Below are 144179 nucleotides of genomic sequence, written 5' to 3'. Positions count from 1 at the left end.
AAAGGTTTCCCAGATTCAGTAATATATCAGATGCCTCGCTGTCTGCATGGCATAATGGTGTGGAGGATAAGGATTCAGGGTGCGTTCAGTGCTATTAAGTGCTATTAATTGTTAACTTTGTCTTGTATAGTACAGAGGAATGTAAGCAATTCTGAAACTCATGACCATCACGAGAATGCTAGAATAGACCAGCTATATAATGTGTGCTTGTGCTTTGCTGAAAGCCCTGAGGTAATGTGCCTGTGTTGTATTGTGAAGGAATGGAAGCACTTAAAGAGGAACTGTGAAAATAACATAATGAATAAAATTGCTTATTGTTGACAATATTCATTGATAGATTTTATTTAGTCAGTGTTTGCTCATTTTAAAATCTGATTTGTTTGGTTAGGAGGCCCTGCTTGGTATAATCAATCTGTTTGGTGGATAAAGTCAAGAGAACATTCCACCAAATCTTATAAGACTGAGGAGGTCAATTCTCTATAATCGGTTAACACAGACTATTCTTCCTTCTTCTTCAACTCCTCCATGAATCATGACTGTCGTTTCTCCTCTGCAATACTGGAGATATAGGCTCCCCAGACTACCGCCTTATATGCATCCCATGCCATCGGGGGGAAAGGGTCTTGAGAAAGGCTCCAGTATTCCCTCATTATATGCCTAATTCTATCTATAACTAGAAACTGAACCCTAGTTATTGTAAGCCAGTGAGTGCAGTCTTATGGTCGGAGCTGTATATCCTGAAGTCAACAGTGACCTTAATTGGACAGTGGTCTGAGATACCCCTGGATAATAGCGTAATATCATGTATAAGGCTGCTTTCGGAGTGGGACGTTACAGGCGCACGTTAGAGCAGCCTGTAACGCAGCCCAACTCACAGTAATGAAAAATCAATGGGCTGTTCACAGTGCCCATGTTGCGTTACAGTGTAACGCTGGACGTTATTGGAAAGTGCAGCATGCTGTGCGTTCTAAGTGGCTTTAGCCGTGTTAGACTGTTTGCACATGCTCAGTAAAAAAACATTTTTATATTTTTGTGCAGGAGAGGAGGAGGGGAGAGTCCGCTATTGTCGGCAGCCACAATTGTCGGCTAATTAATATTCACTGCACTGCAGTGTTTTCTTCCTGGAGCGGCCGCTTATTGGCTGGCGGGACCACGTGATGCGGAGTGTTCCGTGGTCTCCGCAGTTTATACTGCGCACCTAGAGCTGCATAACGCGGCTCACTCTGGCGTCCTCCTTCAACATCACCAGGCGTTGCGTTAGGGGCACGTTATGCGACCTTAACGTCCCCTAAAACGCAACGTCTTGGTGTGAAAGAGGCCTAAGTGATTGTCCCAGAGGGAATGTGTAGACAAGGTCTATACGGGATAAGGTGCGATTCCAGTGGCATGTGAACCCTTGGTCATTGGGGTGTTTCCACCATCATACATATTATTATAGAATAAGCCTGAGACCAGTCATGCTATGCTGGGGACTCAGTTTATCGGGTACAATCTATCCTCAGATGGTGAGGGAACTATATTAAAATCGCCAAGAAATATTCTACAGGGGATAGCATACTGAAGTGTAATCTGTGCAACCTGGTGTAGCAAGTTATATCAAGACCTGTAATAACTACAGTTTCATGTATTGTATGAAGAACAACATATCTAACAGACTGGTCTAGAACCAGATTGAGCAGCTGGAAAAGAAGATCTTTTTTAATCAGTATGGTGACTCCCCCTTGAATATCAGGAATAGGTGGAGTTGTAAGGGCCCATTCACACTAGAGCGTTTTGTAGGCGATTTCAGCAAAGTGCTCAAGCACTAGCACTTATTAACCACTTCGCGTCCCTGGGCTATTCCTCCTTAAAGAGAAACTCCAACCAATAATTGAACTTTATCCCAATCAGTAGCTGATACCCCCTTTTACATGAGAAATATATTGCTTTTCACAAACAGACCATCAGGGGGCGCTGTATTTTGTGCTGAAACCCCTCCCACAAGAAGCCCTGGGGCCGCGGTACTCTGGGCAAACTGCCACAATGTAACAAGGTTCACAGACAGGAATTAGCTGTTTACAGCTGTCTCTAACAGCCAAAACAGCTAGGAGCAGCTACATAACCTGCCCACAGTAACAATGTCACCATGTAATAAATGTCAGAATGTAAATCGGGGAGAGAAAAGATTTTACAATGAGCAAACACTGACTAAATCATTTATACATAATTATTGTAAAAATGAAGCACTTTTTTTATTGCATTATTTTCACTGGAGTTCCTCTTTAAAAACCAGAGCAATTTTCTGCATTTCACAGTCCTGCCATTCATTAGCCAATAACGTTATCAATACTTATCACACATAAATGATCTATACCTTGTTTTTTTTCACCACCAATTAGGCTTTAATTGGTTGTTACTTTTTGCTAAGAATTATTTTATTTTGTATGCATTTTAAAGAGGATCTGTAACATGAAAAGATCCCCTGGGGGGTACTCACCTCGGGTGGGGGAAGCCTCCGGATCCTAATGAGGCTTCCCACGCCGTCCTCCATCCGTCAGGGGTCTCGCTGCAGCCCTCCGTGGAGTCCGTGCAGCAATGACGTCAATATTTACCTTCCTGGCTCCTGCGCAGGCGCTCTGACGGCTGTCGGCTCCGAACTACACGGAAATACCCGATCGCCGTCGGGTCTGCTCCACTGCGCAGGCGCAAGTTTCCGGCGCCTGCGCAGTAGAGCGGGCCCGACTGAGATCGGGTATTTCCGTGTAGTTCGGAACGGAAAGCCGCCACAGCGCCCCCGCTGGAGCCAGCAAAGGTAAATATTGAACTGACAGTCGGCACAGTCGCCGGCTGTTCGGAGGGCTGCGGCGAGACCCCCGTGGGACAGAGGACGGCGTGGGAAGCCTCATTAGGATCCGGAGGCTTCCCCCACCCGAGGTGAGTACCCCCCAGGGGATCTTTTTAATGTTACAGAGTCTCTTTAAAGGGAATAAGGGGAGAAAAATTTGAAAAAGCAATTATATCTCAGTTTTCAACCATTATAGTTTAAAAATAATAAGCACTACTGTAGATTAAACCCACACATTAAATTTGCCTGTTTGTCCTGGTTATTAAAACATTTAAATTATGATCCTAGTACAATGTATGGCAACGATATATTATTTGAAAATAAAGGTGCTTTTTTTCAATGTTGTGTCTTTGGCTTTACCTGCAATTTATGTGGCTCTTTTGTATCCCCCTACCCCTAGTTAGTCAGATGTGCTCCTGTATATTCCCCCCTCCCCCATAGTTGGCCAGATGTGCCTCTGTACCCCTTCCCCCAGTCCAAGTTAGCCAGGTGTGCCACTGTAACCCCCCAGATGAGGCTGTTTATCCCCTCCCCCCATAGTTATCCAGGTGTGGTTTTAAATCCCCCCCACCTCCCATAGATAGCCAGGTATGTGCCCCTTTATCCCTCCCCCCCAGATAGCCAGCTATGTGCCTTGTAATCCCCCCCCCCCCATGGATAACCAGGTATGTGCCCCTTTATCCCTCCCCCCCCCCCAGATAGCCAGCTATGTGCCTTGTAATCCCCCCCTCATGGATAGCCAGGTGTGGGCCCCTTTATCCCTCCTCCTCCCACCATGGATAGAAAGCTGTGCGCCATGTAATCCCCCCCCCCCCCATGGACATATGCCACCCATGAGGTGTGTCTCTAATAGGATTACAATATGAGGGTAATATGTTTTAAGGTACAGTTATGGCCAAAATTGTTGGCATCCCAGAAATTTTTCCAAAAACACATGTTTTGCTATACACGTTTATTTCCTTTGGGCTGGTGCACACCAAGAACGCTTCTGAGCGTTTTAACCACTTCGCATCCAGACCTTGTTTTCCCCTTATGGACCAGAGCAGTTTTCATGCTTTGGCCATGTTCCTGTTTAATCAGCAATAACTTTATCCCTTCTCACAACACTTAAATGATCTATATATCTTTTTTTTCCAAGACAAACTTGGCTTTCAATGGGGGGTATTTAGCCCCAATAATTGTTTTATTTTCTAGGCATTTTCATGGGAAAAAGAGGGTAAAAAATGCATTATTTCTCATTCTATTTTTTACCAATTCCAGTTTGAAAATAAAAAGTGCCACTGTGATAAAAACCATGCCACCCGTTTTATGTCCCCCCAGTATAGTCAGTTGTGTCCTGAGTATCAGCCCCCCCCCCTTCCCAGTATAGCCAGATTTGTCCCCAGTACCCCCCCCCCCCCCCCCCCCCGGTATTGTCAGATGTTTCCCTTGTATGTGCCACTCTCTAGTATAGATAGACAGTAGCTTCCCCAGGATTGGCACCCCTCATTATAGTCAGCTGTGTCCCCAGGATAGATGTTCCCCAATATAGCCAGATCTGCCCCCAGGATTAGTGCCCCCCATTATAGCCAGATGTGCCCCAGTATTAGGTTATCCCCGGGGTAACCAGATGTGCCCCCATTATCAGATCCCCCACCCTCCTCAGTTACCCACATGTCCACCCGTTATGTTTTTAACCTCCCCCCCCCCCTTTAAATACCCCTTCCCCAGTATGGATGGTAAAATTACCACCCCCCAGCCCCACATCAGGCAGCCCCCTTCATGCACAGATCGGATAAAAAAAGTGATCAGCAAGCAGCCTCTCTCACCTTACCTCGTTCCAGCGATCAGCCTGCAGCCCGAGCCTCCGTTCTGCATTCAGCCACATAATGCCGACTACCCGGGTTCCAGCTTGATGACGTCATCAAGCAGGGACCTGGATATTCAGAATTACGAGGCTGAGTGCAGAGCGGGGAACGGAGGCTCGGGCTGCAGGCTGATCGCTGGAACGAGGTAAGGCGAGAGAGGCTGCTTGCTGATCACCTTTTTAACCGTTCTGGTCACCAAGGGGAGAGATGAAGGGTCACCGCTGTCAGCGGTGATCGTTCATCTGTGGGGGGGGGGGGGGGGGGAGGCGATCGTGCACAACTGGGCTCATGGCCAGATTTCAGGCAAGGCCACAAAGGCCATGGCCTAGGGCAACAGGAAAGCAAGGGGCGAGCTGTGGTCTGCAGGGTGGCAGTAGCAGTTAGTCAAAAACGAAAGGTCTGAGAAATAGTACCTGTCTACTGTATATTGTTATACAGGATCTTCTCAAAAAATTAGCATATTGTGATAAAGTTCATTATTTTCTGTAATGTACTGATAAACATTAGACTTTCATATATTTCAGATTCATTACACACAACTAAAGTAGTCACAAGCCTTTTATTGTTTTAATATTGATGATTTTGGCATACAGCTCATGAAAACCCAAAATTCCTATCTCAAAAAATTAGCATATTTCATCCGACCAATAAAAGAAAAGTGTTTTTAAAACAAAAAAAGTCAACCTTCAAATAATTATGTTCAGTTATGCACTCAATACTTGCTCGGGAATCCTTTTGCAGAAATGACTGCTTCAATGCGGCGTGGCATGGAGGCAATCAGCCTGTGGCACTGCTCAGGTGTTATGGAGGCTCAGGATGCTTCGATAGCGGCCTTAAGCTCATCCAGAGTGTTGGGTCTTGCGTCTCTCAACTTTCTCTTCACAATACCCCACAGATTCTCTATGGGGTTCAGGTCATGAGAGTTGGCAGGCCAATTGAGCACAGTAATACCATGGTCAGTAAACCATTTACCAGTGGTTTTGGCACTGTGAACAGGTGCCAGGTCGTGCTAAAAAAATGAAATCTTCTTCTCCATAAAGCTTTTCAGCAGATGGAAGCATGAAGTGCTCCAAAATCTCCTGATAGCTAGCTGCATTGACCCTACCCTTGATAAAACACAGTGGACCAACACCAGCAGCTGACATGGCACCCCAGACCATCACTGACTGTGGGTACTTGACACTGGACTTTAGGCATTTTGGCATTTCCCTCTCCCTAGTCTTCCTCCAGACTCTGGCACCTTGATTTCCGAATGACATGTAAAAGTTGCTTTCATCTGAAAAAAGTACTTTGGACCACTGAGCAACAGTCCAGTGCTGCTTCCCTGTAGCCCAGGTCAGGCGCCTCTGCTGCTGTTTCTGATTCAAAAGTGGGTTCATGCTTCCATCTGCTGAAAAGCTTTATGGAGATGAAGATTTCATTTTTCAGCACAACCTGGCACCTGCTCACAGTGCCAAAACCACTGGTAAATGGTTTACTGACCATTGAATTACTGTGCTCAATTGGCCTGCCAACTCTCCTGACCTGAACCCCATAGAGAATCTGTGGGATATTGTGAAGATAAAGTTGAGAGACGCAAGACCCAACACTCTGGATGAGCTTAAGGCCGCTATCGAAGCATCCTGGGCCTCCATAACACCTGAGCAGTGCCACAGGCTGATTGCCTCCATGCCATGCCACATTGAAGCAGTCATTTCTGCATAAGGATTCCCGACCAAGTATTGAGTGCATGACTGAACATAATTATTTGAAGGTTGACTTTTTTTGTTTTAAAAACACTTTTCTTTTATTGGTCGGATGAAATATGCTAATTTTTTGAGATAGGAATTTTGGGTGTTCATGAGTTGTATGCCAAAATCATCCATATTAAAACACTAAAAGGCTTGGAACTACTTCAGTTGTGTGTAATGAATCTAAAATATATGAAAGTCTAATGTTTATCAGTACATTACAGAAAAAAATCAACTTTATCACAACATGCTAATTTTTTGAGAAGATCCTGTAAATATGTACATTCTGCCCAAAACTAAGATAGATGGGCGTAACACAGCCTTAATCAATCTATCATATATAAAAACATCCTTACCAAACAAGGATCAAGAATGCTATATTTGTTCACGGCTTATCCCAAGGGGGCCCCCCAACTTTAGTCTATTGCATAGCACAGCACACTTTAGTGTATACAGTGGTGTGAAAAACTATTGCCCCTTCCTGATTTCTTATTCTTTTGCATGTTTGTCACACTCAAATGTTTCTGCTCATCAAAAACCGTTAACTATTAGTCAAAGATAACATAATTGAACACAAAATGCAGTTTTAAATGATGTTTTTTATTATTTAGTGAGAAAAAAACCTCAAAACCTACATGGCCCTGTGTGAAAAGAAATTGCCCCCTGAACCTAATAACTGGTTGGGCCACCCTTAGCAGCAATAACTGCAATCAAGCATTTGCGATAACTTGCAATGTGTCTTTTACAGCGCTCTGGAGGAATTTTGGCCCACTCATCTTTGCAGAATTGTTGTAATTCAGCTTTATTTGAGGGTTTTCTAGCATGAACAGCCTTTTAAGGTCATGGCACAACATCTCAATAGGATTCAGGTCAGGACTTTGACTAGGCCACTCCAAAGTCTTCATTTTGTTTTTCTTCAGCCATTCAGAGGTGAATTTGCTGGTGTGTTTTGGGTCATTGTCCTGCTGCAGCACCCAAGATCGCTTCAGCTTGAGTTGACGAACAGATGCCCGGACATTCTCCTTCAGGATTTTTTGGCAGACAGTAGAATTCATGGTTCCATCTATCACAGCAAGCCTTCCAGGTCCTGAAGCAGCAAAACAACCCCAGACCATCACACTACCACCACCATATTTTACTGTTGGTATGATGTTCTTTTGCTGAAATGCTGTGTTACTTCTACGCCAGATGTAACCGGACACGCACCTTCCAAAAAGTTCAACTTTTGTCTCGTCGGTCCACAAGGTATTTTCCCAAAAGTCTTGGCAATCATTGAGATGTTTTTTTAGCAAAATTGAGACAAGCCTTAATGTTCTTTTTGCTTAAAAGTGGTTTGCACCTTGGATATCTTCCATGCAGGCCGTTTTTGCCCAGTCTCTTTCTTATGGTGGAGTCGTGAACACTGACCTTAATTGAGGCAAGTGAGGCCTGCAGTTCTTTAGATGTTGTCCTGGGGTCTTTTGTGGCCTCTCGGATGAGTTTTCTCTGCGCTCTTGGGGTAATTTTGGTCGGCCGGCCACTCCTGGGAAGGTTCATCACTGTTCCATGTGTTTGCCATTTGTGGATAATGGCTCTCACTGTGGTTTGCTGGAGTCCCAAGGCTTTAGAAATGGCTTTATAACCTTTACCAGACTGATAGATTTCAATTACAGTACTTTTGTTCTCATTTGTTCCTGAATTTCTTTGGATCTTGGCATGATGTCTAGCTTTTGAGGTGCTTTTGGTCTACTTCTCTGTGTCAGATAGGTCCTATTTAAGTGATTTCTTGATTGAAACAGGTGTGGCAGTAATCAGGCCTGGGGGTGACTACAGAAATTGAACTCAGGTGTAATAAACCACCTTTAAGTTATTTTTTAACAAGGGGGGGCAATCACTTTTTCACACAGGGCCATGTAGATTTGGAGTTTTTTTTTCTCACTAAATAATAAAAACCATCATTTAAAACTGCATTTTGTGTTCAATTAGGTTATCTTTGACTAATAGTTAACGATTTTTGATGAGCAGAAACATTTAAGTGTGACAAGCATGCAAAAGAATAAGAAATCAGGAAGGGGGCAAATAGTTTTTCACACCACTGTATATGGGTGGATGAATGATGTGTGTTTGCAGTTTATATCTCTGGCCAGCGAAAAGATTGCCTTAATATCATATTGTTGTTCTGCCAAACTTATTGATTGCATAGAACGGCTTATGGAGCTATCTGCATTGAACTTGATTTTAATATTTGTATTCTTGGTGCGCAATTGGGTATTATAATAATGTATGTCTCACTTGAAGTTGGTCTATTGTTGAAATATTAAACATTTGTATTCTTTGTTAACACTATTCTGTATTCTTTGTTAACACTATAGCCTATTGCTTGATGTTTTTATATATGGCAGTAGCAGTTAGCCTACCAAACAATTGTCCTGCTACACAGAGTATACACAGAGTATGCACATAGCAACGGGCAGCTACTAGCAGCCAGATCTGGCACTCAGGGATGAAGGGGCAACGAACGGGCACTTACAGTGATCTCTGAGATGCCTGTTACTCACTGAATGTGCCACTCGCCAAGGATCTTACAATTTAATCCCTGCCATCATGTCACTAATTGTCCTCAGATGAGTCTACAATATAATCCCTGTTGTGTTGGGGGGGGGGGGGGGGGTAGGGCGGTTAGGATGTTGTCAGTCCAGGGGCAGCTGGTGATAGTGGGCCTTGGGCGGTAAAAAGTACAAATCTGGCCCTGGCTGGCCTGGAAATTAAAATCGTATATCTACGGCCTGTACGTTCTTGTGGCTTTGATGAAGTCACAGAGGATGTACTGTAGATATACTGTAGTTGTGGAATAAGTGGTTAAAAACGCTAGCGCTTTTAATATCGCTTGGCTAATGTATTTGAATGTGATGGATCACACCAGAGCAATGTGATTTTCTCCCAAACGCAAACACGGGTCCTGCATAAATTCTGCGCTTTTCTGAGGCGATTCAGCCTCAATATAAAGTACAGGAAAGTAGAAAATCGCACGATTTTCCAAATGTAGTTTATTTCCAAATCACATGTCAACACTCTGGTTAACAATTGTTTCAGGGCCACTCAGGGTCCCCTTCTTCAGAACAGTGCAGACAAACAGTGTCGAAAGTAATACACCAAACATAAATACACACCAAGTGATAATCAGTACCACCCCTGGTCATGGGGAACACCCCCTTCAATTAAATGTAAACATTACATAGTTATGTCAGGGCTCAAATCATGAATATACATGATAAACAGTGACAGTAAATCAAAACTGCCATATGGTAAATAATATCTCATTCATGTACTGTATACATAACCAAAATAGGTTAATAGATTCCTGCCACTCACCAGTAGCTTTGAATCCATTGGTGCAGAAGTTCGCTCTGATCCGCCGCGTCCCGCCGCTGCAGCCGTTAAGCTCCGCTCAAGGAAATGGTTACTATGGTAATCCATTACCCAGAAGCACGCTCACGCCAGCGAGCCAATCACTGCGCTCAGGCTGAGTGCCTGTGCAGTGCGCGCGCATCCCCGACGTCAGGATGCGCCATGCGCATCCGTGTGGTCACTAGTGTGTATCACTGTGACCATGGAAACGAAGTTACGCCAAAAGCAGAAAGCTCGGTGAGCTCTGCATGAGAGACTGGCAGGGATCTGCTTCTCCCATTACAGAAGGCAAAAACTGCTAATCAGTGGTGGATGGGGCAGTACCTAAAAGAAAATGAATACATTAAAGACACCACACAGGATGTAAAAGCACAGCTGCAGATAATTAGAGAATAAAAAATCTCCTATTACCAAAAGGTCCCTAAAAGGGGCTCACCCTAAGATAGCTATGCGATTTCTCGCAACGCTCATCTCGAAAAATCTTCTGGACAATGGGTTCAAATACATACTGGTGTGGGGAATGACATTTTAAACAGATACCCTGATGACAAGAATAGAAGGGGAGATGGAAGGGGGGAAGGGGGGAGGGCAGTAAGTGGGTGAGGGAGGAATAGAAGGGGGGAAGGGAGGGGGGGGGGGAATAAAAGGGTGAGGAAGGTACCCATTTTGTGCATCCGAACACGGGTAAGAGATTTTTGATCAAAGATTATTACAATTGTAACACTGAATACTGAGTCTATCTGTTGAAATGTCCATGTGGACTTGGATATGTAGGGAAAACAACTGGAGCCTTCAAAGTTAGGTTCCAGAAACACAGGAGTGATGTACGATTAGCAATTGAAGCTGCACGAGAAGGCAAACCACTGGATCTGTCTAAACCAGTGGCGGTACATTTTGTTCAGATGGGTCACCGAGTAAGTGAACTGAGGGGTCTGGTTATTGACCATGTCAAAAAATCAAGGAGAGGTGGAAATCGGGACAGACTGTTGCTCCAAAAGGAAACGTATTGGATACATAATTTGGACACGGTCACTCCTAGAGGACTTAATATAATTATTTTTCCTGTTATCTTGATGATAGATAAATATTTATCCATATGTTTTTGCACTACCTAATAGTACGTTTTTTTCAATTCCTGAGACAATATTGGTCACCGTTATGTTTAATTATAGTATGAGGTTGCAACTGCACATTTTTTTAAATCCCTGGCACCTCTTCCCTTCTTTTTTCCATTACCTTCCCTACCCCTTCCTTACTCCTTCCCCTTATCTTCCTCACCCTTTTATTCCCCCCCCCTTCCCTTCCCCCCCTTCTATTCCTCCCTCACCCACTTACTCCCTTCCCTACGCCCTGATCTACATTAGATGACATAACTATGTAATGTTTACATTTAATTGAAGGGGGTGTTCCCCATGACCAGGGGTGGTACTGATTATCACTTGGTGTGTATTTATGTTTGGTGTATTACTTTCGACACTGTTTGTCTGCACTGTTCTGAAGAAGGGGACCCTGAGTGGCCCCGAAACAATTGTTAACCAGAGTGTTTACATGTGATTTGGAAATAAACTACGCTTATTGAGAAGCTGGTGTGCTGACTGATCATCTTTACTACTTTGATGCTGGGATGAAGGAAAAAGTAATACAAAGGGTCTTCCTGACATGTTAACATTAGTGATACCCCACAGCCAGCATCTGTTTAGGGCAGAGAAATGTATGCATGCAAGAGCTTCAGCTCAGAGGCTCTGAATTGGAACACAGAAGGCACAATTATAAGGCCATATTGCAAGCAGATTGTGCAAATCACCGGCGGGAAAACTAAAAGCATAAGCATTGTAACATGAGCGATGCCCCAAGGACAGTGTCCGTCAAGGTCTAGGAGGTACCTGTGCATGGAGATTTCAGTTCAGAGTTCATACCCTCCTTGCGTCCACTTATTCAGCAAGCTAAATTGAAAAAAGAGCCACAACCAAAGAATCATAATGCAAGGCTTCTAGCAAAGAGAATTGGAAAGGCCTTACCATGGGGATCGATTTTTCAGGGTTGGAACACACTAGGCGATGTGTGAAAGGGATCGTTTTGTTGCATAAGCATTTGAATGTTTTATTTGCATTTTGAGTGGGTTTTAATTGTGTTTGTGTTTCGCACATGCATTTTCTAGCGTTTTTCTTGCGTTCTACTGCATTTGTGTTTCGCGCATAAAAAAACGCATGTGCGCTTTTGATATGCATTTTATGGCAGTCACCAGGAAGTCAACAGGAAGCAGAAATACATAATCAAACTTGCTTAAAAAAAAACACATGAAAAAACATACATCTGTGTCACCATAGAGATTCATTATGTGCGTTTAAGATGCGTTTTGGAAAAATATGCAGCAAGTCATGCGTTTTCAAAAACGCACATTGCAGAACGCCAACATATGCTTTTTCTCATGCGTTCCACTGACTTGCATTATGTGGGTTAACGCTAGCGTTTCCGCCTAGTGTGTTTCTACCCTCAGGGTATCGAGCCACTCCAAGGCCGCCTCAGTAGAGGTAAAGAATTTCACCATTTCATTGTGCTGGGTCCTTAGTGTGATGAATGATACGGAAATCAAGACGATTAGCGATTCTGTATCGTTCTGCACAGCAGAGCAGAATGACATTTTTTTTTCTTTTTAAATGTACAACAGATGTCTTTCCCTCTCTGCTGAGTGAAAACAAACCCATCATCCACATTTAATTAACTGTTCAAAAAGACTCCTTGCTGGCCAGTGACTTGTTCATTAAACACAGAGGTGTGAAACCCCAGCCTGGTATAATACCTCAAAGGGTGTTGGAGCTGGTCACACTCTGATGCTAATTAACACACCATAAGGTCCTTTCAGCTAAAGGAAGCCTAGCCCCACAGGAGTCCACTGAATCTCAGACACAGAGGCACAGATAGGGGACAGGTTGAAATGTATGTAGTTTTTTATTTTGGTCTGTTAAATGAAAGCCGTGTATAGCACAGCTATAAAATTAATATAGTCTGATTCGTTAAAATCTGCCCAATGTACTGATATAAAATTCATAACAATAACTTGTCCGGTTATTAGGGTACGACCCTAGTTGGGGACCGGTCAGCCTAACGCCCTCGTGCAAGATGTCATATTAATTGGTATTTTCTGACAATTATGGATCTGCGATCCACCCAAATATGACATGAATAGTTTATGAGTTACAGTATTTTACAATTTAAGCTCAAATCCTCCTAGGAGGAGGTGGACTGTCATTGGTGGGTAATTCAAAGGGGGCAGGCGTTGCCACAACCCCAACCCAGCTTCATCAAAAGCACATTGCCAGCTGGCGGACTGGAGTCCTCCATTTTAACATCATCTGGATTACAACTCGACCTGCTGCTGCTAACCAGAGGACCATGTGGTTAGCAGCCATCTTGAAACTGTAACCTCGGTTTGGATTACAAAGTATACCTAAAAGCCTCTGATTCTGAAACCAAGGACTTTGCATTTATTCTCCCAGAAGGAAATATTCCCACACAGACTGCATTTCGGCAGTAAATCTTTTCACAATTACAAATTCTTGTAGGAGACAAAAGAGGCACAGAGAGACCGGGAGCCCGATCTGGTGTATTATCACAGGGACACCAGAATATATGTATAGTAGGAGGAAATATACTCACAAAATTAGGTTGCTATATATACGCAACCACTTTTGATCACATGTGAGGAAGTACCGTCCTCACTCGGCCTTGCTTCTAGTAATATGGTTGGTTGCAGCTCCAAAAAAGAAAATGTGCCACTGGAAAGGCCTTCCAAGTGTACACCCCCCTATATGTAGGGGTAGGATGGATTGGGAGAAGGGTAGGAGGCGCCCGTGGACGTATAGCTGTAATTCTTATAGCAATTCAGATAGTTCTTACTTAAGTTCCTACCTTAGAGTAGTGCAACTCACACATATAGTAGTAGTTGAAATTTTTCAAGCTTTATTGGGGCACAAGTGACAACGCGTTTCGCGGCCAAGCCGCTTCCTCAGGTCTATAGGTGTGCCTAGAGGGGTCCACGTCTAAGTCCTGAGCGCCATATGATGGCGCTCAGGACTTAGACGTGGACCCCTCTAAAATATTTACAGTCCTGTGCTGTCTCACAGGTGGTGGCAAGCTTTTGAATTGCACGTGTGTGGTGAATCCTTTGGAGTCAGGACGCTCCTCTCGGCTAGTCGGTTCATAGACTGCAAATCCACATATGGGCATCTATGCGCAAAGCGACAGCGAGACCGAGTTTCAGACTCTGAGTGATTGACCCGATCAAAGACCGGCCCGTGCGGTCTATGACACTCAGCCTAGCAGGTAACATCATGGCACATTTCAGTCCTTTATTGCGTAGACAGGCCCTCACAGTGTGTAGACAGGCCCTCACAGTATTGAAAAGCTTTCTCTTTCACTGCGTTTCCGTGGCTAAGTCAGGGAACAGCATCAATGTCATATTCTCGTAGCAGACCTCCTTTACATTCCATGCTTCCCTCAAGATAGCCCCCTGATCTTGATAACTGAGGATTTTACAGATGAAAGGGCGTGGATTGGTGCCCGGTGGCCTACCAGGGACTGCCAGGCGGTGGGCTTGCTCAGTAACAAAGCAAGTGGATATTACTGCCTCAGGAAACAACTGCCGCAATAAAGTAGCTGTGAGGGCCCATTCACACATGCTGTTAGCAAAATGCTAGCGCTTTTGCTAGCGTTGTTCTCCGGCGATTTTTGGTGGTTAACGCCAAAAAAATAGCCATTCACACTTGATGATTTTTTGGCAATCGCGTTTAGCGATTCTATAGCACTGAAATGCGATCGCCAGGAAATCGCCTGAAATGGTGCAGGCGACACGTTTGCGTTTCGCGGTTTTGGTCGATTTGCTGCGATTAGCACAAATTGCCCAAGTAAGAACGGGCCCATAGACTTTAATTACACTAGCGCTTTGAAAATCGCTAGCGTTTGAGTGTTTTGCCGAAATCGCCGGCAAAACGCTCAAATGTGAATGGGCCCTCAAAGTTGCAGGGTGTCTCCCACAGCTCCCTCCGGCAAACCAAGAAGCTTTATGTTGCTCTGCTGTTTGCTGCTGTAATCAGTTTGTATCTTTCATGGATAGCCTGTAGAAGGTAGATATAGCATCCTCCCCCTCACCCACGCAGCATTCCGCCTCCCCGGTAGTCTCCCCAATAGTGCTCAGGTCTTGCCTGAGGCCTCTTTTCCAAGGATCATAACCTGGGACTGCATATTATCAATTTTTGTAGTTAGTGAATCTCTGGTAGTGGCCACAAGTTCCTTGCACAAGGACTGTAAGGCTTCATCGTTTGTGTTCCCTGGGCCGTATTCTTCCCGGGCAAGAAGGCAGCCGGACCTACTTCCACTAAGGCCTGTTTTCCACAGACAGTTGAATTGTGTGCTCAGCAAGCAGTTACCAGGTGTCAGTGAGCAGTTACTAGGCAGCAGTGAGCAGTTAACAGGCAGCAGCAAGCATTTGTGAGAGCTTAAAGAGAACCTGTACTGAGTAAAAATATTTAAAATAAACACATGAGGTAACTTCAAATGAACATTACATAGTTACCTTGCCATCAGTTCCTCTCAGAAGCTCACCATTTTCTTCTGACAATAATCCCTTCCAGTTCTGACAATATTTTGTCAGATCTGAAATATATCAGTTGCTGTCAGTAAAATATCAGTTGCTGTCAGTTATAGCTGAGAGGAAAACTGATGTACCAGTTAATGTCCATGTTTCCCTATGGCTCAAGTGGGCGATGTTACAGTTTAACTGTGTGCTGACCAGAAAGCTGTTATGGGTAATGGCCATTTTTAAAATGGAGGACGGAAAATTCCCTTGATCACAGTGAACAAACAGGACGCGGGACAGGAGAAAGACACTGAGGAGTAGACTACATGGAAGGTAAGTATGACTTGTGTATGCTTATTTTGACTTTTAATTTTCAGTTCAGGTTTTCTTTAAGAGGCATTTCACTGCCTATAAACAGTTCATAGAAAAGAGGCCTTAGGGCCCATTCACACTAGAGCGTTTTGCCGCGATTTCAGCAGAACGCTGAAACGCTAGCGCTTTTTAAAAGCGCTAGTGTAATGAAACCCTATGGGCCCGTTCTTACTTGGGCGATTTGCGATAATCGCCGCAAATCGCCCAAAAGCGCCCAAAAACGTGAAACGCAAACGCGTCACCTGCACCATTTTCAGGCGATTTCCCGGCGATTGCGTTTCAGTGCTATAGAAGTGCTAAATGCGATCGTGGCAAAATCGCTGCAGTGTTCAGTGATTTTTCCACGTGCAATCGAGGAAAAATCACTCCTGCAATTGCCGGCAGTTTAAAAAAAGCAAGTGTGAATGGGCCCTTAGTCAGGCCCACCGCGGGAGCAAGCTCAACTGCTTTGTTTTTTCTGTTTCATAGCGATCACAGCAGTGACACTGTGTATGCCACTCTCCCGAGTGCCAATATTGGCCATAAAGAGCAGGATTCCTGCAGATTTGAAAGGCCAGGCACATAGCTCTCCTAAAACATCTCCTGCTAGCCAGCTTGCAAGGACATGCCCTCGTACTTTTATTGTTAACGCATGCATTTAGTTGTAACACACTGCATGGAGTGCATCACAATACCGCAACCTGGTTTACCACAACACACCTGCCGCACTATGAACGGCTTATAGGTGGTACATTGCAGTGCGGTAAGCCGCTTTATAAAGTGGTCGTCATACCGCATTGCAACACTGCGGACCTGACCTAAATCTTTGTAAACTCAGGCCATTTTTCAGAATTTAAAGGTTGTGCAGTTTTAATGGATAACTGCATCATGGCTTTTTTTTATGTCAGCCTAGGCAGGCTATATATTGTTTTTTAGAGAACAGATTGGGTTTTCTTTTGATGATATGTATTAACTGATATACTGCTTTAATTTTTTCATAATTGAAAAAAAATCCAAAATTCTGAAAACTGCATTTTCTTTACTCTTCCCAGCTATATGGCTCCTTTCACACAGCATCTGTTGCATTCCGTTACAATGGACAATATAATTGCATTGCAACGTGACCATGGTAGAATACCATCACAACCCAACTGTGCAGAAAAGCATGCTGTGCGTTTGTCTGATGGGACTTGCTCCACTGAACCCGGTGTGTACATACATACCATGGGAATTTAATTGCATTGCGTTTGGATTCGATATTTTCCATTGGGACAAAACACAACAGATAGGCCCGGTGCACACCAAAAACCGCTAGCAGATCCGCAAAATGCTAGCAGATTTTGAAACGCTTTTTCTTATTTTTCTGTAGCGTTTCAGCTAGCATTTTGCGGTTTTGGGAAGCGTTTTTGGTGTAGTAGATTTCATGTATTGTTACAGTAAAGCTGTTACTGAACAGCTAATGTAACAAAAAACGCCTGGCAAACCAGAAACGCCTCCGCAATCCAAAATCTGCAGCAGCCCGGGAGTATGCGTTTCTGCAAAACGTCTCCCGCTCTGGTGTGCACCAGCCCATTGAAATACATTACCCTAGCGGATCCACACCCGCAAGCGGATCGCAAACCGCAGCAGAACCGCTCTGGTGTGCACTAGGCCATACAGTGTGAAATCACCCTATTTCGCTTAGTGGACTTATAGTGTAATGTGTGTTATGCATGATTGAAGCCCTAGGCTGCATTAAACTTCAACAAATATTTATAAATTTTTCCTATTGTTCAGAATACTAATGTACCAAGTATGTATGGTTTTATTATTAATGGCCTTCAACTAATTTTACCTATTCTGGACAGTCAGAGTGGTATGTACAGTTCCAAAGCTGTATAGTATCTGCATGCCATAATAAATACAATACAATATATATGATTATGTTGTATGATTAAAAATATATATATTTATATATAAAAATTGGGGGGTGGGGGAGGTAAAAAAAATGGGTTAAAATGGACAAAGAGCATTAAAATAAAATGTACAGTATGCAACTATTCACAATCACACATGCGGTAAGAGATTTTTTACCGCTATATTACCGCCAGTGATAATTTCCGCATTTTTTCCACATTCACTAAAAATGTTCCGCATGTTTCCCGCATGCGGGAACAATGCATACAAAAATTTGGGAAACATGCATTAAAATGCATACAAATTACATAGTAAACATGCGGAAACCATGCAGAAAAAAAGTGGCATAAAAAAAATTGTCCCCCCCCAAAAAATTAAAGTCCAGCAAACACAGCACTCAAGGCTCCAGACTCCATTAAGGCTAGTTACACACCAGAACGTTGCGTTTAGGGGATGTTATAGGGCACATAACGTGCCCCTAATGCAACGCCTGGTGCTCTCTGGTGTGGACGTCGGAGTGAGCCGCGTTGTGCAGCTCACTCTGGTGCAGCTCACTCTGGCATCCCTGATGCCGTGATGCGTACTCTTGGACGCATGCGGCATCACGTGGTCCCACCCGGCCAATCGCCGCACAGAGCGGCCGCTCCAGGAAGTAAACACTGCACGTCACTGAGTGCAGTGAATATTAATTAGCCATGTGCCCGGCCACTCTCCCCTCCTCCCCAAGATGACTGAGCATGTGCAAACAGTCTAACGCGGCTTAGCCGCGTAGAACGCACAGCATGCAGCACTTTGCTGCGTTACAATGTAACGCAATGTGGGCAGTGTGAACAGCCCACTTGTGTTACATTGCTGTGCGTTGGGGGAGCGTTACAGGCTGCACTAACGTGCGCCTGTAACGTCCCTGTGTGCAAGAAGCCTTAAGTCCATGGGAAGCAAAGTATATCACCAAGTACTAGTTGGTGATAAAAAATCGGTAGTTAAATCAGAAATAAGGCGCCGCTTTATTTTATGAATTTTGATTTTTTTTTTTGTGGGAATCACCGATGTTTGCGGACTTTTACCGCATTTTTTACGCATGCAGGTAAACAGTGCGTCCAATTTTACGCATGCGGAAAATTTTGTGAATGTCAAGTTGGTCTTTTTTCAGTCGTGAATTTACCGCAAGTGCATTTCCGCATGCGGAAAATTATTGTGAATAGAGTCCATTGTGCGCCTAATGCACAATGCATTGCATGTATTGTGCTTCTCTTTCTAAAAGTCAGTGTCAGCAAGCAAATGCATTTTGGGAAAACTTGAGGAAGAGGGATGGATCATACCAGCTTTCATGCTCATTAAAACAAATCAAAGGGTTTCTTCGAAGCTGAACCCGTGATAGTCACAAGATTCAGCACAAAAGATTAAGAGAGAGAAAACAGTATCTGTATCCAGTAACGGAGTGAAGCACCATCGACTAGAAGGTAAGTCTGCCCAGTTCCCTCTACTGCTATAATACATCTAATTCAATTACTGTAAAAAATGTATTTAAATAAATGCAGTGTTAAAATTCCATTCTCCACTCACTGCACACAGACATATTTTGATGAGTCAGGGCTCTGGACAGGACCCCTTTCTTAATATTTCCTAACAAAGCTGGATGCCTAATTAGATTTACTACAGATGGTATGTTAATTTTCTGCTGTGCAACCTCTCAACAAGCAAGAACTGTAAACTGCCAAAGCTAATTTTCTCCGTAACAAATTATCTGTGCGGATCAGTAAATTCATTTTAAACCATTCAAGTACAGTAAGTTTGTTTAAAAAATCTAGACAGATGACTACACAAAATCTTGATTCACTTTTCAATTACAGAGAATAATGAATGGACCATATTTTTTTATCAATTTGTCCAGTGTTTACTATTGAATCAGTGCGCAGTAACCACTGGAAGAATTATCCATATTTCCACTCTTTGCACCGCCATTTTTCATACGCAAACTCACTCTAAGGCTTGGAACCCACTAGAAAGCGCGATGCGCTATCGCAATCGCTAGCGATTTGTGATAGCGTTTTGCAATTGATTTTGGGAGTGATTTCCCTGCTACTATACAATTCATTACAATGGAAACACTCCCAAAATACTGCATGTCCTACGATTGTGATTTTCTTAATCGCAGTCGCTGTAGTGGAATCTGTCCCATTCATTTACAATGGCAGAGCATTTAGGGAAATTGCTAGCGACTGAAAGCGCTCCTTAAACGCTCAAAAAACGCTCTAGTGGGATCCACCCCTCAGGGCTCTTTTACACTACATGAAATTCCGATTCGATGCAGTTTTTACATGTGATTCTGATTTTTGGTGTGGTTAAAAAAAAAGTCCTGCATGCTGCGTTTTTCTTCTTGTGTTGCTAGCATACAGGGAAAATCGGAATTGTGATTTGCAGTGTAAAAGAAGCCTCAAAGAGAAAAAAAATCTCCTAAATCAAGTCTGCTAACATAAGGGAGGGGTCATACTTGCATCAGTGGGAATCGCAAATGATTCCATGCAAGCGTTTTGCCACACAATTGTGAGTTTTGGAGTGCATTTTAATGCATGCATTTCTTTTTCTTACAGTAGATTGTGATTTCAATGATAAAACGCATGCATTGTGCAAAAAAGTAGTGCAGGTTGTGTCTTTTTTGAACGCTATGCAACTATTATTAAATTAGTTTACGCATGCGTTTTTGATATGTGAAAAACGCTGCAGTTCTTCTCAGGTGTGCCTTTAAGAACACACATTTGAAGTCTCATTGCTCAGGCTGCCAACCTCACCACTCCCGAAACGAGAAAAAAAAAAGCTAACCATGCCTTGTATAAAACTATTTCCTGCCCCTAGTGTTGTTAATACTTTAAATTACAGTTATGTTTTGGAAGCTTTTTTTATGATTGCTGTGTAAATATGGAGCAGTGTAAAATTGGTCATTTGCATTTCTAGAAATAAAGCAAGTTGGACCACTCTTTTCAGGCGGCGTCTTTTTGTCAAGTTAATTGTGTAACCTGAGACTATGATTAATTCTACTTTTCATATGAAATTAAGTTTAGCCATAGTTAGGCTTTGTTCACATCTAAAATCGAAATCACTGACGGCATTGATTTACAATTTTGTGGGTGATTTTTTTTCCCCCTCCCGACGCTCTGGTGGGCGCTGCTGTTTTTAAAGCGCTTTTCTAAGCGCTTTTGCAGAGCGATTTACAGAGCTATTTTCACTTCCTAACGCAAGTCAGAAAGTGAACTCTTTGATCCGGAAATTAATAAATACAATGAGCTCTATTCACAATGAGTTACCGCATGAAGCAATTTAAGCCTCTTTTTCTCGGACTGTTGAGCTGTGCTCAGCAAGCAGTTACCAGGCAGCAGTAAGCAGTTACCAGGCACCAACAATAAGTTACCAGGCAGCAGTGGGCAGTTCTGAGAATTTGAGAGGCATTTCACTGCCTATCAACAGTCCGTAGAAAAACGGAAAATTGTATATTTACCTGACAGTAATTTTCCTTTCCTTTTTAGGTCCATGGCAGCCTTACTATGGGGGTTAGCCCCGCCCCCTAACCCCTACAGGACCTATCAGTATAAATTTTCAGGCCTGCCCCCTCCAAGGTGCTTTTTTTGCTAGTCCACAATCGACTGAAATACTAGGGTGGGCCCTCCGTAGGCTGCCATGGACCTAGAAAGGAAAGGAAAATTACCGTCAGGTAAGTATACAATTTTCCGTTTTCCTTTCCATTTCCATGGCAGCCTTACGACGGGGGATCTGAATAGAATAAAAAATGGGAGGGAACAAGTTCTGCCACAAATGAAAGTTTTAATCATCAATCAAGAAAACAACAGAAAATAAATCTCATTTTACAGTTCTGTCATCCTTTCAATCAAGTAAGTACAGAATCTTTAACGGCAGACAAGACTCCTCTACCGAACTCTACTGTAGACAGTCCCCCCGGATGCACTTTATAGTGGGCTATAAAAGTATTTTCTGATGACCAGTTCGCGGCCTTACAGATGACCCCAGGGGGTACTTTTACCAATGCAGCCCATGATGAGGCAGTTGATCGAGTGGAGTGGGCCGTGACCTCCTCAGGTGGAGACACACCCATGGCTCTATATGCGGATTTGATAGCCCTCACTAACCATGAGGCTATCGTTCTGGTAGTTGCTGGCTGTCCTCTCTTATATCCAGCTGGTATCACGAATAGCCTTCTCGTAGTACGAAAATCTTTTGTCCGTTCGATGTAGTCTCTTAGAACTAGTGGAATATTTAATGCGTCTGGGAACTCGGCCGTGATGTCAGAGAAGGATGGTAGGTTCCATTCCTAGCTGAAGTGGAATCGAGAGGCTATCTTTGGAATAAATTGCTCGATGGGTCTTAAGGTTACTCGATCCGGGAAGAATTGCGTGTTTGGTGGATCGCAGCTAAGCACCTGCAACTCCGACACTCTCATCGCTGAAGTGATCGCTGTCAGAAACACTACCTTTAGGGTGAGGTCACAAAGAGAACAGTCCTTTGAAGGTTCAAAAGGTGATCTAGCTAGACCATTAAGTACAAGGGGTAAATCCCATTGGGGATACCAACTCTTTCTGGGTGGCTTCATCTTAGTCACAGCCTGCATAAACTGTACTATTAGCGGGTCAAAGGCCCATTTGTGGTGTGTGAGCGCCGAGATTGCTGATATCTGTGTCCTAATTGTACTCTGGCCGAGCCCCATGTCCAGGCCCTTTTGAAGGAAGTCTAGAACGTTATTGACCTGTAACACGGAAATATTTAAAATTCTTTCACCTAGAAATGCTAAAAAACGTTTCCACGTTCTATGATATGTATTGTTGGTAGTGGACTTCCTGGACTTTAACAGAGTCTCGATTACCTCAGTTGAGCAGCCTAACTCCTGTAATCTTTCCCTCTCAGTCTCCAAGCCATTAAATTGAGAATTTGCGGATGCGGATGAAATATTCGATTTTGTGTCAGTAGATCTTTTACACATGGAAGAGTGATCGGAGGTGTGGTAGACAATTTCTGTAGCAACGGGAACCACGGCCTGCGAGGCCACTAAGGCGCCACCATTATCACAATCGCTTGTTCCTGCTGTACTTTCCTCAATACCCTGTGTATTAATGGAATAGGGGGAAAGATGTACGCCATCTGAAAAGTCCATGGGAGTGAGAGAGCATCCCATCCCGCCGCCTGCGGGTATTTGCACCTCGAAAAGAAGTTGGGGCACTTGGTGTTCCATGGGGTGGCCATCAAATCGATCTGAGGTACCCCCCAAGTCTTGCAAATCATCTGAAACACTTCCTCCTTGAGGCTCCATTCCTTGTTGTCCATCCATTGTCGGCTGAGGCAATCCGCCACCTGATTCTTTGCCCCCGGTATGTGTACTGCCTGAAGGTGTAGCAAGTGTTGCTGAGCCCAGTACATTATCGGTTCCAGTTCTCTGAGAAGTGTTTGGCTGTGTGTACCTCCCTGGTTCTGTATGTACGCTACAGCCGTGGTGTTGTCCATTCACAATATTGCACTCCTGCCTGTGATTTTCCTGGCAAAATACTTGAGTGCGTTGAACGCGGCCCTCATTTCTAGTATGTTGGCCGGGATTTTCGTTACATCCTGGTGCCATCTGTCTTGAGCATATTCGTGCTGCATATGTGCCCCCCAGCCCCAAAGGCTGATGTCTGTAGTTATTAGTACTGGTGGATCTAGGCTCAGTTGGTGATGTTTGCTTAGATTTTCCTTCTGTAACCACCAGGCAAGGCTCAATTTCACCTTCGGCAGAATCAATATCTCCTGTTGGTAGTCTAATCCGGTCCACTGTTCGAGAAACGACTTCTGTAGGTGTCTTATGTTCCACCTTGCCCATTTCACCATGGGAATTACTGCTGCAAACGTTTCCAACACTGCTAGGCACTGTCTTGTAGTTAGGGAGGTTACTCCAGTTACATCTCTCACCATCGCTATAATAGCTGATATTTTTTGTTCCGGAAGTGCAACTGCATTCCTCAGAGTATCCAACTCTGCTTCTAGGAATATTATCCTTTGTGATGGTTGTAGCTGGCTCTTGTTCCAGTTGACTAACCAGCTGAATTGGCTGAGCGTGTGTAGGAGAATCGCTCTGTGTCGACATAGCTTGGTATTTGATGGTGCTACTAGCAATATGTCGTCCAGATAGTGGTGTATGTGGAGGCCTTGTTGTCGAAGGAGAGCTATTAGTGTGACTAAGACCTTTGTAAAAGTCCGGGGTGCAGTGCAAATGCCAAACGGTAAGACCTGAAATTGGTAATGAGCATCCTGTACAGCAAATCTCAGATATTTCTGGAAGTTTTGACGAATTGGTATATGAAGGTATGCGTCGGCAAGATCCACCGACAGCAACCAGTCGTTCAGCTGTATCATTGGTATTATCGTCTGTAGAGATTCCATTCTGAACTTGTCCTGAAGAATGTGGTCGTTTAGTAGTCGAAGATCTAGAACAGGTCTCAGTTGCCCTGACTTCTTTGTTACAAAGAAGAGGGGGGAGTAAAGTCCCTCGAACCTTTCCGTTGAGGGTACTTGTATAATTGCTTTTTTCTGAAGCAGTTCCTGTACATATTCGAACAGTATCATTGCTTTCTGAGGTGATCTTGGAACCACTGTAGCGACAAACCGCGTCTTTGGGGGATGCAGTTTGAACTTCCATGCGTGCCCCCATGCCAAAGTGCTTGTGACCCAATTGTCCCTTATTTTCTCCGCCCATAAGTTTGCAAATCTCTGAAGACGTCCCCCCACTGGCTCCAGATGGGCGGGCATCCACTCAGAATGACTTGGCAGTTGACGTGTTAGGGTTGGGATTTCGTTGTTTGTTGAACCTCGCCAGAGAGGATTGCGTTCCCTGCCAGTTATTCCGAAAGGACTGGTTTCTTCTTGAAGATTGGAAGTCCCCTGATCTGTTCTGAAACGGCCTCCTTTCATTTGGTTTAAATCTCCTCTGCTTCCTATCCTGGGGAAGAAGCCCTGACTTGCCCCCAGTCACTCTGGATATGGCCGTGTCCATCTTAGGGCCGAATAGGTTCTTGCCATCGTAGGGTATCTTACACCAAGATGTTTTCGAGTTGGCGTTAGCTGACCACGGTCTCAGCCACATTGCTCTCTTCGCTGTAATTGCATGAATAATACCTCTGGTATTACCTCTAATCACATCAAACGCCGCCTCACTGATGATCAGCAGCTATTCTAAATTCCTCTAGAGCATTTGACAGAGTCTTGCGATCCACATTGGATTGGATTGCTCCGTCCAGGTTGTCCGTCCATGCTCTATACGCTTGGGACACTGAGGTAAGGGCAATCGCAGGTTTGCATGCGCCCCCAACAGAAGAGTAGAGCTTCCTCAGATCAAAGTCTACCTTCCTCTCCAAAGGTTCTCGAAAAGACACCGCATCCTCTAAAGGCAAGGTTACATGTTTCGCCAGGCGAATTACAGATGCGTCTACTGCTGGCGGGGTGTCTAATTGGGTAACGATCTCTCCTTCCATGGGATAAAGTTTAGATAACTTATTAGCCATTGACATTTTCCTGTCCACCTTTGCCCACTCCTCCTGAATCAATTCAGTGACTTCCTCCATCACAGGAAAGGACAAAGGCCTTTTCTTAAGATGTGGGTAGTACCGTCTCGTTTTTGTAGGTGGTTCCTCCGGTTCCTCCCATTGTATCGCCTCCCTAACTGATCTTACAAAGGGATCTACCAGGGAAAAATCGAAGCCAACCGCCAGCCCCTCGGTCTCATCTGGTATATTATAGCTTGTAGAACCTTCAGCTCCCCTAGTGTCCTGAACCTGAAGTGTACTGTGAGAAGCGGATCGTTCTGCCAAAGATTGCTGAACAATGTCCCGCACTAATGAGGGTAGATCCTGCACAGGTTCCTCTTCCATGGGAATAGAATAGAAACAGTCTGCGCATACGAGTTTTCCTGGCATACAAGTTTGTCCGCATGCCCAGCAAGGCTTGGACTTCTCTGGCCCTGTGTCAGATTTAGATCTCTTATTGGGCTGTGACTTTCCCGATCAGCTAGATCGTGAAGATGAGTCTCTTCTGTGTGCGGAAGAATCTTCTCCCAACTGTGCATGGCTGTGTAAAAAAACAGAAATAAATATTTCTGTTATTACTTATGTTCATGTTACCTCAAAAAAGAGAGAGAGAAAAACGTATAGGTATAATTTGTAAAAGAACAAAAAAACATGCCCACCTATTATCATTTGCCTGATCTGTTTCGCGGGCAGCAGCATCATTCTCCATCTTCCTTCAGCAAAAGCTAAAAGAAGAGAGATATGCAGTGAGGAGCGTGATAGACTGGCTGTAACATGAGGATAATGGTATAAAGCAAAATAAGGATCTGTACCTTTAACAGTTGTAACAGTGATTGAATTTTGGCTGAATAACGTGGTAGGTCCTGCAAAAGAAACCTTACTTTAGGCCATAGAGAATCAAACTAAAATTTTTCCAGGAACATCTGTTGAAGCATCCACCTACCTGCCTCATGCAGGGATAATATGTGATACAGCCTCTAGTTGCTTGTGCGCTCCGGAGCAGTCCGACTCCCAGCGCCTCTCCAATAGATTGCGCCGTCTCTCCGCGGTTGGCCGGCTTTAAGCCAAGCGCCGTCCTGACCCGGAAGTCCTCCACAACCGGAAGGCGGAAACCGGAAGCTGTGTGCGCTTCACCCTGAGCTGCACGCCGCATCTTCACTGCCGCCCGCTCGTTTTCGCGCCGGTTTACGGCGCTCTCCGCTCCCTCTGTCCATCTCCACCCCCAGAAAGATCAGGCGAAAAAGAGGGGGACCCTGCCGCCTAGATCTTTTTAAAATCAGCGGAGGCTTCACGCAACAAGGCTGGCTGCGTGGATGCTGCATTATACTACAGCCAGGTAGGCAAAAAGAAAAACGCTGTATATATAAAAAATAAAACAATAAAAAGAAGTGATAGTCCTGTAGGTAGGACGGGAAAAAAAGCACCTTGGAGGGGGCAGGCCTGAAAATTTATACTGATAGGTCCTGTAGGGGTTAGGGGGCGGGGCTAACCCCCGTAGTAAGGCTGCCATGGAAATAGAAAGGAAAGAGGCCTTATGTAGTGATAAATACCAACCAAAATGGGCTCTATTCATAAAAAATTTGTGGCGAAAAAACTCCTGGAGGGAAAATACCGCAGCGGTATTTTAGACTTCTGGGTGGTCATTCATAAAAATGTTGGCAGCTGCGATGCAAGTGCGGAGATCTCCCGCTGAAGGCTGGCGGTAAGCTGTCGGAAGGCATGCGGAAACACTTACGCCGGCAGAGTCCCTCCGTGCACTGCTCTCTCTGGGAGGTCGGTCCCATTCACTTGTATGTAATCCGCAGGGTTTGAGTAAGCGGTATTTTTCGTCCACATACCGCTTCCTCTAATCTTTATGAATGGCCATTTTGTTACTTTTTTCTAGATAACTCTAGAAAAACACTGCAGAAGGCGGAAATTTCTCGCTCTGCTGGGGGATTGTAGATTTTCATGCGGGAACAGCTTTTATGAATGCTTACTTTGCTAAATGGTCGGGAAAGTCTGCTGTTTTGAGCGGAAAACTTGCGGTAACGGTTTATGAATAGAGCCCAAAATCTCCATTTTGAAATTCACAATTTTTTCTCTCCCTAAATTTCCTCTTGCGGTAAGGGCTTTTTTCCATGAACTGTTGAACTGTGTGTTCAGCAAGCAGTTGTCAGGCTGCAGTGAGTTGTTACCAGGCAGCAGTGAGCAGTTACCAGGCAGCAGCAAGCAGTTGTGAGAGTTTTTGGCCTAGGGCACACCAATCGGTTTTGGTAGCGCTTTCAAAAATGCGTTTTTAAGAATAAATACATGGGCTCTATATTCACAATCACACATGTGGTAAGAGATTTTTTTACTGCTACAGTGGAGGAAATAATTATTTGACCCCTCACTGATTTTGTAAGTTTGTCCAATGACAAAGAAATGAAAAGTCTCAGAACAGTATCATTTCAATGGTAGGTTTATTTTAACAGTGGCAGATAACACATCAAAAGGAAAATCGAAAAAAGAACCTTAAATAAAAGATAGCAACCGATTTGCATTTCATTGAGTGAAATAAGTTTTTGAACCCTCTAACAATAAAAGACTTAATATTTAGTGGAAAAACCCTTTTTTGCAAGCACAGAGGTCAAACGTTTCTTGTAATTGATGACCAAGTTTGCACACATTTTAGGAGGAATGTTGGTCCACTCCTCTTTGCAGATCATCTCTAAATCCCTAAGGTTTCGAGGCTGTCTCTGTGCAACTCTGAACTTGAGCTCCCTCCATAGGTTTTCTATTGGATTAAGGTCCGGAGACTGACGAGGCCACTCCATGACCTTAATGTGCCTCTTCTTGAGCCACTCCTTTGTTGCCTTTGCTGTATGTTTTGGGTCATTGTCGTGCTGGAACACCCATCCACGACCCATTTTCAGTTTCCTGGCAGAGGGAAGGAGGTTGTCGTTCAGGATTTCACGATACATGGCTCCGTCCATTTTCCCGTTAATGCGATTAAGTTGTCCTGTGCCCTTAGCAGAAAAACACCCCCAAAGCAAAATGTTTCCACCCCCATGCTTGACGGTGTTTTGGGGGTCATAGGCAGCATTTTTCTTCCTCCAAACACAGCGAGTTGAGTTAATGCCAAAGAGCTCTATTTTGGTCTCATCAGACCACAGCACCTTCTCCCAGTCACTCACAGAATCATTCAGGTGTTCATTGGCAAACTTCAGACGGGCCTGCACATGTGCCTTCTTGAGCAGGGGGACCTTGCGAGCCCTGCAGGATTTTAATCCATTGCAGTGTAATGTGTTTCCAATGGTTTTCTTGGTGATTGTGGTCCCTGCTAATTTGAGGTCATTCACTAACTCCTCCCGTGTAGTTCTATTATGCTTTTTCACCTTTCTCAGAACCATTGACACCCCACGAGGTGAGATCTTGCGTGGAGCCCCAGAGCGAGGTCGATTGATGGTCATTTTGTGCTCCTTCCATTTTCGAACAATCGCACCAACAGTTGTCACCTTCTCTCCCAGCTTCTTGTTAATGGTTTTGTAGCCCATTCCAGCCTTGTGCAGGTCTACAATTTTGTCTCTGACATCCTTGGACAGCTCTTTGGTCTTTCCCATGTTGGAGAGTTTGGAGTCTGCTTGATTGATTGATTCTGTGGACAGGTGTCTTTTATACAGGTGACTAGTTAAGACAGGTGTCCTTAATGAGGGTGACTAATTGAGTAGAAGTGTCTAACCACTCTGTGGGAGCCAGAACTCTTAACGGTTGGTAGGGGTTCAAAAACTTATTTCACTCAATGAAATGCAAATCAGTTGCTATCTTTTATTTAGGCTGGTTTCCCAGTGGGACGTTACAGGCACACATTAGAGCAGCCTGTAACGCAGCCCACCGCACAGTAATGAAAAATCAATGGGGCTGTTCACAGTGCGGACGTTGCGTTACATTGTAACGCTGCGTCACAAGGCAACGTACTGCATGCAGTACTTTAGACGCGGCTGAGCCGCGTTAGACTGCTTGCACATGCTCACTAATGTTGGGGAGGAGCGGAGAGCGGCCAGGCACATGGCTAATTAATATGCACTGCACGTTATGACGTGCAGTGTTTACTTCCTGGAGCAGCCGCTCTGTGCGGCGATTGGCCGGCGGGACCACGTGATGCTGCATGCGCACAAGAGTGCGCATCACGGCATCACTGACGCCAGAGTGAGCTGCACAACGCGGCTCACTCTGACGTCCAGATCCAGCACCACCAGGCGTTGAGTTAGGGGGACGTTATGCGACCTTAACGCCCCCTCTAACGCAACGTCCTGGTGTGAAATTAGCCTTAAGGTTATTTTTTCGATTTTCCCTTTGATGTGCTATCTGCCACTGTTAAAAAAAAACCTACCATTGAAATGATACTGTTCTGAGACTTTACATTTCTTTGTCATTGGACAAACTTACAAAATCAGTGAGGGGTCAAATAATTAATTCCTCCACTGTATATTGCCACCAGTGATAATTTCCGCATTTTTTCAACATTCACTAAAAATGTTCCGCATGTTTCCCGCATGCGGGAACAATGCATAAAAAATGTTGGGAAACATGCGTAATTACATTGTAAACATGCGGAAACCATGCGGAAAAAAAATGGCATAAAAAAAATTGTCCCCCCCCAAAAAAATTAAAGTCCAGCAAACACGGCACTCAAGGCTCCAGACTCCATTTAAGTCAATGGGGAGCGAAGTATATCACCAAGTACTAGTAGGTGATAAAAAATCGGTAGTTAAGTCAGAAATAAGGCGCCCTGTTTTTTGCGGGAACTACCGACTTTTGCCAACTTTTACCGCATTTTTTTTAAATTAATTAATGCGTACAATTTTATGCATGCGGTAAATGTTCATGCATGCAATCTTGTGAATGTCAAGATGGTCTCATTTCAGTCGGGAATTTATCGCAAATGCATTTCCGCATGCGGAAAATGATTGTGAATAGAGCCCATTGTATTAATTATTTTCCGGGTCAAAGAGTTCACTTGCTGACTTGAGTCAGGGAGTGAATTAAAAAACGCTCTGGAAAAGCGCTTAGAAAAGGGCTTTTCACAAAAACACAATGCCCACCCAAGCGCCAGGAATTAAAGAAAAAATTGCTTCAAAAAAAGCCAAACGCGAACGCTAACGCGAGCGGAACGCAATGTGAACGAGGCCTTATAGTTGGCAGCTTTTTTCATGCAACCCAAGTTTGAACCCTGTGTGAGTGGGATGGTGAACAATAAGGTACAAATAATTTGTTGATTCAAAATTATGCAGCCGGAAAATGGACCTATTGAATGAAGCAAAGATGGGGTGTGATTGGTCTGTTTTCAAGCTGCATATATTTGTATAATTTGGCTTAACTCAGAATCATTTGCATTTTATTCACCATCCCTACTGTCACACACTAATTACAAGCTGGGAGGGTATTTTGTAGGGATGGTCAGTGAGATGTAAATATGATGCACATTGGCCTCTATTCTCAAAGACTTCCCGCATGCGGTAAAGTACATGCGGGAAGTTTGCGACCAAAATACCGTCAAGTTGAAATTCTCAAAATGTTCCGCATGTTTTTTCCGCATACGTGAAAAGTGCGGGGTTCATGCGGAAATATTTCCGCAAAAGTCGGTATTTTCCGCAATAAAAAATAAATTCTCAAAAATGTTCAGGCGCATCATTTCGTCGTTATTTACCGATGTTTTATCATCTACAAATAGTAGGTGATATATTCCGCATCCCATTGACTTTAATGAAGTGTGGAGGCTTAAGGGCTGTGCTTGGTGGATTTTTTTTTTTTTTAAACACTTTTTCATGCGACCTTTTTACTGCATGATTCCTGCATGAATAATGGCTGTTTCCGCATCTTTTTTCCCGCATGCGGAAAATATTAGTGAATGTGGAAAAAATGCGGAGTTTACCGCTGGCGGAAATATAGCGGTAAAATTTTGCGGTGTTTTTGCCTATTAGCCCAATGGGCTCTATTCTCAAAGACTTCCCGCATGCGGTAAAGCACATGCGGGAAGTTTGCGACCAAAATACCGTCAAGTACAAATTCTCAAAGGGTATCATTCATAAAGAGGCTGTCGGTAATGCGGGAAAACACCGTTCTTCTCCGCAACCGGTAATTAAGACTTCTGGGTGGTCATTCATAAAGAAGTTGCCTGTTGCGGTAGAAGTGCGGAGGTTTTCTGGAGGAAGCTGGCGGTAGCGTTGCGGAAGACATGCGGAAACATAAAAGCTGCCCGATTCCCTCCGTGCGCTCCTTTGCCTGATGCTGCTTGGGAGGTCCATCCCATTCATTTATATGTAATCCGCCCGCCTATCGCTACTGTCGAGCAAGCGGTATTTTCCTTCCGGATACCGCTTGCTCTAATGTTTATGAATGGATGTGTTTGTTACTTTTTCTAGATTAATCTAGAAAAACTCCGCACAAGGCGGAAATGTATCGCTCTGCACAGGAATGTCATTTTTTCATGCGGAAAGAGCCTTTATGAATGCTGACTTTGCCGAGTGGTCGGTATAGTCAGCTGTTTTTAGCATTTCCGCATGCGGAAATGCTTTATGAATGATACCCAAAATGTTCCCCATGTTTTTTCCGCATGCGGAAAAAGTGCGGTAAAAGTACGGGATTCATGCGGAAAAATTTCCGCAAAAGTCGGTATTTTCTGCAATAAAAAAATCAATTCTCAAAAATGTTCAGGCGCATCATTTCGTCGTTATTTACCGATTTTATTATCACCTACAAATAGCAGGTGATATATTCCGCATCCCATTGACTATAATGAAGTGTGGAGGCATAAGGGCTGTGCTTGGTGGACTTTAAGTTTTTTTTTTAAACACTTTTTCATGTGACCTTATTACCGCATGATTCCCGCATGAATAATGGCTGTTTCCGCATCTTTTTTCCCGCATGCGGAAAACATGCGGAAAATATTAGTGAATGTGGAAAAAATGCGGAGTTTACCGCTGGCGGAAATATAGCGGTAAAATTTTGCGGTGTTTTTGCCTGTTAGTGAATAGAGCCAATTCTGTATGCAAATATATGCAGTTTGAGGCCTCCTTTCCACGAACTGTTGAGCTGTGTGCTCAGCAAGCAGTTACCAGGCAGAAGTAAGCAGTTATCATGCAGCAACAAGCAGTTACTAGGCAGCAGTGAGCAGTTGAAAGAGTTTGAGAGGCACTTCACTGCCTATCAGTGGTCCGTGGAAAGGAGGCCTGAAAATGGACCAATGGACTCCACCCAAGGCAGAATCTGATTGGTCCATTTTGAGGCTGCATAAATGTGCCAACAAAATTTGCATAAACTTAGATCACCTCAGAATTATTTGCATCTCATTGACTATCTATTTAGTAAGCTCAGAGGCAGATTTAAGACTTGCTGTGTTACTGAAATAATGGTTTTTAATGTGTCTCTCTTCTCACAGCTCAGTAAAAGCTGGTTGTGTGAGCCTTGGAGAATGCCTCATTCTGATTCCTCACGTGGTGGTCTGGGTGCCTATAGTTCTGGCAGGGGAGGTCCACATAGGCTCAGTGGGGAAGAGTAAGTGCTATTCCCCATTCATGTTTCATATAGCATCTGGTGGTTTATATTGTATTAATAGTTATTAGTTGTGTTAAGTCATTTTACTGTATGGAAAAATTATTGGCTAGTAAGGTAAATTACCAATTTGTGTGGTAAATACCCCTATTGATCACAAAGCTTTATGCATTTGGTAAAACAAGGGAAAGGTTTGGTATTTAAAGGATACCAGCGCTGAAAAACAAATGGAGGTGGAGCAGGCATATACTGTCACCTATGCCGATGCCTACCGCTCTCCCTGGTCTCCTCTCTGCCCTCTGCATTGTACCTGAAAGTACCCTGGGATTTTCTTCCAGAGTTGTGGTGACTGCACAAGTGCTGGCTGGCCTGCATGTGGCTGGGAGCTCACTGCGCATGACGTCCTGTGTATGGCGTAGTGATGTCATGCACAATGCGCTCTTGGCCATGGGCAGCCTGGCCAGCACCTGTGCAATCACTCTGACAACTTTGAAGAACTCAGGGTGCTTTCAGGTACAATACAAGCGGCAGAGGGAACTGGGGGAGTGGTAGGCATAGGCGCAGGTGACAGTATAGGCCTGCTCAATCTCTCCTTCCCTCCCCCCCCCTGTTTTTTGGGGGGCTCTGGTATCCTTCCAGCCAGCAGCTGTTGGTAACTGGTAATGCGTGCCTTCACTATGTAGTATTGTAAAACTATATAGAATTGTATTGAAATGCAATCTGCACAGAGTGAAAGTGCCTTTAGACCTGTTCTGGTAAAAATGTTGGTAATTTACCTCATACAGTAATTTTATCTCTTTATTAATGATAATGCAATCTTCGTGAATACTAATGTACCCCCCCCCCCCCCAAAAAAAAAAGTGTGTGTGTGTGTACTGACATTTAACTATATGTATGTATGTATGCATATAACATTGCCACATGAGGTTGGGGGGGGGGGGGGAGGGGTATATGTGAAGCAGAAGGGTGAAGTGTTTTAGTTAACATGGAGTAGATGTTTTCAAAAAAGAGAAACAAAATTCTACAACTAGAAAGCCTCCATTTTTCAAAACCTCAAATGCACATGTTCTGAGTTAAACCATGCCATTTCCATTATCCTACAAAAGCCTCAATTTATATTGCAGTAGAGCCAAATTAGTAACATGAGTAACTGAGTAACATGACCTCAGGGAGGTATAATGTCTAATTTAATCGAATTTTTTTCTTCTTTTAGGGGTGCACTCAATTCCGTTGCCAGTGGTTTAGAAATTAAGCTTATTTTGATGGGACTGAGAATTTACACTGTTCTACAAGCTGTACATTGACTACTTGATTTCATTGTTGTCCAATGAAAAGATTTATATTTACAAAAAATAGGTTCTCACTTTTTTGAGCTATAGCATGTGTTTTGATGAGACTTCTTCCAATGTCATTTACACTTAATTTTTATGGAAAAGCAATGCCAACATTTCAGAACTTCCACTGAAGGTAATGGAATCCAGTAGGAACTGAATTAGATCATTGTGGTAACCTTGTTTTTCCTCCTACTCTTCCTTTGAAACAGAATGCCCTTGAATCTGTATCTTTCCTAACTTATTGGGCTCTATTCATAAAAGGTTACCGCAAGTTTTCCGCTCAAAACAGTGGATTTTCCCGTCCATTTAGCAAAGTGGGCATTCATAAAAGCTGTTCCCGCATGAAAATCTACAATCCCCCAGCAGAGCGAGAAATTTCTGCCTACTGCAGTGTTTTTCTAGATTTATCTAGAAAAAAGTAACAAAATGGCAATTCATAAAGTTTAGAGGAAGCGGTATGTGGACGGGAAATACCGCTTCCTCTGATTTTGCGGATTACATACAAGTGAATGGGACAGACCTCTCAGAGAGAGCAGTGCACGGAGGGACTCTGCCCGCTGAAGTGTTTCCGCATGCCTTCCGACAGCTTAGGCCCGGTTCACATTAGCGGTGGCCATCCGGAATCGCCGTGCCGGAGCCGGACCGCTTTCAGAACGGACGGAACGGACGCACGGCATGGCAATGAAAGCCTATGCGTCCGTTCACATGCGTCCGTTCTGCCGGACCGGAGCCGGACCGGATCCGGGCCGGATCCGGACTCCGGCGTCCGTTCCAACATGCGCTATTTTTTGGTCCGGCTCCTCCGGCAGCCGTATCCGGAGCGGAGCCGGACTGCACCATCCGGCCAATACAAAGCAATGAGAGCCGGAGAGCGCACAACACACTGGCTACAAAAACCGGACGTTCTACCCCACTTCCTATGCATTTTGGATGGGGACCACATGGGCCCAGCGAAGAGTGGGGCAGCAGCGATTTCATGCTGGAGCTCTTTTTGCCAGCAACATGTCTGATATGTCTGAAGGAGGCGAACAACAGAGAGAATTCCCAGGTTTACGAGTAAAAAATGCCTGGATCCATGGTCCCAACTGCAGTCTCTGTATCCACGGATGGTCTCCAGACGTCCACCTGTCTCCAACAATGACCCCAGACCCTTCTGCTGACCTCCCAGACCCCAGGTATTTACAGGTTGTTATCCCCTTAAGAAACCGGATCCGGACCGCAACCGTGTTCACACCGCACGGAAACCGGATGCGACCGGATCCGGACCGGATCCGGATAGGAACCGTACGGATCAGGTCCGGTCCGGATACGGTGCGGTCCGGACATCCGGTGCGGTTTTTACAAAACCGCTAATGTGAACCGGGCCTTACCGCCAGCCTTCAGCGGGAGATCTCTGCTCTTGCATCGCAGCTGGCAAGATTTTTTTGAATGACCACCCAGAAGTGGAAAATATCGCTGCGGTATTTTACCTCTACAAGTATTTACGCCACAAGTTTTTTATGAATAGAGCCCGTTTTGTTCCCAAGCAAGTGAAAATAAGAACTGTATCTTTAGATAGTGTTGCCTGTATATATCTGGAGATTATCAGTAAAAGGTAACACAATCCATAATTATAAATCTTTTAATTATATTTGCTAGGACCGCTGGAATTGCCATTCTTGTCCTTGTAATTGCCCTTGTTCTAATAATCGGCTGTTGGTATTTCAAAAAGAGGAGTGGCTACAAAATACTTAGGGTAAGAACTCCTTATTCAATGTGTGCACAGTTGAAATGCCTTGTAAACAAAGTTGTATATCATGTTTTATGTGTGTTGTGTTTTTTTTATTTTAAGACTCAGCAATTTCATCCATCTTCTGCAATCCGAGCTATGATGGGTGGATCACAAAAGACTCAGGAATGTAAAGTTCCATTACAGGATTACAACACCCTAAACAATGTGGTAAGTTATCTGTAACGTATGAAAAATTGCCATTATGTAGATCTTTGAAGAGCTACAGCAAGGACACTCTAAACAGGAACTGATGAGCAGAGCGGGTGCAAATTACTTGCAGTTTGAAATTGGGTCAGTAAAGTGATTACTACCAGTTCTGATTGGGCCTATTAAAAGCTGCGTACAGTGTGCATTGCACTTACATGCAAGTCAGAATTATTAGTGTTTCCTTGACCAGCACTAGAACACTACAGCAGTCCAAAGGCGGTGGGCTGCACACACTTGGTAGAGACACTAGCACTGTGGAAAACAATAGGGTTCTTCCTGCTAATGCAAATCATGTGCGCAAAAAAAAACAAACCTCATGTCTTCATTGAGGGATGCATTTTATCGGGGTTTATCTCTGAAGACCACTTTTTTTTTTTTTTTTTTTTTTTTTATGTTCTACTATATTTAACTTTGATTTTGAAAATAAAAACCAAGCACAAACATGGTTTTCTGCACTTTGGGTGATTTGCAGATATAGGAGGAGGCTGGATAGCTGACTACTGTTTTGTCCAGCCAAGCGGCATCTGACCCTAGCATAAGTTAGCATTCCAGAGTCAGCAATGGCACAATCTTCAAACCTGAAAACTTACCTCAGTGGGAAGCTCCTGGGTCCCTCTAAACCAGCGGTCCTCAAACTTTTTCGGTCAAGGGCCAAGTCAACATACGTCAGGCTGCTGGGGGGCCTGAGTATACTTGAAATGATGTAAAAAAAAATTACATTGAACCTAGAAAGTATAAACTATTACCTGTTACCAGTGTTGCTTGTGAATTTTCATCAGTCATTTCCACATCGAACATGCTATTTTTAATTTCAAGAAATTTTCACAATAACAGGCTTTTTTGTTTTTTTGCGGTTTCCGCAAAAACTTAGAAAATCGCTATTTTTAACATTAAAAAATCGATATTTGTACTTCAACACAGAAAAATTTACCGCAACAATTTTTACTTCAAAAATTAGATATTTTTGCTGCAAAAAGTACAGAAAGCGTAAAAATAACAAACATTTTCGCTGGAATTTTCACTAAGTAATAGAATTTAACATTATTTTCATGAAAACTCATGCGAAAAAAAAATTGGCATTTTTGCTTATCACTAGGGTATACTATCTGCACTTGCTGTGTGGATGGGTGGTGCCAGCACTGCTATTCTATATGCAGGCTGACAATATTTAGAGATGCAGTGAACTGCATCTATAAGGAATACATTTTGAGAGCAAGGGGGCTGGTGAAAAGCCTCAGGGCCGCATTCGGCCCGCAGGCCTTAGTTTGATAACTACTGCTCTAAACCTACCCCACAAAAGCGAAATAGGTTTCTTGTGGCTGTCGTCCTGCTTAGTGTGGAAAGCCTTTAAAAAAAAAAACAAAAAAAAAAACACTGAAGTGAGAGGTATGTGGAGGCTGCCATATTTATTTCCTTTGAAGCAATACCAGTTCCTTGGCTGTCCGTCTGATCCTCTGCCTCTAATACTTTTAGCCATAGACTCTGAACAAGCATGCAGCATATCTGGTGTTTCTGATATTGTCAGATCGGAGAAGATTAACTGCATGCTTGTTTCTGGTGTTCAGACACTACTGCAGCCAAATAGATCACCTGGACTGCAAGGCAACTGGTATTGTTTAAAAGGAAATAAATATGGCAGCCTCCATATACCTCACTTCAGTTGTCCTTTAAGGTTAGATACTTGCCTATGCAGAGAGAAGGCTCCGGATAGCATAGAGCTTTTCTGGGCCTCCCTCAGTCTTCTCATTCCAGCTCTGTCCCCTGGAGTTCTATAATCAAATCTCTTTGGCCCTCCTTGGTTGGCAGCCTTCAGAAGTACTCACATGCCTGAGTGCTTCTGAAGACTGGTGCATTTTGTACTTGCTGACACACGGTGGCATACAATTCCCCCTCCCCCCCCCAATCCCGTTCACTAGCAGCTCTGTTTTTATGAATGGGCATGTGCGAACATTACTTGTGCATGCCCAATCCAGATGTGCCAGGCCGCAAGGAGTACAGGAACAGTGGGACAAAGACCTGGTGATCCTATGAACCACACAGAAATTCCCACTACTGAGGGAAGTATCTACATTTTACTCGCCCTCCACCTCACATGCTTTGACTTCTTGAAGCAGAACTGCACAAAAACAATTATGCAAGTATATGCAGCTTGAAAATGGAGTAAATGAATGACATTGAGGTGGAATTTAATTGGTTCTGCTACATAAATATGACCATTACAAGGGTACAAGAGGTTTGCAAATGCTTATAATGTATAATCTCCGTCTTAAGTAGATTGACTACCTTATGCAGAAAACCTTCCCACTCTCACTCTATCCACAATTTTGCTACATGGAACCACAGAACAGCCTGCTGTGATAGAGGCAGTTGTGGGTTACCCAACTTGTGAATCTATTCTTGCATTAATTGTCTGTCATTGCAGATCCCAGGGGCACCACCTGCATACGAGAAGGTCTCTGCAGAGAACCAGCCACCACCATATACACCCTGAACAATCAACCAAATACCACATCAGTGTATTGTGTATTCTGTATTACTCTGACAATACTCAATAAAATTAGAGAAAACATTTTGGTCATTTATAAAAACTCTATCTGCTACACCTTTAATATGTCTCCTAGTTCTACTGCAAAAGTTTGTCCATTACCACATATGCTTGCCTGGTTAACAGTACCTATGCTGTATCTGACCTGGCACAAATACCTCTGTAGTCTCATCAGTCTGGGAAGTCATGGCCTTTTCACAGTCCTTGGAGCAGTTTAAAGTTGCAGCCAAAAATGGGCGTAATTGTTTATCGATATATATGTGGGTGCAATTGTTGTAGCCAAAAATGGGCGTAATTGTTTATCGATATATGTGGGTGCAATTGTTGTAATCTAGAAAGCCGTTATGCTATTTAGCAGGTGGTTGCAATTGAATTGAAATTGTATTGGTAGAGATTGGGGGGGAGGGGGGTGATCAGGGAGAGGTTAGGGTCAACATTATTGGTAAATTTACTGTAATACCGTAATTAAATCGTTTACAGTTTTTATTGATTTTGTTGAACGTTGCACTTAAATTGTTTACCAATATTGCTAGTAAAATCGTTAATTAACATCACGCCTAAATTAGCTTGCAACTTTTTCAAATGTATGCCTTGGAGCTTGAGAAGGCTTCCTGACCTCCATGGCACTGCTTGTTGAATCCAGGTCTGACTTATCCTTTTCTATCTCCAGGGCTAATTTTCTTGTGGCCCCTCTTCCAGGGGTAATCTATACAGCAGCCCCTTGCTAACTTGCACATCTTCCTTGGGCATGCAGGTACCATGTTTCATGTTACTCCTTTTCAGCCCCATCTTACTTGGACAGCAGCCAGGCAAGACCCAGGCCTTTGTGGCTTTAAAAGAATCCAGCCCTACAACTGGACAGCGCTGGCATGGGTTGAGAATCATGTGAATGTTTAACTACTTCAGGTTCTGGGGTTTTCATAATTTGCTTCACAGCTCAAGCATGCCGCCATTAGCATGAACCCACTCTGGCTCCGGCAGAAAAAGCTGGACCCAACTGGGCTCAGCTTTTTTTTTTCCCCCGCTGGAGTCAGTTGGTCAATGCTACTGCGCAGATGCAATGTGGCTGAGTTTTGGGTGTCTCAGTGCTGAATTGAGCCAATGGAGAATGGGGGAACCAAAGGCTTCCTCCTCATGAGGAAAGTATTTTGGGGCATTGCAAGCCTCCTCTTAAAAAGCCTCACATGGCGAGTGACTTGAACAGAAACCAGCATAGGAACGGGAAGGCTCTATAAGAACCAGAGCCTTCACTTTCCTTAGGGTTTTTTGTTCATGTTTTAGCATCAGGTTCTCCTTTAAAAGACAACTAAAGTAAGAATATGGAAGCTGCCATGCGTAAACAATACCAGTTTCCTAGCAATTCTGCTGCTGTCTGTAGTAGTGTTTGAATAACACCAGAAACAAGCATGCAGCTAATCTTGTCAGATCTGACAATGTCAAACGCATATTACATACCTCCAACTTTTTGAGATGAGAAAGAGGGAAACTTAAGCCATGCCCCTTATCACGACCCTAGTCACGCATACCATAAAGATTTCATAAGAAAAATGTTTTACAATTAAAACCACACTAGTCCTTTCTATCCTGGTTTATTTTCCTTCATATTAACATTTAAATTTAGTAATATATCAATTTAAAGCAGGGACTAATTTCTGACCAAATTTTTCTCCGGGGACTGTGGGGGGGGTCCTATTGGACAGTGTCGTGCGCGAGTTGTGGGGGAGGGCTGGGGTGTGGCGGCATAGCTAGCGTAGTGACCCAGTATATCTAGTATAGTCCCAATATGGGTAGGTAGTGCCCAGTAATTATGCTGCATGCTTGTTCAGGGTGTATGGCTAAAGGTATTAGAGGCAGAGGATCAGCAGAACAGCCAATCAATGGTATTGGTTTAAAAGCAAATATTTCAGCCTCCATAATAACTCTTTAAAGTTGTGCTTTAAATTGTATGTGTAGTACAGCTAAGAAATGGAACATTGCAAAGAAACAAGTCCTATATTTCTAGTACGGGAAGAGTTGAACTTGAAGTATCTGCAAAAGAGCTTCTCTGAGCAACACGACCAAATTGGTTGCTGCTTGCTGGAGCACTATACATCAAAGAAACACTCTCACAACTTCAGATAAAGTTCAGTGAGAAGAGAAGTCATATGCTCTGCAAATCACACTTTGTATGTATATATGACAATGATGCTATAAACACTATATAACTGAAAATAAAAATAAAACTGACTTTTTTCTCTTTGCTATTAATGTTCATTATCCATACTACACATACAATTCATTATATAAGGTTTTTTCCTTTGCTTCAGTGGCATTTTAAAGGGGAACTGAAGAGAGAGGTATATGGAGGCTGTCATGTTTGTTTCCTTTTAAGCAATACCAGTTGCCTGGCAGCCCTGCTGGTCTATTTCTCTGCAGTAGTGTCTGAATAAAACCAGAAACAAGCATGCAGCTAGTCTTGTCTGATCTGACTTTAAAGTCTGAGCCACTGAAACACCTGATCTGCTGAATGCTTGTTCAGGGGCTATGGCTAATAGTATTAGAGGCAGAGGATCAGCAGGGCTGACAGGCAACTGGTATTACTTAAAAGGAAATAAACATGACAGCCTCCATATCCCTCTCTTCAGTTCCCCTTTAAGACCTAATAACTGCAGTCGTACCTCATGCACCAAATAAGGGTAGGGAGGGGACCTACTAAACGCTCTGTGCAAATGGCAGTCACCGCGTTCCACTGGTTCCTGAGATTTTTGTGAACCAGCAAATTGTGTGTAGGAGGTATGAGTGCAGATATTTTGGGTATTTATATCAGCAACATATAGGCCTCAATTCACTAAGCTTTATCAAAAGCTTTATCAAACGTTTGATAATTTACCTCATGGGTAAAATATCTTGAATTCACTAAGGTGTTATATATTTATCGAATGTTTTATCGATAAAACGTTCAATGAATCTAGAACCCCTTAATTCAAAATTAGATTTTACCCATGAGGTAAATTATCAAACGTTTGATAAAGCTTAGTGAATTGAGGCCATAATGTTTAGGATTATACACACCTCAGTATAGTAGCCTAGTGGAGAGCAGAGAAGTGGCACAGTATGAAAACCAGGCTTTTGGGGGCAGTGCACACCAAAAAGCACTGGTGTAATCTCAAATGCTTTTTTAAAAAAAAGTTTTAGAATTTTTTTTTTTTCCCCGCCAGCCAATCAGCATGATCGGTTGTCATAGGCTACAGCCTATGACAGCAGATCGCTGACAGCGGGGACAGCTGTGTCACACGGCTGTCCCCAGTACAGCACTGCTGCAGATTGCTGCGCTGTACAATTTGCCTTCTAACAGTCTCCAAGTGGCGATTGCCGCTAGGAGACTGAAGGTGGAGCTCTGCCTTCCAAGCAGGAGATGCGCTGTGCACTATCTCCTGCTAGCACCAAAGACGTCCGTTCACGCCAATCGGCGTGGAGCGGTCCTGGGGCTGCTGCACTGCTCACGCAAATTGGTGTGGAGCAGTAGGCAAGTAGTTAATGTAACTAATGTAATAAAAATACTACAGTATGCTTTACTGCTAAGTTCACAAACGTGGTGCATTTTATAAAATTGCAAAGCAAACACAATGCAATTACATTGTAATGGTATGTTCACATTGGTGCATGTGTAGAATCTGTTGGTATAATGCAAGGCATGCTGTGCAGTACCAGACAACTTGTGTGTTTACAGTGAAGCAGGAACTGTATCCACTGTAGATGTTGCATGTAACCCATGCTGTGACTGTTCACAACGTTAGTAATGACAATTTAACAATTCTTAAAAAAGCAAACACAATGCAATTACATTGTAATGGTATGTTCACATTGGTGCATGTGTAGAATCTGTTGGCATAATGCAAGGCATGCTGTGCAGTACCAGACAACTTGTGTGTTTACAGTGAAGCAGGAACTGTATCCACTGTAGATGTTGCATGTAACCCATGCTGTGACTGTTTACAACGTTAGTAATGACAATTTAACAATTCTTAAAAACATTTTGTAGAAAAGTATATCCTAACTATGCCCGCTAGAACTGGAGAGAGGCATATGGAGGCTGCCATATTTCTCTCCTTTTAAGCATTACCAGTTGCCTGGCTGTCCTGCTGATACTTTAATACTTTCATCCAAAGACCCTGAAAAAGCCTATGCAGATCAGGTGTTTCTGATTAGTCACATGCTTGTTTCTAGTGTGATTCAGACATTACTGCAGCCAAATACATCAGCAGGGCTGCCAGGCAACTGGTATTGTTTGAAAGGAAAGAAATATGACAGCCTCCATAAGCTTTTCACTTTGGTTGTACTTTTAAAGGACCACTATTTAAAAAAAAAAAAGTGAAATTCCAGAGAAGAATGAGCTTTAAATTAGTTGTTTTTCTAAACTGAATCTTGAGATGCCCGCCATGAGGAATTGGCCTGGTCCATAGCATGTTAAAGAAAGACTGAAGCGAATTAATTTTGCCCTTTTTACCTTATAATTCTCCAATACTCTCAGCACAAGTAAACTGCTGCATCCCTGCCACTAAATGAGCACTTTAGACCCCCCCCCAAATCCCCAGGGGACAATCTGGTTGGCATTTCCTGAAAGAGGCACAGCTTTTAGCTTCAGCTCTGCCTCTCCTGATGTCAATTGCGGCGGATCGTCGCCTCTTCCCGCCCCTTTTACTCTTCCTTCATAGAAAGAGGTGGAGATCCGCTCGTTTGACGTCAGGAGAGGCAGAGCTGTGGCTGAAAGCTCTGCCTCAGCGCAGCAAAATCCATGACCAAGTTGGTTGTGGATATTTGCCCATTGGTTTGGGGGGTTTAAACCCCTTGTTTTGCGGCAGTTTACGTGTGCTGAGACTACTGATAAGTGCCTGTGAGGCGTTTATCGTGACCTTGAGACTACTGTGTGTACTATTTGTTGTTGCCTGAAGAAGCAGAAATATACCTGCGAAACATGTTGCACTGTTTATTGGAGTATATAAATAAACTTGTTTGTATTAAAATTGACAGTATTACCGTATATACTCGACTACAAGTCGAGAAATTTAGGACTGATCTACTTTTGTAAAATAGGGGGGTCGACTTATACTCGCGTCAGACCTAAATTTCTGACTTGTAGCCGAGTATCAAGCGACTCCTCTGCTGTGCATCTGCTGCATCATGCCCCCTAATGCTGCCAGCCAGCCAGATTGTGTCCCCCTGCTCTGTTAAGTTTACTAGATGTCACAATGCAGCTTCCCCCTGCAAGCAGGAGAATGGACTGACCCCCGCTCAGCATGTGATGCTCCAGCGGCTGCTAATTTCACCCGCAGTAGCTGACAACAGTGCAAGCTAGAGCACCGGAACTCTGGCTTCATCCCGATCTTCAAAGGCTTCTCCTCCATCAATATATCTACAGCTCATACAGTGAAAAGCCCGTGCAGTCTCTCATGTGACACTCCTCCTTCCCCTCTCTGCACACTTTGATTCCATCTCTCCGTGCACAGCCACAGTCTGCAGTTAGAAGCCCAGCCATACGTACTTTGCAGAGAAGCCTGTGTAAGTCCGTTCTGCATTCTCTGAATTCCAGCCTGTTATCAGCTGCTCTTCCGTGTACAGAGTGTGATAGAAGACTGCAGAGAAAGTTTTGCTAAACTTCTCTTTTCTTGTCAGTCTTTCTGCCTTTTTATCTGTGTGTTGATTCTGGATTTCCCCTGCCAGCCTGATTAATTCTTTCTCTCTTTCTTTAGAAAGCACACAGCACTTCCAAAGATCACTGCACACTTTCCACACATTTAAAGGCATCTGGCATTAACCCATGCCTTGTTTGTTCCCAGTGTCACTTAAATAAAAGCACCTATCACTGAAAAACTGTAATGGCATCTAGCCACATTAATACATCCTGAAGCTTACTATGTCAGATTCTGACTGTAAAAGAGCAGACAGTGTGAGTAATGGAGGCAGGAGGTACAAAATGGTCACGTGGGAGTACAGTGTAAGTTAGAGTAGGTGGAGGCAGCAGGAGTTATTGTAGGTGGAGGGCTGTGTAGCTTAGATAGAGACAGCTTGAGGGGAAAAGGTCCATAAGATGCCCCTGCCCCACAGACACACCAGGTTTGGTATTAATTCCAGCTTAAGAGGGTCAAAAAGTGGGGTCGACTTATACACAAGGTCGACTTATATCCGAGTATATACGGTATGTCTACTTCGGGGAAATGAGTCTACCACTGCCTCCCGAAGAATTTTAAAGCGTTTAATACATTTTATTCTTTTGGTACCTCTGTTCTCCTTACAATTCCATAGGGTTCTAGGCAGTGGTGGTGCTCTCAAGGACAATATGGGAAGTCACTGGCGGATTCTATATTATGCTATTTGCTATAGCAGCAGTTATTCACTTTTACACAAAAGCAAGTAAGCACAGTGATTTTCACTTTTGGATGTAGATTATAGTGGGGTGCGGGGTTGTGGAATCTGATGGCATAAAAAGTCAGTAGGTGATTAAACTTTCATCTGTGCTAAGTGTTAAAATAAAAAAGTAAAATCTAACCAATGCAATACGCATTACATGTACAATTGACACTTTACAATTATTGAAAGGAGATAAAGACAATGATATTGTGTGAGTAGATAAGACATGGCTGGGTGTAATATGTTTAGAAGGGTAGCTCATACAGAAAAGATGGAGAGATTTGTCTGCTGGAACTGCCGTTCTAAAAAAAATTAAAAAAAAAAAAAATTGAAGGCTGTGAGAGTGTGGAGTCTCTATGGATAAATATTCAGGGTGGAAGTAAGGTATGTCAACTGCTTACTTGGGGGTGTGTTATAAGCCACCATATTTAAATGACGCTGAAAAAATATAATTATAGCAGCAAACTGAAAAAGCTGCAAGTAGTAATGGGGTCATAGTTATCAGTGGTTTCAATTACAGTATCATGAATTGGGATACAGAAGCTACCAATTCTGGCAGTGGCAAAGCTCACAGATTGTTACCGATGCTAAAAGACAATTGCAGTATAAATGTGCTATAGTAAACATTCAGGTATAATAACCTAAATGTCCAGGTCTTGGCTGAGCACCGTTTGGGCCCTTACACATCGAATGCATCACGTTACAGAAGCAGTAGAAAAAAAAGTTGCATGTAGTACAACGCACAGCTAATCAACGTTGTGTGACAATTACCCCCTTAATATATGCACACGTGTCCCTTAAAAGGTGCAAGCTTCACAAAAGGTGCATGTGTAACGTGAATAATAGTCACCACACACAGTTTTGTCACATTGCAATGCAGTAGGTGTAGGCTGCAAACAGAGAAAATGTTGCATCGCTATGGCAAAAAGTTGCATTGCGTCAGATTCGATGCAATTTAATGCTACTAGACCAGGAATGTCAAATCAGTCCTTCAAGGGCTGAGGTCCTCACACATTTTTTACACAGCTCAAATGAATTGATGGGTCTGAATCAGGAAAGGTGTGGTCCATCAGGTAGAACACATTCCTCTCTTTGGCCCAGTGCACACCAAAAACCTCTAGCAGATCTGCAAAATGCTAGAGGTTTTTGAAGCAGATTTCAGAGCGATTCTAGGCATGTTTTCTAAATATGCCTAGCGTTTTGTGGAGCATTTTTGTGTAGCACATTTCAAATATTGTTACGGTAAAGCTGTTACTGATCAGCTTCTGTAACGAAAACTCCTGGAAAACCGCTCTGATCTAGCGTTTTTCAGAGCGTTTTCCCACTTTCCTATACTTTAACATTGAGGCAGAAACGCCCCAGAAATCTAAAAATGCTGCAGCCCCCGAGTTTGCATTTGTGGAAAAAACGAACCGCTCATTCACTTTTATTAGCCAAGCGGTTTTCCTCCTGCAAGCGTTTTAAAAAACACTCCAGAACCGCTCTGGTGTGCACCAGCCCTTACTCAGTCCATCCTAAACACTGGCATGGATCTGGCCCTCCAGGCCTCTAGTTTGACACCTGTGTACTAGACCCATTTGTTGTGTAAGGATACAGCACTTAAAGGGAACCTGAAGTGAGGAAATTATTTAAAATAAACACATGATGTGGCTGCAAATGAATATTACATGCTAATCTCATTGTCTGTTCCTCTCAGAGGCTCACTATTTTCTTCTTACAGTGGTCCCTTCCAGTTCTAAGAATATTTTGTCAGAACTGAAATATACCAGTTGCTGTTATATATCAGCAGCTGTCAGTTACCACTGAATGTGCAAAGTAATGCCCATGTTTCCCTATGGCTCAAGTGGGCAATTTACAGTTTAACAGTGTGCTGACCAGGAAGCTGTTATGGGGTAATGGCCATTTTCAAAATGGAGAATGGAGTATTCCATTGATCACAGTGGACAAATGGGAGAGGAGAAAGAGATTGAGTAGTAGACTACACACAGGAGGTAAGTATGACATGGGTATGGTTATTTTGAATTTTTGTTTTCAGTTCAGGTTCTCTTTAACTGAAAGGGATATGGATGTTTCCTTTTAAAAAGGAAAAAAATCCACATCCTTCTCAGTTTAGGTTCCCTTTAAAGTTATATGAGGCTTTTGTCTTCTACTGGGCCAAGTGGCTAATGCTAAGTACACACGATGAGATTTTCTGTCAGATTAATTATTTCCGACAGGTCCAATCTGATTTCCGATTTCCATCTTACTTCCACACAAAATCGATCAGAAATCCGATCAAACTTATCAGCAATTAGTCAGTCTCAGTTTAGGTTCCCTTTAAAAGGCTGTATGCAGCAAACATGCTGTATTGGATTTTAGTGGACACACACTACATGTTTCAGGCAGAGCTCCACCTCAAAACATGTAGTGTGTGTCTACTAAGCTTCAATACAGCTTGTTTGCTGCATATAGCCTTTTGAGTGCCATGTCTTTCTTTTGATAAAACAATTACATCATAAGCTATTCTCTCCATACATTTCTTCATTAATCTCCAGATACTATCCCTCCTGGCACCTTCACTCCTAGCATGAGACTCTCTTATTGTTCAACCTAGTCACCTCTTCTCACTCTCATATCCAGGACTTTTCACGAGGGTCACTTCTCCTTTGGAACACTCTTCGACAGCCTGTCTGTCATGCTCCAAGCCTGGGAATCTTCAAATATACCCTCAAGACACACCTATTGCGTGTGGCGAATGGTAGCCACACAAGATACTGACTTGTTCTCATGGCCAAGTTCTGTACAGCCACATTGCTAAACTTTAGTTATAAGAGTAAGGCCAATGGTGTGGCATAGGACAAGTGGGGAGAAAGCTATGTCCTCAGCCTGACCTTAGTTGAGTCAACCTGCTGACACATGAGGAGATGGGGGGGGGGATCAGAGAGCACTGTACACATACTAGATTTCTTGGCCAAGGCGGTTCTCAGCTGTAGGGCATGTGTACAAAGCTTTGGTCAAACCATGTTGATGGTGTGATATAAGAATATTGTATTCTGTATCCTGTTGGATCTCTCTGCGGCTTTTGATACAGTTGACCACAAAATCCTGCTTAACAGATTGCAGGAGTACTGTGGCATCAGTGGATCAGTTCTCCAGTGGTTCAGATTATTCCCGAATGACAGAACACAGAGAGTATCCCTAGGTCCTATAATGTCCAAACCTGCAACTCTACAATTCGGAGTGCCACAAGGATCAACCCTATCCCCTCTGCTGTTTGCAATCTACATGTTGCCACGCTGTACACTTATCCAACGTCACGGCCTGACGTACCACTGCTACGCCGATGACACACAGGTATACCTGTCCTTCAAACCTGGTGGAACAGACCCTACTCCAAAAATAAACTCTTGCTGAGCTACAGGCATGGATGAATGATATGGTTATTTGCACAAAAAGTACACAAGTACAGCGCTCAACATTACACTCAGAGCAAGATGAATACTCCTCACAGAGTTCAGCACATAGCTTCTAATTGAAATCCTTAGACCAGCATATATCATATATGAAATGTCCCAATACTGCCACACTGTACAGACACTTCAGTCTGCACAGTGGCAGTGATTCATTCAGTCCACAAGTTCCACTTGACTCCAAAGTCTGTTTAACTTCCCTTACAAGATGCCAGAACACTCTTACCAACAGGAATGGCTGATTGATTGATTGATTGACAGATCAGCAACAGCGTTTTGGATAATATGATGTACTGTTTCTCTCATTCGGTATCCACACCTCCTATATATCACTCAGCTGCTGTGGCTGATCCTCTGCTGACCAGCTGTAAACTCTTGTTTCAGACTCTCAGCCTTCAACTCAATGCTGCACCTTTAAAGGATACCCCAACTGAAATGTGACATAATGAGATAAACGTGTATGTACAGTGCCTAGCACACAGATAACTATGCTGTGTTCCTTTTTTTCTTTCTCTGCCTGAAAGAGTTAAATATCAGGTATGTAAATGGCTGACTCAGTCCTGACTCAGACAGGAAGTGACTACAGTGTGACTCTCACTGATAAGAAATTCCCCTTTTTTACCTCTTTCTTGCTCTCAGAAGCCATTTTCTGCTAGGAAAGTGTTTTATAGTTGGAATTTCTTATCAGTGAGGGTCACACTGTAGTCACTTCCTGTCTGAGTCAGCCACTTGCATACCTTATATTTAACTCTTTCAGGCAGAAAAATAAAAAAAGGAACACAGCATAGTTATCTGTGTGCTAGGCACTGTGCATACACGTCTATCTCATTATGTCACATTTCAGTTGGGGTATCCTTTAAACTCAAAGACAGGCCAGCCATAGCATAATTCCATTTAATATAAATCAGTTTAAAACAGTATTGCACTCACATGAAATTATAAAAATGCACATATTCATAAAACCTGGACGTCCTCTCTGCCGCCGTTCATCCAGCGTCTCCGCACACCGCGCCTGAGACCCCGCCCTACTGGTTTCGTCATCAATGACTCATCAGGGGCATGTCCTCAGGTCGGGCGCGGGGACGCTATAACCATCTACCTATGCAAATTCCTGGACCCAGAACGGCTGTATTCTCACGGCTTTTCGTAATCCCAAGCAGGACTTCGGCATTATGGCGTCTAAATGCAGACGTCTTATGTATCCACATATTGATGCCAACTTGCGTCCAATCTATAAGACAGAACGCCCTGCAGCAACCCATGTGTTATCCCCATGGGAACCAGACAACTCCGTCCAGCCCATAGTTACTACATAATCATTTGCCGTTCCTGTTCTGCCTCTGTTACAAAAATCACTTAAACCACTGATGTGTACCATAAAATTATCCCATTATAAGAAATATGTATATCACATATAAATAGGATGAACTATAGTAGTGCCATAGCGCTATTATAAAATGAACTTTAAATATAAGAATAAGAAACTGCAGTAGCGCCATAGCACCCAGTACTTAGATCACCCCCACAGCCAGTACCAGAAAATCCTCAAATCTTAACCACTCATTTCAACTAGTGGGCATACATATAGCCTAACACCCATATCTAAACTATTATTAATACACCCATTACCCATCTTGTTACTCCCATTAGTATCTTAACCCCATGACTAGAAATCCAATATGGTATAATTTGCATCTCCTGACCCTTATATATATATCACATAAACAATCACTTAGCGACACAAATGCCCCATTGCAATCCCACCATTGTGATATCTACAAAGTGTAGAACCTTCCCTCTTCATATTATATGTTCTTAAAGTGAACCTCCATACTAAAAATTGACTCAGCAGCACTGAAAAGGCCTGGTGTTTCTTTAACTGTTTCACAGCATCAGAACTTTTTTTCTCTTATACAAGCCTCATTTTTAGCTACACAGAAAAAAAACTGCCCGGGCATTTTTCCCCTAATGCTGTGCAAAGCATGATGGGATTTCTGATGTTGTTGTTCTCGTTCTGCTGTTTTGGTGCAATTTTTTTTTTTTTTACATTTTAAATTTGACATTTGAAGCCTAGCACGTGCAGCTGGGAGGGGTGATCAGGACACAGAACAGTTGGAACTGTGTCTCCTGCTCCCTGTCACCTCCTTTCAACCAAAAAGATGGCTGCTCCCATGACAAAGATGGCAGCCCCCATGAATCACAAACATTTGCCTGTTCTTTTAAAACGGGGTGGGTAAGAGATTATATTACCTATCTATTCTAATTAACATAACTAATGTAACTTAATGACAGTATGTTTGTTTAGGCTGAAGTTCCCCTTTAACCCTAAAGTATGGTCCCTAAACCTTCCCATACCAAATACTACAAAGCACAGGGCACCTGTATCACCTAGTGATTACACATACTATTATTCACACATTGAACATGACTTGAACACTTAAGGGAGCAGGTCATTAACTCTCATACCTCCTTTAACTTATAGTGCCTAAGTGATGTATCAAAAAATATTCATATTATATTATTACTGTGCCAACCAGCCCTTAAGGGGCTCTTATGTTGATAAAGTGTAAACTAACTGTAACCTTCCCCTATAGCTACTCCCAACCCCCCAACCTTCCTAGTCATCTGATATAAAACAGTTCAGGTCTAAGTCCATGTTGAACCCATTCGGATTCATAGTTTTCATTGTATAGATCCACTTAGTTTCCAACTTCGAAATCTCACGGATCTTATGGCATCCCCGCCATCTGGTGGTTAATTTTTGAATCGCACTAAAATGCATGACCGCCGGATTTGATCCATGCACTTCTGCAAAGTGTTTGGACACACTGTGGCCTACTAGGCCTTTTTCAATATTTTTAACATGCTCATTTATCCACGATTTTAACATCCTTTTTGTACGTCCAATGTATTGAAGGCCACAAGGGCACCAAAAAATATACACCACATGGGTACTACCACACGTGATAAATTCTTTTAATCGGGAACTTTTTGCCAGTGGTCATTGATATATTTGATCGTGACTTCACAGTTTGAGTTATTTGTAACAGAGGCAGAACAGGAACGGCAAATGATTATGTAGTAACTATGGGCTGGACAGAGTTGTCTGGTTCCCATGGGGATAACACATGGGTTGCTGCAGGGCGTTCTGTCTTATAGATTGGACGCAAGTTGGCATCAATATGTAGATACATAAGACGTCTGCATTTAGACGCCATGATGCCGAAGTCCTGCTTGGGATTACGAAAAGCCGCGAGAATACAGCCGTTCTGGGTCCAGGAATTTGCATAGGTAGATGGTTATAGCGTCCCCGCGCCCAACCTGAGGACATGCCCCTGATGAGTCATTGATGACGAAATCGGTAGGGCAGGGTCTCAGGCGCGGTGTGCGGAGACGCTGGATGAACGGCGGCAGAGAGGACGTCCAGGTTTTAGGAATATGCGCATTGTTTTATAATTTCATGTGAGTGCAATACTGTTTTAAACTGTTTTATATTAAATGAAATTATGCTATGGCTGGCCTTTCTGAGTTTAAAGGTGCAGCATTGAGTTGAAGGCTGAGAGTCTGAAACAAGAGTTTACAGCTGGTCAGCAGAGGATCAGCCACAGCAGCTGAGTGATATATAGGAGGTGTGGATACCGAATGAGAGAAACAGTACATCATATTATCCAAAACGCTGTTGCTGATCTGTCAATCAATCAATCAGCCATTCCTGTTGGTAAGAGTGTTCTGGCATCTTGTAAGGGAAGTTAAACAGACTTTGGAGTCAAGTGGAACTTGTGGACTGTATGAATCGCTGCCACTGTGCAGACTGAAGTGTCTGTAAAGTGTGGCAGTATTGGGACATTTCATATATGATATATGCTGGTCTAAGGATTTCAATTAGAAGCTATGTGCTGAACTCCGTGAGGAGTATTCATCTTGCTCTGAGTGTAATGTTGAGCGCTGTACTTGTGTACTTTTTGTGCAAATAACCATACGTGAATAGGGAGGCGATACCCCCCAAAGTATAGCGATCCATTTGCTGATAATTTGGTAGGAAGCTGTTAGTCAGTGAGGAGCGCAAAAGCCACGACATTTCATTCATGGATGAATGATAACTGGTTGAAACTGAGTGCTGACAAAACTGAGGTCCTGTTTGTCCAAAGCCAGCACTCGCCATCAAAACAGCTCTATCCTAAAGCAACACCAATCAGGATTGGGAATTCAGACATAAACAGCTCCAACCTTGTGCGCAGCCTCGGCATACTAATCGATGGGAAATTGAGTTTCATAAACCAAATTTCTTCTGTAGTTAAATCTTCCTACTTTCATCTGAAGAACATTGCAAAGATTAAACATCTGATTCCCCCAGAGGTTCTTCCAACCCTAGTCCACGCCTTCATCACATCACGGCTGGACTACTGCAATGCTCAAAAAGGACCTGCGTCGCCTGCAATTAGTGCAGAATGCTGCTGCCAGATTGCTAACAAACCAGCCTCGCCACTGTCACATTACACCCTTCGCTCACTGCACTGGCTACCAGTAGAATGGAGAATACTCTTCAAGATTGGACTGCTGACATTCAAATCCCTGCACAATCTGGGCCCTGGATACATGAAGGACTTGCTGAAGCTGCACCACACCTCTTACAACCTCAGATCAGCAAGTTCTATAAACTTGGGCACTCCCAGAGTGCACCTCAAAAAAATCGGGAGATAGAGCTTTGTCATGCTGCCCCTACTCTTTGGTACTCCCTGCCACACCCAGTAAAGACAGCACCATCCCTGGAGCTATTCAAATCCAGACTGAAAAGCCACCTGTTTAGCCTGGCATTTCCAGACTTATAAAATTCTTCCTCGGTACCACGATGGTTGGAGCCATGCTTATACGCTTTGCGTCCCACGGGAGAAAAGCGCTTTACAAATGTTATTTTTTGTTGTTATATAATGTTGTATAGCATCCCTTAGGATATCCTGGATATCCTTAAACCATTTACTCAAAGGTGGTCTTGAGCTTATGGATATGTGGTTTCCTGGTTCAGATTTTTTTCCCCCTACTAGAATAAATGGAAAACATCAGCTGCATGCCATTAAATTAGAAAAGTATACACTTTATATATATATATCAAAATATATACACAAAAGATCCATTACTCTCAAATATTGTTTACAAATCCGTCTAAATTTGTGTGCAGAAAACCAATTTTGGGATGCATTAAACGGAAAATAAAAGCATGAGTTTAATGTGTACTAATGCCTTTGTATAATTTAGGACTCTTCCACACTGATCCAGTTGCTGTTGCTATAACATCGTAATGCAAAGACAAACCATGTGTTACCAATATGGTGCGACCATATAGTAAAATGAAAGTATGCTGCACTGGTACTGTAAAACACGCGTTACTCAGTTAACCAATGGCATGCCTTGCGTTACTGCATTGGAACCCACCACACTTGATGTTGAATGCCTCATAGGAATATCATTGCATTTCAATGCAGTGATACTGGCTGTTGCAACGAAACATTCTCGGTGTGGAAGGATGTGGAGTGTAGGACAGAGTTTTGGTACCACAGTATAGGAAGGACATTAACGTTTTAAAAAAAAAAGTGCAAAAATTGAAAACAATTTATCCCAAGAATGGAAAGTCTCAAGTGTATAGAGCATCTTTAGCTTGGAAAAAAAAAAAAAAAACCATAGAGATGGACTAATTAACATGTATAAATAACATGCAAGAGCAAAATAAAAAAACTTTCAAATGAGCATTGTATTACTAATGCTGTATGAAGGACATGAGCTATGCATAGAGGAAAGGAGATTTTGACCCTTCCATTTAGAAAAGGGTTCACAACACTACAAGTGGTTAAGTGTCATGATCGCTTCCGCAGCATGTACTGCTGGCTGCAGAGGTACTGCAGCCAAGCAGTTCCGATTCCTTTACATGCATAGTTCTGCTTGCACTCACACTGAGTGTTCATTCCATCTGCAATCGCTCTGCAGCTCTGGACTGCTCAGGATTGAGTGATTACCATTCAGCTGTGTGGGAGTTTGCATGCTAGCATCCATTGGCTGATGCCGGCATAAAGGTCTCCCTCTCCTTTCAGACTCCACCCATCATAATTTCAGTCTTAGCCTGTTACCTTGCGTGGATTGCGCTGACTCCTGCGAGGGAGTAGCTAGTCCTTCCTAGTCCTGTTCCTGTTACCTTGCTTGAATTGCGCTGACTCCTGTGGGGGAGTAGCGAATCCTTCCTAGTCCTGTTACCTTGCATGGATTGCGATGACTCCTGCGGGGGAGTAGCGAATCCTTCCCAGTCCTGTTCCTGTTACCTTGCGTGGATTGCACTGACTCCTGCGAGGGAGTAGTGAATCCTTCCCCGTCCTGTTCCTGTTACCTTGCATTGATTGCGCTGACTCCTGCGAGGGAGTAGCGAATCCTTCCTAGTCCTGTTCCTGTTACCTTGCATGGATTGTGCTGACTCCTGCGAGGGAGTAGCGAATCCTTCCTAGTCCTGTTCCTGTTACCTTGCGTGGATTGCGCTGACTCCTGCGAGGGAGTAGCGAATGCTTCCTAGTCCTGTTCCTGTTACCTTGCGTAGATTGCGCTGACTCCTGCGGGGGAGTAGCGAATCCTACCTAGTCCTGTTACCTTGTGTGTTGGTCTGTGTGTGAACGCTTGCTGTCGCTGGGTCAGTGACTGGATTAGCAAGCGTTCATTCTGTTTGTCTCAAGTCCTTGTTTATGTTTTGTCAGATCCGTGGTACATTTGAACTGGCAGGACCCCTGGGATTTTGTACAATAGTTAGTTCTGTTATACTGTTTAATACTACCTGTGATTATCTGTGTTTGACCTATTGCCTGTTTATCTTACTCTGTCTGTCCTGCCTTGTGGATTGCGCCATCTCCGGTGTAGGAGCGGCAAATCCTCTAGTCCTCCTCTTGTGAGGTACGCCATCGCTGCGGTCGTGATTGGCTGCCTCATTCCAGTCCGTCTTATATCTGTCTGAATGTTTGCTAACGCAAGAGCAGTGCCACATTGCACTGCACTGCCATTGCGTCTTATCAGAGGCCCAGAGCTGCAGTTGCTCTGGGCAGCCTGTGTAGCCTCTTCCATTATCCAGCTCTTAGCCTTGTTGTGCTGGGTGGTCAGACAGTATGCCCCCCCAGGATTACATTAAGATGTGGTATATCTTAACATAAAAATCAGTTATGGCAAATTATATACTTGCTTTCTTTCAGAACATACATTTATCTACTCAGGGAGACAGTTGCTGCCCTTTGAGAGGTTTCTTTACATTAGACTGAGGTGCCATAAAGTAAAAAAACGAGGTTGATCTTAAAGAAAACCTGTAATAAAAAAAAAAAAAACCCTCCGGGGCATACTTACCTCGGGACGGGAGAGCGTCTGGATACTAACAAGGCTCCCCCCTTCCTCCTCCGGCCAAGCGCCTGGACCCCATGAACCGTGGCGAGGTAAATAATTACTTACCATGATCCTGCACAGTCGCACTAGAGGCTCGTAGTTTGTGCTAAGGCGGAAATAGCAAAGCCTGATCAAATCCGCTCTACTGCACAGGTGCTAGTCCTTTGCATCTGCGCAGTAGAGCGGATCAATCGGGCTCGGCCATTTCCGCCTTAGCCTGAACGAAGAGCCGCTAGTGCGTCTGCGAGGAATCGCGGTAGGTAAATATTGCCCGCGCCTGCACTGTCACTGGTAAGATTGTCGAGGGACTTTCGGGGGAGCCAGCACTGGATTCCCCCAAGGTACAGAGAACATTGGGGGACAGAGACATTGGGACCCTGAGGCTTACCCCTCACAAAGTATCCCCCAGAGGGTTGTTTTTTTTAAATTACAGAGTCTCTTTAATACATGCTTTGTTCAACTTGGATAACTATGCATCTATGTCCTAAGATTATAAATATGCCCCATTTATCTTAGATATTGGGAAATGATGCAAAATGTAGAAAAAGTGTCTGTATACATTAACAGATAGAACCATGGTTTTTGCTTAAGTTAAGAACAAACAAACCAGGACAGTGATTCTTGTTTATTTTCTACATGCAGATGAGTCTGCATAACTGCTAAGCAGTACACTGTTCTGAAAAATACTTAGAAAACTATACATTATGTAAACAAAAACATAAATAAGACAATGCTCTTTATACATATGATTTAGTATAGAATGTTAAAGGAAGGGAATATATACAATTGTACATGTAGCCTAAAATGCATAAATATTTATTAACTTTTCTTTACAAACGTAAAAAGACAAATACTGTTCTAGACAAAGTCCCAAAAAGTTCAGAGTATTGTGCAAATAGCTAAACAATTAATGTTGAACTACAAAAGTTATACTGGCTGTTGAAAATGAACCCTCTTATTCACTGAAACAAACTGATCAATAAAACAAAAGCAAACAGTAATTCAGGTTAGCTCTGTAAACTCTTCATGAACAGCATATGAACAAAAATATGTTGTCAGATCAACATAAAGTAAGTGCTACATTGGTTAGAGTTTTTGCTCTTTCTTTTCTTATTTAAGTTGCTACAGAGTGTGGCTTATCTGTTACTGATGACTGATACCTAAATCCGTCAGTCTCTTTCATCTTGCCTCTGAAACTGTTGATGTAGGCAGGAGATTTCCAGGAGGGCTCACAGTGTTAAACAAGGCTCCCTCTTTAATGGATGTTCCTCTAGAAAACGGAGTCATGTTAGCCTGCAGTGGGTAGCTGCCACCTTGTATACAATGTCCAAGTGGTTGAAATGCAGTTGTTGGCAAAGGATTTTCCAATGAAGGCAACTGACACGGAGAGTAAGTTGCAGATGTTACGTTTACAATGCGTGATGCATTCTGCACATTAGGTAAAGATTTAGTTAAAACAGATGCATTAGTGCACTTAAAAGACTGAACTGGAATCTGCAGTGAAGATACACTTTGCTCTATTGCAGGTTGTGGTGTTGTAGTATTACCAAAAGAAGATCCATGAGACATTTGTGCACTACCTAAGGGAGGTCCTTGTTTAGTATTATTTGAAAGAAGAAGAACATGACTACCAGCTGTCAAACCTTGAGAAGGAACAATAAATCGTGTACCATTAATTGTGATTTGTGTTCCAGGAGCCAGTGGTGTGCTAGTGTTAATAACGAGTTTCTGGTGAGTAGGAGATTCATTAAATTGGGGCCTCACTTGATTAACTGTAGACAGAGGCAGGGGTGGTGGTAGAGTTTGAGGAGGAACATGCCAAGGACCAGTTTTACAAGATGAAGATCCCAGACAAGGAGCTATAGTGGCCTGGGTTTGGATAATATTTGTTGACCTGTCTTTTTGAGATGTGAACTGAGTCTTTCCACTGTGCTCAGTTAATGTTGGTTGATATGAAGTTGCCATAGGAGCTGCTCCTAAATGTGAAGTCGCACCAAGTAACGCAGATGAAACTGGCAACTGCAAAGATGAAGATGCATTCTTTGCATGCCCCGTCGTTTGAGTTGTTGACAGAAGAACAGATGAGGAAAGATGCCCAGTTTTCACAGTAGAAATAGCAACAGTATTCCCCAAATTTGCAGTAGAAGATAAATTAGTAAATGAAGGTAAAGTCCTTAAGAAATCTTTGTCCTTTGTTGCTGTGGAAGTACATTGGGCTGGGTTGGCTGACGTCACTACAGGACAGGCTATAGAACCCTTTGTAGTGGGTACAGCATGCTCCCATAACACACTACTTGAACTTGTGACTTGATCATTAGTCTGTACTTTTGAAAAAGCTGGTGTTGATGAAACCGTAAAATCTTTATAAGAGAGTTCATTGCCTTTACCAAGTGACGTCTGCAAAACATTAACTGGAAGAACATTTTTGGTTACCCCAGTATTAACAATAGTCTGTCCTATGGTCAGGCCAATTTTCACATCCTTAACTTGAGAAACAATAGGTGGTGGACTAATTTTTACTGGTGACCCCATGGTGGATGGAATTAAGAAAATCTGTTGCTGATCAGTGGGTTTGACAAAAGTTTTACTAATAGTAGCAGAAGCAGCTTGCTTTGAGGGCTGTAGTGCCACATTTGTGTTTGATGAGCTGCCTGGAAGTTGGGTATTGATGAAAACAAACTTTTTAGGTGGTATATGTGACAATGTAGGTGAAGCCATCAAGCCCAAATTTGTTGAACCATCAGATGAAAAAGCTGAAGGAGATGTAAGCAACATGACTTTGTGAATGGAGGGCCCACTCACTAAATCACTCTTTGAAGGAGTAGTACTGTCTGGCTGTTCTGTAGAAATATTGGTGGTTGTTATATTAGGCAGTTTCAAATTAGATCCAGTTTTTTTAATGACACTACAGTCCTGTATGGAAGTAGTGCAGGAGAGTGGACTGACAATCCCTTGCACAGTATTTGTAGTAGCATGAGAAGTGGTAGAAGGCCATGTGCTTGTAGAAGAAAGAGTTGTAAGGAAATTAGATTGTACAGGGTTACAAACTTTCTGAGCTGTTGCAAGATGCTGTGCTTGAACTGATTTAGTGTTTAGTTCTGTGACCTGGTTTAGACCAATAGAGGTTGAGGAGATATTTGAGAACACTGATGAAGTCTGTAATAGAGGAGTCACAGGAGAAAAATTGGAAGGTGCTGAGGACTTACTTCTTGACACCAGGAATGACTGAAGTTGTGGCGTAAAGGTAAATATAGGACAAGGAGTTGAAGTACCCTTATCTAGGTTTTGTTGTACTTTCACAACACCAGTATTACCACCACGTGTTCTCACGAGAATGGATTGAGAATCTCTAATGCAGACTGTTTTCAATTCTTGCTTTGCTTCAGTTATATCATTTTGTGGTGCAGGGGAGGAACTTGCTATCTGACTGCCCATAGCAACACTGCCTGTGCTTGATGTGACATTTCCAAGGTCATGCTGAAGAGGAAAAGAGTGGCCAACACTAGGTGAAAGCACAGATGCTGAAAAATTACATGGTAAGACTGAAGAACTGCTTTTACTTATCTCACATTTTGACCCCAATGTACAATTTGCAATTGCCGAGATTGGTGGCTGAGAAACAGAGAGCGCAGCTTGGCTAGATGAATGCAAGATATTCTTGCTAATAGGTGATGGTGTAGAACTAATCTGGCCTGTAATAGTACTGGACAATGGCATATTAGATACACTGTGTTGGCTAGTAAGATCAGGTGGTGTAGGCTGGGTTTCTTGTGGCGTTTTGTCGTCTTTTTGCTGTATAAAAAGGTTTCTAGGAAGAACCAGAACTTGCTGCATGAGCTTGTCTCCACTTTTAGTACCTATCACAGGCTGCATCTGAATCTTCACAGAGGAACTCTGTAAGTCAACAGGGACACATTGGCCATCTGGGAGCTTGTATATCATTTGTAAAGGAACTTTTAAAGGTGGCATGGGGGCTTTTACTGGGTTTAGAGTAGAGGGTAAAGAAGGTGTACTTCCGGAAGAAGGCACAGGTTTGCTGATAGACTGGTCTAGCTGACTCATTAAGGTTACTTTGTTTCCAATATTTTTTGCCAGTAAAGCTTGAATTGGATTGGATCCTTTTAAAATATTAAGTGGTGAAGTACCATGATCCTCTCTGCTTATTTCTGTAGCTTCCAGTTCCATTTGTTGAAGACTGTTCGCAACAAAAGTGTATTTAGCCGTTTCTCCTTCAGTGAATGTAGAAGAGATCTCAGGTGTGCTTAATTTTATTTTCTTTTGTGGCAAAAAGACTTTCTCTTCTGTAGCTATTGCTTTGTTTGTTGGGGATTTTGAAAGGTATTTTGATATGTAGTCCTTCTTGGGAATCTTGCCTCTTCCACATATTTCCACCTCAGCATTCTGTAGCTGATCTGTAAAGCAGAGGTAATAAAATTAGGACATGGCACATTGCACACATTGCATCACTAAACACTGGATTAATACAATTTGTTATGGATTTTTTAAGTATACAATTGTGTTGAGTACATTGATATTATACTAATAATTTAAGATGATCTAACTAGGACACATAAGCTCCACGGCCCCTTTTGCCACTTCCGAAAAAATTTGTATGGAAGTGGAGTGTTGCAGGGACTTCAGGGCAGCTTCGTGGGACAAGACTTGAGGTAAATAAAAATTTCCATTACAGCAACGCTGACGGATTTTTAGTTTTTGCATGGAGGTCCTCTAATTACTTTCCATTAGCAAGAACAGAACCTACAAGCGTTTGGTATAAATCAGAAGCAATACCACTGTACTATGTGCTCTGCTCAGGAAACCAGGGCTGTGGAGTCGGAGTCGTGGAGTCGGAGTCGTGCAATTTTGGGTGCCTGGAGTCGGAGTCGGGAAAAAATGCACCGACTCCGACTCCTAATGAATTTGTAACTGTAATTAAAATAGAAAATATGATAAAATGTTCTATTTCTCAGATAATAGTCATTAAAAATAATGTATATATACAGTAATAGCTGTGCTTAGTCCACAAAAATGAAATAAACCAATCAAAATTAGTTACTTGTGCTGCTTCAATAAAAGCAGTCCCTGTATTTTTAAGGTCAGATATACATACAGGTATCTGATTGTGACTGTATATATGATGTGTACACAGGAATCTCTTATATATACTAAATAACATCTATGCTGTAAGAATAAAGCCTGATGTGTAGCTGTGTCACTAATAGAGATGGTCAACGAGATGGAAATAATTCTGCATTGATGCTGATTTATGTAAATGTATGCACTCCCTTTGCTGATGAAATCAAATAATTTGATATGTTGTTAAAATTTGGTTTGGTGACTACAAATTAAAGGGTAACTGAGACGGATGAAAAGTAAAGTTTTATACATACCTAGGGCTTCCTCCAGCCCCCTTCAGGCTAATCAGTCCCTCGCTGTCCTCCACCACCCGGATCTTCTGCTAGGAGTCCTGGTAATTTAGCCAGTCAGCGCTGTCCGGCCGCATGCCGCTTCCACAGCCAGGAACATTCTGCACCTGCGCAATAGTGCTGCACAGGTGTAGTATGCTCCTGGCGGCGGAGTGTGTGCATGCGCACTACGCCCGACTGGCTCAAGTACCTGGACTCATAGCAGAAGATCCAGGTGGTGGAGGAGGACAATGAGGGACTGATTATCCTAAAGGCGGCTGGAGGAAGCCCCAGGTATGTATAAAACTTTAATTTCATCTGTCTCAGGTTTACTTTGTTACACAGTAGTACTATACTCTACATATGCACTCCCCACAGAGCTGCAGGGAATCCACTGAGAATGCTGTGCACATTGAACACACAGGTGTTGTCTATTTACAATCTCCTCATTCCCCTGCAGAGTACCTGCACATCATTCTTACATGTACCCACACTTACATTGCCTAGGGCCTGATAGATGTTCTTTGTTCCGGTTTGTACCTTTTACAAGTACTCTTACCAAGGACTAGTTTTAGTCTAAAGGGAATAAATATAGTAGTCTACATATCCTTCTCACTTCAGTTGTCTTGTAAAATTCCTAAGCGTTGGCAGTTAAGAGACGAATTTCATGTTACATACTATTAATCAACAAAATTGTAATATGCAAATTAGAGGAGTCGGAGTCGAGGAGTCGGAGTCGGTGGAAACCTAAACTGAGGAGTCGGAGTCGGTGGATTTTTGGACCGACTCCACAGCCCTGCAGGAAACTACAGTGAAAAAAATATTAGAGACTTTCAATTGCGTCACCAGTGATGTGGTTAGTTATGCAGTTCAATCTTCTACCTCTGGAGGGCAACTGAGTGTAAAACATAACCTTTAGGGCTAATTCCACATGCGTTTAACCACTTGAGGACCCTGGGCTTTAACCCCCTTAAGGACCAGGCACTTTTTTTCCATTCAGACCACTGCAGCTTTCACGGTTTATTGCTCGCTCATACAACCTACCACCTAAATGAATTTTGCCTCCTTTTCTTGTCACTAATAAAGCTTTCTTTTGGTGCTATTTGATTGCTGCTGCGATTTTTACTTTTTATTATATTCATCAAAAAAGACATGAATTTTGGCAAAAAAATGATTTTTTTAACTTTCTGTGCTGACATTTTTCAAATAAAGTAAAATTTCTGTATACATGCAGCGCGAAAAATGTGGACAAACATGTTTTTGATGAAAAAAAACCCATTCAGCCTATATTTATTGGTTTGGGTAAACGTTATAGCATTTACAAACTATGGTGCAAAAAGTGAATTTTCCCATTTTCAAGCATCTATGACTTTTCTGACCCCCTGTCATGTTTCATGAGGGGCTAGAATTCCAGGATAGTATAAATACCCCCCAAATGACCCCATTTTGGAAAGAAGACATCCCAAAGTGTTCACTGAGAGGCATAGTGAGTTCATAGAAGATATTATTTTTTGTCACAAGTAAGCGGAAAATGACACTTTGTGACAAAAAAAAAAAAAAGTTTCCATTTCTTCTAACTTGCGACAAAAAAAAAAAAAAATGAAATCTGCCACGGACTCACCATGCCCCTCTCTGAATACCTTGAAGTGTCTACTTTCCAAAATGGGGTCATTTGTGGGGTGTGTTTACTGTCCTGGCATTTTGGGGGTGCCTAATTGTAAGCACCCCTGTAAAGCCTAAAGGTGCTCATTGGACTTTGGACTCCTTAGCGCAGTTAGGCTGCAAAAAAGTGCCACACGTGGTATTGCCGTACTCAGGAGAAGTAGTACAATGTGTTTTGAGGTGTATTTTTACACATACCCATGCTGGGTGGGAGAAATATCTCTGTAAATGACAATTTTTTGATTTTTTGTTTACACACAATTGTCCATTTACAGAGAGATTTCTCCCACCCTGCATGGGTATGTGTAAAAATACACCCCAAAACACATTGTACTACTTCTCCCGAGTACGGCGGTACCACATGTGTGGCACTTTTTTGCACCCTAACTGTGCTAAGGGGCCCAAAGTCCAATGAGTACCTTTAGGATTTCACAAGTCATTTTTCGGAATTTGATTTCCAAACTACTCCTTATGGTTTAGGGCCCCTAAAATGCCAGGGCAGTATAGGAACCCTGCAAATGACCCCATTTTAGAAAGAAGACACCCCAAGGTATTCCGTTAAGAGTATGGTGAGTTCATAGAAGATTTTATTTTTTGTCACAATTTAGCGGAAATTGATTTGTATTGTTTTTTTTCACAAAGTGTCATTTTCCGCTAACTTGTGACAAAAAATAAAATCTTCTATGAACTCACCATAGTCCTGACAGAATACCTTGGGGTGTCTTCTTTCTAAAATGGGGTCATTTGTGGGGTTCCTATACTGCCCTGGCATTTTAGGGGCCCTAAACCATGAGGAGCAGTCTGGAAATCAAATGCCGCAAAATGACCTGTGAAATCCTAAAGGTACTCGTTGGACTTTGGGCCCCTTAGCACAGTTAGGGTGCAAAAAAGTGCTACACATGTGGTATCGCCGTACTCGGGAGAAGTAGTATAATGTGTTTTGGGGTGTATTTTTACACATACCCATGCTGGGTGGGAGAAATATCTCTGTAAATGACAATCTTTTGATTTTTTTTTTTACACACAATTGTCCATTTATAGAGATTTTTCTCCCACCCAGCATGGGTATGTGTAAAAATACACCCCAAAACACATTATACTACTTCTCCCGAGTACGGCGATACCACGTGTGGCACTTTTTTGCAGCCTAGGTGCGCTAAGGGGCCCAACGTCCTATTCACAGGTCATTTTGAGGCATTTGTTTTGTAGACTACTCCTCACGGTTTAGGGCCCCTAAAATGCCAGGGCAGTATAGGAACCCCACAAGTGACCCCATTTTAGAAAGAAGACACCCCAAGGTATTCCGTTAGGAGTATGATGAGTTCATAGAAGATTTTATTTTTTGTCACAAGTTAGTGAAAAATGACACTTTGTGAAAAAAAAACAATAAAAATCAATTTCCGCTAACTTTTGACAAAAAATAAAATCTTCTATGAACTCGTCATACACCTAACAGAATACCTTGGGGTGTCTTTTTTCTAAAATGGGGTCATTTGTGGGGTTCCTATACCGCCCTGGCATTTTACGGGCCCAAAACCGTGAGTAGTCTGGAAACCAAATGTCTCAAAATGACTGTTTAGGGGTATAAGCATCTGAAAATTTTGATGACAGGTGGTCTATGAGGGGGCGAATTTTGTGGAACCGGTCATAAGCAGGGTGGCCTTTTAGATGACAGGTTGTATTGGGCCTGATCTGATGGATAGGAGTGGTAGGGGGTGACAGGAGGTGATTGATGGGTGTCTCAGGGGGTGGTTAGAGGAGAAAATAGATGCAATCAATGCACTGGGGAGGTGATCGGAAGGGGATCTGAGGGTTTGGCCGAGTGATCAGGAGCCCACACGGGGCAAATTAGGGCCTGATCTGATGGGTAGGTGTGCTAGGGGGTGACAGGAGGTGATTGATGGGTGTCTCAAGGTGTGATTAGAGGGGGGAATAGATGCAAGTAATGCACTGGCGAGGTGATCAGGGCTGGGGTCTGAGGGCGTTCTGAGGGTATGGGCGGGTGATTGAGTGCCCTAGGGGCAGATAGGGGTCTAATCTGATGGGTAGCAGTGACAGGGGGTGATTGATGGGTAATTAGTGGGTGTTTGGAGGAGAGAACAGATGTAAACACTGCACTTGGGAGGTGATCTGATGTCGGATCTGCGGGCGATCTATTGGTGTGGGTGGGTGATCAGATTGCCCGCAAGGGGCAGGTTAGGGGCTGATTGATGGGTGGCAGTGACAGGGGGTGATTGATGGGCGATTGACAGGTGATCAGTGGGTTATTACAGGGAAGGACAGATGTAAATAATGCCCTGGCGAATTGATAAGGGGGGGTCTAAAGGGCAATCTGAGCGTGTAGGCGAGTGATTGGGTGCCCGCAAGGGGCAGATTAGGGTCTGATCTGATGGGTAACAGTGACAGGTGGTGATTGATGGGTAATTAGTGGGTGTTTAGAGGAGACAATAGATGTAAACACTGCGCTTGGGTGGTGATCTGATGTCGGATCTGCGGGCGATCTATTGGTGTGGGTGGGTGATCAGATTGCCCGCAAGGGGCAGGTTAGGGGCTGATTGATGGGTGGCAGTGACAGGGGGTGATTGATAGGTGATTGACAGGTGATCAGGGGGGATAGATGCATACAGTACATGGGGGGGGGGGGGGGGTCTGGGGAGAATCTGAGGGGTGGGGGGTGATCAGGAGGGAGCAGGGGGCAGGGGGGGGGGGAAATAGCGTTGACAGATAGTGACAGGGAGTGATTGATGGGTGATTAGGGGGGTGATTGGGTGTACACATAGGTCTGGGGGGTGGGGTCTGAGGGGTGCTGTGGGCGATCAGGGGGCGGGGGGGGAAATCAGTGTGCTTGGTGCAGACTAGGGTGGCTGCAGCCTGCCCTGGTGGTCCCTCGGACACTGGGTCCACCAGGGCAGGAGGCAGCCTGTAGAATACACTTTGTAAACATTACAAAGTGTATTATACACTTTGTATGCGGCGATCATTGGGTTAACATCCCGCCGGCGCTTCTGTATGGCCGGCGGGATGTTGCGGCGGGTGAGCGGTGCCAGGCGGCGGCAGAGGATCGCGTCACGGATGACGCGATCGCTCCGCCCATGCCCTTACAAGGACCGCCGCCTCTGTGGGTGAGCTGGTCCTTGCGGGCTCCTTGCGGGAAGTGGTTAAAATAAATGAATCTGATATCATGGGTTTAGTGTATATGTTACGGCCAAAACCAGAAATCGTCCAATTCTAGAATTGGCCGGCCGTTTCTAGAACTGACCGATTTGACGTCGGTCAAAGTCCAAAATGCTGAGGATTTCTAACATTGGCCAGCCAGTTTGCAAAATGGCCAAAGTCAGTCGGCCAAAGTCCAAAATGCTCAAATCCCAGAACATCTTTGTTACAGCTGATACACAATCCTGCAACAAATCAGCAGCGTGTCTACTAATGATTTCATGGAAGCAGACATATTTGTTAACATCCTGCGCTTTCAAATTAGCTGCTCTGCCATGGCAGTCAGGTGACACAGGGGAAAGATCAAATTACAGTGGGGGGGGGGGGGGATGCATGGAGGGGGGGTGCTTTGCTGGGCACTTGGCATAACTGGGGGGGGGGGCCTTTGCATGGCTGGGGGTGCGTTGCTGCGCACTTGGCATGGCTGGGGGGCTTTGCATGGCTGGGGGTGCTTTGCATGGCTGGGGTGCGTTGCTGGGCACTTGGCATGGCTGGGGGGGGGGGGGGGGGGGGCTTTGCGTGGCTGGGGGTGTGTTGCTTGTCATGGCTGGGCGAGGGGGCTTTGCGTGGCTGGGGTGCATTGCTGGGTGCTTGGCATGGCTGGGGGTTCCCTGCATGGCTGCATGGCTGGGGGTGTTTTGGCTGCATGGCTGGGGGTGTTTTGCTGGGCAATGTGCATGGCTGGGGGTACTTTGCTGGGCGCCTTGCTTGGCTGGGGGGGAGCTTTGCTGGGCACTATGCGTGGCTGGGGGTGCTTTGCCTGGCTCGAAGGCTTTTTAAAATGTTCTTTGCATGGCTGGGGGGTGTGGGCTTTTCTGGCCGTTGTGCATGGCTGGGGGGGGGGGGGGTTGCTTGTGCCACTCACAGACCTCAGATCAGGGCGACAGGAGAGGCGGAGAGAAGCAGAACAGCGAGCACGCTACCTGCCCGGACCCGTATACTTCACATGCGGAAGTGCCAACTGACTGGCACTTCCGCACTGAAGTGTACACGTCCTGCGGGTGGCATGCGCTGCTCTGCCTCTCTCCGCCTCTCCGATCCGGTCGCCCTGATCTGAGGTTTGAGTAGTGCAGGCAGCGGGGGGAAAGGCAAGCGAGCAGGACTTCGTGAATTGGCCGCATCAGCCGGTCACTTCTCGATTTGACCGCCCAGATAGATATATATATATATATATATATATATATATATATATATCTGGATTATAAAACACTACTAAATTCTATATCTGCATATCTGTTGTGAATCCACTAAGAATGTTATGCATATTGAACGCAATATTGAGTTCTGGCCTATCGCACGGAAACTCAGCTCAGATAGCAAAGAAGGTGTGATGGATGAAGTTTTCCATAGTTTACTCTGGAGATTAAGCTAAATTACATATTGCTCTCAGATGTACCCAGAGTTAGATCACTCAAGAGACACCCAGTCATCTTCCTAGGGCCCAACAAGTGTTCAAGGGTCCTGTCTGCACTTTCTACATATGCAAAAAGTGCAGCTCTAGGTTTGAGAATAACTTTTTGCATGCTACCTGAGTATGAGGAACTCAGATAAGCTGCCCAATTCTAGACCAAAACATTAGCAGAATCCTTCTTCACGTTGGCAGTGATGGGTTTGCATTGCTAATGGGGGGGATGTCAGCTTCCTAGCCAGTAGTTTTTTGGTTTCTTTCTAAACACAGACACCACCTTGCCATAAAACTGCTGAAATTTGGGTGTGATAAAAACGCCTTGTATGTTGCATTCTTGCAATCAACAGGGGATATGTTTTGGTATATTAAAATAAAAAGTTAACGGACTTTAAGAGACACTGGAGCGAAAAAAATTATCATATAATTTGTATGTGTAGTACAGCTAAGAAATAAAACATTAGGAGCAGAGACAGAAGTCTAATATTGTTTCCAGTACAGGAAAAGTTAAGAAACTCCAGTTATCTATGCAAAAGAGCCATTGAGCTCCACCTTTCAAAGTGGCAGAGAGCTCTGTCTTCTGAAGATTGTTATCTCAACTGTCAGTCATTGTATCTTCTTTTTCTCTGCAGAGAAGGGTTCAAAAGTTCACTGGCCTGCTCTGTAAAATCATTTAGAATGTGGAGTAGTGTGTAAACTGAAAATATTAGAGAATGATGCAATGTTATAAAAAAAACACTATATAACTGAAAATAAAAATATGAGAATATTTTCTTTGCTACTAATTATCCGTACTGCACAACCAATTCATCATATTTTTTTTATTTACAATTCAGTGTCTCAAGAACCCACTCCACAGCTCTGTGTAATGCAAAAATATAATATGTTAGCACTATGTCCCTTTTGCATGAGTGTGTAAAAAGTCTTTATTCAAACAAAAATTTTCTTTCATAAAACAGAAAGAATTTGTAATAATTCAGGGTGGAGTGAGCTCCGCGATGTCTCCCAGTGCATCACTGCTGAATATATGCAAGTTAACCATTGTTGCCCTTAGAAGCTAAACACATCTCCAGATCCGCTGGGATACAATGATGTGTCAGCTTCTTAATTTGTACAGCGCCACGGAATATGTTGGCACTTTATAAATCAATAAGAATAATAATAATTGTACAGAGCCATAATAATTTAACACAATAATGAACACAATCCATGTGTGTTTATTCAAACACACATACATTTTTTTTCCTAAATAGATCTTACCATGAGAAACCACCTGCTGCATATCCTTGTGACAGGGTTCAGATGATTTAAGTGCAGGCACAGCAGATTTGCTTGGTTCAGGTTCTTCACGAGAACATAATTCACTGGAAAAGTTCTCAGATTCTGGTAGCCTTAGAAAATCATCATAGTCCTTTCTCAGTCGTGCTCTACATTAGGAAAGAGTATAATTACAATGTCAGCAATAACTAACAATCAAAGTACAAGTAGCAGGCATGACAGATTTCTGTCACAAGAGCACAGAGAATTACATTTTTAACTGAACCTTCCCATAAGGGAGGTTCATAGCAGTGTGCCGTTGGGGAGGTGGGTGTTGAGGTGAGCGGCATTACTTACCTATGGGGGGCTGCTCCTGCGGTCTCTTGTCTGTATCGAGGTCACAATCTTCTCCACGGAGAGCCCGCATAGTGCCACATTTTAATATTCCCAGGGTAGGTGTGCGTGTGCTGCAATGCATGCCAGGGGATGTAATCCGCAGACTACATTTTGTGACATGCTTTGAGGCGTGTGCATGCCTACACCATGAAAATGCGGCACTGCGCAGGCTCCCTGTGGAGAAGATGACCTCCATACGGATGAAAGACCACATGAGCAGTCTTGTACCTCTGATAGTGACATGTTCCCCAGCGATCAGTGTTGACGCCAGGGTCACTCAGCAGCAACAACATCTGGTGGCAAACTAAATTTTTTTGTTGGTATTGAATTTAATACAATAGCCTGCAGGGGATTTCGTAAACGGCTGGGCACCGCGCGGTGGGCAACACAGGACAGTTAATATATAAATGTACACGAGAAGTACAATTATACACTGGGGGGCAGCGACAAGCTCCCCCGATTTCATGCTGAAATCGATGGGGAATTGGCCTGCGGTGTATGGGCAGCCAATAGATCTTTCTCTAATCAGATACGATCAGAGAGAAATTTGTCTCTTGGTTGAATCTGCCCATCATTGCTAGATGTATGGCCACCTTTACATTCGTATTACTGCAGACTGAGCAGCTGCAGCTTGGAAGTGTAAATGATCAGAAATTTATTTTGGGGAGTAATTTTGAAATTTAGTTTTGATTTGATTTTATGTTTCAAGCTTTTATTATACTCAAAATATATACTAGACCCATGCTAGACACGTTTTGGTAAGTTACAGTAAAAAAGGTTAGGGAATTTACTGAAACACTTTTTGCACAGAAATCCAGCAGAAACTGAGGATGTTAAACAGGAGGACTCCATCGTGTGGTGGAACAAAGTCATTACTATAGCTAAGTTGAGAGACCTGACTGGAAGTGGAAAAAGCCAAAAGGAGAGTCCCAACACAATAATTTATGCTTGAAAAAAATATCTGTTTTCCCTTTTGATGTTGCATGTATAAAGCTGTCTGTACCACCAGCTTGCAAACTAACAGGATATAAGCCCGACGAAGGCTGCAAGGCCGAAAGCTTGCTTATTTTTAGTTAGCCAATAAATGGTATCATCCTGATTTAAAACTTCTTGCCAACACAAAGCTCAAACAAGTTATAGCAGACACAGATATTGTACACAGGATGGTGAGTGCAGAACTTTGGGGAAAGTGGCACACATTCCTAAGTATAATGCAGGGTTTCAAAGTAAACTAGAAATCAGTCTTGAAGTTTCACGATCCTGCATCATTAAAGGATCACTATCGCAACATTTATAAAAATTATAACTAAAAAAAATATATATACTGAAGATAATGCTAGTAGAAGGGAAAGTGAAGGGTTAAGAATTAGTTAAAAATAAATCACCCTGCTGTTTATACATTCATGACAGCGGGAATGTGAGAGGACCATACCAACCGGTTATGGGAGACTGAACTGTGGGCTGCTAGCTGTCCAGCGGCATTTCAGCTAGTAGTAAAACTGATTTTAGCAGATACACGCAGCCCGGAGTACAGCCTCTGTCGGTATGGTCCACTCACATTCACTTTGATTTATCTTCAGTATAAATCTTTTTTAGTTTTATTTTTTTTAAATTTCGCAATAGGGGTCCTTTTAGACAGAACCAGTCTGCTGTAGAAAACAGTCTGCTGGTGAGTGTAGTGTGAACCTAAGGTGAAACAGGGAATTGACCTTATATAGAGAAGAGGTCAAAACATGGCCGCTGGCAGACAAAGACTTTAGGCTCAATTCACTAAGACCTGTGAGGTAAATTACCTTATGCTGTAAAACAAATTTTGGGGAGTATTCAAGATTTTCACACATGCGGTAACAGTTGAGTAAATTACTAAACAACATCATGACAATTCATAAAGATTTTCCATTTGGTATTTTAAAGAATCATTCAGTATTTGATGGATTATTGTGATGCATGGATATCGGAAGCCAGATCTGATACAGACAGCATTATTATTCTGGCAAGTATAATGGTCCAAGCTGTATAAAATGAGCATACAATTTGGATCAACTCAATACCATTATCTTTTTAACCAATTTTAATTACTACACAAAAAAATTGAGGATTTGTGTTTTACCACACGTGCAATTCCTGGAAAAATACTTTCGTGACTTGAGCTAGTTGGATTCTATGACTTTTTGAGTAGGATATTCATAGACCGCAATGTACAGAGTATTCTTGGGAAAAATAAAGTGTTCACCCACATCTGTTCGTTGATTTGAGGTATATTGCAACTAATGACCCCAGTGAAGTTTTGAAAACTCTGGGCTGAAAGGTTTTGTTGTTTTTTTTTTTAAGAGAGAATGTGGGCTGAAACGCTTTAATATTGCAAGTCCAGAAAATGACCATACCATGATGTAATTTATAAATGTATTATAAAACCTTAATGCTATTGTGTATTCCTTGTATAAAGTTGTAAAAGATTAACCTTATGTTTGTTTACTGCCTTCTAACATAATAAGCTTTTCACATAGATGGCTAATAATTGTGTAGTATTGATAAATGTATGTTATGTAAAATATACAATATTAATTTATACAAATACAATAGTATATAAAAGAAGTTACAGCACACAACTTGAAATCATCAAGCTGTAATTTTCTGCGAAAAGCTGTGAATCGCTTCACGCTATTGGTAAGTAAAGACAATTACCACAGGGAAACACCAATAGCAAGGGACAGGAGGAATGAGGGATGTTTTTCTTCAAAAGTCTCAATTTCCTGAGAGTGTCTCATTGGGAATGCTGAAAGAACGCTATATGTCTGCATTACACATTAGTCTGCATAAAGATAGATTGCCACAGATTTATCTTTGCTGAAATTTCTCCTGATGGATCTACAGTATTTTGTCAAGAATCAAACCATAGATTTTGCTTTAAATCAGACATTCATAAATCTACTGGATTTAGTGCATTGTAGACAGTGTGTTATTACCGGTTTCTTTGAAAAGCCTTCAGTAGCTTTGGTTCCCATGGCAAGAGTTCATTTAGCAGGCGTGTGAGGGTGCCATGAAGCTCCTTTATACTTAGTTTCCTTAAATGCCACTTTCCCTGTAACATTAATTAAAGCAAAAATCATTAGAAGAAAATGAATATGTATGCATAACCCTAAAATCTAAGCTAAACTTGCACAAATAGATGCTGCAAATACATTACCCAACGGCTGCTACAAGAATCTGTAGCACAGAAACTGCCTTAGCTGTGCAGCAGCAGCATTTGTATACATAATGCATTTTGCCTTATTCTGCCTGAGCTACTTTTATGTGAAAACAAGAAATGAGGATTACTGCTGTATATAGATGCGGACTGAAATGTCTCTGAGAATGCATAAGCCTCGATTCATCAAGGCTTATCAAATCAATTACCGACAGCTCAGTAAAATACCGAACTCGATAAGTTGATTTCAGGATTCATCAAAGTTAGCGAGCATTCGGTAATCATTTGGTAATGATGCGATAAAACGGAGGAAAGTGCAATTCATGAAAATGAAAGTGGGCGTGGTTTAGCGGTACATTTAGGATTAGTTATCTCCTTCACTGCCCTGTCGTTATTCCTGTCAGATCATTGTTGACAGAGAAGATGGAGCCATTTGAAGTGGTTATGTACCAGCTGAGAGTGATTCAAAGGCGCAGAAGGGCAAGAATAAGGTCTAGAACCATATCAATTTGAAAGAATGGATTTATTTGCTATACCAGGGCATCTGCATTTCTCTTGAATCATCTTGTAAGAGAACACAGGCAGTGCCAGGGTTAACTAAATTGCTAGCTGCACAACATTTTTTCAGAAAAGGCTCCTATCAAGCTGTAGCTGGCGAAATTGTGGGATTGTCCCAAGCCACTTCCAGAATCCTGGTCCAGGTGTTAAGCCCTATTCAGAATGTTCCTACGGGATGTTCAAAGGATTGCCTTTTTACCCACAATTCTATGGGAATCTTATGGCCTTGTGTTAAATTACCGCTGTAAAATGGAAATATTGACACGGTACCGAATGGTTACCGCATTGTTATTGACACGTTACCGAATGCGGAAAAAACCTTGATGAATACAACTAGAAATCGATAAACTTCGAATTCAGTAATTTAACGAAATGGAAAAAGTTATCTCAAAGACAATGATGAATCGAGTCCTAAGTCACTAAAGCATAACAGGGGTATGAAGAAGTAAAGGTGACATATGCATGATTTGTGTAAGATGTGACTTAAGGTGGCCACTAATGGTCCAATTTCTAGCGAAAAATCGTTCGAGCGATCAGAAATTCTGATCGGATTGGTTGAAAATAATCTCAGTTGATGGGCACAGTCGATTATGAATGATAAGAAAAATAGTCTGATTTTTGTCAAACCAAAATTTGGATTTTCTTGATTGGTTGTGATAGATAGGAAGCAAGGATTGGTTCGTTGATGGTGTAGTGAACAATTTTTCATCCGATTAGAACTTCTGATTGCTCGAACGATTTTTCGCTAGAAATTGGACCATTAGTGGCCACCTTCAGGGCTGGTGCACACCAGAGCGGTTCTAACCCGGTTTTTAAAACGCTTGCAGGGGGAAAACCGCTTGGCTAATGAAAGTGAATGGGATGGTGCACACCAGAGCGGTTCGTTTTTTCCACAAACGCAAACTCAGGGGCTGCTGCATTTTTGAGATTTCTGAGGCGTTTCTGCCTCAATGTTACAAGTATAGGAAAGTGGAAAACAGCTCTGAAAAACGCTAGATCAGAGCGGTTTTCCAGGCGTTTTTTGTTACAGAAGCTGTTCAGTAACAGCTTTACTGTAACAATATTTGTAATCTGATACACAAAAACGCTCCAAAAACCGCTAGGCATGTTTAGAAAACCTCTCTAAACAGGCTTAGAATCGCTCTGAAATCTGCTTCAAAAACCTCTAGCGTTTTGAGGATCTGCTAGAGGTTTTTGATGTGCAGTGGGCCTTATACTGACTATATATGACAGCTTAAAATAAATATTAACCCTTTCTAATCTTTTCTGGATGAGAAAGGCAGGTGCCGGACCTGATCCAGCAGCAGCACCCCTAGTATGGGCAAAAATGCCATGGAGCAGCGTGGGAGATGGCAGGTCCAGCAGCTGAGATGGCCGGCTGCTATCAGAGTAAGGCATAGTCTGACACTCTGATGTATACCAGACGGTGGGGTGCCTAACATTTGTATAGCGCTTTTCTCCTGTTGGACTCAAAACACTCAAGAGCTGCAGCCACTAAGAGTGCACTCAAGGGGCCACCCTGCAGTGTTGGGAAGTCTTGCCTAAGGATATGTCAGACACCGAACCAATAGAGGAAATGGCCAATGTCACAGCCTGACATGGGGTTGGAAGGGGTTAAAAAGCCTGAAATAATTGTGGAAAAGCCCCTTTACACTTACCTGCGGGTCAGAAAGTATGCATTTTACAACTAGTGGAACTACAGTAAGTTCCAATATACAGTCTGTATTATTGCACCATGGCCATGCACCCACTAAATAACCCAATTACGCACTGCCTGTACATATAATGTATACTTCCCCACCTCGTTTCCACCCCATTCCTTTAGGGCTGGTGCACACCGAGCGGCTTTTTGGGCGTTTTCAGATCCGCTTGCGGCTGCGGATCTGCTTGGTCAATGTATCTTAATGGGGTGGTGCACACCAGAGCGGCAGGCGTTTTGCAGAAACGAAAAATGCCTGGGTGAGGCATTTTTTGGATTTCGGATGCGTTTCTGCCTCAATGTTAAGTATAGGAAAAACGCAAACCGCTCTGAAAAACGCCTGTTCAGAGCGGTTTTGCAGGCGTTTTTGTTACAGAAGCTGTTCAGTAACAGCTTTACTGTAACAATATATGAAATCTACTATACTGAAAACCGCAGCAGCAATCCGCAAAACGCTAGCAAAACGCCTCATAAAAATAAAAAAAAGCGTTTAAAAATCTGCTAGCATTTTGCGGATCTGCTAGCGGGTTTTGGTGTGCACCAGCCCTTAGATTGTAAGCTCGCAAGGGCAGGGCTCTCACCCTTTTGTGTCATGGAAGGTTATTAATTTAAATGCTTGCACTCTGTTAGACATTTATACATTTTAGTCATTATGTTAAATTAAATTGTAATCAGCAGTGCTGTATTGTGTATCAGTGTTCATATTTGATGTATATCATTGTCTGTATCATTATGTATCCCTTGTTTGTTTTCTTACATTGTACAGCGCCACGGAATATGTTGGCGCTTTATAAATAATAATAATTGCACCATACAGACGGATATTTTTATTTGTAAAATTAATAATGAATGAAGCTGCTAGCAAACCTTTTCTAGCTTTCAATAACTAATGTCAGAAAACAAAAGTAAACTTACTGCCATCAAAAAATATTAATGCCATCAGACGATCATCCATTTAGACCAAACGGGATTCATTTTGTGTAGGCAGACCACAGACAATGTCAGTTGTAACATGGGCCTGATTCACTGGGCTGGACTCTGCCAGACGCCTTCTCTTCTGCTTTCACTTGACACTGAGGCCTGGGGCACACCAGAGTCGTCTTTCTGAGCGTTTTGAGTTTTTAAATCTGCTGCTAATGTTATCCTATGTGTCTGTGCACACTGGAGCAATGAGGTTTTGTAAAAAAAACCCATAGCATTACATTGGGAAGAGCTTTTAAAACCTCCAAAAGCTCTTCCTAATGTAATGCTATGGTTTTTTTTTACAAAACCTCATTGCTCCAGTGTGCACAGACACCTAGGATAACATTAGCAGCAGATTTAAAAACTCAAAACGCTCAGAAAAACTCCTCTGGTGTGCCCCAGGCCAGAGAAGGCGTTCAACAGAACTGATTGGAGTTTTCTTTGTATGAAGCTTCAGCGATTTGGAGTGGACCCATGCTTTATACATGCAGTTCACAGCCTTTATCCCTGTCCCTTGGCTAAAATTTGTAATGCGGGCATATTGTCAGATGAACTGTATAAAAACTGAGACCATGAAGCTAACATCTGCTTTCTTTGGGTCTCACCTGAGGATGATATGGAGCACTGTTAGTAGTCCAGCCTAGATATTCAGGCATCTTGGCATGCTTGCTTTGATCATAATTCATGTACCTTAGATTCCATCATACAGAACGACCATAGCATAGCTTTGTTTTGTAAGAAATGTCCAGGATTTGATAAGTTTCAAAACAAAATTTGCAGCATTGATTGGTGCAGCCCACAGACATTTTATGGCCAAATTCTGGAAAGGTCCTCTTTCCCCGGCTATAGTACTGTGAAATAAGGTTTGGTGGATACCACATGGAAAATCTCTTATAAGCTAAAAATCCAGGTCTTACAAATTCAAGCAGATCTGGTCACCCTGAATAAACATTTCCCTCTAGGCCAACCCTCTAAATCCTAATATGCACTGCTTTGTTTGCATAATAGGATAACAGAGGCGCCAATAGGATAAAAAACACTAAAAGAACTTAAAAAACGATCTTGGTAATAGAGGAGGCAGTGGTGGACTCACCCCCTCCAAGCAGAACACACGACTGTGGATTTTCAGTCAAAACAATTTTATTGGATACTCCAAATAAAGTGCAACGCGTTTCACGGGATACAAACCCGCTTCATCAGGCAATAACAGATAGGAGTAAACAGCATCTGCCAGTATCATCAACACTGAGCGCCTCTGACAGACTAAAAAAAAATGTTTTTGACTGTAGTTTTACATTTGGCCACAGTAATTTTTTGTAAATGAATGTCAGTTAAATCGTGTGTATGATGATCTGCAGATCTCATAGACTATCATTGCAATTTGCAGGAATGGATTTTTGGCAGGAACAGATCTTTTGCAGATACTGATCTTTTGTGTCTGTACAGCATCTGTGTGCAGCATCTTGCAAAGATTTTTTTCTGATGTGGAGTTCAGCTCCATAGAAAAGACTGTGTAGATTATGGCTCTCATACTACATGAAGGGTGGTAAGATTGGTCTGTGATCTTTCAGTTTCCAAAGACTATAGTCTGATGTGTGTATGAGCCTTTAGGGCTCTTTCAGACCAGAGACCTCTTTTGGCGTTTTAACGCAAAGTCTATACTTTGCGTTAACCAAGGTAAAAGGAAAGTCCATAGACTTTCATTTTACCTTTCACACCCGACGCTGCGTTTCGATGCGTTGCGGTACGACGCATCCCGGCGCATTTTATCATCGGGAATCGGCGCATCCCCTTTGGGTAAATTAACTACTACCGCCACTACTCAGCGTCGCACCGCAGATTCCCTACAACACGCCGCAACGCCCGCAGGAGCCGTTCTCCTGCACGTTTTGAGTGTGTATCCGGCCTAAGCGTAGGAAGTACGCTTACAGGAAGTTCAGTGAGGCTAGGAAACTTTTGTTTTTCACAATGATCGCGCTGCAGCCGATCATTGCTGGGGGGCTTAGATCAACGAACGGGAACGTTTTTTTCCCGTTCATTGATCTCCAGGCGAGCGGGCGGCGGAGTGCACGAGTGCGCGCACAGCGGCGGTAGTGCGTATTTCTACACCCCGGGCGGGCGTAGATATACTGTACCTGGGCGGCAAAGGTTAAAGCAGTTCTTACCGATTTTTTTTTGTTGTTTTCCAGTCCCTTGAGCTCGCCATCAACTTTCTTGATCAACTCCCTAAGATCATCAAGGTTTGTGCACACAAGCTGAAAATAAACATTAGTTCATTAAAATATTGTTAATTTTTGTCTTATAAAACTGAATTTAAGTGGATTTTTTTTCACTGATTAACAGACACTAACAAGGAAAAACAGATCTCTTCAAACTAGAAAAGCAAAATACTTGCTAACAGAAATTACCATGTTCTTTAATATGTTACACCTAGGTAAGCGAGGTTGCAGCCAATCATTTTCCAGAGTTACCTAATTATATAAAATTAAATCCCCTGGGTCTACTCAAGGAAGCTGAAGCGGATCTAGCATAAATGTGTATGTATCTATAAACAAGTTATTGCCGATTGAATAGGGACATACTTTATATACTTGCGTATAAGCCTAATTTTTCAGCACAAAAAAATGTGCTAAAAAGTTACCCCCTCCGGCTTATAAACGAGTCAGTGGAGCAGAACTGATGGTAGAGCAGGTTTTGTTACTAGCAGTAAAGTGTAAGGATCCTGCACTAGTGATCCTGCTCTTCCATTCCACCCATCCCCGCAACATGGTGTGCAGAGTGTGCGTCTCAAGACTACCTGTTTCCCCTGGCTTGTGGAGCGGAGCGTGCCAGCAACATGTCAGCGGTGCAATTATTGGGGATTCTACCTGTGTGCTAATCACTGTTTCTCATATCTATGACGCCATCTAGTGGCATCTTGAGATACAGCTGTATCATCCTTGGGGCTCATCTGGCTATAGGGAGAAAGGATGACTTGTATTAGGTGCACATCAGGCTACTGAGGAGGGGGCTTATACGCAAGTCAATAATTTTTCCTGGTTTCTGAGGAAAAAGTGGGTACGTCAGCTTATACACGTATTGGCCGATATGCAAGTATATATGGTAGCTAAAACATCAAAGCTGCTCTGGTTTTTAAAGTGAAAAAAAATTGCCCATTTATTTACCTGGTGTAACGATTGTGGAATTCCCTCCGTGATCAGCGCACAAGACGTGCGCTGACACTGCGGAAATCCTCCACAAGCGTGTCATTTGAGGGAACCCAGCAAAAGGTGCAATGCACCTGTAGAGGGAAATTCCTGTTGACAGGTGGAGCTGTGGAGTGCAGAGGAACAGCTCCTCTGCCCTGCCACAGACGCCAGACAGAAATTGTACGAAGGGAAGAAACGCAGGGCAAGATAGCCCTGAAAGAGAGAGAGATCAAAGCGACAGAGGATATGTGTGTCCACCAAACTAGTCGCCACCCTGCGACGATGAACACACAACCATGAAGACAAAGTGAGAAGGTAATCGCCAGAGATGGCGATTGCTAACAGCGACACAAGACCGAATAAGCACAGATGAGGAATGTATGTATGTCCACCAACCTAGCCGCCAACCTGCGACGGTGGACACACAACAGAAGAAACTGAGTGAGAATGCAATCGCATGAGAAGCGATTGCGAATGAGACTGAGCAAAGGGACAGATTGTATGTGTGTGCACCAAACTAGTCGCCAACCTGCGATGGTGCATACACAACAGCAGATATGAAGTAGGAACGCAATCGCGAGAGAGGCGATTGCCAGAGGTGACAAGGCTACAGCAAGGCAGAGCACGAGAGTAGCAAAGGCACAGCAAATAATACAATGAGAAGATAAGGAAAATAACAAATGCTAGCTAAACGCGAACACCGCACTCATTCGCAACAGTGCACGCGTTTATGCGCGGTCTCCGCGTGATAAGCACAACAGAGACAAGCACGCCTAACTAACCACCGACAGACAAACATGAAACAGAGGACGCGAGCGCTTGCTTAACGGTTACCTCACCGAGCCTCCAGCAAGCGTTCGTAGCAGACAAGACAGACACACGAAAACAGGAACAAGCGAGAGATAGGATCCACAGCACTAGCGAAAGAGGCTAGTGCGATCCAGGGAGACAGAACAGAAGGGGCTACCAGTAACAACCGCTGTTCAGGTCAGCACCCAGACACACAGAACGATTTCCTGTCGACCACCGCTGGGACAGGACAATCGCAACAGACAAACAAAACAGACAAGCAATCCTAACTGCACTAGGGAAACCTGCCTAGTGCAGTCCCAGGAATTACTCTAAGCTAATCTTCAAACAATGAGCAAGGCTGATCCTCCAGGAGTGTTACACAGGACTAAATCCTTATGACCAGCAAAGGACTCTGGGAAACATAGCTCTTTATACTGCCAGTCATCAAAAGAGGGAGGTAGGGGATTTGCATAACGAGTGTATGCAAATTCCTCAGCAGCAGAACAGACCAGAAACTTGTAATGGAAAAACAGGTCTCTCTTGCAGAGACCTGCAGCCCACAGACTAGAGGAATGGTCAAACAGCTGTCTGCCAGTGCATCCACCTGAGCGGATCATTACACCTGCGGCTTCTTCCAGCCACCTGAAGTCCTGCTCCCTTGACATGACTATGCTCAGTCGTTCCTCTGCTGCCCCCTTCTGTATTCCGTCTGACTGACAAGTTGGCCATCAATTGGCATGCGAGGCTGCACGTATGCTCTATTGCGCTCCTGTGGTTGGGAGAATTCTGTGCATGCGCAATTTTTGCTTACTGCACAAGTACAGCGTTGGAGGAAGCGCGCGGCACGGGGCCACACATCCAATGTTGGAGGGGGACACCGAAGGAATGGTGGACTGCGGGAAGACGGAAAGGGGCCTAGGTATCTAAAATGGGAAATTTTTTTTCCTTTAAGTTCCACTAACTAAAAGCAAAATAGATTTGAACCCATAAATTTACAAATACTTTAATTAAAAAAAGTGTCCATACTTTTGCTGACAAGCAAAATTACCTGGAATTCTGGAGTAGCAGGAGAGGCTGCAGCACGTTTCTTCTTCTTTACAACCATGTTCATAGAAAGAGATTTTTTACCTTTACAAAATAAAGAATAAAACAGTGTCATAATTAAGTACTTAAAAAGAAAAAGTATCGGACTCACCATAAATCAGTAATGTGACCCCCTCTGTGTTTTTGCCTTACAACCTGGAGTTCAAATTGATTTCTCGGGGTTTAGCACCATTTGATCTATACATGCCTACTACATTGAAGATACAACTTTTTTTTTTTACTGCAACACAAATATTAATGAAGAGAATAGAAATCATGTATGTGCATAGGCTTCCAACCACCAAAGTCAATATCATGTATACAGCAATTACAGGTGCAAGGAATAGGTATATGTCTCTATTAGCTTAAAACATTTTACCAGTGAGATTTTCACCCATTCCTCTAGTCATAACTGCTTCAAGTTTCATGGATTGCATCAGTGTACAACAATCTTTAAAGGGAATTTGAAGTGAGAGGAATAAGGAGGCTACAATCTTCATTCCCTTATAAACAATGCAAGTTTCCTGGCTAATATGCTGAGCTTTAGCTCTTAAAGGACAACTGAAGCAAGATGGATCTGGATGCTGCCATATTTATCTATTTATCTCCTTTTAAGCAATACCAGTTTCCTGGCAGCCCTGCTGATCCTTTGATTTGAATACGTTTAGCCATCCACCCTGAACAAGCATGCATAAGATCAGGTTTTTCTGACATTTTTGTCAAATCTGACAAGATAAGGTGCATGCTTATTTCTGTTATGCAGACACTACTACAACCAAATAAATCAGCAGGGCAGTCAGGAAACTGGTATTGTTTAAAAGGAAATAAATATGGCAACCTCCCTATCACTCTCACTGCAGTTGTCCTTTAAAGAGAATCTGAGGTCTTACTGAACCCCCCCCCCCCCCCCCCACAAAAAAAAGATACCAAGGAGAGGGAAGGCTCTGGGTCGTACAGATCCTTCCCGTTTCTTTCCTCATCTCATAGTTCCCCCGCAGACTGCTCCGTTTAAATCTCTTACAGCGGGAGACTTTGGAAGTCTTCGGGAACCCAAGTTCTCCTGAAGATGGGCAGCTCTGTACTGCGCACAAGTGAGTGTGTGAGAGAGCGTGCTAGCCCTTACGCTGTTTGGATCGACCAGTCTTCGGGAGCCCGAGTGCTCCCAAAGACTTCCGAAGCCCACCTGAAGCGGAAGAGAGAAGTCGCCACCCGACCAACGTGCGTCACTGTAAGCTGACAATGGGTTCTGTTATGCTGGAGGAGAGGAGGGATGACGGAGCTGCGCCTGACATCACGCGCAGGTGGGGGAGCGGCATGCACGAATGAGTTGACCCAAACTTGCTGTAAAATTAAGGCAAAATAGTCGCAAAAGGAGCCACAAAACGCTCTTTGGTGTGTCAGGGCCCTTCCTTTGTCATATATTGTGGATATTTTTGTATTAGTGGTAAAGTGAGGAATCAGTGAGCAGTAATTACCAGCATGGTGATGTAGTGTTTAGCTCTCTCGCCTTGCAGCGCTGGGTCTCTGGTTCGAATCCCAACCAGGGCATTACCCATTCGCGTTCCGTCGTTTTCACTTGAGCAATATTCACCTCCCATTCATTAGCCTATAACTTTATCACTACTTATCACAATGAACTGATCTATATCTTGTTTTTTCCGCCACCAATTAGGCTTTCTTTGGGGGGTACATTTTGCTAAGAGCCACATTACTGTAAATGCATTTTAACAGGAAAAATAAGAAAAAAACTGAAAAAATTCATTATTTCTCAGTTTTCAGCCATTATAGTTTTAAAATAATACATGCCTCCATAATTAAAACTCACGTTTTGTATTTGCCCATATGTCCCGGTTATTTCACCGTTAAAATTATGTCCCTATCACAATGTATGGCGACAATATTTTATTTGGAAATAAAGGTGCATTTTTTCTGTTTTGCATCTATCACTACTTACACGTTTAGAATAAAAAAAATATAGAAATATTTCATCTTTACATTGATATTTAAAAAGTTTAGACCCTTAGGTAAATATTTAAATTTTTTTTATATTAAACATTTTATTTGGGTATTTTGGGGAGGGTGGGATGTAAACCATATTTTTTTAATGTAATTGTGTGTTGATTTAATTTTTTTTGTACTTTTTGTTGTAGTTTTACTTTTTGGCCACAAGATGGCGGCCATGAGTTTGTTTACATGACGTCACTCTAAGCGTAACACACGCTTAGAGTGACGCATCGGGAGGAAACAGCCAGAAAAGGCGCAGCTTCCGAGAGAAGCTGTCGCTTTTTCATCGAGGGAGAGGAATCAGTGATCGGGCACCGTAGCCTGATTCACTGATTGACTGGCTAACGAACCGCGGGCCGGGAGCGCGCGTGCACACGTGCGATCAGCCGCGGGAGCGCGCATGGTTCCTGGACGTAGTTTCTACGTCCAGGAACCAAAATAGGTTAAAGAAGAATTGTCGCGAAAATCTTAAAATTTAAAACACACACAAATAAGAAGTACATTTCTTCCAGATTAAAATTAGCCATAAATTACTTCTCTCCTATGTTGCGATCAACCGAAGCAGCATAGTAGCACATTACCTGTCTGCTGGTGCGAGTCCCCGTTCGTGCTGACACTTTCTCCGGCTGGCCTTTCTCCTCACTACTTCCTGTCTCCTTCTGTGACAAGCCGAAGGTTAAACAGTAGAGCATCCTCCACTGTTTGTACTTCCGCTCGTCACAGGAGGAGACAGGAAGCAATGAGGAAACAGGCCAGCCGGAGAAAGTGTCAGCACGGACGGGGATTCGCACCAGCGGACAGGTAATGTATCACTGCCACTATGCTGTGTTGGTCGATCGCCACTACCGACGCGCTCCCAACCCGCTCACGATCAAGCAAATTCTTTCGCTGGGACAGATCGACAGAATCGATAGATTTCAGATGGAAATCGATCTATCAACATTTGTGCTATAGATTTCACAGCAGATTTGATCACAGTGGTATAATGTGCTGTATATCGGCTGGAAAACGACGCAGTGTATGGCAGGGCTGTGGAGTACAAAAATCCACCGACTCCAATTCCTCAGGTTAGGATTCCACTGACTGACTCCTCTAAATGGCATATTACAATCTTGTTGATTGAAAGTATGTAACATGAAATGCATCTCTTAACTGTCAACGCTTAGGAATTTTAAAAGACAACTGAAGTGAGCGGTGTGACGGTCGGGTTCACCAGCAGAACCACACAATCATACAAAAATGCGCACAAAATATGATCTGGAGTACCCCTTTAAATTCATTAACCTGCTTTTAGAAAATGAGTGTTTCCATCTTATGCCGTGCATACACGGCTCGTTTTATGCGCCGGATCAAGCCAGCGGCTCAATGCCGGCGCATCCCCGCTCGTCCCCGCTGGCGCTTTCTTATCACCGCTCGATTCCCTGCCATTGTCCGCCGGCAGGAATCGAGCGGGCGCGGGTCGAGCGGCATGATCGGGCCAGCTGAATATTATAAGCTGGCCGGATCAGCTGGTCGATACACAGTACAGAAATGTACCATGTATCCCCAGCATTACAACCCCGGCACTGGGGGGATGTGAATATTTGTTTATGCTTCCTGAGAGCAGCAATAAACCCTAAAACCAGAGCCATTCACATAGCTCGCAAATCTACTTCAAAGGTGATACTAGCTAGGCCTGGACAAACAGGCCGGGTCATAAACTCATTAGAACCCATTCACATTCCTGCTCCAGAGGGGAGTTTGAGAGAATGACTTTTAATTCACCTTGATATGAAGGAATAAGTCATTCAGACATTTTACTAAATTAATCAATGTTCCGTAGATGGCAAGCATATCAAAATGATCACAGATGCCTCAAACCTGAGCTGGAGGCATCTGGTCCACAAAACGTTGATCTGCCACCTTCTATGGCTGATATATCGACTCCCTAGTCAGGGAAGATGTCACTCCAAGCACGTTTGATATCGATTGGTTCAGCGCTTGACGACGGAATGTAAAATGTTGGTTTTTATATGATGTGTCAGATATCCGCTGAGTTATGGCATACTTGGAGAAATGCCAATTCTGTCCCTCAGACAATAGGGGCGGACTTCAGCAGCCTGAGGTCAGATTGCTAAGGGTGGAGAAACCTCTCTTGTTACCATCCACACCCTCTGGCAGAGACAGGGTTAAAACAGACTGACCCTCAGCCTGGAGGGAGAGACCCCGGCCATCCTTTACCATCACGGATTTGGCTGGATTATAAAAGGATTAATACCCATTCCACAGAACTTTCCAGAATTGGACTACACATCTTCTGTTGGACTTCATATCACAAAGGACACGGTAACTTGACAAATTGCCCAGACTATCAATAGCTATTTTCCCATTTAATCCTTATTATTGCTGTATCAATTTGTTTCTATTGCTATATTTTTGTTTTGCATTATTTCTTTAAATAAACGATTAAAAATAATTTGTCTAAGTGCTGTTCTGAAACATCTCCGCCAAAAGAATTCACATCTTCAAAGAGAGACACGTTACCATAACTGTTTTGATATTAAATATTGATAGTTTTGCCATCTCTAGAAAAATTGTCAAAATAACCCTTTTTCTTACAGGATTTAGCTAGAGTTAGAATTAGCGCATTCGCACGCTTTTGGTGGCAGCGACCTGGCCTCTATGAGAGCACAGATCGTATCGATTGTATATACAATCGAAATTGGACTGTGTGTGGACTCACCAACCAATCCAAAAGGTTACTTTGCCTGCAGTTCTGACGGCCTTCAGGGTTCCCTCAGGGTCTGAGGCTTTATGGTAAACTGCAGCAAAGGGAACAGGAATTGGTGGGTGACTGCGCATACATCACAAGCGGGATATGGATTTATTCCCTTTTAAACAATACCAGTTACCTGGATATCCGGTGGATCTTCCGCCTCTAATACTTTTAGTCATAGACTAAAACTAGTCCTTGGTAAGAATACTTGTAGAAGGTAAATACAGGAACAAAGAACATGGATCAGGCCCTAGGCAATGTAACTGTGGGTACATGTAAGAGTGATGTGCAGGTACTCTGCAGGGGAATGAGGAGATTCTTCCTCCACTACACATTCTTCATGTACAATCTGAACCAGGCTTATGGGTGATAGACAACACATCTGTGTTCAATGTGCACAACATTCTAAGTAAATTTCTTGCAGCCCTGTGGGGAGTGCATATGTACAGTATATACTACTGCGTAACAAAGTAAACCCGAAACAGATGAAATTAAAGTTTTATACATACCTGGGGCTTCCTCCAGCCCCCCCTCAGGCTTTTCAGTCCCTCGCTGTCCTCCTCCACCACCTGGATCTTCTGCTATGGGTCCAGTCGGGTGTACTGCGCATGCACACACTCCGCCTTTCGGAGCGTATTGCACAGGTGCAGAATGCTCCTGGCTGTGGGAGCGGCACACGGTCAGACTGCACTGACTGGCTAAATTACCGGGACTCATAGCAGAAGATCCAAGTGGCGGAGGAGGACAGCGAGGGATTGATTAGCCTGAAGGGGGCTGGAGGAAGCCCCAGGTATGTATAAAAAAACCCCAACCTTTTCTTTTCAACAGTCTCAGGTACCCTTTAATTTGTGGTCACCAAACCAAATTTTAACAACATATCAAATGATTTGATTTAATGAGCAAAGAGAAGGCATACATTTGCATAAACCAGCATCAGCGCAGAATTATTTCCATCTCATTGACCATCTCTATTAGTGACACAGCTACAAACCAGGCTTTATTCTTACAGCATAGATGTTATTTAGTATATATAAAAGATTCCTGTGTACACATCACACAGTCACAATCAGATATGTATATCTGACCTTAAAAATGTGGGGACTGCTTTATTGAAGCAGCACAAATAACTATTTTTTGATTGGTTTATTTCACTTTTTGTGGACTAAACAGAGCTACAGTATTACTGTTTATATAAATTTATGACTATTATCTGAGAAATAGAACATTTTATCAGTTTCTATTTTAACCACTTTCCCCTCCACTACAGTATATCTACGTCAGCTGTGGCATCCTCCAAGCCACAGCGACGTAGATATACTGACCTGGCTGCAGCCCTGCTGTGCACGGTCGGGTGTTCTTTAGAGTGCACCCTCCGGCACTGTCAGCTGCAATACTAATTGGTGGAAGGGAACATGTTCCCTTTTGGCCAATTAGTCCACCCCCCTCCCATGAACAATCGCTGCAGTAGTGAACTGCAGCGATCCTTCATCTGTCCCCCTCGGCGCACATGTAGTTAACAAAAAGGCACAAGCAAGCAGCCACACTCACCTACCTCGTTCCTGCGACTGTCCTGAAGGCTGATCCTCCGATCCCCGCTCTGCAGTCAGCCGCATATTGCCGGAAACCCGGGTCCCGGCTTGATGACGTCAGAGCGGGGATCAGAGGGTCAGCCTTCAGGACAGTCGCAGGAATGAGGTAGGTGAGTGTGGCTGCTTGCTTGTGCCTTTTTATTAACTATATGTGCACGGAGGGGGCTGCCTGATGGGGGCGGGACACCTGACTATAGTTTTTGGGGGGGGAGGGGGATTACCTAAAGGGGGATTTACATGTTTACTGGGGGGCATCTGAGGAACCAAGGGGAGGGGGGGGGGGGGGTTTACAAATTTTGCACATCTGGGCACCTGGGGGGGGGGGCCATAACTTAATACTGGGAGCACGTTTGGCTATAATGGGGGGCAGCGCTAATCCTGGGGGTACATCTGGCCATAATGGGGGTAATCCTGATCTAGGGACACATCTGGCTATAAAGAGGGGCACTATTCCTGGGGGTGCATCTGTCAATCTATTCTGGGGGTGGCAAACTGGGGCGACTTTAACTGGTGGCACAGTTTTTATGTCAATCGCACTTTTTATTTTTAAACAGAAATTGGTCAAAATTGAGAAATAGTGAAATTTTTTTATTTCCCCCCCTTTTTCCCATTAACATGCATAGAGAGGAACATTTTACTTGGGACCAAATACCCCCCAATGAAAGCTTAGTTTGTCTTGAAAAAAAAGATATATAGATCATTTATGTGGCACGAGTACAGATTAAGTTATTGGTGATTAAACAGGGACACCGCTAAAGTGTCAAAACTGCTCTGGTCAATAAGGGGAAAACAAGGTCTGGATGCGAAGTGGTTAATAACAGTTTAAATTCATTAGGAGTCGGTGCATTTTTTTCGCAACTCCGACTCCAGGAACCCAAACATTGCTCCGACTGACTCCACAGCTTTGGTGGCTTTACTGTGTCAGCAGCCAAGCCCAGAGGGCACTTATCTTGACCAGGTTCACTTTAAAAGAAAAATTTACTTTAACAGTTCCAGTACTAATCCATTTTCCAGTACTGATCCAGTACTCATTTTAAAAGGAGGACTCTATGGATTAAGGCTTAAGCACAGAACAGATATATCTTTAATAAATATTTTTTAAAATGTTGTGTCACTCAAAAAAATAAGTTGCCAGGTGAAAAAAAAAAAAAAAAAAAAAAAACGTACACACTCCTAGACAACTGGTCAAATCACCTATATGAATAAGTCAGTAAGCAACAAGGGAAACAATTTGCATTACAGCTGCAAGGGATTATCACCATCATTAAAGAGGACCTCCATACAAAAAAAAGAAATATCCATCAGCGCTGCTGTAATGAAAAGTTATATTTACCTCCGGAGTCTCGTCCCACGAAGCCGCCCCAAAGTCCCTGCATCACTCCACTTCCACCGCTTGGCCCAGCCTCCCCTCTCTCCAAGTAAAAACATCCAGCGGGTGAGGCAGGGCCAAACGGCGGAAGTGGAGTGATGCAGGGACTTTGGGGCGGCTTCGTGGGATGAGACTCGATGTAAAAATAACTGTCTGCGCTCCACTAAACCAAGCGTCACATGCTAATCATGTCACACTTGGTTTAGTGGAGTGCACACGCAGCACAGAGGAGACGGAGGTGTCAGCGTTAGCCTCTAACTATGCTCCGGCCAGAAGTAAAGAGGGAAGGACATACTGCACACAGGGCGCAGTATGTCCAGGGCAAAAGGTCACCAAAGTCGCCGGGACACGGGCATCTGTACAGCAAGAACGGCGGCAGACAGAGGGGGCCAGGAGCAGCAGCCAGTATGCTTTTTACCCCCTACACAGCGCAGCTATCATTTTTACCAGAGCCTTTCAGTTCTGGTATCCTTTAAGTACAGAACTTAACACATCCTGAACCTGAAGTTCTCCAAAAGGAATAGTCAATGAGATGCAGATAATTCAAGTTTATGCAACTTTTCAGGGCTGGTGCACACCGAGCGGCTTTTTCAGCGTTTCTGCAGCCGCTTGCGGCTGCGGATCCGCTTGGTCAATGTATCTCAATGGGGTGGTGCACACCAGAGCGGGAGGCATTTTGCAAGAAACGAATCCTCCCGGGGTGAGGCATTTTTTGGATTGCGGATGCGTTTCTGCCTCAATGTTAAGTATAGGAAAACCGCAAACCGCTCTGAAAAACGCCTGTTCAGAGCGGTTTTGCCGGCGTTTTTGTTGCAGAAGCTGTTCAGTAACAGCTTTACTGTAACACTATATGAAATCTACTACACCAAAACCGCTACACAAAACCGCAAAACGCTAGCTGAAACGCTACAGAAAAATAAGAAAAAGCGTTTCAAAATCTGCTAGCATTTTGCGGATCTGCTAGCGGGTTTTGGTGTGCACCAGGCCTTAATTTAATTTATGCAGCTTGAAAATGAACCAGGCGAATGCCACTGCAGCATGTTCAAGCTGCATATATTAAGCTGAAGAATTGGACAAGCACCATCAATAGTGCTAACCAGCACGACATAACACATGGCTAGTGAGTATATAAATCAATACATGTGTGCAGAAAGGCCAAACAGAAGAATCACATGACCAACCAGACAAGCGAGTGGCCCTACAGAAACCGCACCACAGGCAGTAAATCGTACAAATATAGCCTTTATTGAACCATACAAATAACAATAAAACCATAAAAACAGGCACAATGATAAATAATGCCCTCACATAAAGCACTGAATTGCTAATATTAACCACGAGGATACATGTGTAAGATGTAGCCTAAATCCAGCTGTATACACCGGGATCGGGACAGGGAGGGGGAAGGGGAGTGAGGGGGGGGGGAAAAAGGAAGAGGAATGGGAGACCAGGCCTGAGCGTGCAAGTGAGTGGCCTGCAGCAAGGTATATGTGTGGAGGGATAGTCAGGGATAATTCCCTGTGAATGGGCCGGTGAATGAAGGGTGGCGGCTGATGTGTGCAAAAGGGGCAGTGTGAGCCCTGGCGAAAAAGTAAGTCCAGATGACTGGAACCGCGTGTGCTGAGTGAAAGGCTTACCGGTGTAGAGCTGGACCAGAGGGCAGGCGTGCAGGGAGCCGTCGCGATTCGCCGCTCACAGCGGCTTCTTCCGGGCAAGTTGCCAGGCACATGGCTAATTAATATTCACTGCACGTTGTGACGTGCAGTGTTTACTTCCTGGAGCGGCCGCTCTGTGCGGTGATTGGCCGGCGGGACCACGTGATGCCGCATGTGCACAAGAGTACGCATCACGGACGCCAGAGTGAGCTGCACAACGCGGCTCACTCTGACGTTCACATAGAAGAGCACCAGGCGTCTCGTTAGGTGCACGTTATGCGACCTTAACGTGGCACCTAACGTAATGTCTTAGTGTGCAAGTAGCCTTAACCACTTAAGCCTATCTGGACGAGTATTTTTGTCCAGATAGGCACATCTAAAGGCAAACTGGACGAGAATCCTCGTCCAGTTTTCAAACAGCGGTACCGCCGGGTTGCACGGGCCGCGGCCCGTGTACCCCGGCGCTTTTCCGTGTCGGCGATTGGGGAGGAGAAAAAGCTTCTCTGAACCAATCGCAATGCCTGTGATGAAAGGACATGACCTCAGAGGTCATGTCCATTCATAAGAATGTAACTTTTTTTTTTTTACTTTGTTAACATTATAACACTGCCTTGTAAACCAAGGAGTGTTTATCGCCATCTAGTGGCAAAAAGTGAAATTACCATGCGCAAATTTTGTATTAAAAAACCAACGAACTAGTAAATACCTACCACATAGATATAAAAAAAAAAGATAAGTCTCTAAGGCAACTATTAATGGATTTTTCTTTTTGTAATATTTTAAATTTGCTTGGTAACTGGGGGAGGTGGGAGGGGGTTTTGGAAGTGATTTAATTATATTAGTTTTAGTAGATAAGGGCTTACAATTGATGGAACACAAAAATAAACCACAGGAAAAAAATACACCTTTATTTCCAAATAATATATTGTTGCCATACATTGTACTAGGAACATAATTTAAATGTTGTGATAGCCGGGAGTAATGGGCAAATACAATGGGTGGGTTTTATTTATAGTAGCATTGCTTATTTTAAAACTATAGGGGGTGGAATTGGAGAAATAGTGTATTTTTCTTTTGTGTGTGCATTTGCCTTCAAAATGCATAGAAAATAAAGTAATTACTGAAAACAATTAAAGCTCACAAAAACTTTAATTTGTGGCGAAAAAAACAAGATATAGATCATTTACATGTGATGAGTAGTGAAAGTTATTGGCAAATGAATGGGAGGAGTGCTGACAGGGGAAAATTGCTTTTGTCCTGAAGGTGAAAACACCTGTGGGCTGAAGTGGTTAAAGAAAAGCACTTTTGTTACAGCTTACAGAACCCATGCAATAAATCTGCAGCGTTTCTAGGTCCTGCTTTCATGGAAGCAGAGAAAGGGTTAACCTCCTGTGTTTACATATTAGCTGTCTGCTGAGGCTGATGAATTCCAGTGCTGACACAGCTGAGAGCTCAAATTACACCTGTGATTGCTTGAAGAGGAGGGGGAATTAGACAGGCTCTTCTCTCTAAATACACACAGGGTGAATTTTTCTGTGTTTTCCTATGCAATAGTTCAGGTCCACTTTAAGCTGTTCAGAAAACAGGACTGAGTTTGATCAAGTGAATAGCTCAGAGAAGCTCTCTTAAGGCTTGTACACATGTCCAAAGTACGCCTGGCAAACAACAAGACGACCAACTGATAACAGGTGGTTTGCCAGATCCATTCAGCAGATCAACCTGCACAACTAAAAATCTATTAACCCTTCGCACTCTTGCATGCAAATGTTCAAACAAATGCATTCACAGATTCACTCATCCAGGCACAACTGTTATCCCTACAGCTAACTTAAAAGCCGGGGTCTTAGTTCACAAAAGAATGCATTCTTATGCTTAGTCACCTATACTGCGCAGAAGTACCCAGGTAAACATAGGTGTCCTAACTCTAGCCCTGTAACATGCATAGTGCAGACATGCAAACACATTCATTGCATCAAACCTATCAATGGATTAGGAGCACATATCCTGACGTCCTCTCCTGGGACAGATAGTGCATCTTACCAATTGCACAAGAGAGCTAACGTAATGTTAGGGGTATGTATGTGTTTGTCAACATGCACACAGCTTATGCTGGTGTATGTGCATGGTGCACATGGATACATTACGTTAGCTCCCTTGTGCGATTGGTAAGATGCACTATCTGTCCCAGGAGAGGACGTCAGGATGTGTGCTCCTAATCCATTGATAGGTTTGATGCAATGAATGTGTTTGCATGTCTGCACTATGCATGTTACAGGGCCAGAGTTAGGACACCTATGTTTACCTGGGTACTTCTGCGCAATATAGGTGACTAAGCATAAGAATGCATTCTTCTGTGAACTAAGACCCCGGCTTTTAACTTAACTGTAGGGATAACAGTTGTGCCTGGATGAGTGAATCTGTGAATGCATTTGTTTGAACATTTGCATGCAATAGTGCGAAGGGTTGATAGATTTTTGCTGTTTTCTAGACACACCCCCTTCAGCACCTGCCTTTCCTTAATAACTTATTTTATGTCCTAACTAGATGCGATGTGCCTGGATATATGTATTTTTTTCAACCTGCACAACTATCTTGCAGGTTGGCCACATGTGTAGAAGTGGTTTGAACAACTTTGTTGTTTTTAGAATGCGGATGTGTTGTGCAGTTTGTTGCTTCGCTTGTGTGCGCAGCATTTAACCACTTGCCGACCGCCTACTTCATATTGGCGGCGGCAAAGTGGCAGCCCCAGGACCACGTAACGCAGATTGGCGTCAGGTCCTGGGGCACTCTCTGGCCGGGGATCGCGCGCTGGGATGCGCGCGCATCCGCTGGCAATAGGCTCCGCCCACCCGCGACGTCAACCCGCCGGCCAATCGGAAGCGCCGGCGGGTTGTTAACCCGACGATCGCCGGATAAGAAGCGTATAATACGCTTTGTAATGTTTACAAAGTGTATTATACAGGCTGCCTCCTGCCCTGGTGGTCCCAGTGTCCGAGGGACCACCAGGGCAGGCTGCAGCCACCCTAGTCTGCACCCAAACACACTGATCTGCCCCCCCCTGCCCCCTGATCGCCCACAGTACCCCTCAGACCCCCCCCTGCCCACCCCCCAGACCACCATTTGCACACAATCACCCCCCTAATCACCCATCAATCACTCCCTGTCACTATCTGTCAACGCTATTTTTTTTTTAGTCCCTAAACTGCCCCCTGCTCCCTCCTGATCACCCCCCCACCCCTCAGATTCTCCCCAGACCCCCCCCCCCCCCGTGTACTGTATGCATCTATCCCCCCTGATCACCTGTCAATCACCTGTCAATCACCCCCTGTCACTGCCACCCATCAATCAGCCCCTAACCTGCCCCTTGCGGGCAATCTGATCACCCACCCACACCAATAGATCGCCCGCAGATCCGACATCAGATCACCTCCCAAATCCATTGTTTACATCTATTCTCTCCTCTAAACACCCACTAATTACCCATCAATCACCCCCTATCACCACCTGTCACTGTTACCCATCAGATTAGACCCTTGCGGGCACCCAATCACCCGCCCACACGCTCAGATTGCCCTCAGACCCCCGCCTTATCAATTCGCCAGTGCAATATTTACATCTGTTATTCCCTGTAATAACCCACTGATCACCTGTCAATCACCCATCAATCACCCCGTCATTGCCACCCATCAATCACCCCCTCTCACTGCCACCCATCAATCAGCCCCTAACCTGCCCCTTGCGGGTAATCTGATCACCCACCCACACCAATAGATCGCCCGCAGATCCGACATCAGATCACCTCCCAAGTGCAGTGTTTACATCTCTTCTCTCCTCTAAACACCCACTAATTACCCATCAATCACCCACTATCACCACCTGTCACTGTTACCCATCAGATTAGACCCTGATCTGCCCCTTGCGGGCACCCAATCACCCGCCCACACGCTCAGATTGCCCTCAGATCCCCGCCTTATCAATTCGCCAGTGCAATATTTACATCTGTTATTCCCTGTAATAACCCACTGATCACCTGTCAATCACCCATCAATCACCCCCTGTCACTGCCACCCATCAATCACCCCCTGTCACTGCCACCCATCAATCAGCCCCTAGCCTGCCCCTTGCGGGCAATCTGATCACCCACCCACACCAATAGATCGCCCGCAGATCCGACATCAGATCACCTCCCAAGTGCAGTGTTTACATCTCTTCTCTCCTCTAAACACCCACTAATTACCCATCAATCACCCCCTATCACCACCTGTCACTGTTACCCATCAGATTAGACCCTAATCTGCCCCTTGCGGGCACCCAATCACCCGCCCACACCTCAGAACGCCCTCAGACCCCAGCCCTGATCACCTCGCTAGTGCATTGCTTGCATCTATTTCCCCCCTCTAATCACACCTTGAGACACCCATAAATCACCTCCTGTCACCCCCTAGCACACCTACCCATCAGATCAGGCCCTAATTTGCCCCGTGTGGGCTCCTGATCACTCGGCCAAACCCTCAGATCCCCCTCAGACCCCCTTCCGATCACCTCCCCAGTGCATTGATTGCATCTATTTTCCCCTCTAACCGCCCCCTGAGACACCCATCAATCACCTCCTGTCACCCCCCTAGCACTCCTATCCATCAGATCAGGCCCAATACATCCTGTCATCTAAGAGGCCACCCTGCTTATGACCGTTTCTACAAAATTTGCCCCCTCATAGACCACCTGTCATCAAAATTTGCAGATGCTTATACCCCTGAACAGTCATTTTGAGAAATTTGGTTTCCAGACTACTCACAGTTTTGGGCCCGTAAAATGCCAGGGCAGTATAGGAACCCCACAAGTGACCCCATTTTAGAAAGAAGACACCCCAAGGTATTCTGTTAGGTGTATGATGAGTTCATAGAAGATTTTATTTTTTGTCAAAAGTTAGCGGAAATTGGATTTTTATTGTTTTTTTCACAAAGTGTCATTTTTCACTAACTTGTGACAAAAAATAAAATCTTCTATGAACTCACCATACCCCTAACGGAATACCTTGGGGTGTCTTCTTTCTAAAATGGGGTCACTTGTGGGGTTCCTATACTGCCCTGGCATTTTAGGGGCCCTAAACCGTGGGGAGTAGTCTAGAAAACAAATGCCTCAAAATGACCTGTGAATAGGACGTTGGGCCCCTTAGCGCACCTAGGCTGCAAAAAAGTGTCACACATGTGGTATCACCGTACTCAGAAGAAGTAGTATAATGTGTTTTGGGGTGTATTTTTATACATACCCATGCTGGGTGGGAGAAATCTCTCTGTAAGTGGACAATTGTGTGTAAAAAAAATCAAATAATTGTCATTTACAGAGATATTTCTCCCACCTAGCATCTGTATGTGTAAAAATACACCCCAAAACACATTATACTACTTCTCCTGAGTATGGCGGTACCACATGTGTGGCACTTTTTTGCACCCTAAGTGCGCTAAGGGGCCCAAAGTCCAATGAGTACCTTTAGGATTTCACAGGTCATTTTGCGACATTTGGTTTCAAGACTACTCCTCACGGTTTAGGGCCCCTAAAATGCCAGGGCAGTATAGGAACCCCACAAATGACCCCATTTTAGAAAGAAGACACCCCAAGGTATTCCGTTAGGAGTATGGTGAGTTCATAGAAGATTTTATTTTTGTCACAAGTTAGCGGAAAATGACACTTTGTGAAAAAAAACAATTAAAATCAATTTCCGCTAACTTGTGACAAAAAAAAAAAAAATCTTCTATGAACTCACCATACTCCTAATGGAATACCTTGGGGTGTCTTCTTTCTAAAATGGGGTAATTTGTGGGATTCCTATACTGTCCTGGCATTTTAGGGGCCCTAAACCGTGAGGAGCAGTCTTGAAACGAAATTTCTCAAAATGACCTGTGAAATCCTAAAGGTACTCATTGGACTTTATCGCCGTACTCAGGAGAAGTAGTATAATGTGTTTTGGGGTGTATTTTTCCACATACCCATGCTGAGTGGTAGAAATATCTCTATAAATTGACAATTGTGTGTAAAAAAAAATAAAAAAATTGTCATTTACGGAGAGATTTCTCCCACCCAGCATGGGTATGTGTAAAAATACACCCCAAAACACATTATACTACTTCTCCTGAGTACGGCAATACTACATGTGTGGCACTTTTTTGCAGCCTAACTGCGCTAAGGGGCCCAAAGTCCAATGAGCATCTTTAGGCTTTACAGGGGTGCTTACAATTAGGCACCCCCCAAAATGCCAGGACAGTGAACACACCCCACAAATGACCCCATTTTGGAAAGTAGACACTTCAAGGTATTCAGAGAGGAGCATAGTGAGTCCGTGGCAGATTTCATTTTTTTTTGTCGCAAGTTAGAAGAAATGGAAACTTTTTTTTTTTTCTGTCACAAAGTGTCATTTTCCGCTAACTTGTGACAAAAAATAAAATCTTCAATGAACTCACCATGCCTCTCACTGAATACTTTGGGATGTCTTCTTTCCAAAATGGGGTCATTTGGGGGGTATTTGTACTATCCTGGAATTTTAGCCCCTCATGAAACCTGACAGGTGCGCAGAAAAGTCAGAGATGCTTGAAAATGGGAAAATTCACTTTTTGCACCATAGTTTGTAAACGCTATAACTTTTACCCAATCCAATAAATATACACTGAATGTTTTTTTTTTTAATCAAAGACATGTAGCAAAATAACTTTCGCGCTCAAATGTATAGGAAATTTTACTTTATTTGAAAAATGTCAGCACAGAAAGTCATTTTTTTGACAAAATTCATGTCTTTTTTGATGAATATAATAAAAAGTAAAACTCGCAGCAGCAATCAAATAGCACCAAAAGAAAGCTGTATTAGTGACAAGAAAAGGAGGTAAAATTCATTTAGGTGGTAGGTTGTATGACTGAGCAATAAACCGTGAAAGCTGCAGTGGTCTGAATGGAAAAAAAGGCTCTGGTCCTTAAGGGGTTTTATGACTGCAGTCCTTAAGTGGTTAAGTGAGTTGGTGAGTGCGTGTGCGCAGCATTTAAGTGAGTTGGTGAGTGCGTGTGCGCAGCATTTAAGTGAGTTGGTGAGTGTGTGTGCGCAGCATTTAAGTGAGTTGGTGAGTGTGTGTGCGCAGCATTTAAGTGAGTTGGTGAGTGTGTGTGCGCAGCATTTAAGTGAGTTGGTGAGTGTGTGCGCGCAGCATTTAAGTGAGTTGGTGAGTGTGTGCGCGCAGCATTTAAGTGAGTTGGTGAGTGTGTGTGCGCAGCATTTAAGTGAGTTGGTGAGTGTGTGTGCGCAGCATTTAAGTGAGTTGGTGAGTGTGTGTGCGCAGCATTTAAGTGAGTTGGTGAGTGTGTGCGCGCAGCATTTAAGTGAGTTGGTGAGTGTGTGCGCGCAGCATTTAAGTGAGTTGGTGAGTGTGTGCGCGCAGCATTTAAGTGAGTTGGTGAGTGTGTGTGCGCAGCATTTAAGTGAGTTGGTGAGTGTGTGTGCGCAGCATTTAAGTGAGTTGGTGAGTGTGTGTGCGCAGCATTTAAGTGAGTTGGTGAGTGTGTGTGCGCAGTATTTAAGCGAGTTGGTGAGTGTGTGTGTGTGCGCAGTATTTAAGTGAGTTGGTGAGTGTTTGTGTGTGTGCAGTATTTAAGTGAGTTGGTGAGTGTGTGTGTGCGCAGTATTTAAGTGAGTTGGTTGGTGAGTGAGTGGGTGTGTGTGTGCAACTTGTCATGCGTTATGTTAGAAGGGTGTACAAGCCATTACATAGATTTAAAAAAAAACAAAAAAAAAAAACTAAAAAAAAAAAACTGAGTTCACTCTTTCTTTACTGGGAAAAAACATGAGACTCTTCATTGCTACTAATGTTCTATTTATTATTCATACTACACATACAATTCATTAGCACATAAGTTTATTTTTCGCTTCAGATTTGCTTTAACATAAAAGGGTATACTCACTAAACATCAATAAAATGGTGTAGACAGCACGTGTAGGGCTGCATACACATTCGCAACTGATGTCCCACTTCAGGGATCTGGATACTTATCACCTTGAGCGGCATAGCTGGGACACACACACACACGCGTCAGCTGTGTAGCTGATGATGTGCTGTGTTATGTGGGAGGGCGATGGAAGGACGACGGGTGGCGCATGCGTGACATCGGGGTGAGGGAGCATCACAAACAATGAGATCAGCGTTGCTGGGGTTGAGAAGATCGCAGGTTGGTGGTCATTGGCTGCTGTACACAGACCTGATCGTTATCAGCCCCCTCAGCTGACTTAAAGGAATACTATCGATGTATGCATTCATTTTTTTATTTTTTTTTAACAGTAACGTTTTTATTTATTTTTTTTAAAAAACATTACAACATAGCATGATAGAACCAGTAAGAAACAGGTGTGGTTGTCATAGGAAAACAATCCAGAAAAATTCCTGATACAAATCCACTTAAATGTCAAGAGTAGTACAGTTAAATGAACACCGTTATAGTATCAAGTTAGTGTCACATAATGGTTTGCCAGTATCCAAGAAACCACCCTGTGAGGAGGAAGGCGAGTAAGAAAGAAAGAAAGAAAAAGAAGAAAAAAGGAGAAGAGAAAATGACCGACCGCACCCCGATTTGCCCCCGATCCCTCACTGCCGCATGGCCTAATCCTCATAAGTCTAGGAAACTAAAATTATTATATCAGTATTGGAATAAATTCTGAGTCCGTTGGGTCCATAATTCTGGCTTCCCATATGCCCCAAATTTTATATTATTTCTTTGGGCATCTCCTATTTAGGTACGTAGTTTTATATAGAGGCAGAGAGGAGTTAATAGATTTGGCCCACATTCCCAAGGTAGGGACAGAGGATTTTTTCCATAGCTTGAGTATTTCTTTGCGGGCTTGGAAACAGAGGGTTCTGACTAATATTTGTTTGTGGTGGGATAATGTATCCTCCTCCATTTTCCCCAGCAGTAAAAGACCCGGATCCAGCGGGAGAGCAACTTTCAATAGTCTGTTAATCACTGATAATATGTCTTTCCAAAAGGGGGTGATCCTTGGACACGACCAAAACATATGCACGAAAGAGCCTTGCGCCGCTTGGCATCTCCAGCAGACGTCTGAAAAAGATTGGTCCATTCTATGCATACGTTCCGGCGTGTAGTAGGCTTGATGTAAAAACTTAGTCTGGACTAGTTGGTCTCTGGCTGAAATGACCGAGGTCGGGTATAGTTCCAAGACCTCGTCCCAGTCATCCCTTTCCAATCCTGTCACCACCAGTTGCCATTTGTTGAAGCATTTATCTAATTTAGTGTTATTGAGAGTCAGAAGTGCTAGATATATTGCTGAGAGTACCTTAGGCAAATCTCTAGTTAAAAGTAATTTTTCTAGGTCGTCCATGGTTAGTGTCGGAGGGGATCTTCCAAATTGTGAAGAGTAAGCATGCCTGAGCTGGAGATAGCGGAAAAAGTGTGTGTTAGGCAGGTTAAATTGTGATTTCAAAGAATCAAAGGTTAAAATCGTTTGCCCCTGTTGTATGTGAGCTAGTGTTTTAATTCCAAAGTTCGCCCAAATTACTGGATCCGGTATAGTCATAAAGTGTTGAAGCTGGGTGTTGCCCCATAGTGGGGTATGTGGTGAGAGTACGTTTCCCCCTGCCAGCGGGGCCTTAGCCGCCCTCCATGCCTTCCACACCGTTAGCATAGCTTGCGTAGTTTGTGAAGAGCATTTAGGACTTCTATAGGGTAAATTTGTTAGTTTTTCGTATGAGCCCAGAATTGCAGCTTCTATTGTGGTTGCAGGATTGGATTCATCTTGCGAGAACCACCAGCGGGTCGTTACTAGGATAGAAGCCCAAAAATATTTCTGAAAATCAGGCATAGCTAGACCCCCTCTGTTTTTTGGTAGACATAGGATATCTAGAGCTATACGGGGTTGCTTAACCGCCCAAACATTTTTAAATGCTGTATGTTGTAGCACACATTAGGACATGTACTAGGAGCAATTTGATTCCTCACACAGCTGTTCTTCTTAGCTGTAAAATCCTCCGTCAGTTTTGGATACAAAATGTATCTAATACTGGGCTCCCAGAGGGCTAGACTATATCTCTGCACAGGGGAGTTGCTTTCAACTCCTCAGTTTATAGTTTAATTATTACCTTGCTGAACGAATCTTTTTGATATGGTAGTAAGGGGTTAAAGATTCTAGCAATGTGTGTTTATTATCTTTGCTTCTCTTGACTGATAAAGATACTAATAATGCTAATTGTAGACAGTGGTCTGTCCCTCTCAGCAGCTTGTAAAGTGGATGCAGCCTGGAGTGAATCACCACAAGCAGGCAACCAGTCTGAGTGTAAACACAGACTATTGTTATAGCTAGTTATATTCCAGCAATATTACAGCTCATTTAGTTACCTGTTACCACCTCAGATCAGCCTATTTCTCCTCAGGTCTGCTGCATGCTGTGAGTGACACAGTGAAATATATTTGTGAGCTGTGTGACAGAGTAACCAAGCAGCTCAGGGCGACCCAAACTACTATGAGCTGTGCGAGAAATGAATTTTTAAGCAGGGATAGTGAGAGAGAGAGACCTGGGTGAATAAATAAAGTGCCCCTAGCACTAGTGGTAATGTGTACACTAATATAGAGTATTAAAAAAAAATTAAAAAAAAAAGTTGTTTCAAATCGATAGTATCCCTTTAAGTCAGGGGTTTGTACAAGGCTTAAGTTTTACCAGGTATTACACAAACTATGTAATGTATGAAACAAAATAATGTGCATTACATAGCTTGCATAGCACCAATAAAACTAATGCGTCCCATCTTGCATCTCATCTCCCCAGACTCCCTTCTAATGCTATATACACACTTGAAAGATAAATGAAAGATCACAGACCAATTTTATCCACTTCCATGTAGTATGAGAGCCATACCTACACAGTCTATTCTATTGAGCTGAACTCCCCATCAGATAAAAATCTTTGCAAGATGCTGTACATATTCAAAAGATCAGTATCTGCAAAAGTTATGTTCCTGCAAAATGAATTCATAGTCTATGATATCTGCAGATCCTCATACACACCTTGTTTAACACATTTATCTGCAGATCAGATCCACCAGGATGGATTTTCAGATCTGCAGATGATTGTCAGATATGCAGATGAAGTCTGTTAAACAAGGTGTGTATGAGATCTGCAGATATCATAGACTATGAATGCATTTTGCAGGAATGGATCTTTTGCAGGAACAGATCTTTTGAATGTGTACAGCATCTTTGTGTCCAGCATCTTGCAAAGATTTTATCTAATGGGGAGTTCAGCTCAATAGAATAGACTGTGTAGGTGTGGCTCTCATACTACATGGAAGGAGGTAAAATTGGTCTGATATCTTTCATTTATCTTTCAAGTGTGTACACACCATAAGTAAAGACAGTCAATGAGGTGGAAAGAAATCAGACTTGCATGGAAATTTAATGCAAAATTGTATGAAGCTTAGAACAGATCCAATACAAATCAGCAGGAAGTGCATTTGACTGGTCCTATGCCAAGCTGCATGCAATTTGCAAGCAAGCTGAAGTTATTTACATCTCACTGACAATCTCTACTACTCGCGTTACATGAGCCAATACTTCTGCAAGAGATGGTCCCGCACTCTCAAAGTGCTAATGGAACAGCGGGATTCCGAAGATGGATGGGCACAGCGCAGAGGGCAACACAGGACAGGCAATACATAAATGCACACAGGGGGGGGGGGGGGGGGATTAAACGTATACACTAGGGGGACAGCGGCAAGGCAGCCGATGCTGCGGATCTCCAAGATATTTCATGCTAAGATCAATTGGGAATAAGATTCAATGTCTATTGGTCGAATCTGCCCACCATAGCTAGATACAGTGGTGTGAAAAACTATTTGTCCCCTTCCTGATTTCTTATTCTTTTGCATGTTTGTCACACTTAAAGAGGAACTCCAGTGAAAATAATTTAATAAAAAAAGTGCTTCATTTTTACAATAATTATGTATAAATGATTTAGTCAGTGTTTGCTCATTGTAAAATCTTTCCTCTCCCAGATTCACATTCTGACATGTATTACATGGTGACATTGTTACTGTGGGCAAGTTATGTAGCTGTTTCTAGCTGCTCTGGCTGTTACAGACAGCTTTAAACAGCCATTTCCTGTCTGTGAACATTGTTACATTGTGGCAGTTTGCACAGAGTACTGCGGTATTCAGAGCCTCTTGTGGGAAGGGTTTCAGCATAAAATTAGTCACACAGCGCCCCCTGATGGTCTGTTTGTGAAAATCATTCTATTTCTCATGTAAAAGGGGGTATCAGCTACTGATTGGGATAAAGTTCAATTCTTGATTGGAGTTTCTCTTTAAATGTTTCTGCTCATCAAAAACCGTTAACCATTAGTTAAAGATAACATAATTGAACACAAAATGCAGTTTTAAATGATGGTTTTTATTATTTAGTGAGAAAAAAAACTCAAAACCTACATGGCCCTGTGTGAAAAAGAAATTGCCCCCTGAACCTAATAACTGGTTAGGCCACCCTTAGCAGCAATAACTGCAATCAAGCGTTTGCGATAACTAGCAACAAGTCTTTTACAGCGCTCTGGAGGAATTTTGGCCCACTCATCTTTGCAGAATTGTTGTAATTCAGCTTTGAGGGTTTTCTAGCATGAACTGCCTTTTTAAGGTCATGCCACAACATCTCAATAGGATTCAGGTCAGGGCTTTGACTAGGCCACTCCAAAGTCTTCATTTTGTTTTTCTTCAGCCATTCAGAGGTGGATTTGCTGGTGTCTTTTGGGTCATTGCCCTGCTGCAGCACCCAAGATCGCTTCAGCTTGAGTTGACGAACAGATGGCCAGACATTCTCCTTCAGGATTTTTTTGGTAGACAGTAGAATTCATGGTTCCATCTATCACAGCAAGCCTTCCAGGTCCTGAAGCAGCAAAACAACCCCAGACCATCACACTACCACCACCATATTTTACTGTTGGTATGATGATCTTTTGCTGAAATGCTGTGTTACTTCTACGGCAGATTTAACAGGACACGCACCTTCCAAAAAGTTCAACTTTTGTCTAGGCGGTCCACAAGGTATTTTCCCACAAGTCTTGGCAATCATTGAGATTTTTTTTTTTAGCAAAATTGAGACAAGCCTTAATGTTCTTTTTGCTTAAAAGTGGTTTGCGCCTTGGATATCTGCCATGCAGGCCGTTTTTGCCCAGTCTCTTTCTTATGGTGGAGTTGTGAACACTGACCTTAATTGAGGCAAGTGAGGCCTGCAGTTCTTTAGATGTTGTCCTGGGGTCTTTTGTGGCCTCTCGGATGAGTTTTCTCTGCGCTCTTGGGGTAATTTTGGTCGGCCAGCCACTCCTGGGAAGGTTCATCACTGTTCCATGTTTTTGCCATTTGTGGATAATGGCTCTCACTGTGGTTCGCTGGAGTCCCAAAGCTTTAGAAATGGCTTTATAACCTTTACCAGACTGATAGATCTCAATTACAGTACTTTTGTTCTAATTTGTTCCTGAATTTCTTTGGATCTTGGCATGATGTTTAGCTTTTGAGGTGCCTTTGGTCTACTTCTCTGTGTCAGATAGCTCATATTTAAGTGATTTCTTGATTGAAAACAGGTGTGGCAGTAATCAGGCCTGGGGGTGACTACAGAAATTGAACTCAGGTGTGATAAACCACAGTTAAGTTATTTTTTAACAGGGGGGGCAATCACTTTTTCACACAGGGCCATGTAGGTTTTGAGTTTTTTTTCCCTCAATAAATAAAAACCATCATTTAAAACTGCATTTTGTGTTCAATTATGTTATGTTTGACTAATAGTTAACAGTTTTTGATTAAGCAGAAACATTTAAGTGTGACAAACATGCAAAAGAATAAAAAATCAGGAAGGGGGCAAATAGTTTTTCACACCACTGTATATGGGCACCTTTAATGCAGCAGCACAAGTAACTTGTTTTCTGATTGGTTTATATTTTATTTTTGTGGACTAAGCACTGCCATTACTGTATGTATAAGTTAGTTATAATGGCCCTTATAGAAATAGAACATTTTATCAAATTTTCTCTTAATTACAGTTTAACTGTATTAGGAGTCAGTGCATTTTTTTCTCAACGCCAGGTACCCAAAAATGTCTCCGACTCCACAGCCCTGTAGCAAACTTTTACACCTTAGTAATAAAGTGCCATTCTTTATTAAGCCCACGTTCCAAGGTCTTCAGTTTGAGCTGAGGCACATGGGCCAGCATTTTGCAGTGTTTGCTTTTTGAAAAATGCTTTCTTATTTAATTGAAGGAGAATCATGGAAAAATCAGATTTGGAAAAAAATAATAAAAAAAAAAAATCTTGTTGTAGACACCACCACCTTTTGCTCCAGTGGACTGTGTAATAGTGTTGATAAACTTGCCTTGTGTATCTTCGTATTGTGGAATTTTATTGTGCAGATTTAACAGAACAGTGTTTTACAAAGAACATCCCCAAGCGCTGGCTATTTTAAAAGGAGTCTGAAGCAAAATTAAAGGGGGAACTGAAGTAAGAGGTATACGGAGGCTGCCATATTTATTTCCTTTTAATCAATACCAGTTGCCTGGCAGCCCTGCTGGTCTATTTCTCTGCAGTAGTATCTGAACACCACCAGAAACAAGCCTGCAGATAAGTCTTGTCAGATCTGACTTTAAAGTATGAAAAACCTGATCTGCTGCATGCTTGTTCAGGGGCTATGGCTAATAGTATTAGAGGCAGAGGGTCAGCAGGGCTGCCAGGCAACTGGTATTGCTTAAAAGGAAATAAACATGGCAGCCTCCATATAAAACTCTCTCTTCAGTTCCCCTTTAAAAACAAAACACAGATACTTACGGAAGGAGAGGGAAGGCTCTGGGTGCTATAGAGCCTTCCCATTTTCCTCACGGTCCCTGCAGGCTCCCCCATAATAAAAATACGACCGATCAGTCGTAGACTGCTCTCTTCCACTTTGGCTGGGCTTCTGAAGTAGTCGGAAGCACTCGGGCGCCCGGAGTGCAAGTGCACTCACGCAAGTGCAGTACAGAGCCGCATGTCTTCAGGAGGAATCGGGCTCCCCTGAAGACTTCCAAAGTCTGTCGCAGCAGAAGATTTAAAAACGGAGAAGAATGCAGAGGAATGAGGGGACTTTGAGGAGAAAGGGAAGGCTCTATAGGACCCAGAGCCTTCCCTCTCCGATATCATTTTTTTGTTTTTAAAATTGCTTCAGATTTACTTCAAAGGGAAGGTCCAAGCAAAATAATAAAAAAAAAGAGTTTCACTTACCTGGGGCTTCTACCAGCCCCATGCAGCCATCCTGTGCCCTCGTAGTCACTCACTGCTGCTCCAGTCCCCCTCTGGAAGCTTGCCGACCTTGGAGGTCGGCGGGCCGCATTGCGTACATTTTTACGCATTCCCGCTAGTGCAGGAACATTAAGACATACATTTTTACGCATTACTGGTTCAATGCGTAAAAATGTACGCATTGAGCCAGTACTGCATAAACATGTATGTGTTAATGTTCCTGCACTAGCGGGAATGCGTAAAAATGTACACAATGCGGCCCGCCGACCTCCGAGGTCGGCAAGCTGCCAGCGGGGGACTGGAGCAGCAGTGAGTGACTACGAGGGCACAGGATGGCTGCATGGGGCTGGTAGAAGCCCCAGGTAAGTGAAGCTCATTTTTTATTTTGCTTGAACCTTCCCTTTAACTCTTCTTAGGGGTTCAACACACATTAAAAAAGTTCTGAATGTTTCTGATCCAGTGTGTGCTATGCCTTATATATTGTGAGAGATACGGATTTCATTTTCACAGTATCCAGCAAAACTGGAAATGTTCCATTTATTTGCTATGTTGTGGCTAGTTTAATGTGTATGAACTGTGTGTGATTCCTGGTACCAGGGAAGGGCAGACTTTTATACATAGTACACTTTAGTAGAAAAAAATCACTTGGCACACAGCTGGTTAGGTGGGGGATAGAAGTAGCTCCAATGAGCCTGCAAAAAGATTCACCCATGCATTGGCACCTGATGGTTAGCTCACAGGCCAAGCAGAGAGTAGTGCAGCTAGCTTGAAAACAGTGCAGAGCACAAACTTGGACATGAAGCACACAAAAATTACGCTGTGCACCTTACTCTTGCATGTTTCTTTTATTCCATCCTTCAGCCAACAGCCAGCATGAATGACATAGAAAAACAGAACAGTCAAACCTGGATCGATGTGGGTGCCAGGGTGAGCGGGGAAGAGGTGACCAGGGGATAGGTGGACGGCACTACAGCCGTTTCACGCCGTCTGGCGCTTGTTCACGTGCGTGTGTTTGGACACACGCACGTGAACAAGCGCCAGACGGCGTGAAACGGCTGTAGTGCCGTCCACCTATCCCCTGGTCACCTCTTCCCCGCTCACCCTGGCACCCACATCGATCCAGGTTTGACTGTTCTGTTTTTCTATGTCATTCATGCTGGCTGTTGGCTGAAGGATGGAATAAAAGAAACATGCAAGAGTAAGGTGCACAGCGTACTTTTTGTGTGCTTCAGACTTTTATACATTATTCAACATAACTTGGGCGTTTGGGGGTATTAACTCGCTCACCCGAGACACCGCCTGTGTCCTCCTTCCGGCTGTGAAAAAGGGAGAATAAGAGAGCTGAACAGTCGCGTAGCTGTGGGCCCCAGTGCAAGTTTTACATGGGCGCCCCCCAAGTGCTATATACATAACAATTGATACAGCATACCAAAACCAATCAATGACAACCACAGTGTCATAGGTGCAAGAAGGGGATGGGGAACAGTGTGTTAATGATCACTACTATTCACAGCATCTATAAAAGTAATTATTACTAGCACAAGACCAATAAAGAGCGAATACTGTGGTTGAGGGAGGGCCCCTTGAGCCCTGATGCTGTCGCAACCTCTGCACCCCCTATTGCTACGCCACTGGAGCTAAAGCTTAACACGGAGAGCAGCACACCGAGAAAACCCCCACCACCCCCCGACCCCCACCCCCCATGAGGTTTAGTTAAGATTAGAGTTCTGCTTTGAATCATTTGGAACAGAGTTCTGAAACAGAACATTCATCGCTGTTAGTAAACAAACAAGCGCTAACCAATTGGCTCTTGTAGAACTTACCAGACTTGTGCTTCTTGTGCTTGACCCTTTTTTTGTTAAGATACAACTTGCTATGCATTTCAGTCTTAAAAGATTTGAATGTATGTTGAAGACCCTGTGCATTTTCCATAAAAAGATCTTTCATTTTTTTCTTCTTTTTTTTCTTTTTTGCTCTCAACTTGTGGAGCTTCATGTTCTGGTTCAGTACAGAGTGATCTAAAATTATATCCATTGCCAGTCTGTGGCAGATAACTTCAGTGTTGTTGGTATGGTTGCCATTAACATGGACTTGAAAAGTTTTAAGTGCATTTTCTTTTAGTGAACTAGTGTCAGTTTTTTGTAAGGTTAAACCTGAATATTTGTCTACATTTTCAAGAATCCTAATTTCTCCTGGACTCAGAGGTTCTCCATAGCCCACTAGTTCTCCAGGGCTACTGGGCTTTTCAAGATTTCCTTTGCTGTAAGCAATTTTATTATCACCAGGATCCTGGTCTTCATGCACATTGCATGGTTTTGTATCAGTCCCTGTACTACTAACAAAGCTGTCCAAATGGTAGTCTACAGAGCAATCGTCATGAAGCTCCACATTAGTCCTTGTGGTTGTGGCTACTACTGTCTTAACAGATTTAAACAGACCATTGCTCCTTTTAGAATTTTTACATTTGGACCTTTTCAGTCTTGCTTTCGGTATCCTTTTAATTTTAATTGAAGGGGTGGGAAATTCTGGTGCTTTCAGCGGTCTCTGCTTGTATATTCGCACATCAGCACCACAAAACTGTGGAAAGTGAATATATGCATTTTCTTGTGTATCATAGCCCAAAATCACCTCTCTGCATTCATGGATTGGCTGACTAAGCACCGCATCCTGCACTTCACCCTGTGTTTCATACACAAAGTCACATATACCCTTCAGTAGCCAGACCCTTTGCTGAAAGGTCAACTCATGAAATGCTTTATGTTCAAGAGGATTCATTTCACCCAGGATCTTGAAGAACTGAGAACATAGTCCAAGCTTTTCAGCACATTTGTCAGGATTTTCTGCCTGACCTACAACTGTATACCACTGATGGACCTTCTGTCTAAGTGCTGATTCCCATGCTTTGTATGAAAGGTTGGGCCTGCGGTGTAAGCTTGGCCTACGATGTGGAGGACTTAATAATGAAGTCATTATCTTTGATAGAAACATATTGCACTGAGGCATCAACAAACATCTTTCCAGTTCATAAAATACTATTTCAGGAAGGTTTAATATTTGTTGTGCTAAGCAAAGGAAATGGCCTATGGCTGGTATCTCCCACATCGTCTCCATGACAGAAGGAGCAGCAAGTGACAAGAAGTTTCTGTCCCATTCATCCATTTCCTTTTGACTGGCTTCCTCTGCTTCCTTGCGCTCTTGTTCCTTGAGTCTATTTAGGCATGAAATACAAAGGGTGTCAGGTTATTTGGACATACAAATAATTTTAGAGGCAATTTAAATTAAGTCCCATTTCCACTGCACTTTCCCACATGCAAATTTAGACAAGGTGGGGGAATTTAGATGACAGGCTTCATTTAAACACCTCGCACATCTGAATCCCTATAGGTATATCAATGTGTCTCACTTCATAGCTGTTCCGACATCACGTCACAGTGGAAACAGGCCCTTTCTTACATTTTATTATCTACTTTGATGCCCAAGATACACACAAAATGACAAGGCAGCTTAAAGGATACCTTAGCTTAAAAATATCTTCACATTGATGCCATGTGCGGAGCTGTGCATAGGCTTACCGCACCACCTTGGCCCTGCATCTTTGTCCATTCTCCCATAATCCTCCCCGTTCTATGGGTCCTGGTCAGCACCCTCTAACCCAGACATACTACGCTGCAAATGTGCAGTATGTCAGCTTGATCGCCCTGTGAAGTGTGCTGCTCATATCAGATTTTGTTTTTGACTGCTCAACATCAAAGTTGCCCTTGTTAAAACAAACCTGAACTGAAAATTAAAGGTGAAAAACAAACATACACGTTATACTTACCTCCTGTGTAGTCTACTCATCAATCTCTTTCTCCTCTCCTGTGTCCTGTTTGTCAACTGTGATCAATGGAATTCTCAGTTCTCCATTTTTAAAATGGCCATTACCCCATAACAGCTTCCTTGTCAGCACACTGTTAAACTGTAATATTGCCCACTTGAGCCATAGGGAAACATGGACATTACCTTGCTCATCAGTTGTCCTTTCAATTATAACTGACAGCAACTGATATGTAACTGACAGCAACTGATATGTAACTGACAGCCACTGATCTGTTTCTGTTCTGACAAAATCTTGTCAGAAATGGAAGGAATCGCAAGAAGAAAATGATGAGCTTCTGACAGGAACTGACGAGGTAGTAAGTATACAATATTCATTTGCAGGTAAATCATGTGTTTATTTTAAATAATTTTCCTTGGTTCAGGTTCACCTTAAAGTGGATCCGAGACAAACTTTTACACATTGCATAATTGTGTTCCTTTCATATAGTTTATAGGGCATTCCTCAAACCAAATACTTTTTTTGTTTTGCTTTAATGCTCCAATTCCCTATAAACTAAACAAGCCTCGCCCAGAGCTTTTTCACAGTACCTTGGCAGTGTAGCAAGGGCTTATGGGAGCTCAGCCTGGGCAGGAGAAGGAGGAGGAGGTTACTATCCACTGATTTCAGAGGCAGAGGAGAGGGGACTGAATTTACACTCAGGCAAGCTGATAGCATCTCCAGTCCTCAGCCTGTGACAAACAGAACATGGCTGCCCTCATTGTATCACAGGAATGAATAATCATAAACTTTTGAAGCTGTTTGCAGCTAGATATGCTGTGTAAACTTTAGATAAGATATATAGACAAGTTACTTGTTATAGTTAGTTTTTCATCTTGGATTCGCTTTAAAAGTGAACCTGAACTGAGTAAAATTATTTAAAATAAACACAATGTAGCTGCAAATGAACATTACATACTTACCTCGCCATCAGTTCCTATCAGAGGCTCACCATTTTCTTCTTCTTATAGTGATCCCTTCTAGTTCTGACAATATTTTGTCAGAACTAAAATATACCAGTTGCGGTCAGTTATATATCAGCTGCTGTCAGTTACAACTGAATGTGCAAGGTAATGTCCATGTTTCCCTATGTCTCAAGTGGGCGATATTACAGTTTAATAATGTGCTGACATGGCCATTTTCAAAATAGAGGACGGAGAATTCCATTGATCACAGTGGACAAACAGGACGCAGGAGAGGAGAAAGAGATTGATGAGTAGACACAGTTGGTAAGTATGACGTGTTTATGTTAATTTTGACTTTTAATTTTCAGTTCAGGTTCTCTTTAATGCCTCTTTTCCACAGGCAGTTGAACTGTGTGCTCAGCAAACAGTTGCCAGGCAGCAACAAGCAGTTACCAAGCAGCAGCAAGCAGTTGTGAGAGTTTGAGAGGCATTTCACTGCCTATCAACTGCCTGTGGAAAAGAGTCCTAACTTATTCATCATGTGAAGCAGATGTCTCTGATGGTATCTCAGATTGCACCTTGAAGGTCAAAATACATTTTTTGCTGCCAAAATGAATAAGTATTCCAAGTGACTTTAAGGGAACCTCAACCAAGTCTAATCCTGGACCTGTACAGGGAAACAACGCCATCCAAGAACTTAAGGTGCATACACACATCAGACTATAGTCTTTGGAAACTGAAAGATCACAGACCAATCTTACCACCCTTCATGTAGTATGAGAACCATAATCTACACAGTCTATTCTATGGAGCTGAACTCCCCATCAGACAGAAAGCTTTGCAAGATGCTGCACACACAGATGCTGTACAGACACAAAAGATCAGTATCTGCAAAAGATCTGTTCCTACCAAAAATCCATCCCTGCAAATTGCAATGATAGTCTATGAGATCTGCAGATCATCGTACACACATGTTTTAACTGACATTCATCTGCAGATCAGATCCACCAGGATGGATTTTCAGATCTGTGGATGATTGCTTGATCTGCAGATGAATTTCAGTTAAATCATGTGTGTACGATGATCTGCAGATCTCATAGACTATCATTGCAATTTGCAGGGATGGATTTTTGGTAGGAACAGATCTTTTGCAGATACTGATCTTTTGTGTCTGTACAGCATCTGTGTGTGCAGCATCTTGCAAAGCTTTCTGTCTGATGGGGAGTTCAGCTCCATAGAATAGACTGTGTAGATTATGGTTCTCATACTACATGAAGGGTGGTAAGATTGGTCTGTGATCTTTCAGTTTCCAAAGACTATAGTCTGATGTGTGTATGCACCCTTAGTCTAAGGAAGGTGGAGAATCTACCAACCATTTCCCAGAATTTTGAGATTTTTGAACATGATCACAGTAAGTGGGAGAAATCAGGGGACAAGGCTCCACATTTAGGACATGAAGTTAAATAGTTTGAGTTCCCAGAGTTATTCTTCAAGGATACCACAGCCCGAAGGCTGTGGTAAAATACATGCTGCAATGCGTAGGGAAAGAAAAGCACATACTTACCGCTTCCCTCATTCCCTGCTGACGGTCCCCGCTTGTCTCCTACAGCTACCGGTACTGGGCCGCCTCTCCTGACCCTTCACCCGGACATGCGCAGTATGTCCTATAATCTTCCCTTCTGCCGTCGCATCATGATGGCAGAAGTTCAGACACTCCCCCGTCTCCTCCTTCCCAGCGTGTGCGCTCCACTATAAAGCTAGCGTGAGATGCTAGCTGGAGTAGCGCTGAGAGCGGCTATTTGGAGAGAGTAGGGAGGGGGAGTAAGTTTGATGGGCGGGGGGGGGGGGGGTTAAGCATCTTTTGGAGCATTTGTACTTAGATGCAATGACAAATCGCCACATTTATATAAGCATATTTGCATTATATAAATGTGGCGATTTATGTCAATTACCGTAGCCGCCAGCGGGACCAAGAGGATGCTGGAGGACTTTGTGGGATCACTGGCACATAATTGTCGCTGGGTACGACTATTTGGAATGGTATAGAACTTTGGATTTTCCCACAGACTGACAGTTTGTGAAGGGTATGAATAATTTTGGACTGGTCACTTTTTGCTCAAAGCTGAGAAATTGTAATTATTGCCCGGATACAAAAGCCCAAAACAGAAAAAATACACCTGTATTTCCAATATATTGTCGCTGTACATTGTACTAGGAACAAAATGTAAATGTAATAACAGTGATAAACAGGCAAATCAAATGTGTGGGTTTTATTTACAGTAGCATTGCTTATTTTAAAACTATATGGAAAGGAATTGGAGAAAGTGTATTTTGTTTCTTCTTTTTCCCTATAGAATGTATAAAAAATATAGCAATTACTGAGATTAAGTATCGTCCCCCCCAAAAGCCTAATTTGTGGCGAAAAAAGCCGAGATATAGATTCAGCACCACGGAATATGTTGGCGTTTTATTAAATAATAATTCACGTGTGAGAAGCAGTGATAAAGTTATGGCCAAATGAATGGGTAGCGCGCTGACAGGTGAAAATGGCAGGGGTAGGCTGAAGCAGTTAAACTATATTCAGTGTGTCAGGTTTTATTTTGTTTTTACCATTTAAAGCACACCTGAATTGAGAGCCATATGGAGGCTGATATATTTATATTCTTTCAACCAATGCAAATTGCTGTCCTGCTGAGCCTCTGCCTCTAATACTTTGCAGATCAGGTGCTCTGACTGAAGACAGACTGGATTAGCTGCATGCTTATTTCAGGTGGGAGATCCAGATACTATTGCAGCAAAGAGATCAGCAGGACTGACAAGCAACTGGTATGGTTTAAAAGGAACCATCCATATCCATCTCAGTTAAGGTTCCCTTGAAGTCTGACTGGATTAGCTGCATGCTTGTTTCAGGTGTGTGATTCAGACACTACTGACGCATGAAAGATCAGCAGGACTGCCAGGCAACTGGTATTGTTTAAAAGGAATTAAATATAGCAGCCTCTTTATCCCTCAATTCAGGAACCAGAGAGGAAGGTATAGCAAAAAAAAATAAAATTCGATACTTACCCAGGGCTTCCTCCCGCCCCATAAACACACACGCCATCCTCCCACAGTCTGCCATTCAGCCCCAGTGACATCACTGCAGGTCTACTGCGCATGCGCAGTAGGTCCGTGCATGCGCAGAAGACCCAGACTGGACGCGACTGAGCAAGTTACCAGGGCTGATCGCGGCTCAACGCCAGACCGCAGGAAGACGGCATGGAACTCACATGTTTATGGGGCGAGAGGAAGCCCCAGGTAAGTATCGACTTGTTATACCTTGATCTCTGGTACACTTTAAGTTAAGAAACACTGATTGATCCTGGAATCACAAATGGTCACTACTGCTCCTAAAACATAACTTATTCATATTAAGTGTGAACTACCACGTGGTTAAGAACTATACATTAAATAAGGACAGCTACACTCTAGCACAGCGAAGGACTTGGCATTCTGAAACATATGGCTCGCCTAATGATCATGGAAGAATAAAGGGCAAATTATGCCCTCTCCATTACCCCCACTCATTTACAGTTTCTTTCTTGGCATTCTTCTTTAAATATCACACCATTTATTAAAATATCATTAGCAATATTTTTTTACTTTACAAACCTTTTTTCTTCTTTTGCTCTTAAGAACTCAGCTTGCTTTAAGACTTGCACCATTACAGATTCCATCGTACTAGCATTTACATTGGCCAAATTCCTTGTTGATGACCTTCGTCTTGTTGATGGGCACTCAGATCCTTTATCTTCTTCAACTCCAGAGAGGCTTTTAGATGTTGTGGGTGCCAATGTTTTATCTATTAAGTTCCTAAAGAAATAGATTTTATTAGATTAGAGACAGGACAAGATACAACACTAGTGCCTTCTGTGGAGCATTTGTATGAAATAGAAAAAACAAATACCCACCAAAGTATCTTAAAGTGTCATTGCAGTCTAGCATAACTTCCAATAAAAACCTGTCTGTAAACTCCTCATCTGCCAAAAGAACTGTGCTATTAGTCAGAGAAGTACCTCATATGTTCCATGTAAAACAGAGATGCCCACGCTTTTTCGGCTTGTGAGCTACTTTAAAAATTAGCAAGTCAAAATGATCTACCTATGTACAATTTAGGGAGCACAATTGTATAAAGTGTTCTCCCCAGAATTTTTTTACAGCCGGGTGGCATGAAAAAATAGCCGGGTGGGGCAAGATGAGAGAATGCAGGGCTGGCACTTCTTTGCTTATAGCAGAGGAGGAGTTGAGCAGATGACAGCCGGGTGCTCACCAAAACTAGCCGGGTGGAGCACCCGGCTAAAAGAGCCTGGGGAGAACACTGGTATATAGAGAATGGAAAATGTTGTGCGGTCAGGATCTACCATGAAGTCCATTGCGATCTACCAGCAGATTGCGATCTACTCAATGGGCACCTCTGATGTAGATAAAAAAAAAAAAAAAAAAAAAAAAGTCAAAAATAAGATCAAAACACCACTGGTTTGTTCATTGTATACAGTTCAAGAGCAGAGGAGGCCTCTGGGCTCACTACTCCCCCCCCCCCCCCCCTTCAGCTATTTCATAGGCTGTGCCCACATCTTCAAAAGGAGTTAAAGGAAGGTGGCGCAGGCATGCCTGCAATATTTACCTTCCCCCGGCTCCAGCGCAGACGCAGTAGGGGCTCTCGGCTCAGGCGGAAAAAGCCAATCCCAATTGGGTCCCCTGTACTGTGCAGGCGCAATTTGCCTGCGCAGTACAGTGGATCTGATCGAGATTGGCCATTTCCACCTGACCCCGAGCGGTGAACTACTACTGCACCTGCGCTGGAGCCGGGAAGGTGAATATTTACATGGCCGCCATTCGGGGGGACCACTAACGCTGCCACCGTGGGATGGAGGACGATGGGCGAAGCCGATAGGATCCAGATTCTTCCCCCTCCCGAAGTAAGGAAGCCCCAGAGGACGTTTTTAAAGTTACAGGTCCTCTTTAACCACTTTGAAACCCTTGCTACGCTTATCTACTCCCCACAAAACTTCATCTGAAGCTCAGGGGAGTAGATAGGCGTACTTGTAGTAAACAGTGTGCTGTATGCCCAATAAGCTATCTGATTATGTATATAGGGTATAATTTTAACCGTGACAAGTGAGAGAATAGATGTTGTGGTGTTTGACAACTGAGGGATAAGTCATGTGATTTTTTTTACCGGAAAACTGAATGAAAAGCAATAAAATGTTATTTTCATGTACTCTGTACCCCCAAATAAATACTTGTAAAAAGAACAAAAGTGACAGCATTGAAAAGAGAATACATAGTTACCCTAGGGACTTAGCTTTTAAAATATTTATGCCATGAGAGTGTATTACTGTTAATCATGAAGATAAGGGCTTTTAATTACTGATAGAGTACAATGAGAAAACAAGAAACACAAACCAGAAACTAATATATTATCGCCATGCGTTGTACTAGGAACATTATTTAAATGTTGAAATAACCAGGACAAATTAGCAAATACAATGTGTGTGTTTTACCTATGGTAACATTGTTTATTTGAAAACTATAGTGGATGGAAATGGAGAAAGTGTATTTTTTCTTTTTTTTCCTCATTTTTCCCTTTAAAATGCACAGATAATAACATAATTACTAAAAGCAAATATCACCCTCACAAAGCATAATTTGTGGCAAAAAAAACAAGATATAGATCATTTACATCTGATGAGTAGCAATAAAGTTATTGGTGAATGAATGGGAGGAGCGCTGAAATGTGAAAACTGCTCTGGTTTTTAAGCAAAAAATCCTGTGGTGCTGAAGTGGTTAAGGATAAGAGAATGCCAGAACCCAAAAAGTGTGTCCACTTCAGGATCTGGGCGACCAATACACAAAGTGACCTGCTGCTGTTGCCAATATGCACACAACTGTTATTGTGTTATTCGCTTTTCAGACTTTAGCCAAGTAGAATGCAAAAATAACAGGTCATGGCCAAGTCCAGTGTTCTCCCCAGAATTTTTTTCCAGTCGGGTGGCATTGTGACGCCGTCGATATGACATAGAACGCTAGTTCTTCGCAAACCACCCAAACTGACAGTTTTTGGGTTAAATGCACTTTTTTTTTTCCCTTCACCAAAGGGCTGGAGAAATCTTTTCATGGTCAGTTAATTAGCCTCCTGTTGAAAAGATTCTCTGCCAGCACAGGGGACCCCCTGAGGTGTTTATGACCTCATCCATCAGGTGAAGGGTAGATATCAGTTGACAGAAGCTCATAAATTGTAGCTTTCTCCAGCCTGATCGGCACCGACCCACCAGGAGTCCGACACCTAGCTGCCTTGTGGCCTGAGTTGAAAGGAGACAGGAATGATCCTCATCACGCCATCTGGGCACCCAAAGATTCAACCAAACCGTAGAAACTGTATTTAATAAATAGGCACAATTTGGTAATATTTCTGGTGTTCCCAAGATCGCAGTTCCCTCAAATTCACGGAGTTTATTAGATTCCACATGACACTGGTCCTGAGAGATTTTCAGCCCTCTGGATCTTTCGGAACCAGTGCCAGTAAGGTGAAAGGGGGGGGGGGGGGACGGTGCTATTAGCGATCCAGACTCCTCGTGTTTGGTATTAGCAGATTCACACATTTACGCTGGTTGTGAATATTCATTCGGGTTCTTGATATTACCTACGGGCATGCTGAGAGCGGGCAAAATATGAATTGGCCCAAAACCTCTCCCTGCCTAAGGGGGCATTGCCTTATTCAAATTGCAAGGCTGGACTTGTATGTGTCATAACTCCTCCCACCTACAGTGAGGAACAAAACTGACATGATCCAAAAGTCCAGAGTCCTTTACCTTCAATCTGATGCCTAGTAACATCCTGGCAGCCCGCAGGGACACGGGCCAACCTCCATCTTTGAACTTTCTAACAAAGGCCTGTTGGCCGCATGGCAACCGCCATTTTGGGACTTTCGCCAAAGACTTGTGATTGCCGCATGGACGACCAATAACGGTATTTGAACTGTATATAATCAGACATTCTGTTTATTTTCCTCTCTTCTCTCTGTCCAATCAATCTGTTCTAAAATAAGCTGTGTGTATGTAGTTTAGAAATAAACTAACAATTTTATCGTTCAGTCTTGTGCCTGTTCTGGTCATCTGATTGCTGCTATAACGAATCTGCCCTCTGAAGAGTCAGTCATACTACCGCATTGTTTTATGATTTGCTTATAAATTGTTGATTTGCTAGCTAGGTTGTAAATAACCGTTTCTTCCTTCTAGGATTAGCTAGTACCAGATTTCCTGTGCGAAATCGATAACTTTCGTTTCTCGATTGTAAATACAATTCGAGATTGCATCATATAGGGACCCAGTAACCTTTCTTTAACGTCACATTGCTCCCAGTCTTTAAGCCGTCGGAAGTGACTATTCCCCGAACGGTGACTTGAGCGTGTTGAACGTGATTGGGCTGGCTACCGTATTATGATAGCGGGAGTCTCTTTCCTCCCTGAACTTGAGAGAGTGGTGGCAGTTTATTTATCCGATTTCCAGCGCGAAATCGATATTTTTAGTTTACAGATTGTATATACAATCAAAATTGTACATGTATGGGCACCTCCAACCAATCTTAACCGTTTACTACGCACACAGTGAATTTGCCTCCAGCAGTCTCTAGTGCATGAGACCTGCATGGCAACAGTGGCCTAGTAATACGGGATTGGTGGATGTTTGTCCCATTACATATTGTCGGCAGCTGCGCGTCAATCTTTATTGTCAGTCTGTTCACCGTACTTCCTGCGTATGCTAACGGGAGCAGATTAGACGGGATTGGCACGCTCTGTCGCCCTTTTCTTTCTTACCTCTGACGATCCAGCAACCGGTCTCGTTGTCCGTCTGCGCCCGTACTTCCTGCGTACGCTAACGGGAGCAGATCTCGACGGGACCGCGGGGCTGGATTGTCACAGGCATGAAAAAGTAGCCGGGTGGGTTGAGATGAAAATGCAGGACAACTCTGCTTACAGCATAGGAGGAGGTGAGCCGATGACAGCCGGGTGGTCACCAAATTTAGCCGGGTGGAGCACCCGGCTAAAAGAGCCTGGGGAGAACACTGAAGTCCCAAAGAAAGTCATTACTGAGTTGAGGAGCTACAAGCAGGTGCAGATTCAAATGTGATTTCTGGATGCATTTTTAAATGTTCATGTTTTCCATACTTTTTTTTTCCTATTATGCAATTCTACAAAGGATAATATCCATTTCTGGGTATTTCATCCAGAACACACATGAAATACAAGCAAAGACGCATGTAGTGGAAACAGGCCCAAAATGCTCAATTTATTATACACATCGCTTATGTGCAGCAGATGTGTTTAATAGTTTTAATCCTTAAAGGGGGAATGCCTCCTAATCGTACTGTTCTGTCTATTATAACATATTCAAGTTATTACATACAGTGCAGGCTGTGTTAGTCGTGTGCTTAGATTTGGTAAAAATGGATTTCAGCTTCGCTTGCATGTAAATTGTGTGCACCCAGATTTGTATTATTTTATTATCCATTACCTGGGTTTGCAAAAATAGCGTTCTGTGTAAATTCCAGATGCAAGTTGGTTAAACATGATGGCAGTCTGAACTATCCAAACCCCTCCCCCTACCTCCCTAAAGGCTCATACACACAGACTATAGTCTTTGGAAAATGAAAGATCACAGACCAATCTTACCACCCTTCATGTAGTATGAGAGCCATACTCTACACAGTCTTTTCTATGGAGCTGAACTCCACATCAGAAAAAAATATCTTTGCAAGATGCTGCACACACAGATGCTGTACAGACACAAAAGATTAGTATCTGCAAAAGATCTGTTGCTGCCAAAAATCCATTCCTGCAAATTGCAATGATAGTCTATGAGATCTGCAGATCATCATACACACATGACTTAACTGACATTCATCTGCAGATCAAGCAATCATCTGCAGATCTGAAAATCCATCCTGGTGGATCTGATCTGCAGATGAATGTCAGTTAAATCATGTGTGTATGATGATCTGCAGATCTCATAGACTATCATTGCAATTTGCAGGAATGGATTTTTGGCAGTTACAGATCTTTTGCAGCTACAGATCTTTTGAGTGTGTGCAGCATGTTTGTGTGCAGCATCTTGCAAAGATTTTTTTCTAATGGGGAGTTCAGCTCCATAGAATAGACTATGTAGGCATGGCTCTCATACTACATGAAAGGTGGTAAGATTGGTCTGTGATCTTTCATTTTCCAAAGATTATAGTCTGATGTGTGTATGCACCTTAAGAATAGATGATCAATGACATGCTATTTTTTAATGACTTGCATGCACATTGTATGCAGCTTCAAACCAAGCCAATTCAAATCATCAGGAAGTGCATTTGATTGGCACAATTCGAAGATGTGTTAAATTAGCATCCCCTGTCCCATTTTAATCTTCATCCAGATAAGGCATTCACTATTCAGGGAGGTGGTGGAAGGAGGCATCAGCCTCATCAGCCTAAGGGCTAATTCACAAGGATGGTAGGCGGCGTTGGGGCGGCCAGAAGCCACGTCCTATGACGTCTCGTTCAGGGGCAGTAGTACTGCGATCGTCGGCTTCCCGTCACGATTGACATTTCTCGGCCCGCAAGGGGACATGAAGCCGCGGCGGCTAGGCGACCCTGGACGTTAATTCGGGATCAGAACGCCGCGTTTGCTCAATCGATGGTAATCGCCAGTAAACACTCAATGCTAAACGCTCCTATTCACTTGAATGGGAGTGTTCAGCCAACGAGTCCCGAACGCTTGGCGGTAAATGCTGCCAAGCGTCCGTGTGAACCAGCCCTAACTCTCAGATCAAGTGGATTCTGAACATTTTTCATGTGATGTTGACAGAGATTAACTCCTTGTGGCCAAGCACTATAGCTAAGCATAGTTTAAGCAATAGAAATAGCAACAAGCTATTGTTTCCAAAATTATTTGGTCAGTGTTTGACCATAGTAAAAGCTTTCCTCATCGCAATTTACATTCCCAAATGTGGCCACATCCTTAGGGCTCAGACACACTAAGATCTATTCAAAACAAACAGGAGAAAGATCTGGGCACCAGGTCCGCGATGGAACATACACCTTTTATTGCATCCCCATACACACGAGTGAAAGAAAGCCTAGGCTTTCTTTCACTCGTGTGTATGGGGATGCAATAAAAGGTGTAAGTTCTATCGCAGAGCTGGTGCCCAGATCTTTCTCCTGTTTGTTTTGAATTGGACATCCGTTTATCTAGAGGCACAGCCTGTCTACCTTATACTCCCGGAGCCATCTGTCATCCAGTGCCGATCCATTCCTCTTCACTTTCATTCAAAGCGCTGTAAAAAAAAATCACGTAAAAACTGCCAAGATCGCAATCGCTGTGATTTTTACCGCAATTTTAATGATAGTGCATGGGAGCGATTTCTAAAAAGCGCTTATAGTGTGTCTGAGCCCTTAAGCTGCCCACTAACTGTCCAATTTCTAGCAAAAAATCGTTCGAGCGATCAGAAATTCTGATCGGACGAAAAATCGTTCACTACACCATCAACTAACCAATCATTGCTTCCTATCAGGACTACCAAGAAAATCCAAATTTTCGTTCGGCAAAAATTCATTCAGGCGACATTTTTTTCACTCGTTCATAATCGATTGTGTCCACCAATGGAGATTATTTACAACCAATCCGACCAGAATTTCTGATCGCTCGAACGATTTTTCGCTAGAAATTGGACCGTTAGTGGCCAGCTTTAGTCCTGCCAGGTGAGGTGTGGAATTTTCATTTACTGAGAGTTCTATGCACCAGGGAGATGCTTGGCAGTTGGAAACAGCTGTTATTTCCCACAACACAACAAGGTTCACAGACAGAAAACTGTCAGGAATATAATTCTGACATCACACTGTGGGAGGGAATTCACCACAATATCAGCCATACAAATATAGTTGATTTATTTGAGAAAAGGTAAAGATTTCTCATGGAAAAAGGGGTATCGGCTACTGATTAAAATGAAGTTCAATCCTGGTTTAAAGTTCCTCTTTAAATATGCATTAAAGTCAGTTAAACAAGACTATAGATTATGCAAAACAATAAAACCTGCTGGACCAGTTCATATATCCTTAGTATAAAACAACTGCCTCCTCACACCTACTCAGTCTAAAACACTCCCCCTTTAATTAAATAGGCATGGAAAGGGAACGTTAATGGCTACTACAAATGTATATTTTGACAAAGGATAAACCAAAACTATTGCTGGCTCTAGTTTGTTGCAGGGCTGTGGAGTCGGTACAAAAATCTTCTGACTCCAACTCCTCAGTTTATGAAACCACTGACTCCGACTCCGGATACCCAAAATGCCTTAACAGTAGGTTACTGGGGACTTGGACAGGAATCCATGTGCCATGAAATTCTGAAACTGTCATAAATTTTAGGTGACAAAGACAGTGAAGTGAAAAAAAATAAATAAATTAGGATATAATGATTTTTATGTGTTGTACAGCTAAGAAATAAAACATTAGGAGCATAGACATGAGTCTAATTTTGTTTCCAGTACAGGACGAGTTAAAGGGAACCTAAACTGAGAAGGATATGGATCTTTCCTTTTAAAATAATACCAGTTGCCTGACTCACCTGCTGATCCTGTGTCTCTAATACTTTCAGCCACAGACCCTGAACAAGCATGCAGATCAGGTGCTCTGACTGAAGTCAGACTGGATTAGCTGCATGCTTGTTTCAGGTCTGATTCAGTAACTACCGCATTCAAAAGGATCAGAAGGATTGCCAGCAAATGCTATTTTTTAAAAGGAAACATCCATATCCTTCTCAGTTTAGGTTCCCTTTAAGAAACTCCAGTTATCTATGCAAAAAAGCAATTGAGCTCCATGACTTTCAAAGTCGCAGAGAGCTCTGTCTTCTGAAGCTTGTTATCTCAACTGTCAGCCACTGTATTTTCTGTTTCTCTCCAGAGGATAGGCCAATAGTTCATTGGCCTGCTCTGTGAAATAATTTATAATGCTGAGTAGTATGTAAACTGCAAATATGAGAGAATGATGCAGTGTTATGAAAAAACACTATATAACTGAAAATAAAAATATGTGAATATTTTATTTGCTACTAATGTTCCAGTAATTCTCCGTACTACACAACCTATTCATTATATCATATTTTTTTTGATTCAGTGTCTCTTTAAGTTATGTGGGTCTCACAATGGTGGATATCTCTGCAAAGACTGTGGTTCTAAAGGAAATGGGACCCTTTGTCAGCATCTAACACACTGCAAAACTAAATAGGTTTGGAAAAATGATAGCTATAAAATATGTATATGCTAACAAAATAAATGCATAATTGCATACAGTGATTGGTGATGCATGATACATCTATTTCCTACCAAACATAACTGCAACACATAAATGTCACAGTTGTGGATCTTTTGCCAGTCCACTGACAAGGCATGCTGTTGAATTTGATCAACTGGAACTAATTCTGCCATCAAGCCAGAAAAAAAAGTGCACTGCTGAGTTGTAACATTGCAGAAAATAATGCAATGGATAGTAATGAAGGTGCTACTATAAAGTTTGGATGAAAGAAGAAGGGGAAAAAAAGAAAAAAAAAAAGGGAGCTCTCCCAGTAAGTATATGAAGGAGGAAGTACTGCCCTGCCAGGACAGATCTCTCCTGAAATGCTGGGCTGTGGGATTATTCAGGCAAGACCCATCCTGGCAGGGCAGTAACTCCTCCTTCATACTCTTTTTTTTTTTTTTTTTGTCTATCATCTTCACAGTATTGAGCTACCCAGCTACATCCTTTTACCTGATCACACTGTACACCAGGGTCATCTAGCCCTACTCCTACTATAAAGTTTGGGCCAGTTCTGCACGTCTCTTGTGCATAAGTTATGTGCTGTATTTTTTATTGTGAAAGGGCCCTTAGAAAATACAAACAAGAGAGTGAAAGAGCTCTGATGAGTGCCCAGACCCCTACCCCAAGTGCCTCCAGGGGTACACATCAGTACTTATCCGTTAGCCGGGCGCATCCTCTAGGTGGCGACAAAACTCCACCAGAGTTACATCTTTCCCTACTATCCATGTCGGCCTGGAGGGAGAATAGTAATTAGCGCCACCTGCCGGATGCGCCCGGCTAACGGATAAGTACCTACACATCTTTCAATAGCAAAAGATGGATCGACACCACCAAAAAGTAGATTTATAGCTTTTTTTTTATTGTGAAAAACAAGGCTGCAATAACAGACTGCTGTTTAGGGCTGTAGCGTCCTTGCTCAAATTGCAATAGCCATGACATCACAGCTATTGCAATTTGAGAAAGGGCACTACAATCCGGAAACAGCTGTCTGTTATTGCAGCCTTGTTTTTCCCAATAAAAAAAAACAAAAAAAAAAAAAAAAACTATCAATCTTTTTCACAATAAGAGAGCTATAAATCTACTTTTGGTGGTGCCGACCCATCCTTTGCCGTTTAGGGTCCTTAGAAAATACAGAAAATCCACACCAATCAAGAGCAAAGTGTGCTTATTTACAGAAAGATCTTAAAGTAGATAAATTATACCTCCAAATAAAGTTTAAAGTTCCCACATTATGAACATTTAGCCTTTTTGCTTCCCATATAGTCATTCAATGCAAATGATTGACTGAAGGAACAGCAGAATGCAATTTTTTTCTCTATAGTGTTCTTTCACAAAGAGAAATATAAAGGCGGATTGGCTGTCATGCTTAGCAGCAGGTGTCAGAACGTCCCCTCCACAGCTGTCAGATGTATGAATGAGGAGAAGAGCTGGGAAATGTTGGTTTCTCCTCACCTAGGAAGCAGTGCCAGCTTCTGCTCCAGCAGGATCTCCAGCTTCTGGGCTTGCCTGGACACCCAGTGGTCGGCGCCGTGCAGCTGGTAGCAGCCCTCCAGCATATTCCTGAAGTCGGCCACAAACTCCCCGATGTCTCGATACTGGCCAGTAGAGAACTTCTCCTCCATCCTGAGCAGTGACATGCTGGGAGCCGCTGACAGCCGCTGTGCCAAGTCTGCCTCACCATCCTCTACTGGATCTCTGCCAGCGGCACTTCCACAAGCTAGCTCAGCCTGCCCCTCTCCGGTAGCTGCTTCTGCCGTACCGGTACTGGCCACCGACGGCCCCACCGCCATTCCTCCGGCATTCTCTAATGGCGCCACTGCCATAGCTGGCTCTTCGGCCATACCGGAACCCCTGCCGCCTCCGCTCTGCAGTGACTCATTCCTCCCAATAACGCCGCCGAAGCCGGTACAGCGGCGCTCTGCGCAGCCTCTCACTGGATTCCGGTGTACCGGAAGTACTGAGGTAAGAAGCAAAACACTTCCCTGCTGCTGTCTCCCTAGCCCCGCCTACCGCACTGCTCACAGCCATTGGAGAGCTTCTGGGTCGTTTACCAATGGCAAACCAGTATCAGTTACCACCGACTGATAGGTGAGCGGGGTACGCTGATAGGCTTTTCCCAAGCTTAGTGTATACATAGTGATATATGTAGTAAATCCTAACTAGAGGTAACAGCAGAAGCTTGTAGCAGTGGTTGGAACTTTTACTCTACTGAAATGCAATTATTATTACTATCATTAGAGGAGAAATACAGTATTTGTAAATTTATCCTGAGAAGCAATTATGGTCTCAAAAGTGAAACATCTTCATATCACGAATTATAATCAAACTTGCTTAAACGCTTTTGTTACGATTTTTGCAGCAATTTTTCATAGCGGTTTTTAATGATTTGTTTTTTAACTTAGTGCAAACAATCTGTATAGGAATGCAATTTACAATTTCCAATTGTGCAAGGCTTGGGTAGTAAACGCACGCAAAATTGCTGTGAACATCGATCGAAAAGTGTGTTTTGCAGCGATTCTATACTTTGTATTGAAGCGCAAAAGCTTTAAAAATGCTGCAGGCACTGTGATTGAAATTTCAGGAAATCACAATCCCTACTGTGGGTTCACCTCCATTGACATTCATTAACTTAGGGCTTTGGAATCACTTGGTAATCCTGCTTCTAGGCCTGTTGACAAATAAGCAATGTACACTGCTAAAAAATAAAATAAAGGGAACACCTTACACAATGCAACTCCAAGTCAATTACATGTCTGTTAAATCAAACTGTCCACTTAGGTAGCAACTCTGGCTATCAATTTCACATGCTGTAGTGCAAATGAAATAGACAATAGGTGGAAATAATAGGCAATTAGTAAGACATCCCCAATAATGGAGTGGTTCTGCAAGTGGTGACCACAAACCACGTCTCAGTTCCTGTGCTTTATGGCTGATGTTTTGGTCACTTTTAAATGCTGACAGTGCTTTCACTCTAGTGGTAGCATGAGACGGAGTCCACAACCCACACAAGTGACTCAGGTAGTGCAGCTCATCCAGGATGACACATGGCGAGCTGTGGCCGGAAGATTTGCTGTGTCTGTCGGCGTATTTTCCAGAGCATGGAGGCACTACCATGAGACTGGCCAGTACACCAGGAGACGTGGAGGAGGCCATATGAGGGCAACAACCCAGAGCAGTACCGCTACCTCTGCCTTTGTGTAAGAAAGAAAAGGAGGAGCACTGCCAGAACCCTGCAAAATGACCTCCAGGGGGCCAGAAATGTGCATGTGTCTGCTCAAATGGTCAGAAACAAACTCCATGAGGGTGGTATGAGGGCCCGATGTCCACAGGTGGGGGTTGTGCTTACAGCCCAACACCATGCAGGACGTTTGGCATTTGCCAGAAAACACCAAGGTTGGCAAATTCGCCACTGGCACCCTGTGCTCTTTACAGATAAAAGCAAGTTCACACTGAACACATTTGACAGAGTCTAGAGATGCCGTGGAGAACGTTCTGCTGCCTGCAACATCCTCCAGCATGACTGGTTTGGCAGTGGGTCAGTAATGGTGTGGGGTGGCATTTCTTTGGGGGGCCACATAGCCCTCAATGTGCTCGCCAGAGGTAGCCTGACTTCCATTAGGTACCAAGATGAGATTCTCAGACCCCTTGTGAGACCATATGCTTTTATGGATGGCCTTTGGTTCTTAATGCAAGGCAATGCTAGACCTCATGTGACTGGAGTGTGTCAGGAGTTCCTGCAGGATGAAGGCATTGATGCTATGGACTGGCTCGCCCATTCCACAGAACTGAATCCAATTGAGCACATCTGGCACATCATGTAGGCAAATGGAGGCCATTCACACTACTGAGCCTCATTTTTTTTTGTTTTAAGGACATTACATCAAAGTTGTATCAGCCTGCAGTCCATAGGTTGATATTTTGATTTCCATTAATAATTTGTGTGTGATTTTGTTGTCAGCACATTCAACTATGTAAATAACCAAGTATTTCATACGAATATTTCATTCATTCAGATCTAAGATGTCTTATTTTTGTGTTCCCTTTATTTTTTTTTGAGTAGTGTGTTTGTAGAGGTACAATTTAATATCTAGGAAAAAATGTACCTGGAAGGACTAGTTCTCATGGGTAGTGACGGTGTTAGCTTAGTATCAAGACCTGTGTAGCAGCAGGGTTACAGATTTCAGATGTCCATGACATCCAGCACCACTGAAAAATTAAATTTATTGCTTGATCTTGCATATTCGATATACATCCAATGACAGAAGAAAGAGATGTACAATTATATTTGTTCACAAGTAGTTAAAATGCAGAGAAACACTAGTCCTCTCAAGTTCAGTGTTACCATCTGGGTGGCAAGAGGCATTGCGACGACATGTAGAATGTAATACATTATTCAGGATATCCAATTCTATGTTAATTATTCTTTATTCTATTTCAGCATCAGAAACACAAACCCTGCCCTCCTATTTTTTTTTTTTTTTAGCCAATGCTATTTAGTGATGCAGCCCAGGAGCACTTGTGGAGATCAGGTGTTGTTTCTGCTCACTTTGTCACTCTTAACAAACAAACATTCTGCAGTGATCCACCTTGCCAGCAGTAAAGATGTCACCACCTGTGACAAATTTAAAGGGAACCTTAAGGCTAATTGTGCATATTATGCAGTGCGAGAGTACTTGTAAACCAATAATAATAACAATCCTTTGGAAGCTTCCCATACTATGGAGACCACTATTGCCACACGTGGACCTCTGAAACATATCAGACAAGAGGTTCTCGGATATGTTATGGTGGCCGTGCTCCCTGTCATGCAACAATACTGCGCCTGCGCAAGTCCAACTGTGCCTGTCAGTAAGCTGAAGAGCCACTTGTACATGAGCAGCTCTGTGCTACAACCCAGGCAAGGCCATACTTGCACAGGCACAGTACAACTGTGCTCATGCAGAAAGAGGAGCATGGTCGTGATTTAAAAGGGGGTCTAGGGCAGCGGTCTCCAGGAGAACACAGGAAGCCTCTGGAGGATCCAGAGAACTCAACCTCACTACTCCCAGCTGCATCCTAAGACCCCATATTGCCTCCTTATGGCTGTTCCACCTGCTGCATCACATCACTGCCACAAACCCCATCCCCCGATTTACTGGGATGAAATCTCCTCCAGAAGCTTACTTCGACCTGGACAGAAAACCCAACATGATGTCAACTTGGAGTTTTTCAGTGGTCCTGTTAAGTAGAGGGATTTTAGTTCATTGCTGGTGGTGGTTGCGGGTGGACAATGAAGTTACAACCTTAAACTTTGTTTGGGAGGAGAGTCCAAAATCATCATAAACCTAGAGATGGGCTTTCAAAAAAGATAAAAAAATTTTTTTGAAACAAAATCTGTCCCTAATCACTTCCAGACCTTGCTAATTGAAATCTATGCCTTGTTTGGAACCTGTTAGTGTAGATTTACGGCGCCGCATGCCCCTGCCATTACCACCGATCGTCCCACTCTCCAGCCGCTGCGGCCCACTCACTCTGCTGTCAGTGTGACAGCAGAGCTCCGTGAGACGGTCAGGAACCGGTTTCAGTCCGGAAGTGGTTAATACAAATTTACATAAGTATGACATCTGCATCTCCGAATTATAGACCTGGTCACCATAGTATGTTTTTTTCTACTGTTTCTTTTCCTGGGCCATTTTCTGTTGCACATTTTTTTCCTGGCCTATTTGGCACTCCAGGGAAAGCACCCTAAAAGGGATAAGTTTACAAATTCGGGACAGAACCAGACCCTTTACATATGCGGGAAATGGCAGGGAGGTTAATGCAACATGAGTACAGTGGCCAGAGGTGGCAACAAGAGTGAGTTAAAGGTTCTGGTTCTGTTCCGAAGTATTCAGAACCGTGTTTGACATTTGGAAGTTCATCCCTACACCTAAGCCATGTGCTTCCATGGGGTCAAACTGGGCAATTTCCTAGGGCCTCAAGCAAGTTATTATTAGACATGTCAATGTGGCTTGCCTGTTTATACAGTAAGAAGTTTCGAATCAGGATGATACCATTTACTGGCTAACTTAGAGATGAATGAACAGTAAGTTTTCAGCTAATAATAAGCCTTTGGTTGGACTTGGTTCCTGCATATACTGACAAAATGTTAAAAACACAGCTTATATACAGTGGTTTGCAAAAGTATTTGGCCCCCTTGAAGTTTTCCACATTTTGTCATATTACTGCCACAAACATGAATCAATTTTTTGGGAATTCCACGTGAAAGACCAATACAAAGTGGTGAACACGTGAGAAGTGGAATGAAAATCATACATGATTCCAAACATTTTTTACAAAAAAAAAATAACTGCAAAGTGGGGTGTGCGTAATTATTCAGCCCCCTGAGTCAATACTTTGTAGAACCACCTTTGGCTGCAATTACAGCTGCCAGTCTTTTAGGGTATGTCTCTACCAGCTTTGCACATCTAGAGACTGACATCCTTGCCCATTCCTCTTTGCAAAACAGCTCCAGCTCAGTCAGATTAGATGGACAACGTTTGTAAACAGCAGTTTTCAGATCTTGCCACAGATTCTCGATTGGATTTAGATCTGGACTTTGAAAGGGCCATTCTAACACATGGATATGTTTTGTTTGAAACCATTCCATTGTTGCCCTTTTCTGTTAACAATGGCTTTCTTCTTGCCACTCTTCCATAAAGGCCAACTTTGTGCAGTGCACGACCAATAGTTGTCCTATGGACACATTCCCCCACCTGAGCTTTAGATCTCTGCAGCTCGTCCAGAGTCACCATCGGCCTCTTGATTGCATTTCTGATCAGCGCTCTCCTTGTTTGGCCTGTGAGTTTAGGTAGACAGCCTTGTCTTGGTAGGTTACAGTTGTGCCATACTCCTTTCATTTCTGAATGATCGCTTGAACAGTGCTCCGTGGGATGTTCAAGGCTTTGGAAATCTTTTTGTAGCCTAAGCCTGCTTTAAATTTCTCAATAACTTTACCCCTGACCTGTCTGGTGAAGTGTTTGGACTTCATGGTGTTATTGCTCCCAATATTCTGTTAGACAACCTCTGAGGCCATCACAGAGCATCTGTATTTGTACTGACATTAGATTACACACAGGTGCACTCTATTTAGTCATTAGCACTCATCAGGCAATGTCTATGGGCAACTGACTGCACTTAGACCAAAAGCGGCTGAATAATTACGCTCACCCCACTTTGCAGTTATTTATCTGTAAAAAAAAAATGTTTGGAATCATGTATGATTTTCGGTCCACTTCTCACGTGTACACTGTCATAGACCACTAGGCCGGTCTGCGGGTGGGTCAGTCGATCAGCGTCAGAAATCCTCTCACACGGTCATTTGTTCATCACGAAGGGTAACCCGCGTTCGCAATTTGATGAACTGACTCACGAAGGGAGCGTTCTGATACCAACCGAATCACTCCACACACATACAATTCAAAGATCTGCCACCAAGCGAGTTACACAGCCCGCTACTGTAATTATACTAGGACTTGGAGAACGCTCTATTAACCCTTAGCAGTATGCAGGAACCTGGGTCAGATCGTTATATCTGGGCCGGGTTCTCGCATACGGGTTATAAGTGTATACTTCTATTAAACACAGGGTAGCGATTTCAGGAGAATAGGTACGATTGTGTATGTTCAGCAACAGGTCATAACCGCTAAACGATTTTTTAAACGTTTAATAACAAAAATGCATTACATACAGTTATATACACCTATTAACACATAAACACAGAGCTTAAAAATAAAAGGAATAAAATCAGAAAGTTCTTACTTAGTTAGCTGAGCAGTCCATTTGAAGCATGAAGAAAAATAGTCCAGTTTAAAGGTAGGCATTCAGGTTAAAAGTCCTTTGTACACAACATGCGCCCGGTTCTTCTTGAGCACATGTCTGGACCTCCCTAGTCGATGGAAATTGAAGAACTGAGGCGGAGTTCCTCGTAAACACTTTTTACTGACCTCAGTTTTGGGGCGGTTACTACCTGGAAAGTAGGTGTGTTTAAGGCAGGGTTCCCTCCTGGAAGCCAGGTTGCCACCCTCAGACTTAGAGCAAGAAATGTACCAATTTATTAATAATTTGTGTGACTCGGCCCAAGATTAGTGTATCGCAAATCCGAGCCCATATTCATAAGCAGCATGCGACTCTGTATTAAATGAGGCTATACATGCCTAGTCTAACTAATTCGCTCTACGCATGCCGGATAAAGTGGTCTCTCTATTGATTCCTGATAGCTAGAGAATGATAATTCATGTGAATTATAGACCTGTTTCCTAGGTATCAGGAAATGTAATTTTGGCCTTGCTGTGTCAAACCTATTTTGATTTATTAATAAAGTAAATGTTCCCATTGTGTGAAGCTATGAGCTTGGAGGGAAATTTTGAATCTCAACCAGTTTGAGCTGGTTTGGTGGAGATGAGCTGAGCGACCAAATGGCTGCTCCCCAGGGGAGTTAGCCACTTGCTAAATTCCTTCCTGACCTGAACAGGATGTGGGGGGAAGGTCACTGTACTCTCTGCAATGCTCTCAGAAGAAGAGCAAAAGAAAGGTATTTGTTATTCTACCCAGGGCTGACAGAAACTGTGCACAACCATGCGAAAATCGTTGGCGTTTACGCGCACGACTTTCCGTAATGTTCGTCACATCTCTCCCCTACCAGTCGGACGCACAGAGTGGGTCTGCCAGACCCGCTCTATGCGCCGCTTAGCTACTGAACGGGTTATCTGACTGTCCTTTAGACAACTCACCAGAAGCATAAGGCCTCATGGTCCGGTGTGTCCCAGTGTCCGCTTTGCAGGACGGTGCGATGCACACCAACAGGCTTACCTATAAAGGCCTGGCTGGATTTGCATAGCGCTTCCTGTAAGGGAGAGAGTCGCTGGCTGACATCCGGGTCACTTCCTGACTCTCGGGTGTCAGCCTGCGAATCTGCAAGCAGCGTGGCATACCCCTGCTCTAACTGACTACACCTTGGCACAACATTTTGGTCAGCACAACCTAGGTGGACATTAGAGCACCTTTTAAAAAACGAATCAGCCTTCACCTGGGTGGCGAGGCTTGCCCCTTCTCTAGGAAGGATAGAGGGTGGACCTCTGGGCAGTTTTGCACTGGGTTGCTTTTGCAAGGGTGAGACAGGGAAGGCATGGCCTGTCTCCACCAGCTGTTTGTTAACAGCAGGCAATGGTGGAGCACTCTGGCTGTCATAGCAGGAGGGGAGGTCTAGGCCCCCAGCTGCCTGCTCTGACACCTGGCCTGCTTCCACTGCCCTGCACGGATATGACCCAGGCAAAACAGGACTGTTACCTCTTAGATTAGAGACTGTCACATTTAAACATACATCATTTTTAGCACTGTGAGATTCAGCATGAAAGCTATTGGCAACTTCTGGTACAACATTAACATCACAGTTACGTTCATTTTTCACATCATGTACACAGGTATCTGGAACAACAGTGACAGGTTTAGAATCAGACAAACCGTGATTAGACAGCTGTCCATTAGAACCAGGTACCGCTTCCTTGCCTCCTTCCCTAGGAGGGCTAGGTACCATTACCCTGGCTGCCTCCCTCTGTCCCACCCCAAGCTTGTACAGTACCTGAGTGGGTCCAGACTGGCAATCCGGGGTGTTGATCACAGGTTCATAAAAGGATCGTAGGGTGCCAAGATCGGTGCCCAACAGCACAGGCACTGGGATGTCATCTGTCACCCCCACAACTTTTGACTGGCGGCCCCTTCCCCAATCGAGAACAACACGAGCTTTGGCGATGCGTGCGTGTGCGCCACCAACTCCCACAAGTGTGACACTCTCATTAGGCAGGAAATTCTCCCTAGCTACAAAATGAGAGCGAACCAAGGTTAGCTCTGCGCCTGTGTCGCGGAAACCAACAGCGATCTGGTCGTTAACTTCCACGACTTGATGATTTCCGGAAAGTCGAGGATTTGCTGCTCCCATGACGAGGTAGGGGTGTGCAGTAGAGGATGCGCTAGCCACTTCTGCGCTAGGCTCTGGAGACAGCGTCCTCACCTCGGGGCAGGCAGACTTGAGGTGTCCTCGCTGTCCACAGTGGTAACACTTCGGAACATATGTGGCATCAGGCGAAGGAGTAGCAGGTGCAGCATCCGGCCTCTGTGGCTGTGGGACCCGATTCCCACGGTTAGCAGGGGGAGGAGAGCTGGGTTGCATAGGTCTCCCCCCTCTCCAGCTCTGGGCTGGAGGTTTGCGGCTGTCCGGCACACGGGTGGCCACAAAAGTGTCTGCAAGTTCTGCGGCAGTTTTGGCGGATTCAGGCTTCCGCTCCAAGACAAACTGCCGGACATCTGGAGTGCAGCAGTTCAGCAACTGCTCCTGCACGATGAGGTCCTCCAGACCTTGGTGAGAGTCTTTTTTGAGGCCCCGCGACCACTGCCTGAACACGGTCAGCAGGCGACTCTCCAGGTCGGTGTAAGAGTCGGTGTGGCCTTTCTGCAGGGAGCGAAACTTTTTGCGATAGACCTCTTGGGTCAGCTGGTATTTGGCAATAATTGCAGCTTTTATCGCCTCATAGTCATTGTCTTTCTCAGCAGGTAAGTCCACAAACGCCTCCAGCGCTTTATCCCGCAAGTTGGGTGTCAGATATCTCGCCCACTGCTCCTGGGGCAGATGATGCTGACGACAAGTCTTTTCAAAGGAGTGTAAATAAGTGTCCGGGTCGGTTCCCTTCTCCATTTCTGGGAATTTAAACTTTGGAGTCCCAAACGGGCCTGCTGTGGGCCGGGGTTCCGGAGCACTTTGCGAGGGATTTTGGCCTGGCCCTCGCAGTTTGGCCATTTCCAGGTCTTGTCGGCGGGCGGATTCTCTCTCTGCCGCCTCCTTCTCAGCAAGCCACCGGCGCTCTGCCGCTTCCCTTTCTGCCTGCTCCCGGCGTTCTGAGGATTCCCGTTCAGCCTGGCGTTCTAAACGGTCAGCTTCTCGTTCTGCTCTGTCAGCGTTTTCTCTGACAATCTGCATGTACAGCTCAGGATTTGTCTCCAACAGCCTTTGTAATCCAGGTTGCATTCCAGCCTCAGGAAGACAGAACAGGTTGGCATGGGAGGGCTCCTGCCGGCCACCATGCTCCTCAGCAGTTACAGCGACTGGTTCAGACGCGGTCCCGTTTTCCTCTGGGTCTGGAAGTGGGTTGCTTTGCTCCAACCGCTCACTTCCCTCTGCCCCAGTTACAGCACCGTCTGAACCAGGAGTGTGCTCTCCCAGCATCTGCTCCGGCTGGGTATCCAGTCGCAATAAGTTGTCGATCAATTGCGATTTCTTTTTTCTATACGTCATAATGCCTTTTTCCTCACATAAGTTTGCTAGGTCTGCCACTGACATTTCCTTGTATCTTGCTGCAGCCATTTTTGCCAAATAAAAGATAGGATAGCAAAAGAGATTGGGGGGGAACTCTGTGCTACACGTTTAGTCTATATAAATGGTAATGCACCGGTTATCGACCACAGATTTTTGATTTGTTCTGGCAGGTTAATCAAATAACGTTGCCGTTGATGTTCTGAACATACACAAATCCCAGTAAGCTGCCGACCAATGTCACAGACCGCTAGGCCGGTCTGCGGGTGGGTCAGTCGATCAGCGTCAGAAATCCTCTCACACGGTCATTTGTTCATCACGAAGGGTAACCCGCGTTCGCAATTTGATGAACTGACTCACGAAGGGAGCGTTCTGATACCAACCGAATCACTCCACACACATACAATTTAAAGATCTGCCACCAAGCGAGTTACACAGCCCGCTACTGTAATTATACTAGGACTTGGAGAACGCTCTAGTAACCCTTAGCAGTATGCAGGAACCTGGGTCAGATCGTTATATCTGGGCCGGGTTCTCGCATGCGGGTTATAAGTGTATACTTCTATTAAACACAGGGTAGCGATTTCAGGAGAATAGGTACGATTGTGTATGTTCAGCAACAGGTCATAACCGCTAAACGATTTTTTAAACGTTTAATAACAAAAATGCATTACATACAGTTATATACACCTATTAACACATAAACACATAGCTTAAAAATAAAAGGAATAAAATCAGAAAGTTCTTACTTAGTTAGCTGAGCAGTCCATTTGAAGCATGAAGAAAAATAGTCCAGTTTAAAGGTAGGCATTCAGGTTAAAAGTCCTTTGTACACAACATGCGCCCGGTTCTTCTTGAGCACATGTCTGGACCTCCCTAGTCGATGGAAATTGAAGAACTAAGGCGGAGTTCCTCGCAAACACTTTTTACTGACCTCAGTTTTGGGGCGGTTACTACCTGGAAAGTAGGTGTGTTTAAGGCAGGGTTCCCTCCTGGAAGCAAGGTTGCCACCCTCAGACTTAGAGCAAGAAATGTACCAATTTATTAATAATTTGTGTGACTCGGCCCAAGATTAGTGTATCGCAAATCCGAGCCCATATTCATAAGCAGCATGCGACTCTGTATTAAATGAGGCTATACATGCCTAGTCTAACTAATTCGCTCTACGCATGCCGGATAAAGTGGTTTCTCTATTGATTCCTGATAGCTAGTGAATGATCATTCATGTGAATTATAGACCTGTTTCCTAGGTATCAGGAAATGTAATTTTGTCCTTGCTGTGCCAAACCTATTTTGATTTATTAATAAAGTAAATGTTCCCATTGTGTGAAGCTATGAGCTTGGAGGGAAATTTTGAATCTCAACCAGTTTGAGCTGGTTTGGTGGAGATGAGCTGAGCGACCAAATGGCTGCTCCCCAGGGGAGTTAGCCACTTGCTAAATTCCTTCCTGACCTGAACAGGATGTGGGGGGAAGGTCACTGTACTCTCTGCAATGCTCTCAGAAGAAGAGCAAAAGAAAGGTATTTGTTATTCTACCCAGGGCTGACAGTAACTGTGCACGACCATGCGAAAATCGTTGGCGTTTACGCGCACGACTTTCCGTAATGTTCGTCACATACACCACTTTGTATTCATCTTTCATGTGGAATTTCTATACAATTGATTCATGTTTGTGGCAGTAATGTGACAAAATGTGGAAAACTTCAAGGGGCCGCATACTTTTGCAAACCACTGTATACTGTCATACAGAGGAGAAACATTCTTTAGCAGACATAAATAAGTATAATTAGATGCCTTAATTGTCACTTCAGGATACTTTAATGTTGGGCATAAACGGTACGTTTATGCGCCGGAATCGAGCTAGCAGCTCGATGCCGGCGCGTCACCGCTCGTCCGCGCGGATTGATTCCCGCTTGTCCCCGCGGGCACTTCCTTATAAGCGCTTTGTTTTTGCCCATTGTCCGCCCGCGGGGATTGAGCCAGGAATCGAACAATGCGGTGATCGGACACGTCGGAAGTTATCAATTGAGGCATCAGCCATCTCAAAACATAACATAAAGCGTAAATTTCCGATTTTAAACATGACTGGGCTGACCACATGCGCCATTAAATCTAAGCTAAAGAGAACTGTGGCATTCAAAACCATCTTCCCAGCACATGAAATAAAATAAATAGTAACAGTTAACACCATCTTAGCAGCATATGAAACAAAAAAATTAAAAGAAAGCAAAAATAAAAAGAATTGTGGCATTTAAAACCCATCCTACCAGCACAAGAAGTTAGAGTCCTTGTTTAAAACTTCTTCTACAGTTTTGAACCAATGCGGGCCCTTTCACACCAGAGGCTAGTTTCGGCGTTTTACAGCCAAGACCATAGTTGGCGTTTTCCAAGGTAAAATAAAAGTCCATAGACTTTCATTTTACCTTTCACACCTAAAGCAGCTTTTTTGGGCGTTGCGTTTTGAAGCTCCCCGGAGCTTTTTCAGGGCTGTTTACAGCCGAAGTTGGCTGTTGGCATTTCAATGATAGTCAATGGAAAACACAACTTCTGCGTTTTCAAAGCGTTTTACAGCTGACTTGTTCACTTATTTTTATAGGAAAAAAAAAAAAGGACGTTTTCATATAAGCTGTAGAACGCTTTGAAAACGCTATGTATTGGCGTTAAGCAAAAGGCTGAGTTTCAGCCTTTTCTACCACAGCCTCTAGTGTGAAAGAGCTATGTTTCCTTTTTCCGATTTGAAGCCACCCGATAATACAGTGACAAGAAAATCGCTTAAAAAACATAGACACGCGAAAACAGGGACAAGTGAGAGATAGGATCCACAGCACTAGCGAAAAGTGGCTAGCGCGATCCAGGTACAGAGTAGCAGAACAGAAGGATCCCCAGCGCTAGCGAAAAGGTGACTGGCGCATGGAGCACAGCAGAGCAAGTGGGCTGCAGCATTGGCAGAGCAACAGGTACAGTGAGAGTAGTTGAAATTACACCCTGGAAATGAACATAAAACTGGCATTAACCCAAAAGGATTTGCATCTTATTGATCATCTCTTATTGCTATTCTTCATATTTACTGACCACTCAAATCAGGTTGTGAGCACGTCTTCCCAAAGGGGCACAGTTTCAGGTCAATGGGCGATGCAGGCAGTGTGCACAAAGGGAGTGTAGTAAGGTGCGGCACACTTGTGCGGACGGATAGGAATCCCAGTGACGTACTTCCTGCCCAGCAGGGGGTACTTCACTAGCCGGGGGGCGGGCATATGCATATGACCCTGTCTGTGCACCGTGACACAAGGTCATATGAAGCTTAATGAGCACTGCATAGCACGCCACAAATCCAGTGTAAAACAGGCCTAAAAGGAAACGGGGCGATACATATGGCGGCTGCCATATTTATTTTCTTTTAAACAATACCGGCTGCCGGGCAGATCTTTCTGGTCAGTAGTGTCTGAATCACACACCTGAAACAAGCATGCAGTTAATGTAGGTTTCGTCCCACATCCCAAAAACATACAGACAAGTTAATTGGCTTCCCCCTAAATTGGCTCTAGACAATGATACATGCACTACACCATACATACTGCACATAAACATATGACTATGGTAGGGATTAGATTGCCCCTCTGAGGGACAGTTAGGGACAAGACAATTTAGTCTGCACTGTGCTGCGGAAGATGACGGCACTATATTAATGCATAAAATAAATATATACATTTTTGTCAGAAGCATCTGATCAGCATGCTTGTTCAGGGTCTATGGCTAAAAGTATTAGAGGCAAATGATCAGCAGGACAGCCAGGTAATTTGCATTGTTTAAAATGAAATAAATATGGCAGCCTCCATATGTCTCTTACCTCAAGTTCCCTTTAGGTATTTGAGACTAAAGGTAATCCATAGTGAAAAGCTCTCCTAGTTTTCAAGGGAGGGAAAGGAATAGTAAGTGGGTAGCGCCTCATATACTAATAAAGAGAAGCCTTCATGTGGTTATGCAAAGTATTTGTGAGAATCCGCTCAGCTGCCTGCGCAGGCAGGCAGGCAGCCTTTTGACCATTGTTTAGGTTTGCATGCTGCAGGACTCTGGAAAGGAGACCTTCTGTCAGTTGTGCAGCTTGTGTTGCTGAGGGATTTGCATACATTAGTCATGCAAATCCCCTACCTGCCTTCTTTGATGACTGGCACTATAAGGGCTTGATTCACAAAGCGGTGCTAACCTACTTAGCACGTCTAAAGTCTTTAGACGTGCTAACCAGGGTGCTAAGTAGGTTAGCACCGGATTTCTCAATCAGATCGTGCGCTAACTTTGCGCGCGCAAAGTTTTACGCGCGCAAAGTTTTATGCGCGCTAAGTCCCATAGGCTTTAATGGGCACTTCGCGCGGTGCGCCCTGCGCTCTGTGCAGTGTGCGCGTAAAGTTTTACGTGCGTAAAGTTTTACGCGCATAAAGTTTTATGCGCGAAAAGCTTGTTTCGACGTGCTAAGGGGGTTTTCACAGGCGTGCTAACAGTTAGCACCGCTTTGTGAATCAAGCCCTAAGAGCTTTATGTTTCCCAGAAGGCTTTGCTGGTCATTTCCCTTCCATGGTCTGTTCCTGATGGACACTGCTGGAGTGTCAGCCATTGCTATCTAGTATAGTTAATTCCTGGGGGTTGCTTTAGGCTCCCCTTCTAGCCCAGTCAGATTGTATTATCTATATTGCCCGTTCTGTCTTGTCTTGCCTGTTGCCATTGTCCTGTCCCAACGGTGGTCGACAGGAAATGGTTCTGATCTCTGTTCTTGGAGTATAGCTGGTGCAGCGGTTGCTACCAGCTATCTCTTCTGTTCTGTCTTCTGGGATCGCGCCAGCCACTTTTCGCTAGCGCTGGGGATCCTTCTGTTCTGCTACTCTGTACCTGGATCGCGCTAGCCACTTTTCGCTAGTGCTGTGGATCCTATCTCTCACTTGTCCCTGTTTTCGTGTGTCTGTCTTGTCTGCTACGCTTGCTGGAGGCTCGGTGAGGTAACCGTTAAGCAAGCGCTCGCGTCCTCTGTTTCATGTTTGTCTGTCGATGGTTAGTTAGGCGTGCTTGTCTCTATTGTGCTTATCACGTGGAGACCGCGCATAACCGCGTGCACTGTTGCGAATGAGTGCGGAGTTCGCGGTTAGCAAGCGTTTGTTATTTTCCGCATCTTCTCATTGTATTATTTGCTGTGCCTTTGCTACCCTCGTATTCTATTCTGATCTGCCTTGTGTCACGTCTGGCGATCGCACCTCTCGCGATCGCGTTCCTAATTCATATCTGCTGTTGTGTGTGCGCGGTCGCGGGGTGGCAACTGGATTGGCGCACACACATACAACCTGTCCCTTTGCTCTCTCTCATTCGCAATCGCCTCTCTTGCGATTGCGTTCTGCGCTTCGTACAATTCCTGTCTGGCACTTGTGGAGGTACACACACTTGTATATCCTGTTTGAGATCAATTAAAAAATAACTTTTAATTATAGCTAATTAAAATATCGTTGCCTATAATAAATTCTTTTTTGTATCAATTTCTTTTATTTTCCTTATATAGATAAACTCCATTTATACAAGGCAGTGGATAAATTTTTCTTTCTTTTTTGATTACCGGAGGCTTAGTAAAAAGTATCAGCCCCCTGGGGTCCCTGCCTGGAGTTATAATAATGCTAAACCTGTTCTATAAACAAAAATTAAACCCCCACCAAGAAACCGACATGTTTCGGCTCATAAAACTAGAGCCGTCGTCAGGGCAAATATGAGTAAAGTGCTAGGGTGCAAAGTGCATGGAAATAGAAACACACAGCTATTTACAAATCATTAAGGAAAATAACAAATGAGAGATGTTCTCTCAAACAAAGTCAGCTATCTTGTGGAGGTACAGAGGATTGGTTCCTCTGCACTCCCCAGCGCCATCTGCCGACAGGAATTTCCTTCTACAGGTGCGTAGCACCTTTTGCTGGGTGCCTGCAAATATACGCTTGTGGAGGATTTCCGCCGTGTCAGCGCACGCAATGTGCGCTGATCACGGAGAAAGTTCCACAATCGTTACAGTATTTCTGCAGGATCTGCCTGCTTTCTTGGCAAAAAAGATGAGCAGAAGTCCCTCGCTGAAGGTAGCTGAAATAAAGTAAGTAGGTACTTTATTATGTTTCCTTTTGATTTATGTACAGTGTGTAATATCTAGCTATTATTTAACAGGCATTTTTTTCTTTGAAAGGGGGAATCCTGTCATTAACTGTTTTAATTATCTTTTGAATTTAAAGAACATAACTGAATATGAGCACTAGGTGTAAGTATTGTACTTGTTTGTTTATCTCAGTTTTTTATACCATGTTAACAACCAATTCAGCTTACTGAGCTCTATGCCTTATTAATTTATTATGGTAGAGTATAACATAATGGTATATGAAGTGCTATGCGGTCGCCAGTAGTTTTTGATTAGATTTCACATTTCACTGTAACTTAAGTTTTGCTGCTGATTTGTAATGGCTGTTGTAGGATACTTTACTGATTTTTGTTTTGTTTTGTTTTACTAAATAAAAGCAGTAGCTTTGTAAAAATACAGGTCCCATTTATAAACAGTTATTTGTGAAGCCACATGTCACATAATGCAAAAAAATAGACTGTGGTGCTACTCTCATCAATATTTTGAACACTGGAATATATTCAATAAGTAGGGCATATACAATAATAAGTAGGTATATACAATAATAAATTTAAAATGAGCCTACCTGAAGGTTTTATATACCTCCTTAAATGTATAGCAACTCCTGGGAATCAATCTTAGGTCAATGAAGATTTCTTCTTTGGGGAAATTAATCAAGGCAAAATCTAAAAATAGCATCAGCATGAGGTAAGTTCACAATTGCCTGTCACCTGCTGTGGTATCTGTAGTACATAAGCCATTTTATGTAGCTGTAAAGCGAAATATATAGTACAATTTACAGCTCATTTTTATCTAAAACAGGACATATCTGTAATTTAATCTGTCACTATGGCCTCAATTCACTAAGCTTAACTCCTGTCTTTAATAACTCTTCTGAGCTGTTTTACAGTTATCAGTAAAAATATTTCTGTACCGTGTTAGCCAAACAATATATGTACGGTAGGTAGAAAAAAACAAAGTCTTGTAAAAGTAATACCTTTTAATGGCTAACTGATAAAGTTAAATAATGCAAGCTTTCTGGGATCTAGTTCCCTTCTTCAGGCATATTTCTAGATGTTAGCTGTAGTAAAACACTGATGCAGGGAAGCTGCATGAAGATGGCAGTTGTACTGGTTGCTGTTTAGCAGTTAGATGTCAGGTGATCAGCAGGCTGGAGCCAGTGATTGCTTGCATAAGCTCACTGGCTCCAGCCTGCTGATCACCTGACATCTAACTGCTAAACAGCAACCAGTACAACTGCCATCTTCATGCAGCTTCCCTGCATCAGTGTTTTACTACAGCTAACATCTAGAAATATGCCTGAAGAAGGGGACTAGATCCCAGAAAGCTTGCATTATTTAACTTTATCAGTTAGCCATTAAAAGGTATTACTTTTACAAGACTTTGTTTTTTTCTACCTACATTTACAGTTATCACAATTGTATCACCATGGTGATAACTGTAAAACAGCTCAGAAGAGTTATTAAAGACAGGAGTTAAGCTTAGTGAATTGAGGCCTATATGTCCAGATGTGCAAGCAGATATTAAAAGCCTGTGGAGGTAGAATGGTGTACAGTACACTCATTCTTCTGACTTCCTCGGCCTTCACTGGCCATTATAGCACTCCTCACCCCCAGCAAGTGACACCACTTCCCTATATGCAGTGTAGTGCAGGATGTACAGTGTTCAACCTGCTTTCTACACATAGTTGGGTCCACTTTCCTCTCTTTTTCACAGCAACTGTCCCCTCTCAGTATGGCTACTTGCTGTTCCTGCATGTCATGTGACATGCAGAAACCCTTGAGAGCCAGAGGTATAAAGTGCAAAGTAAATTGGAACAAACTGTAACTGGAAGCAGGTAACACACTGGTCTCCCTGCGCTACTCTGCATACTAGGAATGGAGGAAGGGTTATTGTTACCATAATCGGAATGTGTGTCGCAGCTGCCTTGGAAAGAAGGGAGCTGATATAGGCACCCATTATAAAAGCTGCAAACTGTGTGAAGCATTTGCTATGTAAAGCCACAATTTGCATAGCGGGAAGACTCGGCATCCGAATTTCATCACATTGCCAAAGATCACAGCATTGCGGCGGGGGGTTACAGTGTAGGCGCCCGTGGGGGGTTTCGGGTTAAGCGCACCAGGGGGTTTAAAGGATAAGCATTGGTAGAGGAAAGGGTTAGGTATTGGTAGAGGGCGGGTTAAGGATTAGGTATCGGTAGAGGGAGGGTTCTGTGTGAGTAGGGTTAGGCTAAGTCAAAGTAAAATATTGGTAAAGATTACCAATATTTTATTGTCGGAATTCAGTAGTAGAATATCAGTAATTTTAGCGATTCCTTTTTTCCAGGCACATTTATTATATGGATGCTACTGTTACATCCCTGGATGCTATTGTAATATACTGAAAAGAGTTTCTGTTTTCTTACGCTGCTCCAAATTTCCCCTTTCCACTGTTACATCATATTTTATGCTTTTTATCACGTCTTCTCTTTTCAGCTGAGAGGCAGACCTGCAAAATAACAATAGTGTACAAACAACAATGCATCATTGTAGATCATAAGGGTTCAGAAGAGAGTGGCGAAGGAAACTTCTTACTAAAAAAAAATATTATTTATGCTGTAAATATCCACACTTAGAAAGATTTTATCAATTAGATACACTAAACAAAGCAAAATTGCAAGCCACATGAATGACTTTTTAATAAAAAATGCTCAAAAATCTGTGAAGCAACAGATGAAGGTACAATTGATCAGAAGAGAGGCATCGACAGAATGACTAAAATGAGGAAGAAACAGGAGATGAGGATAGCATTAGTATGGGAAAAAATAATCACCGTAGGTAGATAAGTTACAAAGTACACCGCAGTGAATCAGAAACCTTTCTTTGTGTGCCAGGTGAGGCTGGAATTTCAGACTGGACACAACAAAATTCAATAATGGCATTGCAAAACTTAACTTAAACTAAACTGGATCCAATATCTAACATGTTCCACATAACTAAAGTACATTGACATAAAATCTTGCAGGCAAGATCTGAAAAGTGTAGTATGTCTGTATCATGGGGGCTGCCATATTGTATTCAAAACCCAGATCCAGGTATGTATTTTTCAGACACTCATTTTTCAACTCTAAACAGTTCATTTCTGCCTGTAAGTTATATTAGATATTGACAACAAGATTGGGGAATGTGCCAGCAATGTAGACAGGTTCAGCCAGGGGGTAGTTTAGATAGTAATCTTCTCGAAACAGCCTGTGTCCTGCAAACTACAGGTGTGTGGGTATGTGTGGTATTTTGTTTGGATGAGCTTACATATAGCCTTTGTTTGCAAAAGTCTTCCTGAGTTCATGTTCACTTAATGGAATGTAGCTTGGTCTGTCTTGCAAATCAAATCACTTCAGGTTTCTTCTACATTGCCTTAGTCTTCTCCTTCAGGATCAGTGGAGGTGTTAGCCTGATCAGTCACAAGACCACAACAGAAACAGAGACATATACTGCTATGAATTTATTATTACTTCACGTGAAGAAAATAGAAACCTCATAACCCTCTACCCCTGTCATACTCACGCTCGTAGGTCCCGGCAGCGGCGTCCTTCCTGTTTCGCGCGCGCGCGCGTCTCTGACTGCAGTTTGAATACTGTGGCTGGGGGCGTGCGTACGCGTGCGCGTGACCAAACGTGGCTTTACGTACGCATGCGCGGAGCCTTGTGTTCGCGTCTGCGCACGCGTGGCGTGCGTACGTTGGCGCCAATCTGCTGTGGCCACAGTATAAAGGGCCAGTCTTCCCCTGTAACAGGTGCTGTTCGTTCTGACAGCTAGTGTGGTTCCTGGTGACGCTCTGCCTGCTGACCAGCCCTGCTTCTATTTCTGATACTCCTGATCTCGACCCGGCCTGCCTGACTACTCCTGTTCTGCTCCCCTTGATACTTACCTCTTGCCTGATACTGGACTCTGCTATTGCCTGCCGCCTGCCCTGACTCGGATTGTACACTGGACTCTGCTATTGCCTGCCGCCTGCCCTGACTCGGATTGTACACTGGACTCTGCTATTGCCTGCCGCCTGCCCTGACTCGGATTGTACACTGGACTCTGCTATTGCCTGCCGCCTGCCCTGACTCGGATTGTACACTGGACTCTGCTATTGCCTGCCGCCTGCCCTGACTCGGATTGTACACTGGACTCTGCTATTGCTTGCCGCCTGCCCTGACTCGGATTGTACACTGGACTCTGCTATTGCCTGCCGCCTGCCCTGACTCGGATTGTACACTGGACTCTGCTATTGCCTGCCGCCTGCCCTGACTCGGATTGTACACTGGACTCTGTTATTGCCTGCCGCCTGCCCTGACTCGGAT

General features: G+C 43.4%; 2 protein-coding genes across 3 annotated transcripts; one reads left to right on the top strand and one right to left on the bottom strand.

The window, feature by feature from the left end:
- The first annotated feature begins 18983 nt into the window (after nt 1-18983).
- MLANA (melan-A) lies at nt 18984-38562 on the top strand. The gene is made up of 5 exons (XM_068271386.1): nt 18984-19070; nt 32569-32684; nt 35654-35750; nt 35847-35954; nt 38416-38562. The coding sequence occupies exons 2-5, from the start codon at nt 32602-32604 to the stop codon at nt 38482-38484; spliced, it is 357 nt and encodes a 118-aa protein (XP_068127487.1). The 5' UTR covers nt 18984-19070; nt 32569-32601; the 3' UTR covers nt 38485-38562.
- An 18013-nt stretch (nt 38563-56575) lies between these two features.
- Nucleotides 56576-140942, bottom strand: BRD10 (bromodomain containing 10). Of its 2 annotated transcripts, XM_068235454.1 has the most exons (10): nt 140829-140942; nt 140418-140517; nt 126481-126583; nt 113657-113857; nt 107068-108452; nt 80549-80628; nt 77686-77775; nt 72080-72195; nt 68721-68887; nt 56576-60187 (listed from the first exon to the last, which is right to left on the bottom strand). In XM_068235454.1, the coding sequence occupies exons 3-10, from the start codon at nt 126498-126500 to the stop codon at nt 56955-56957; spliced, it is 5292 nt and encodes a 1763-aa protein (XP_068091555.1). In that variant the 5' UTR covers nt 126501-126583; nt 140418-140517; nt 140829-140942; the 3' UTR covers nt 56576-56954. The 2 variants fall into 2 exon arrangements, with proteins under 2 accessions (XP_068091555.1, XP_068091544.1); XM_068235443.1 differs by lacking the exons at nt 126481-126583; nt 140418-140517; nt 140829-140942 and adding an exon at nt 123830-124376.
- Between the last annotated feature and the right edge of the window lie 3237 nt (nt 140943-144179).

The sequence above is a fragment of the Hyperolius riggenbachi genome, chromosome 1 (genome assembly GCF_040937935.1).
Source record: "Hyperolius riggenbachi isolate aHypRig1 chromosome 1, aHypRig1.pri, whole genome shotgun sequence".
Classification (NCBI taxonomy): Eukaryota; Metazoa; Chordata; class Amphibia; order Anura; family Hyperoliidae; genus Hyperolius; species Hyperolius riggenbachi.
This window is presented reverse-complemented; position numbering and strand designations above follow the sequence as displayed.

Coding starts and splice junctions, on each gene's coding strand:
- MLANA (XM_068271386.1), top strand. CDS start 32,602: ATGCCTCATTCTGATTCCTCACGTGGTGGTCTGGGTGCCTATAGTTCT. Junction 32,685..35,653: donor CATAGGCTCAGTGGGGAAGA/GTAAGTGCTATT, acceptor TATATTTGCTAG/GACCGCTGGAATTGCCATTC. Junction 35,751..35,846: donor GTGGCTACAAAATACTTAGG/GTAAGAACTCCT, acceptor TTTTATTTTAAG/ACTCAGCAATTTCATCCATC.
- BRD10 (XM_068235443.1), bottom strand. CDS start 124,218: ATGGCCGAAGAGCCAGCTATGGCAGTGGCGCCATTAGAGAATGCCGGA. Junction 80,629..107,067: donor GCACAAGAAGCACAAGTCTG/GTAAGTTCTACA, acceptor TATTTTGTAAAG/GTAAAAAATCTCTTTCTATG. Junction 60,188..68,720: donor GCAGCAGGTGGTTTCTCATG/GTAAGATCTATT, acceptor TCTGCTTTACAG/ATCAGCTACAGAATGCTGAG.